Consider the following 125,444-nt stretch of genomic DNA (forward strand, 5'->3'; position numbering starts at 1 on the left):
ATTTGTTTAATGGAGCTTAAATAGCAAAATACTATACAGCTATTCACTGCTGTTTCAAGGTGTGCAGAAATTAAAGACAATTTCCTAAAGCCTTATATGTATTTTGACCCAAGATATATCACATTACAATGTAACACTTTGCAGGGTACCATTCAGTGTGTATGTGTGTGTGTGCTGCACTTTATGATGTGTAAACCAGATTGTAGCAGGTCCACCCAGAGTGTCATCTGTTGATGCCATGTAAGTCTGATTCATAATCATTTATGGGCATGCAGAGTGGGCGAGGTATTGAAAAGGGAGGAGAAAGTGCTAGTCTTTTCTTTTGTGTGTTCAAAGCCTGAATCATGCCCTGTGTCTGCTGGTCTTTGGACATGCACAGATGTGCACAGCAGTTTAACACAGTAACAAGAGGATGATGTTGTAAACAAGAATGCACTGATAATTGAAGCCACACCCAGATACAAAAACATGTTTGCATAAATAAAGTAATTTTAAAGTACAAATAAAATCAGGAATCATTATCTCATGATGCTGTTGCTTTCATACAAAGATGGTTATGTAGCTTCACATGGGCCTGTACTGTGGCGAAGTCCTCTTGTGAGTGCACTCACAAAAGTTACAACTTTTTTTCATGTTGTAATTGTTGCCATAAGATGTTATTGAACACAACAACAATGACTTCATGTAGCGTATGACTGTCCTCTTTATCTTAACTCAGCAGTGGGCGTTTGGTATCATGGACTGAATATAGCACCACCTAAAACATTCTCTAACCACCTTTAAAAAAACAAATAAAAAAAAAACAAATGTTATTTCCCAGGCACTTTAACGGTGCAGATTTGTATATTCACTCAATGAAACTGTAGCCAAGAAGCAGGAGAAACAAGCAGCTAATCCTCACTTCTCATCCTGTTATGATAGTCGATGACAGGTGTTGTTATATGCATTTGTTTGCTGTTGCAACAACAGTCCAGCAACTCTTCAACTTTCACTCATTGTATTGCAAGTAGAAGCAGTAATACCACAGTGTAAAAATACCCAATCAGGGAGCAAGCCTGGGTGTCTACGTCCCGGAGTTTTCAAACTAAAACAGGGCCAGCAGCATTTCCAAAACTCAAACTCTGGAGTAGTGTGACAGCAGGACAAGATGTATAACCCCAACCAAGAAAATGCTGGGACAATGTGAAAAATGTGAATAAAAGGCACACACAGTAATTTATAAATTTCCCTTAACTTTTATTTCATGGCAGGGAGTATGAACACAAGATAAGTAATGTTTTTTTTTTTTTTTCAACATCATTTGATTTGTAAATAAACATCCATTTTTGCCATTCAGGCTTGCAACACGTTTAAAAAAATACTGGGACGGGGGCAGTTTATGGGTAGTAATGATGTATTCTTACTAAATAATGATGTGATTTGAAACAGGTGATGTCAACAGGTGATTGCAATCATGATTTGGTACAAAAGCAGCTTCCAGGAAAGGCCTGGTCCTTTTGGAGCGAAGATGGCAAGAGGTTGCCAGTTTCCCAAAAAGTGAGGGAAAAAATCGTTGAACTGCTGAAGAAAAACGTTCCTCAAAGAAAGATAGGAAGAGATTTGGGTATTTCTTCCTCTACCGTACATAACATAGTCAAAAGATTCAGGGAGTCCAGAGGAATTACCGTGCGCAAAGGCCGAGGACGCAAGCCTAAACTGAATGGCCGTGATATCCGAGCCCTCAGATGGCACTGCATTAAAAACCGTCATTCGTCAATAAGTGACATAACTGTATGGGCTCAGGACTGCTTCAGGAAATCACTCTCAAGCACCACAGTATGTAGTTACATCAGGAAATGCCAGCTAAACCTGTACTATGCGAAAAGGAAACCCTACATAAATAGTGTTCAGAAGCGCCGTCGAGTTCTCTGGGCTCGGAGACATCAGTGATGGTCCATCGCACAGTAGAAACGCGTACTGTGATCAGACGAAGCGGTTTTTCACGTCTTTTTTGGAAAAAATGGACGGCATGTGCTGCGGACCAAAGAAGAAAAGGACCATCCGGACTGTTACCAGCTACAAGTCCAAAAGCCCGGGTCTGTCATGGTATGGGGTTGTATCAGTGCGTTCGGCAAGGGTAACTTGCACTTCTGCGATGGCACCATTGATGCTGAGAAGTACATAGAGATTTTGGAGGGGCACATGCATTTTTCAGCAAGACAATGCCAAACCGCATACTGCAGCCATCACCAAGGCATGGCTGCGTAAGAAAAGGGTGCAGGTGCTTGACTAGCCTGCCTGCAGCCCTGATTTGTCTCCTATAGATAATGTTTGGCGCATTTTGAAACGCCAAATGCGTCAACGAAGACCCTGAACTGTTGCGCACCTAACACATTGTTTGCAGGAAGAATGGGACAAACTAATGCCTGAAACACTTAGTAAATTGATTGCTTCAGTCCCTAAATGTGTTTTGAGTGTTGTTAAAAGACATGGGAACAGTACAAAGTGGTAAATGCTGTACTGTCCCAGTATTTTTGAAACGTGTTGCAAGCCTGAATGGCAAAAATGGATTATTTATATTATTATGGATTGGTTTATTTACAAATCAAATGATGTTGACAAAAAAAAAAAACATTCCTTATCTTGTGTTCATCCTCCCTGCCATGAAATAAAAGTTAAGGAAAATTTATAAATTTCTGTGTGTTCTTTTTATTCACATTTTTCACATCGTCCCAGCATTTTCTTGGTTGGGGTTGTAGGAAAAGAGATGTGTTTTAAAATAGTGTGGACATAGCCTTAGTTTATTCCGTGCTAACATATGTGCGGCACATTGGTACAGTGGTGAGCAGAGGAAGAATTTTCTGCCGGCTTTCTGCGGCCTTTCTGTTTGGAGTTTGCATGTTCTCCTTGTGCCTGTGTGGGCTTCTTCCCAAAGTCCAAAGACATGCAAGTTCATTGATGACTCTAAATTGCCCGCAGGTGTGACTGTGTTAATGATTGTTTGTCTGTATATGTCAGCCCTGTGATAGACTGGTGACCTTTCCAGGGTGCCCCACCCTTGCCACCCTTGCCATATGACATATGGGATTGGCTCCAGCCTGGGCTCCAGCCTATATATATATATATATATATATATATATATATATGTATGTATATATATATGTATAAATATATAAATATTACCTAATGAAGGATGGGAGTCAGATGGACCATAAATTCTTTTGTGCAGTGCCCCCTATAACATGTCAATCCAGCCATGTTGTTGGGTATTGTAATTTAGAAAAATTGGATTTATATTTTATATATTTATAGATAAAGACATGTTTTAAAGGTAAAATCTTTATTTGCAAAGTAAATATAGCCATCAGATAAATGTAACTGAGTAGAAAGTACAACACTTCCCTCTGAAATGCAATGGAGTGTGAGTAAGTAATGTTAAATGTAATCAAGTAAAGTACAAGAATCTACAGTACAATACTGGAGTACATGGATGTGACTTTGCCACCTCTTCCGTTTCTCGTCCTTACATGAAAAAAGTCAATGGACTGCGGTTTGTCTTAACTTAATCTTAACCTCAAATCATCATCCATGGCAGCTGGAATTCTTCATGAGGTGTGTTAATATAATAATTGCTCCAGGGGTATTTCCTCTCCCCCATTCAATGTTTGGAGAAGCTCCAGCCCCCCCTGTGACTCCGGGTCAAAATAAATGGATGTAAAAAAAATTGATTGCAGATAATCAACCATCTACTATCATACCATCTGCCAATGAGAAGCTTTGAAAGAATTGAGGGCCTTCTCAAGTGCGTAGGGCCAAAGAGCAATAACCATTTCAGTACTTTCATTGTCATGTTTTAGTCAAACTCACCCAACACAGTTATTACAGCCTGTGCTCTTTTCTTATTGGCGCCTGTAGGCAAGGCTTGTTTTTACCACAGCCAGCAGAAAGCAGGTTCAGGCAAGACAGCAGCATAACTCACTAAGTTTGGAACAAGTTAGATTTGACTTGTTATAAAAAAAAAAAGGAAAAAAAGGAAAGTTGATCTGAAAGGGGTTACAAGTAAATGTAGTTCTTGTCAGAGCCTGTTTTCATGCAGAGGCTCTTTGTGCTGTAGGGAGTGGTGAAGAAACTGAAAGACGATCAAAGACTGATAGAAAAAGTCATCAATGAAAATCTCAGCGATCAATTAATAGCAACGAGTAGTGAACAAAAACCCATTGGTACTAGTGTTTATATAGCTCCCTTTTCTAATCAAAGAGGAAAAATACAATGAACTGTCTGAGCGTGTAGTGTTGGTGCTTGTTTGTAGGAGTGTGTATGGGTGTGAAAGGGCGTGGACACATACAGTGAATCAGAAACAGGAGATGCGGAATCAAACCTCCATGAATGTGTAGTAGAGTACAACAACTCAAACAGGTTGTGTAGAGACAACAGCTACAAAATACTTCCCTCAACACACTGCTTTACTATCACAGTTGACATCTCAAACAGCCTTATTATAGACTCTCAGCTGATGTAACATCATTTTATTATAGCCAAGGGTTTTTTTTTTCTGACTGCAGCTTTTCATCTCAGCTTTCCCTCCTTGTTTTTGTAAAAAAATTGATTGCTCCTGATCATTTTTGTACCATTTTATCTGCCGGGGCCCTATCTGTGATACACTCGGGAACTTATGACTAACACACAACTTGATGAGCTTCCAAAGAACTGAGCAATTGGCTGATAAGCTTAGGTATTAGTGAGTTTTAGTTCCCATGAGACAGACTGGAAGAACAAAAAGGAGGAGACCTGCCCTGCATATTTTAAAAAATCAACAACCAGTCCTTTAGAAATGTTAAGCACCAACCATACCCACCACTGTGGTATAATGTGCAAGTTTACAAAAGAGGAAAAGTATTTGAGTGTGGTCTAAAGTCATTTGAGACCCATAAGAAGGATTAGGGAGCAAAGTCTTGGGGTTAGTTGGTTGTCAGTCCTGGTTTTGGTCCTTCATACTGACTGAAGTTAAAGCAAGAGCTGATATCATTTTTCTTTTATGCATTGTCAACTTCAGACTTTGACTTCATAGTTTCTAAATTTGATAAAATTGTATAAAATGAACACACTACCATGTAGAATTCTCCATTTAAAGCCGAAAATACATATTGGGTCTAAATATTTAATTCAGTATAAACTGAATAGTTGGTGTCAGCTCACTCAGTGAAAGTGACTCTCTACCTGTAGGTTAATCTTGTTGACCTGTTGGAATGTGTGAGAAGTGGAATGAGTGGAACAAGTTATGATTGGAGAAGAAAAGGAGAGAGCAAGAGAGAGAGAGAGAAATTCAATGCACTCATTTCAGATGTGCTTAGAGGTGTGGTTTTACCTTGTGGCGGTTGTCATACTTCTGACAAAGCTGGCCCATTAGTTGCCGCAGGAAAAAAACCAAGCCTTAAGAGCCTAGAGGTGGGGTGGTGAAAGCAAAGCAGAAATCAAAAGTGACTGTAAATCAGTTAAACATCACCTTTCAGAGGCAAGTGACAATCGGTAGAAGGAGAAAAAGATGAAAAATGATGGGCTGAGATGACAGCTTCATAAAAAATAGAGTGAGTTAAAGTGTGCATGGTTGGATGTGACTAGTTTCAGTTGGTTTGTGTTTGACAAATTGCATTTGGTTAACAAAATCTCTGCAGCACACGTTTTAAAACTCTATTATTAATCAGATCTATCTTTTAACTCTTCGTGCAACATCAATCATGAATCTGCACAGTTTGGACCTTCAGTAGTAATATTTAATTCTGCCCAGAAATGATTTGTGTAGAAATACTTACAGACACATGAGAACAAACTGACGAGGTATTTACTTATGCTACATTAGGGATGTTTGCCTTAAAGCTTTTGAGATGTATTTGATATATTTTGTATTTTCTCCATTTATGACAATTCAAGTGTGCAACAGGTTTGAGAAAGCTTTCACTTTTTCTTTTCTTTTTTGAGGAACATAATAACCACACACGTCACCTTTGAACATGCACTCAGATACTGAGGTCACTAAAGTTGATGAACATCCCATGTATTTGAATCAGACGTAAATGGGAAGGTCTGTTCATCAGGATCATTCACAATGAGGTGATTAACCATGGGAAAAGAAGAAATAATTGGTAATGAGTGTCTTAGGTGCAGACTGCAGGGTGAGTTCTCGGGATAGCATGTGGCAGGGTGAGGTGTATGTGGGAAGGTGCTCAGTGTCCATCCCACCTTGGCTAAGAAAGCACTCTTAGCAGTTAAAGTGTCTGCACTGTTTATTTCATCTCTCTGTACTGAACTGAATGATTTGGCAACATCAACAAAGAGGATGAAGACATGCATAAACAATTTGTTAATATGAATAGACTCCATTAACAGCTAGCTAGCTGGAGTTAATCTCTTATGCAAACTGCAAAAACAAGTCACCAAGAGAGCACTTAATGTGCAAAGCATGATGCAGACATTACACCGGTAATTATCTAGTTTGACACCAGTTATGATAAAGCCTGAGATTATAGCACGAATGATAATGGATTTTTGATATTCATATGGACCTCTGGTTAGGTGGTCGTGCTTTCATCATCTTTATACACATTTAAGAAAATTTCAGTGTGGCTAAATTTAGGAATTCATAATGATGGGAAAATAATAAAAGTTGTCTAGCATCATAGTTTATACTTCTTCAACTGTTGTCGCCTCCAACATTGCACGGATAAAAATCCATGTTTGATCTCCTGGTCCCTGCTGACGTGAAGTGGTTGTGGTCCTACTTCTGGTGGGCCCCAAAATGACCAGACTACCAATAAAATATCTCTCCTATGCTGAAATTGGCTCAAATTAACTGATTTTAAAAGCAAAAAACAAATGTAATTGTAATTTGTATTTCGCTGTTCATATTCCACAATTGGGCGTAATCACCCTCACTTTTTCCTCTTGTGAGTGACAGCTAGAGATTAGTATAATAAAGCCAATGTGATGACGAACAATGAACGTTGCACATAACTGACATGAAGCCAAATTTGTTTTCCTTTGATTGACAGTGGCAAACAATTAAGAAAAAAGTGCAAGTGCACTTTAATGAAACAAATAAATTTCCAGGCCCATGCAACCTCATTCACCCAGACAGGATATAAACTGACTTAGCACTCCTGTTATAGTACTGTTAAGACCGCATGTGTATACTGTACCTTTTGAGGGTGTCACATCAATTACTGTCAGATATTTCAGGGAGTGACACAGTGACAGCTTGGAATTAAAACTCTCTGACGCACTGGTGAAAAAAACTGATTTAAAAGAAAAAAAAAGGAAACAACTCATATTGCTACCTACTGATGCTGAAACATATCAGTCTGAAATGATCTGCGCCAGGTATTGCAGCGTGTGGACCTTCACAGTAAATGTAAATCAACTGTCATAGGTGAAGCAGTGCCCACGGGGCAGCTCACTCTATAGGCAGCTGCTAATCAAGAAGTATTATATAACATCTGAATGTGGCAAGCTGCCTCATGCTCTGAGAGCGAGCATGCATACAGAGGATGAGTCCCTACATTAAAAATGAATAGTTTAATCAATAATCTCCATCTGTAGTGTGTGTATGTTTGTGCGGTGTCAGAACATATGTAATATGATTGATGGTATGGAACAAACCCATAAAAAACGCCTGTGGTGGTTATACTTATATAAGACTGTAAAACCTGTCAGACTTTTCATGAGCATGAAAATATATCGGCAGAGCTTACTTATTTTTTCTTCTTCTTTTTTTTTTTTTCTCCTGACTTTTTACTTTCCATTCCTCACCTGCAGTTTGAAGGAAATTAAATGTACAAACTGAGACACTCTCTTAGTTGTTTATCTATTCAAACTTTGTAATTGTTGCTTGTGGTTTACATGCTGTGGTGCAGCTGCACTTCCTTTCCTAGAGGTCACCAGTCAATGAATCAATGTGCCCATAGCTATTGGCAGGATTGTCTTTACACAAAGAACTGTTCCCGGACTTTATATCAATGACACGTGTCATTACTCACATAGCATTGGTTTTCAGTAAAAAAAAAAAAAGCTCAAAAAAACCCATTGTGCACTACCTTCCTCTGCAGAAAGACACAGTTAGTAACTAGCTGGTGAATATAGTGAAGCATTTAGTGGTTTTTCCCACCAGAGTTGGTAGAGACCAAAAACAGAGCTAAAAGACAGTGAACATAGGACTTAAATTTACCAGGTGACCAGAAACACAACTCCAAATGAATGCTAATGTTGCCCTGTAAGGGATATGTCGGTGTTATGTTCACAGCTTGTATCCTCATGCCCAAGTGGCCAAAAAAAATCAGTTATTGCAGGTTTAAACTAAGTGCTTGAAGGACATAGAAATTGTTTTTTTTTGTGTGTGTGTGTACATCTGAGTGCAATTGTACAACACTATGAATGCCTTAAAGAAGAAAATTGTCCAAAAAAGTGAATTGTTTTGGGGTGACTGTGGCTTGGGAGGTAGAGCGGGTGGTTTTCTAATCGGAAGGTCGGTGGTTTGATTCATCCACTCGCATTTTGAGGTATCCTCGGGCACGATAATGAACCCCTATGATGTATATCATTGGTGTGTGAATGTGCGTGTATGGTAGAAAAGCACATCATGTGTAGGAAATAGAATAGGTGAATGTGTTTTTCATTGTAAAGCATTTTGAGTGGTTGATAAGACTAGAGAAGCACTATATAAGTCCAGTCCATTCACTATTTATTGCCTAATTCCATAATAGGCCTCCAACAACAACATACCAGGTATCTTAGCTGTTGGCACGCTGTCAAACACTCATGAGAGCTATAGCTGTTGAATGATAATGAAATAATTATCATTTTTTCTTGGTTAAAATTGTGAGGTTCTGAAATTTTATAGCCAGTGCTGTAGTAAATACCCTGGAACATGTTTCTGCTTTTCAGAAGACGTAGCTGGTTAGGGTTAAGTTGGCTCTTCGCCTCTCTGTTTGAGTTGTTTGACAAAATTTGGAGCTGGGAGTGGAGTCACTGCTCCTTCACATCATAAGGAGCCAGTTGACGTGGTTCAGGCATCTGATGTGGATGCCTCCTCTTTTGGAGGTTCTCCAGGTGCACCCAACTAGGAAGGAGACCCTGGGGCAGACCCAGAACTCCCTGGGGGGGTTACATATCCCACCTGGCCTGGGAACGCCTTGGAAGCAGAAGGTGGAGTTGGAAAGCGTTGCTTGAGAGAGGGGTGTCTCTCAAGGGAGGGAATACCCACCCTGCTTAGCCTGCTGCCTCTGTGACCTGACCCCAGATAAGCGGAGGAAAGGAGGGAAGGATGGATGGACGGACAAATATGGTGGTTGCTTGTGATCCAGAGGTCTGGAACCAGGCTAAACCCACTATACACTGCCATATTTACATTTTTATAAATACAAGAGAATTTATTCATCACTCTTAAGAAATGTGACAGTCACATATACCGCTATAATGCTGCACCGTATTATGTTGAATGCCAATTACCCTAGAGGCTTTCTGCTATATATGTGTAAGAGATCTGCCAGTTAGCTCTTTGATTGATTTATGTAAGATGCCAAAACAACACGAGTCAACTCACATAGCTCCAACGATGGCTAATATCTGTGCACGAACTGCAGGATAATCACTCAAAAACGAAATAATTTCATATGTTAATCATGATAACATTATAACAAACTCAACTGCCAAGAGGAAAAGTAGTCACCAGCTGACAATAGCCAGGATACATGAGAGTGACTCTAGTGGTGCATGCAGATTTTGTTACTTCAAAGTTTAAGTTTTTTTTGTTTTTTTTAGATATTATTTTTGTCTGCCCTTGTATATTCAGGATTGCTGGCATTGTTGCCAGGGTGTGGTCTGTCTTTCCCAGATATTAACAGTCACTGCTTTGATGTTGGAGTCACGTATTACACACACACACACGTACAGAAGTGCACACAATTACACACATATCCACCCAATTTCTGTTTGTCAGTGAAGGCAGCAAAGAATTATGTGAGGCGTTTGTTCTCCACTGCCACCGTCAAGTTCAGTTTTGCCTCTGCTGTACCAGTTTGCCCTCTGGCAATTGTAGTATGGGGTGTGGTTGCAGAACACTGGAATTGTGGGAAGGTTTATCCCAGCAAACAATAAGTTTTCAGTAAGCTGAAAGATGCTACTTGTGCATAAATATTTATGTGTCTGTATGTATTAGGTTACCAACCAAGACCTGCACTGCCGCCATCTCCGCTTCCTGCTTGTTTATTTATTTGATCATTTTTTGGGGGGATTATTTTTTTGGCATGTCTGCTTTATTTCTATAGTGACAGTAAATCAGTAGAGACAGACAGGAAACTCAGGGGAGACAGAGGGAAAGACATGCAGCAAAGGGCCACGGGTCGAACTCGAAACTGGGCTGCTACAGTAAGGACTCAGAGCGAATAGGGAGTCGGAGGTCTGAGTGGAGATGTACTCAGCACCACACCGAAGTCACAGAAAGCAACAACTATAAGGAGGATATGACAATTTCACATCAAAAAATGTAAAAAGCAGTGGAACACAGCAAAAGAATGATACATTGAAAAGACAAAAGGTGTATTATTGGAAAGCATTTGTCATTTGTCATAATTATTGTACTACAGTGTGTCCAGACCAAAACACAGAGAGATATAGAGAATTTACAGTGAATAGACCACAGAAATGTGTTATATGTTATACAGCCAGAGTTCTTTCACTTTCAAATAATACATTGACAAGACCAACCAAGTGACAGTGGTGCTATATAAATGTACAGTTTTGCTTGATTTATTTGAGCTGATGTAGTCTGAACTCAGATGGCACTAATTAAGTGCACCACTCAAAACAAATAATTGCTACAGCAGCATGACAAAAAATAAATCTGAGCTCAGCTCCATATGCTTAGAAAGTTCTTCATAATGAGGTAAATCCAGTGCAAATTGCAGTCTTGATTCATATTCAGTTCTTCTGCATTCATTAAAAGTTTGTAAAGCATGAAGTTGATGTTTGATGAAGCTGAAGTCACGTTTCTCCTAGACTGATAAGTTAACAGCTGTTAGTGCTAACATTTGCTATGTTGCAAGAGCAAAAACTTACATATAGCACCTTTTAAATTAAGGATTTTCTGTATTAAAAAATGTATATTCAAAATTATTCCACTTAAAACAAATGACCTCACACTCATAGATTGTATGTGGTTTAATCAGACTAATGTTTCATCAGACAAGTTGACTTCATCAGGTTTTCTGTTCCCTCAGTTCACACAAAGCTTATATAGGTTCTGTTTATTCAGCCATTGACAATCAGCTGATCTGTCAATTGTGAGTTAAACCTGTTTACACCCACATGATAACATGATCAATTCACATCAAATAAGTCTGTACACACTTCACAATCACATACACAACTTATACTAACTAATACAGATATGTATGAGTATCTACAAGATCAAATTCTACTCTTTCACTCCAGCATGGCCACTAGTGTGACAAGAATGTGTTATTTTACATGTAAACAGATTATTAAGGTGCCTCATCTCGCTAGGACTTCAACCTTCTCAGTAGTAGAAGAATCATGCTTTTCCACAGAGGTGCAGTTTTACTGTTGTGGACCCTCATTAATGCATCTGCCAGGCCTCTGTTTTGGCAATATGTAGCTGCAATATGCAGCTTCCACTTTGAACTGTAAACTGAGCTTTGGCTTTGTTAACAAGCCCTGGTGCACTTACTGTATATCTGAGAAGTATAAACCTTAACAAAGCAATTACAAAAATACAAGACCAATTTTTCCAATGGATTATTAGTGTAATACACACTAAAAAATGTGGTGATTAGGCGCATTTAAGAGATGTATCAGTGTTTCTCAATGGGCTTGACTTATCTAATTTCACCACTAAGGTGTGTTACACAGTACATGCTAAGACAAACAATTAAACAATTAAAAAAAATTTACCACAGCACTGTACTGGAGTGCTGTCAAGTGTTATCTGCATTGAAGCATCACATTACAACATACAATACAAACACTGTTCCAATTGGCATCGGTAAATAGCAACTATTGCTTGTTAGCATCAGGTCATTCCTAGTTAATTATTCTTCGGTCTCTCAGTGGCTGCACTTGCCAAGTTTCAGTAGAGTAACTCCCATCTCAAGGTTGGTTCTCACAGAGAAAATGAGCTTGTGAACATTCCTCTACATGTGCTGACTAGAAAACCTGAATGTCACCTGTCTTATCATGCGAGATCAAATACAATCCTGTTCCAGATTTGTAGGTGCCACTGCCTTTAAGGAAAGGTGAAAAGCGTTCATTACATAATCTGCTAAAAAGTATTTTTTTGTGATGACCTTTTCTGAAAAGGTTAAGAATGTAACAGGTGAGGCCCTAATTTGACACCTTATTGTGCTTCTCATATAGTTACTGTATGTGCATTAAAGCATGCATATAAATGTTTGTAATGCGCTTCAAGTGGTGGACACATAAATCCTTAGTGTTACAGTGCAGAGTTCTTGCAGAACAGTCTAACAAGGCTTCTGTGTAAGATGAGGTAGCCATGAGATTACTTCTGCACTGTAGGTGTGTGGTTGGGGAGGTTTGTAATTTGTCTTACTTTCCCCACTGTTTCTGATCACCTGATCCATGTCAAAAATGAAAGTTGAATAGGTTGAGATTGTTAGATTACCATCATCTGTCACTATCATGTGTTAAAATAGGCATAGTTCCCCCTTTAGGTTTGAAAGCACTGAGAGCAAAGCTCAAAATGCTCAGTGAGAGCCACTGTTTCAGTGAGTGCCTTGATACATCATTTGTTTACATTGATAGTTAGAATAGAATAGAATAGTTAAGAATATAATAGAAAGCCATCCCCAAGGCTCTGGAGCAGCCCTGTATTTCTGTACGACAACAATACAAAACCAAACAAAACACGTCCCATCTACCCAGTACTTCGCACCTGTATCACTGGACTATAACAAAATAAACAAACCAAACACCTTCCACCTCCCCAGTGCTGTAGGCCGACTCCCCAACCTCCACCCCAAGTAAATATATATATATATATATATATATACAGTATATGTATATGGTGTAAGATTTGCAGCATTCTCATATATAAATAGGTATGTATATATATATATGTATATGTGTATGTATATACAGTGGTGGCCAAAATTATTAGAACACCTGTCCACCTTTTGCAGCAATTACAGCAGCACATCTCTCTGGCATAGTGTCAATATATTTCCTGACAACTTCAACACTAATGTTACCCCATGCATTCTGCAACTCAAGCCAAATGCTTTCCTTTGAATGTACAATAGATCTGTCCAGTTTATTTTCCAACTCGCTCCAAATTTGCTCGATGGGGTTGAGGTCTGGACTTTGAGGGGGCCAGTCCATCATTCTCAATGTTCCAGCAGATTCCTTCTGTCGCAGGTAGTTCCGGCAATAGTTAGAAGAATGTTTAGGGTCATTGTCCTCTTGGAAAATAAATCCAGGCCCAATAAGACGACTCCCAGATGATACTCCGTGCCTCACCAGAATGTTGTGGTATACTTTCTTATCCATGATGCCATCAAGTCACCTGTTCCTGAAGCTGAAATGGCACCCCACACCATAATACTACACCCTCCGTGTTTAACTGGAGAGACACTCATTTTTATGTCTCTCCCCCTCCCTCCGTCGAACATACACTCTTCGCTTGTTGCCAAACTGTTCAAACTTGGACTCATCAGTCCACAACACTTTATACCAATCTTCCTTTGTCCGTTTCTTGTGTTCTTTTGCAAATTTCAGGCGTTTCACTCTATTTTTCTCTTTCAGTAATGGTTTCTTTGCTGCTATTCTGCCAACAAGTCTTTCTTCTCACAGTTTCCGACGCACAGTTCTTGAAGACACTGTTGCACCATTAGTCATTGTGGTGTTGATCTCGTCACACAGTTCTCGTGAGGTCTTTCTTCGGTCCTTAAGACCGAATTTTGAGATGCTTCACTTGTCTGTCTGTAAGTTTATTTTTTCTACCTCTCCCCTTTCGGTTCTGGTGTGAATTGGTGGCATAATGGCGGTCTAAAGTGTTCTTTACAGTGCTTGGACTGCATCTGAAGTCCTTGGCTATGCAGCGGTAACTCCAGCCAGCATCAAAAAGGGCCTTTATTCGAACCCTTCTTCACCTTAGCCATGTTCAAAGAGCAACATGTGCTTCAAGACTACTTCTAGAGGCTTTGAATTTATACCAATTGGTGGTGTGGCCTCAGTGACAAAACCCTGATGTTACCAAGAGGAGAGGCCTTGTACATTCAAAAGAATCACACAGCTGTGTCCTAAGACTCTTGCATCACCATCAATTCAACCACGATCACACCTGACAATGATTACACAAGTAATTTGGCTTCTTCTGTGAAGGAACATGATTGTGTGACATTGATAGTGACATAGGCCTAGCTTGTTTTTTGTAAGGAAAATGACCTAAATCTCCTTATGATGGCTCTATTCTATGGTTTGTAGAGCATGAAGATGACTTTGTAGATATTTTATTTGTTTTATCTTTTATTATCATTGTATTGTGCAACTCCTGGTTGGTGCATTAGGTTTAAAACGGTTTAAAAACAGAAATAGTTCCACACATGTGCCACATGTTATAGCTGTAGATATTAAAATACTGACAACAAGGCACACTAAGTGAACCATGGTTACAGCAATAATGCATTGCTGCCAGCTCTGAAGACGGACTCAGTGTGCTCAGCATCAACTGACACATGCAACCATCTTACTCGTCGTTTTGATGGTTGCTGATCATGCTTGGGAGTCATGACTGTAAAATTTTTTCTGCAGTACTGATGCACGTGTGGGACTGGCTGGGGGTTCATCTGGTTGGAATCACTGATTATTGAGGCCAAGTTACGGTTATAGGGAGCTTTTCTAGTCTTATCAACCAGTGAGAGCGCTTCACAATGGAAGCCGCATTCACACACACATTCATACAGCAATTGGCAGCAAGGGTTCAGTATCTGGAAGGTTCAGTATCTTTATCCCAAAGTCAATTCAACTGCACTTGAACCACCGAATCACCATCCTTCTGATGAGTGAACGACCCGCTCTACTTCCTGTGTCACAGCTGCACTCAGTCAGCTCATGGCAACAATCTTTCCCCATGGCTACATTCATAAACTGTGCTATTAGTTAATGTATATTGTGGAGAAAACAACCACAGCAACAACCCCTGCAAACAATGTTATAAGTAAACATTTTGCAGACATGAACATATAATATTTCCTGACATGGCTCCCCCAAAACATGTTTAAGCAATGCATATATGCATGAACATACAGTATGTTGCATGTGAGTTTAGTTCTTAGACTAGAGATAGCTCGCAGTGAGAGTGAAGTACTGGCATATTCTTTTGGGGTGTGAATCAATTTTGCCCTAGAGCTCATTTCAATGCTACTACTGCACAGACTGGGAAGCCAACACCTATATCAGAGTTGTTTTCAACAGGTATCAACAGCTCCAATTCTGTCAGAACAAGAAATCTGCTCCACTTTTAAGCCCTAATGTTCTGCAAGATGTACTGCAAGCTGACAGTAATGCAACGGAGAACCAAGTGGTAAACTACCTTTTTAAAATTGAAACAAAAAAAAAAACAGTGTAATAGATATACATATTGTGCAACTAGTGACACTAACTGAACCTTGGCGACCATAACAAACTATTAAAACACAGAGTATGGTATGAGTATTGAGGATAGTATGTACAGTGTCCTCAAGCACCCACAAGCTGCAGGCCTGAACACATAAATAACAGGGTGGTGGAATTAAATAAATAACTCTGGAATTCCAGACTCATTTCTTAATGTAGATCTTTCCAGAGTTATCCTTTCACTTTAAAAGATAATCATTTTTACTTCAAACTCATGTCATGTTTACTTTTGTTTTCTTTGAAATGACCATTTTGTTTAAGACATCGTCACTGTGTGAGCTCTACTGTGATTCTAATTCTGTGCAGAGCTTGTAGCTTGCTGCCTGCAGGGAACCTCCTACCAAACCAGTTTCCTCTCGAAGGTTATAAAGACTTTTACCCTCTTTATTTTACTATTAAATCTAAAACTTGTTTTACCGTTGGTTCTCAATATTTGAGAAACTAAAACAAAATCAACACCACAGCTGTTTCTTTCAAAGTGGTTTTTATCTGTGTATATCTATACATGTATTTATTTATTTTAAGTCAAATGTGCTTCCTCTCCTCATTCACCATTCCATCACCTCTAGTCCCAGATTACATTCACCAAACATGTTTTTATGCCCCATTAAAGTACATTATATTCCAAACTCCTTTAAGAATTCTGTCAATTTACGTCATCTTATTTGGGTGTGTATTTCTGAAAAAATCATCCATGATGTTATTTAACCATGCATGCAGTTTAGGTTTGATTTTTTTCCATCCAGGTTTTAGTGTTTCTGCCTCCATCCCAATACAGTAGAAGTTATCATGCAGAGCATTGAAATATATGCTAGATTTTACCAGATTTTAGTGTGGTTATTTATTCATAAGCATAATGTCACCATGTCTTTAGGTGTGTATGCACAAATACATACATACAATGTATTGACATGCGAACATTTAAACGTGTGTTTTGCAAATCCAGTGATTTTATCTATTTAAACTCTATTCATATTTTATCTATCTTGCCAGAGAGTGAAAAGTAAAATGATGAACCCCACCCCTCTACCCCACCCTCTTATTCCTCCAACCACACACACAGACCAACATGTCTTTCCTCCCCTCTCACCCCGAGCTCTGATGCCATTCCTCTGTGAGCACCTGGGTGTGTCAAGCCCCGATCATTTTACAGGGGTGGCACTTTTTACCCGTCCAACAGGATGAGCGGCCTCCACATCAGTCTACCTGCCTGCAAATGCACCTTCCAGGATCCAGGTAATTGGAAGAGCGCTGAGGGGGAGGTGCAGCGGAGGTGGAGCTCACTCGCACCTCCTCCACAGTCGGAGGCAGATAAAAGTCCATCGCGGACAGTTAGAAGACACTCAGAGGGACTTGACTCTCCTCTTTGTGTGCTCCACTGCTCTGCCAGATCTCTCTCTATCTGCTCCTCCTTTCCTCTAAATTCTTCCTTTTCAGAAGAAACAAAACCAGCCATGACAAGCTACAGAAGTATGAGCGTGAAAAAAGTCGTTTCCAGCTCAGGCGGTGGTGGAGGTGGTTTCAGTGCTGGAGGTGGTTTCAGTGGTGGAAGCAGTTTCGGTAGCAGCAGCCGTATGTCTGTAGGAGGAGGAGGAGGAGGAGGATATTCCTCACGATCTGCCATTACTCTAAGGCCTACAATTGCAATGTCGTCCAGCTCATTGAGATCAACCATGGGTGGTGGTGGTGGTGGTGGTGGTTTTGGTTTTGGCAGTGGCAGTGGCGGCGGTTTTGGTGGTGGCAGCCTTAGTTTTGGTGGTGGCGCTGGTGGTTTTGGCGGTGGTTACGGCGGCGGTTACGGCGGCGGTTACGGCGGCGGTTACGGCGCTGGTGGAGGTATGGCAATTGCTCCAATCACAAACGTCCAAGTCAACTCGAGCCTGCTGGCCCCCCTGAACCTTGAGATCGACCCCAACATCCAGACTGTCCGTACCCAAGAGAAGGAGCAGATCAAGACTCTAAACAACCGCTTCGCCAGCTTCATTGACAAGGTGAGTGCCCCTTTACTGTTGGTTACTGAACCACGCATCAGTCTCAAGTTTGTGTCCCACCATGACATGTCATAAACTGTTTAAATTCAGAATGGTTTGGAGGTGTCAGCTCAAAAATCATAGATGTTGATATGAATGAACTGAGGAATATGAAATATTAGGTGTAGGTGAGGGATGCTCTGCACACAGTAGAGTTAATTGGTTTGTCCAAATGTGAATAGCTGCAATATACTGTCTCTGAAGGGCCACCCGAGCTCATTAAATATTACACAGCCACTGATGCAAACCTGAGTAATGTGCACACTTGGGGCCTAGCTAGAGTTAACTCTGAAACTACCAAACATGACATTACTAGTATAAATATGATTCAGGCATTTTCATCTCTCACAGTGCTCTCAAAGCAGCACTGTGCATCAGCCTTTACACTGAAACTGAAAGCAGACCTCTACTCCTTAAACTTCTTTTTTGACCATATCTGGCCCCTTGCCAGCTGCCTCTGTGTGCAGCGAGAGGCAGGAAACACTAGAGTGGTCATATCCAGTGACTGGTGGTTCTCAGTATGACGGGGAAGAAGAGATCAGGTTATCACCTATTCCCATGGCAGCGAGGACTCGCAAGCTTGCAACAGTGCTGCACAAAGTGGACTTGATCTTCACTATTTGCAATGCATTGAGCAATACTTATATTTTCAGTCAAGGTTCGAGGTAATGTCTCAAAACCTTTGCATGAACTTTTGTCCTTTGTCCCATGTGAAGAGGGACATTACAATAACGGGTTTTTAATTCACCCATCTGCACTGTCATGTATAATTAAAGACCTTGTGAAGAAGATAAGGGACCATTTCTCTCAGGTAGAAATGAAAAAAAAAAAATTGGCCACACCCTGTGTGAGAAAATGCTCACTTAGCTTTTTCTGCGGTGTGCATATACCACACCTCATCTGTCCTCGCACAGGCGATCGCTTATCTGTATGAATAATTGAGCATTCCGATTATGACAAATAGTAGTAGCAGAAGAATAGTGAGGATCAAGTGTTTCATTAACAGTTTAAGTATTTTTTTTTTTTTATGAAAAGCCATTGTTACACAAATGATGTATCTTTAAAGCATCCTCACTCAACTGATGAGACAGTTAATAGCTTGAGACGTGGTTACTGAGAGTTGAGGCAGGCAAGTTCACTCAGTCAAAGTCCTGGAGGCAAAGGGAGCGGCAGTGTCGAAGCTTTAAAGGGAGGGGCAAGGCTGAGGTGTGGCACTGTACACCTCACCTGGCCTTGGAGGAAAAAAAAAAGAAAAAAAAAGCTTAGAGAGACACTTACACACCCAAAAGGAAGGGATGGGCTCCACTCTCTGTAGGCTTGAAACCTTGGCAGAGCACTCCAGCTGTGACTTGCATGAATCTTCTGTTTTCTAGGAACAGAAGTATTTCATGTTTCTCAGGAAAACTTTGTCATTCGAGCAAGTGCAGTTCATTGACACTGCGCAGAGAGGCTCCACTTTGGATCATATCTAGAGTATCCCTGCCCCGAAGGGCTTTTCCATACAGCAGCTGCCAGCACACACAGATGTGGCACGATGGAACACCTGGGAAAAGCAAAACAAAGAAGACAAACATTTTTGTTACCTCCGAGAGAGCAGGCCTCATCATGAATTACAGTAAATATGATCTATTCTTAGGCTGCTCTGTGTCTATAGAAACCGGCGCCCATGGCCATGCCACTGCTCATGCCGCCCATGGAAAGATAAAATGTGAACAGACATCGCCAAGCACACACATCTATTATGTAGTTCTACTGATGCACAATTCTGATCTGATAATAACCCCTAACCCTTATTCAAAGTAAAACCATTTTCCCCAACTGACAGTGGATCTTAACTTGTGCAAATGATTTTACCGTTCAGGTGCGCTTCCTGGAGCAGCAGAACAAAATGCTGGAGACCAAGTGGAGCCTGCTGCAGGACCAGACCACCACCCGCTCCAACATCGACGCCATGTTCGAGGCTTACATTGCCAACCTGCGCAGACAGCTGGATGGGCTTGGCAATGAGAAGATCAAGCTGGAGGGAGAGCTGAAGAACATGCAGGGACTGGTGGAGGACTTCAAGAACAAGTGAGTTCATACCAGAGGAGGAAACAATTCGTGTCACATCTTTGAACACTACCTACAGTAGTTGCTACCCACAGTCATTATCCATCAGCTAATTTTTCTTCCGTTTGTTTGTGTCAGATATGAAGATGAAATCAACAAGCGCGCCACCGTGGAGAATGAGTTTGTGCTCCTCAAGAAGGTGAGAGTAGATCTGCAATTATAAAGCCTGTTGCTCCACCATGTCATTAACAATGGCTGAATGAATTATTGTTTCCCTCTAACGCATCACCAATTTCTTTCTTCTTCTCCATTCACAGGATGTAGATGGCGCCTACATGAACAAAGTTGAGCTGGAGGCCAGGGTTGACGCCCTTCAGGATGAGATTAACTTCCTCAGGAGCGTCTATGAGGCGGTAAGAAAAATGAACCACACCTCAGTCGTATTAGATCTTTTCTGAAACACTTTACCTAAGATTGAAGTGGTGACTATTAACAAGAGAAATAGATTTACTACCTTTACTCTCTAACTCTTTTAATTTCACTTCTGCAGGAACTGCGTGAACTCCAGGGACAAATCAAGGACACCTCAGTCATTGTGGAGATGGACAACAGCCGCAACCTGGACATGGACGCCATTGTGGCTGAAGTCAAGGCTCAGTATGAGGACATCGCCAACCGCAGCCGTGCTGATGCTGAGTCATGGTATCAGCAGAAGGTAGGCAGAGAGAAGAACCATCACCAACAAGTCCAATGTGAAATGCACACCCTGCAAAGAGGTCTGTGGAATTTGTAATAACAGTTCTTTTTAATCTTATCTCCCTTCAGTACCAGGAGATGCAGGTCAACGCAGGCCAGGCTGGAGCTGACCTTCACAGCACCAAGAGTGAAATCGCTGAACTCAACCGTATGATCAGCCGCCTCCAGAATGAGATCGAGTCAGTCAAGGGACAGGTAAGCTTACAGTCACAACTGTATTACCTGCATAACAGTTCAGTTCAATTATAGACTTATCACGTGGGTGCAAAATATTTTTACAATGATGTTAGTTTTCCGAACACCTGTTAAAAACCAGATGCTGAACGTGTGAGAAGCATTTTGAAAAAGAAATCTCTGCCATCTTTTCAACCTCTCAGCGTGCCAACCTTGAGGCCCAGATCGCTGAGGCCGAGGAGCGCGGTGAGCTGGCTGTGAAGGACGCCAAGCTCCGCATCAAGGACCTGGAAGACGCCCTGCAGAGAGCCAAACAGGACATGGCCCGCCAGGTCCGTGAGTACCAGGAGCTCATGAACGTCAAGCTGGCTCTGGACATTGAGATCGCCACCTACAGGAAGCTTCTGGAAGGAGAGGAATCCAGGTAAACACTCAGCTATTTTGGACATTTAATCTTCTCAGTGTATTGCATTACATTGTGCAGGCAGCAGCATCAGCAGCTCAAATTGCGCATTTATGTACCTCTCTGCAGAATTTCCTCCGGTGGTGGATCTGCAACCATCCACATACAGAGCTCAAGCAGCAGCTTTGGTATGTATCAACATGTCTGTACATTTCAAGTCATTTTTAAGTCAGTTCTATGGTGTTCATGAAGAAATAACATCAATAAAACATCACTTTTATTGATGTGTGTGAAAACAGCATATGACATAAGAAAATTCAAATTTCTGCCATTTTCTCTGAAAACATCTTTTTCTCATCACCAGGAGGCGGCATGGGCGGCGGCATGGGCGTCGGCTTGGGCGGCGGCGGCGGCATGATGGGCAGCATGGGCGGAGGTGGCGGCTATGGCAGCGGCCTGAGCTTGAGCGGCGGCGGCGGCTATGGTAGCAGCATGAGCATTGGTGGCAGCGGAATGGGCCTGTCAGGCATGAGCATAGGAGGAGGCGGTGGCAGCAGCATCAGCCAAAGAAGCAGCACCATAGTCTCTTCTCGCCGTTACTAAAAATCGCAGTTGTCTTTACCTCCATTTTTCTTTCTTCATCTTTATTTTCTTTGTCTTTGTCCCCACCACCTCTTGCCTTGCAGACACAGGACAGCCATTTGACCATTTACAACTAGCAGATCCATTAATGGTGTAGCTCTCTTTGGCATTTAGTTCCTGTGTACTGCTTCTTGGCACCACATACCCACAGAGAGTCAGTGATTACATCCAAGTACAAGTAAGAGCAGAGAGATTATTAGACTGGAAAAACAAAGAGCAACAGATTCGTGAGTCAGTCCTCTCTTTTGATCAGTCAGCCAGGCTGCCTTTTGGTTGCTGGATGTGCTGTTGTGTAGACAAGAGGATACTTGTAGTGTCATGACAGAGAATCCTTACAAGGCAACAATCATTGCACACAAAATGACAACAGCAATTTGCACAGAAGGAGGTGTGGATGTGGCACTTTGTCTTGAATCTATAAAGCATACATGGCAGGCAGCCAAATAGTGTCACACCTATAAGTCCTCTCTAATGTCTCTTCTGCTGTCACACATCTGTCATCTTGTTGTGCAGTTTGACATCATCAAAAGCAGCCACACATAACACTTTCATATCTGATTTTTGGGATCCTCTTTTTCTTCTCCTGTTGGAGGGAAAATGAGCTCTCCAGTTCAGTAAATTGTTTTTTTTTTTATCATTCCTTTTACTTCCATTTTCACTCTGAATAAAAAAAAACATGGTTATGGCTGACTTGGACAACCAGATTTATTGTTGTGAACTTGTACCAACAAAACATTTGAAATAAATCTGTGTTCATATCCACTCTGGCAGATCTGTTTGTCGTTCATTGTTGGTGTAGTACGACTTTACAATACAAATCATTTTATAATGGACACTTTGCTAATCAGGTTTGACAGTTTACAATGATACATTTAAATTAATTTCACACCGAAGTAAACAAAAGCAGGGTTTTCATTTGTAGCCCACAACTATGGATTGTCTTGGCTATATCTAGCTAGTAGTCTACAAGCTAATGCTAAAACTGAGTTGGTTGAAAACTGGCCTGCTCTTAATATTTCCAGCTGAATTGTTTTAAAACTAGACAGCTGTGAACTGGTCTGAAAAGTGCACTTGATGGCTACCTACATGTTATAGTGCTCTACGATTCCCTCTGGCAAAAAAATCAACATCCTCACTAGCTTGATGATCCATGTGGAAGATATAAAAATTAAGAAATATTTCTCTTGCGTGGAGCTGGTTAGCCCTAGGACTATAATCCAGTATTAGACAGATAGATAGAGACATAGAAAACACTTTAACACAACAACATTGGTTAAACTATAAGCTTCACTTTTACAAGACAAAAGGATGAGAGGATGCGATATAAGTGATGAAGTTGATCTAATGCTAGTTCGGCTGCTAACTATAAGCTAGTTAGCAGGGAATGCTAGAGCAGACGAGCACAGTTAATCCATTGCTTACACTTGTGCCTTTTGTTTTTGACTTTGGAAAGATAGTGTCATTCCCACAGAGTCCATTCACCTCCACGTTCACTTCTAACCAATAACCAATTTTAGTTTCCAGCACTGCAATCTTCAGTAAAAGTTTGTGGTAGTCGTCCATGGAGAAGCGGGGCGTCTCGCTGTGGCTAAGTACTATGTATCTAGTTACTGCAGTTCAGGCTTGTGCTGTTGGTAGGCCACGCTCATGCATTACTGAAAAAGTGTTGAAATATGGCAATAGCCTACTATATCTACAAAATTATTATCATCCCCGTGATTTATCAGTGTCCAGGAGCCGCTGATTGTATTTTCAAGAGATAACACAAACATAAAACATCTTGTAGAAGCTACTCTGACAATAGAAACAATAATGTGGATATATTTAGCACTGAGGAGTCATTCATGTTTTCAATGAGTGGTAAGATAACTTTAAAGGAAGCTATCTGCCACATGGACCTGGGAAAAATCAAATTTTACTGACATCTTTTCTCACAGCTTGACAGATGAAATCCTCTGACATGCAAAATCACCCTTCATCACTCAGCACCTCAGCAAAACATTCTGCAAAATGACTCAACTGGAGACAGAAATATTATAGAGGTGCCACACCTATGACCAAGAAGTAAAAACGGCACTGCAAGTTGGTGAGGTTTATATTCAAAGTCTGCCAAACATGAGAGCAACGAGTGATGAGTTCAACATGCCCATACAAACACATGAAACAATGGAGCTCACTGGAGGATGTTGGAGTGGTGATGGGGTGTGACACGAGAGGCATGTCCGTCTGTGGGATGCACTGAATAATGAAGATAGAGGGGAAGATAAAAGATAAGGCAGAACTTAATTCATCCAAAGGAAATGTTTGGGCCCAAGACTCTCAGTTTAAATTACATTTCTATAAGCGAGGGCACCAGAATATTTAAAATGTAGCACAGATAGCACAGATGGGAAAGTGCTTTAATGTCTGCTTTGGTTTTTATACTATAACTGCTTAAGTATGACCATGGTGATTCTTCCTCAGGCTGAGATTCATCAGGAGATTCATCCATGATGATGAGCAACACCTGCCCTTGGCTTGATTGCACATGTGCAAAACAAAGGTCAAGTGTATGGTATTGACTGCCTGACAAATGCATTGCCTGGGCATGACTTCACAGTGGTCGAGGCTCGTTAAAGGGTCGTTAAACTACTAGTTTAATAACCTGTAGTTCACTACTACATTCAACTCTCGTCATGCTGCGAGTGTGAGGTCATCTCTTTATCTGAAAAGCCACCGACAAGAAATATTTTTTTAATGTCTCAGATGGAAACCATATTATTATACTGAACTGCATATACTGAATGTAAGAAAAAAAAGAATACTTTCAAACCAACAGGGACCATCACCCCACTTCTTCATCATTTGTATGATCAAATGCTTCCCTCTAGTGGTCGACTCTATTATCTGATGATTTACAGTATTATAATGTTTATTGTCAGATCTTTATTGGCAGTTTTTTTAAGTAAAGGACCTGAGAAATCTGAGACTCCAGGCGCCTAAACCATGTACAAAAATTTTAAAAAGTTAAAACACTTTCCACAAGATGTCTGTAAACAGTCTCTAAGATGCTCTTGCTTACATCTCATGAGTCCAGTTTCCTGATTATAGATAAAAGCTGTTCGGATTAGGCCTCTGTGGCCCTTTTCCCCTCTATGTCTGTCTGTGTGTATGTGTGTCTGACTAGCTGGGCGTGGCTTCCAGGTTCCAGCACAGCTGTTCTTCATCTGCCAATCAACTCCACACCCTGCAGCAGCATTTAAGCCTGGCTCATCTCTGCATTCTCTGCCTACCTTGTTCAGTCACATTGTGTGATATTGACGCTACGGCCAAGGCATTATGTTTTATCTCAGTAATTGACATGACATTTTATATCCAAATGGTTAAAGGTAACTTCACTGTGACATCATAATGTTTTTCAAAAACACCTCTGGCCATTATTCAACCCTGTTTTCCTGTGCTTCAGGTCCAAATCTTTGTCACCTGCCACGTTTAGCCCAGTCTCATCATTTCACTAGTTTGGATTTTTGTTTGCCTGCCCTCCTCAGTTGATTCCTTCCTGTTCCATAACTCAGCTCTAACTAATATTGCCTTTTCAGAGCACTTTTTATTTTAATGATTATGATTGAATATTCAGGATTGAGATGAATGCTTTTTAATTCTTCCTGTTGCTAACCAGCTATCCATTTTGATGCTCCTTTTTTTGCCATGGATGTAATGTACATAGAAGGTCCTATCATGGCTCATCTCCATGATAGGTCTTAAATTAATACGAGAAAAAAAACCCAAAACAATACAATGTTTGGTTTAAAAAAAAAAAAAAAAAACATTTTCAATACTTTTAAAGATCATGTTGTTTTAAAACATTTAAAAACATTATATATTATTATCATTATTTAAATATATATTACATATAATATATATTACATTTTTTTCACCAAAATTGTACAGGTTTGCAAATGATTTGTCGGCCCACTTGCACTACCTCCACCGTCCACCAGTGGGCCCCTGTTTTAGACTGGTGTAGATGTTTCAGTATTAATCAGTGTTGCATCTCCAGTATGATGATTCTAACGTCATTAAATTAACAGCATGCCATTTGTTTTTTTTTAGTTTTATTTGAAAACACTTGAGTAAAAGCAATGATGATCAACAATAAATGCCCATATCTTTACAAATGAGTCCTAAAGTGCCATTGCACTAAATGTCCTTTACACATTATGAAACAAACGCAACTGTACGTGTGAGATGAAAGGTAAAACGTAAAAAAGTATTTTTATCATAAACCAAGGTTATCTTTTTACTATATACTTGTATATACAAGTACACACATACACATACATACACATACATTTTTTTAATAGCCTTCAACCTTAACTTAAAGTCTATCACGAACATGTGACATTTCACAGAGCAGTGAAGTGTTCTGCTGATGAAAACCATGAGATGTAGTCAAAAGTCTCAGTGGTAGAAAGTGGATCTTCAGTTAAGATTATTTTGCCACTGTAATTTTCCTTATTGAAATGACAAGACAACATTTTATAATGAAGTGGTTCAGTGTTTCTGATGAAGTCTGAGGTACAATCCAACTGCCCCTCCACATTCACTTCAACTTAAACTTCAACTCTCACACTCTCTGTTTTCTCTCTGTCCACTACAGGCCACTGTAACAAGTAAAGCTTCCCTTACGTAAAATGCATTTGAACTTCTTTTATTATTATTTGTTTCTGAGTTTGAAGGTGGTGTTTACCTTTGTAACATGTGTGGGTATGAAAACCAAACACTTGGAGGCGCCAGCACATCACAGCGTCCTACATGGCTGTCTTACTGGGGTTGTCGGGGTCGAAGGTCATGATCTCCATGTGGATAAGACCTGATTGGATTAAAAAAAAAAGGAAAGTGCCGACTTTATTTTAGTACAGAGTATATTGTGGTACTTTTACAAGTATTGATCATTTTTAAATATTGCAATACTTCAGATTTAATAAAATAATTTATTCCAGTGGTTCTCAAAGTAGGGTCCCAGGACCCTCAGGGGTCCTTGAGGGGGTTCCTGGCAAGAAGGGGAATAATTTATATTCACCTTAATTTCATCCATAAGTAACACAATGACAGAATAGATGACTATTTTGTTCATGGGTTTCAAAAATCTTATGTGATGGGGGTCCGTGGTCTAATTTGTTTCAGTTTCGGGTCCTTGATGTGAAAAAAGTTTGAGAGCCACTGATTTATTCTCCATTCTGGTTTCACTTTTCATATGTGTACTGCAAGAGTCCCAACCTCCAAGTACCAGTCACCTCCAGCCTGTCCTACACAGCCGTACTTACTCTTCCACTCGCCGACAGCGAGCTCCAGGCTCTCGAAGGAGTCGTCGTACGTCTCAGAGTCCGGCTCACACTCTGGGTCATGATATTCAGCCAGGAAGGGATGGGACAATCCCTGCTTAGCCGTCAGCCTGGTCTCTGGATCCAGCAGCAGCATCCCCTCCAATAGGTCTACAGCTGGAAGCATCAAGACAGAAAACAGAAAACTTTTACTATATTTGAAAGAAACATATCAACCACCACTTGGCCATGAGGCTGAAGTTTCTGGCTTTTTTGACACAAAACCTATTTTAAAGTTAAATCTCCCCACTCACTGCAGTTTTAAGAGTCACTACATTTCTTGATGAAGTCTCTTCTTTATCAATTTAAACATAATATATTTAAGTCAACAAGTAGAAGCAGTTCAATGCACCATTTTCATCCATGGATGGAAACACTTCCTTGAAGTTTTTCTTTTTTTGCAGAGGGAGACCTTGCACATATGACTGCGCCTGGAAAACAGGTGATAAAGGTTATATTTTATTCCAAACCAAGAGCTTATAACAAAGAAAAGACCATAACAAAAAAGAGCAAAGATACAAAGATATGTAAAATAAAAGTAATTTTCCACTGATATCTGCATCTATGCGTTGGCTTCAATACCAAATATGAGGTCTACAAGCTGCAGATGTAAGCTGGAAAAATATGACATGTAGACAAGAGAAAACTCACATCTTTGCTCTGCATCTTCTGAACCAGGGAAGAGTCTGGTGTTCCTGTCAGGTGGAGGATCTTTTTCAGCTGATCAATACCTGCACAGGCTGGTTAGGGAAGCCTCTGAATGCACAGCATGCACCATGTAAATCTCATGTCAGAGCAGTCACATGTACGGAAGACATAGTTTAAAGGGCTAATTTGTATGTTTTCTCTGCCTTTCAGCTGAAAAATTTGCCTTCAAGACCAAGCCAAGATCCCCCTAATGACATCATCAGATAATCTTCACACATCTCCCTCCACAGCCACAGAGGCCATTAAACAACAGTTTTACAGTCTGAATATGACAAATAAACTGACCTTTATGTGTAAAATAGAGTCTAACAATGCTGGACCTGTATCACCATCTTGGTAGTCCTAACTCCTGGCTAATCCCAAAATGGGCAAAAAGGTGGGGCGAGTGAGGAGCTGACACTTTGGTGCATGCTGATTTGTAGCAAGCGTACACTCACCCACCTGTCACTCAAAGTGGCCACGCCCCCAATTACACATAATTTTAAGCCTAAATAAAATCTAAACAGGTGAGATTTATTAAAAAAATGTAATTTCAATATGGGAGTCTATGGGGGTTGAGTTGCTTTTGGAGTCAGCCTCAAGTGGCCATTAGAGGAACTGCAGTTGTTGTAATGTCCATGTTGGCTTAATTTTTCAGCCCTGGCGGTTGCTGCTTGAGTTGAACATGCACAGCTTTAGCACAACCCACTGTGCTGAATGTGATAGGATACTGTCATGTCCTGGGAAAAGCACCTTGCCAGTAATCATCTCTGCCAGGATACAGGCGGCTGACCAGACATCCACTGTGAGGGACAGAGAATTTTATTAATAAAAATTTAATATTTTGTCGTAGCATCCTGCATTATTCTGCTATATTTTTTCTTTAATAAAATGACTATTTGTATTAAAGGAAGATAATATTATTACCTGTCTGACTGTAGTGCATCCAGTTGAATATGACCTCTGGTGCTCTGTACCAGCGGGTCACAACATAACCAGTCATTTCACTCTCTGTCTGTCTTGCCAAACCAAAATCCAGGATCTGGGACCAGTGACAGTTAGCTTCACCACTGAGAATCTTAGGTAATCTCCGCAATTGATTATTCAAAGGTCAAAGAATTTCAAAAAGGTTGAGTTACATATTTAAAAAGTAAAATGTAAATTGCTGAAGCTGATCATCAACTTAATTGTTTTTTTGTTTGTTATTTTTTACCTACCTTTAATTCACAGTTTTCATTCACAGCAAGGTTACCAGGCTTCAGATCCTGAAATCAAACCATATGAGGTTTCTTAAAAGCACAAAGCCTCTTGCAGTAAATAAAATATGAAATGGTTAAAGCAATACTTTGACACTTTGAGAAATACGCTCCCTTGTTCCCTTGGTGAGAGTTGGATGAAAAGACTGATACCGCTCTTGTGTCTGTATGCTAAATATGAAGCTACAGGCAGTAGCACAGTTAGCCTAGCTTAGCATGAAGAGTGGAAACAGCTAGCCAGGCTCTGTCCAAATTCCTACAAGCTCCTTTAACGCTCACAAATGAACATGCTACATTCAGTTTGCAATGTTGGGCAAGTTATTTGAAACAGGAAGTGCTGCTTATCTAGCAGTGGAACTGAACACAGAGCAGAAACACTTTCTGGAGGACATTAATCGCTACAGGAGTCTTGGTCGTGGTTGCCCGTTGATGGTTAGAACTGTCAGTACAACTTCTTTTGTTACTGAGCCCAGGTCCAGCAAAGCTGCCTTGAAACGACAACCCATATCCAAACCCTTCATGGTCATGAAATTGAAACACACTCACTTTTAAGACCCATGTGGAACTGAAGGTAAAAATTAGATTTTTGTACAGAAACAGATCATGTATCTCGTCTAGTCGAAAGGCCATTATACAATCTAAAATTCTGTCTGCTCTTGAAAATGGCTGAAGCCTCTTGACTCCGTGTATCACAGCACACTGCGCTTCATCACAGGTGACACTTTGCTCACTCACCATTGCATCCCATGTGAAAAGGTGGGATGGTCCTCCTTAACAAATAGAAGGGAGCCGCATTGTGTGTTGTTTATTTCTAAAACCGTCTAGTTATCTCCGCTCTCTTGTTATATTCAAATACAGCACTTACAACGTCAGGTCACAGCACATTTTAACTTGCTCACAAGGAACTCAGAAAAACTGGATTCAACTACTGTGCTGCATAGAAATGGAATGAGCTCCAAAACAATATGAAGTTACGTTCTCTTATTTCACTGGAACATTTTAAAAGGTTGTGCTCATGTATCTACAATCACACTTGCACATGCTTTTCTTTTCTTATGTGAAAATGTATAATGTATGTCTGTGAATTATCTGTGTCCATTTTAATGCCTGTGAATTTGTGTGTGTCTGTCTATGTATACACTGTATATGTCTATTTTTGTACACAGGTCCCTCTTGAAAAACAGATCCCGATCTCAGTGAGACGACCTGTTTAAATAAAGGATTTAATAATAATTTTACTGATGTATTACTGCACAGCGCTGCTCAACTGTTTAATCCGTATAGTAATGGAAGTATAAAAATGTGAAGTTGTGGTTTTACTGAGGGGGTTTTGTGTGGGATGGAGGGGCGCAGTGACTTCAGGAAGCCGTTAGATGTTTCCCCATATTTCCAGTCTTTATGCTAAACTAAGTGGCTGCTGCCTCCAGCTTCATATTTAACAGCAAGAAAGTGTAGAATTGTATTTTCCATAATGTTGAACTGTTCTTTTAAGCGTATGACACACGCTGATTATGAGGGAGACGTGAAGGCTACAGTAAGTGGTGTATTATAAAAAGGTTCAAATACCAACCCGATGAATGATCCCTGCAGAATGAATATACTGTGAAGAAGGAGAGGACAGATTATAGATTACAGAATACAGACAAACTAAACTGTACATACACAGTAATGTTTGTGGGCAGAGCAGGTAGACCCACATGCTTCTCACCCTCTGGCTCTCTGATTGCGAGGATTGTGTTTGTGTTTTGTGCGTCCCTATGGGCGTCATATAAAACATCCTGTAATATAAGAATGAGGTAAATCAATATATAAACACTTACCTGGAGTCCTCTTAAAAGCTGGTAGAAAAGGTATGTGATGATGCGATCAGTTAAGCGCTTCCTCTTCATAATGTGGCCAAGATCCTGGGCCACAAATGGCATCACCATATAACTAGAGAGAGAGAGAGACAAACATCAAGAGAGAAGAAAAGGCATAAATAAACAAAAATAGATGAGCGGACACAAAGTGGCCCTTAGCACTGTGGCTGATAAGAGCTTGTTGCTATGCTGAGGAAATACAACAGCGCAAAAAAAAACAAAACAAACAAGAATAAGCTTGCTCTCGCTCATCACACACACTGAACCTTCTCATGCATGCACACACACGCACGCAGAGTGTCAACAAGCTGCAGCAACTCGCAGAAGAATGTGGCTCCTGACTCCCCAACTCACAAGGTTTGGAATTTCTCCAGTGTGGAGTCAGGTGTGAAGACGTCGAGGAGGCAGATCACCTTCAAGGAAAAAACACAGTGAAGACATTAACATAGAATATGACTGTTCATTCACAGACCTATGAAACACATAGTAAACATCTGTGTAAACATCTGTCTTAAATGTTATATTGTCAGCTCTTTCTGTTGCCTCTCTGTTTCTAAGGTATCACAGCCTCTATCTTTAATCTGCGCAGTCACTGCTGTGATGTTTCTGCACCGCATTTCCCAGAGATCCCCTCTACAGGACTTGTGCATCTAGTACTGACATCATTGTCCAGGGTGCGTTACAAACAATGAAAATGTGTACCTCAAAACCTGGTGGACAAAATTTCACAAAACTTGGTGCACATGTTCTGGTGGCGAGTATTAACCAAAAGCTGAAGTGCCGTATTGATTAATGAAAGTGGGTGCGGCCTATTCATCAATATCTGCTATTGTAAGCCTTTGCTCAATGTGTAGAGAGCTGGAACGAGCCAGAGACACGAAAATTGTCAGTGTATGAAGAAATAATATATATCTACTTTGCATAATTAACCCGCGAAACGCCACTTGTGGCTACAATTGAATTTCCTGTTTGACGTCATGTTCATCAGTTCTAAACACAAAAACAGAAAATGACAACACAAGATATAAAGTTCATGACGGGTTTTTTCTTGACGAGTCTCCATATGACAAAAGATTTTAAATAAAGTTAAAACTCATTGAATATGGTGTCCTGCAAAGACTAAAAGACCATTATGTGAGTGTTTGTAGTTCCTCAACGGTTTTCAGTGAAAATACTGAGTCATGAGGGCTGCTGTCCGGGACCATTGATCACATTATGGGCTTTTGTTTGACGGTCAACAAAGTTTGTTTATTCTCAAAATTGAACAGTTTTTGAAAGAGAATGAGGGAAAAATGAGAGAAGATTGTGAGCAAAATTAAAATTCAGTACCTCGTCTGCATCTCTTATATAAAATGAGGGTGACTTTACATAATAAAGTCACAGTGTATTATAACACATTCACATCTTAGGAATATGACAGGGAGTCTGTGGTGCTTAGACAGGCAATTGTATTGTATTGTATCATATTAATAAAGTTTTTTCATGTTATTGTGTCCACCCTTGAAAACCACCTATACCCACTTCCTGTCAGGCTCTTACGTTTTCATGCTGTATGTGGCGGAGCAGCCTGAGCTCCCTGTAGGCCCGTTTGGCATGGATGAGGGACTGGAAAGGCCGATACAGCTTCTTGATGGCCACCTTGTCCTTGGTCTTCTGGTCAATGGCGGAGCTATAAGTGGCAATAAAACATAGTATTAAACACACAGTATGTAACTTCTGCTGCTAGGCAGTGACATCGTGAAATAGCGAGGGGTCATGGGAGTTGTTGTCTTCACCATCAAGTTTCTCCCAGTTTGGATTCCTCCGGTGTCAGTCAGTCAGGAGGTTTCTACCAGGAGCTGAGGTCTCCTCCTCAAAACAAACCCACCAGGTGATTATAACCAGTAGAAACACTGAATAGAGTAGTTTTACATTTAAAGTCAGTGTTTTGCCAAAGCTATACAGCAGACATGAGACATCAGGAAGCGGCTGGGGGCTGAGCTGTCTAACATTTGCCTGGCTTTTTTCTCTGACAACTTAAAGATCCAGACATTCAATGACTAAAATCCTTCATCCGGTTAAAAAACATAGTTGAAAACAAAAAAAAAAAAAAAAAAGTGGCTTAAAATTCAATTTTGAGCTTCTGGCAGGCATCCTGGAGGAGGACGTATGAGGAGAGTATAATGCTGTCCAGTACAACGACACCACTCGATGCGGAAACATCACAGACATCACAAAAGTAGACCCTAATGGCAGAGCAGTCTTTGATTGCATTACTCTATACAGGCACTGAGTGTGTAATAAAGGCAGTTCTAAAGGTGGATCCCCACACTGTTTTTGTGACTCCTCTCTTATGGTTTTTGTATAATTTAAAAACTGAATTTACATGCACACGGGGGGCATGAGGTCATTGACAGGTGAGCAAATGAAACGGACCATTACCACAGGTAAAGTCAGGTATTTCTCTGGGTTTGAAAATTGCTGGAAACATTTGGGATAATGTAAGTACACAACTCAGAAATAATATATAACATAGGTCTGGTCACTTATATTTATATATTACACTATACATTTTAATATGGAAAAGTTACATGTTATAACTTAAAGAAGATGACACACACAGTCAACTTGCTCATGAAATAACTCATATGGTTGATGTAATCTACGGCTGCATATAATGATTATTGTCATTATCAATCGTTTTTTTTAAATTTATTTATTATTCTTTCATTCTTTATTCTTTCTTTATTTACAAGGATAGCCCCTCGAGATGTCCCATCTCATTTTCGAGGTTTTGATTAATTGATTAATTGTTTCATCTATAAAGTGTCAGAAAATAATCACATTTTCCCCAGAGGCAAAGGTGACGTATGATAAGATCTAGTCTGTCAGTGGCTTATCATTATATGGAGCTGTGTCTGAGATAGCTTGGATTCCTGTATAGGCTGGCCTTGTTCTGTGTAGGGGGGGTGGGGGGGGGGAGAGATTCTTGTCGTATCGGAGGACCTGTATTGACTTGCTGACTTGCCTCAGGTGGACAATAGATGCTTCTGTTAGCAGATGTCAGAGTAATCTGCGCCTCTTGGACTTCATGCAGCAAACTCCGGGAGTGGAATGCAGACTTGAGGCCTACACAGCCTATAGAAAATCATTTGTGATGCAAAGCATTTGAATATTGATAGTGAGCAACAAAGACGAGCACCTTCGACCATCTGCACAACAGTATGAAGCTGAGTCTGTGCGTTTGATCATGTTTACCAGTGTTCCTACTGTATGTTGGGAGTGGATTAATTTTAAATACCTTTATGTGCTTTAATGCGTTCATTCTCCTATGAGGAATAGGTTTCCCCTTGGATAGGATTAATTGTCAGTATAAGGCAGAACAAAAATATTTTTATGAGAGAAAAAAAAGGCCCAAACACGCTGCATTTTGCTCTTCAAAAGAAGAAACAAACACTGGCAAAGCGGAACTTTCATCGCCAGTGGCTGAAGTCCTGCGCCCCCTCCCCGGGTTAAACTCACCAAACTGTCCCGTAAGCTCCGGAGCCGATCGATCGCAGCGTCGTGTATCTCTCCGGGATGTCCCACGTCGTTTTTTGGACCTCCAATCTGTGAAACCCCGGTCTGACGGGGGAATCCTTCACCGGAGACTCCATGGCTCTGTATCGTTACCGGAGTATCAACCTGACAGGTGAGATCTGGCAGCTCAGGTAAGAGCAGCGTAAGGAAACGCCTCTGCGTGTCCTGCCCCCCAGCGTCATATGGGAAGTTGTCATTCACATAACCTGCGGTTGTCAATATGAGCTGACACATTTCTGTTGTTTTAGACAAACGCATCAGCATTTAAGCTACTGTCATCTATTTTCTAAATAATATTTTCAAGATGATATTCCAGAATGATTTAGTTGTTGTTGCATTAAATGGTTAAACAGTTTCTAACAGGAATCATTTTTGAATAATCAGTGACAGTGCATGTGTCTGCCAACACTGAAGATCACAGTATGCTAGCCAAGACTTTACTTCAGGAGTGAACTTCCGGTGCCATATTGGTTGACATGTGACCAGCCTGTGTTAGTGAATGTAGAATAAGAAATTCATCAACGCACAAGTGCCAGGAAGAATTATATTGAATTAATTCATTTATGTAGCAATGGATTGATTTCATTTCAGAAATGTCATTTACAAATATTTATAACTGTGACTCAGTTCAGACCATCATCTCTGGTGTCATTGAATTGTTTTTAACTGTTGGTGAGCTGAAAACAAAGTCATCATTTAAATGCGCTAACACAACACTAAGCCTTGAATCACATCCAACCGTCATCTGTGCCTATAATGCCCACAAGTGATGGGCAGAGGTCATAGAATGATGAAAGGCCCAATACAAATTTACCAAAAATGATCATTAATACTCAAGGATATGCCTGAAACTCAATGGTTGGTTTTGTATGTTATATTATTATATTTTTTTTAAAGATAGATATATAGATGGATAGATAATAAAAATGTGAATAGGTCAAACGTTCACATATTCTCCAGACGTAAAAGGAACATGCTTTTATGGTACAAGCCCCAACAAAAATCACATTATATTCATTTTTATATTTGTGTTAGTGAAAAGGAAATGCGAAAATGACAATTCCAACTCAAATCATGGCTTATATTGCAACACCTACATATCTTGCATATCTTTCAGCCCTAATAGATAGATAGATAAAGCTGCCACATATAAAGGCAGTACAATGCTGTCCAGTGCAACACCATTAAACTATCAACTCAATGCTAAAACAAGCATCATAAAAGTAGACTTTTAGGCAGAACAGTTGTATTGAATTTCTTTACTCTATATAGGAATATTATATAAAGTGTTTGATAAAGGTAGGCCTAGTTCTAAGTTAATATTATTCACTATAATAGTAAGTGAATACCCAGACTGTTTTTGTGACTCCTCTCTTGTGTTTTTTGTATAATTAAAAACTGAATTCTCTGATCCTTTATATAAAATATAAGAGGCCTAAACAGTATTGGATGCTTACACACAACTTTATCACCACAATTCAGAGGCGATGTTGAGCCCACACCAGCAGGGGGCGGTCACATTTCATTCTAGTTGGCCTAGACAAGGAGGAGAGTCCTGACCCTTCACTCATTGTTCCTTTTTATCATGAATGATTTCAAAGCTGGAGTAAGTGACTCAAATAGGAAATGTTCCCAACTGTTTACCACAGCAGAACAAAATGACTATCAATGACACTGACAGTATAGAGCATTAAATAGACTATGCCGTACAGAGTGAGATGAATCTTTGGTTTGTCAAACACAGACCATCATCCAAATCCTCCTTTCTAAAAACACTGTTGAACTGTCAGAGTAGACAAATACAGTCTCCACTATGTGTTGTGTGGAAAGTACTTTTCAGTACAGGCAAATTACAGCCCAGTGTCAAGCCCACAGAAAACAGAGCTCTCTGATTGAGTAGCATTTTCAAAGTAAAACTCTTATGTTAGTGAGCTCATTTGAGTCATGGAAGTCACAGACTTGATAACAAAAAATAATAAAAACATTTCAAAAAGGTGGAAAAACACAGGGATATTCGTAAAGTAAAAGTAAAAGTCAAATTTACCTGACATTCCCAGTCCCTTTTTTCAGACATGGTAAAACATTTTATTTTGATACTCAAAGAAAAATCTGTTTGAATAAAAATTATGAAGATGAAGACTTTAAAAAAACAAAATAAAATAAAATAAAATTGTTCTTAACTTGTGTTTGAATCTTGAGTGTATTGGTTTTATTATGAAAGCTACAATACGGTCAGAGAGCAGCAGTGGTGGAAGATGTAAAGGTAGCAATACTAGGGAGCATCAAAACATACAAAAAAAACCCAAAACTGAAACTGCTTTTCTTTTATGCCAAATGGTCCATTTCAGAATAACATCTGTAACCATCATTTTAATGTTGCAGCTGGTAAAGGGGCTAATTTTGTATGATAATTTATTTTCTGATGTTTGTATTAATAACCTGGATCTGGAATATAACTACTAAAGCAGTCAAGAATATTGTGAAGTAGAATTTAACAGCATTTTTTTTTCAATTAACTTCAAACAAAGTGCGGTAAACAGGAAAAAAAACAAAATCCAATCAATATTTGTTTTTAAAACAGCTCAGCTCTCCTCGGTACACTTGAACACAGTTTTTCCTTGGCAGGTAGGTTGCTCCAAGCATCTTGAACAACAAAAGATCTTATGTGGATTTAAAGGAGTATAATTGAGGCCTTAAACTGTCTCAGTGTCTTCATTCTCTTCATGTAATCCCTAAACCCTGTAATCTCTCGGTTTTTCAATTTGTTTTTCGCACTTTATTTTGAAGGCATTTCCGGCCTCGCCGTGTCTGACTCGGTGTGTCTTGCCGCTCCGCTCCGCTGACTGCTGTTGAACCGTCTCAGATGTTAGAGTGCTGCACGGCCCGAGGTGCTCGCTCGCTGCGTCCGAACAACAGAGTCTGTCCCTGGTTTGGGAGGGGAACCCGCACACAGACACGCTTTCTGGAGTTTTCTTTCTACTGTTAGAGCAGTTACTTTCCCACAATTGCGCCGGGGGTTTTTTTCTTTTGTTTTTGAGGCTAAACTTAACAGTGTCGCGCGAGAGCTGGACCTCATCAAATACTTTGTGCTTGTTGGCGTGGATGTGAGGCTCTGTTTCACTCAACATCATGGACGGCTGATTCACCCGCTTCACTGACCCAACAGGTAAGTTCAATGCTAACATTGTTCAAATGGAAAAAATAAATAAATAAAAAAGACGCGGGCCGAGGCGTTCATGAGAAAAAAACACGTGTTTTCCCTCAAAAGCATCAGTTTTAACTTTAATATTCAACCACATCTTTTACATTAATTTTCACATTACAGCTCATAAAGTGTTTTAATAGTGGGACATGAAGGTTAGGCTTTCAGTGCTATGCTTTTACATCCAAACAGGGTCAGTGGTCGCCTGTACATTGAATAGTTTTTATAATCTTTGCCGGTTTACTTAAGACACACACTCAAGACTAGATTGCTCACATGAACATGTATACAGTGGCTTTGGACCACAGTGAGCACTGTGATTCAGGCCCCACACACACACACACACTCTTTTGTCAGCTGATATAGGAATGTGTGTGAGCTGTGTGAGCCAAATGTCAAATGCCTTGTTCAACTGCTAGCATTCAGCTGGACACACACACACACACTAACACACACACAACTGCCTATTTTATGGCCTTATTTAGAAAACAGAAATCATCTGCTTTGACTGTGTTCTTTGAACCTGACAAGTTCAGCGGCCTTTAGATGTGTGGTTACTTTCTGTAATTTCTGTCACTGATGGCTGATGATGACGATGGTCAATGTTTGTGTGTGTTCGTGCCCTCTTCCTCTATGTGCCATTTCAAGACAAAGTGTCATAAGCCTCTCCCTAGACTTAGCAGAGAGCAGTTGAAATGCTTCTGTCAAAGAGGGAGTGCGTGTTCAGAGACAGTGATATCATGTGCAGTGATTTTAGCTTCAGACACTAGGCGAGGCTTGACTTTTAGAGGATCCCCCTCAGTCTGCTGTGTTGCACCTGATGAGCCAGCAGTGTACGAGCGAGCTCAATCCGAAGTAAGGAAGCTGTACAGTGTGGGCTGTGTTCATGATTTCGCTGAAAAGGCTAAAAAAGGAAGATGGAGTTCAGTTCAGCAGCTGGGTCCCCTCTTCCATAACAGCTGTCAGATTGTATCTTGCAACATGAGAAACAGCTCAGAAATTGATCAAAATCAAAGCCTCTCCAAATATAATGTCCTTTCAAACATCCAAGTATTTTCCTGGTCTCCTTGAGAAGCAGTCTTCGCTGTGGAAAATAATGTTTCTTCTCAAAAATATTCCAAGAGGTTCAAATGTATTGATAGCACATTTAATATACAACCTTTGTAAAGCTTCTTGTGGTTGTATAGCCCGGCCTTGAACCTCAATTTCCTCTTTTCTCTGCTCTTTCTCGGGGTTCCAGCATCCAGACGTTTTTGAATAGCTGGCCATCTGCTTGCTAAGGGTCTGTTCAAGAAGCTCAATATCACATTACCCACACTTGACTGTGGGGGATGAATGAAAGTGAGCATGGTTATGGCTTTATCAGAGACAGTAGAGTTTAGATTGTTCACAGACTTCAGTCAAAATTACCACGTGAAGAAGGATGACTATATAGAGCCTCAAAAATGACAAAAATACAATACAATAATTGTCAGTTAGATAATTAAAATGGATTTTAAAAATGATTATAAAACTTAATACTTTTCCTTTATGTCCCAATCAGTTAGTAGAAAAAGTTTTCTTTTTCTTTACCAGTCAGTTTATAAAATGCAGCTTTCTTTCCTCAACACACCAGCCATGTAATGTTAATCATCTATATGCTGTACTGCCTACTGCTGTAGCATCACTGTATTGTGTAACAGGAGCTAAAGCATTTTAGCTGGCAAGCTAAGGTCAACCAAGTTAGCGAGCTAACGCTACTCGGAAATCTTCAGCTTCTATCTTTGTAATATTATCATGAGCTTCAACGATGTGTTTCTTGTCTTTGTCAAGGGCCACAATGGAAACAAGTCTTTGACTTAACTGTCTCATCCATGACTTTTTGTAAGTGTATTTAATTCCATGCCTCCTTTCTGATAACAAACGAAACAGTTAGCTTAGCTGCTGAGGTTAGTGGTACCTTGTTGTGAATATGAATGTTTGTGATGCTACAGCAGTGTGAAGTACAGTGTGTAGATGATTAATGTTATACAAACACACAAATGTATGTCTTTTTACTTGTTTATTTTATATTTATATTTGTGTATTCTTACTTGTAATTTGTTTTTTGTTCATGTTACCTGTCTGGGGACTACGGATGTAAATTACCATTTTTTGCTACAATCCATCATGTTTACATTGTGTGTTTTATACTGATATTCATTAACATGTATTATCCTTATCAAATAAACAAATAACATTCTGGACCAATGCTATGGACGCACATCGACACTTTTACAGTATCATATGAAAAACTGAAAAAAGTGCTAGAGGAAAATTACATTACTTAAATGATCGTGTGCTAGGACCAAAAAGCGAAAAATAAGCCTTCGTTTTTCTATCACCTGGTTGGAGGTAAATAGAAAAACTAAGACTTTTATCTTTTTAAAATCCAATTTTAATTATTTAACAAACAAAATTATTTATTGATATACTCAGTTCTAATTTTTACCTGTCTGATAACCTTTTACAACATTTTGTCAGTTTCGAGTCTCCATACACCCAGATATCTTCTGCTTCAAAATCCTCAAACAATATTACAGGACTGTTGCCATTTTTTGCACGCAGAGCTTTTGAAATCGAACTGTGGGGTGATTATACTCATTAGGTGGCGTACAGGAAGTGACCTCAAACCTCTCAGACACACACACACACACACACACACAGAGGAATGGGTCGAAGGCCACTTCAGCTGCAGCTGGCCATTGAAAAGCGATGCTCCGCAGCTGAAACGACCATTTTTCCATCCCTCTCTGTGAATCATAAAAGCAAGACCGCTGGGCATATATTCAGCAAGGATGGGGTGTTATGATTTATAGGTGTCAAGTGTTGGGCACGCTGTGGGTTTAAGTAGTTCGCAATTCAACAGTGTGAGAACTGGAAATGAGTGGGAACAATGAAGGGAGAGGGGTGTTAATGCTTTAGAAAGTCCGACACTCCTCAGCAGGTTTTCTCACCTCTTCATCTCAGGTGTCACATACTGTAGTAGGATGTGAGATATGTTTTGGAGGACTTTTGTCCTACAGGCATCAGCTGGCTGGTGTGTGATCATGAAAACAGGAAAGAAATGACAGAGGTCGGATGTGATCAAATGCTGAGTCTTGATAAGCCCTGGTCTTGACTGTGTCGGTGGCTTGTTGAATAAGTCTGGTACGATATCACTGTAATTGTTTGTTTGACCCCTATAACTGCCATCTTGAAAAAAAAAGAAGCATAAAGTGTAAAGAACATGTTGATCTTAGGTGTGTTAAGTGTATGAAAGGGAGAGAATGTGCATGACTGATTTTGATGATAGAAGTATTTTGGGCGTTTCCCATATCGGTCACTGCAACAGCTGGTGGTCCCTCATGGTGCATTCTTGTGTGTGTGTGTGTGTGTGTGTGTGTGTGTGTGTGTGTGTGTATGGGCTGTGTTTGTGTTGTACTGGGGTGTGGGAATGGAGATTCTGTGGGGGAACATTTGCTGGGGCACCACTGTCGCCACAGGCATCCCATGGAAGATCAGGAAAATGAGCGGCATTGTGTGAATCCTAACCCCAGACTTTCTTCTCCTTTTATAATGTCAAGCTGCTTCTTTTTATTATTTTTGCAAAGCATAGTCAAAATGCTTCACAAATGGTTGACCCTGGTTCAGATACGCTTGCTATCTGGTGGGTAGATTGGATCCCAGGCCTCAATAAGCCCTCGAGGGAGTTTGGCCGCCGGTCAGATTGGCAGCCTAATAAATACTTCTTTTCATTAGCAGCAGCTTCTATCCACTGTACTTAAACTGAAATCCCCTTCATCCTCTTATCCTATTGACCATACACACTCTACAACAGAGGTACAGGATACGTAGACTTTTAAAGTGCATCTACACAAATGTATCATGACAGTCACATAATGTCCCCTCATGAAACTAGATCCATGTCTTTGGATCCACCATAATGGTACAGAGTAGTTCCTGACAGTTAACAACGCATATTTGTAGCTATTCAGCAATTGACTGTGTGTTCAGCAATTCAACCTGAACTAAGGGTTCAGTTATTAAAGTCAGTTATGGTAGTGCATGGATGCGGGTGTCTGGATAACCACCGCTCTGCACATCAGGGCTCAGTTCCGGCTTGGCCCCATTAAACACATTTGACGGTGTTCACGGGCGGGAAGCTGTTGAGGGATTGTTGAGCAACTCTCAGCGGTTGGTCTCTTTGCACTGTGTCTCTTTTTGTTTACATCCTCCCCAGGCCAAAGGGGGGGGGGGGGTTAACTTACCTGGAGCAACAACGAGGACTGTAGTGCAGTAGAATATGTCTATTTTGAGTTTATTTAAAAAAGGTGGGGCGCTGATTTTTCTCAGTGTTGATTTGTATGTTTAAAGGTGCATTTTGGTTCGAAAATAGACTGACAAAAAGGCACATGAAAGGGTTCTGTCACTGCAAGAAGCTTTTGACTCCAAAAGGAACAATTCTCTTCTACTTTGTTCATCTTGACATTAGACCAGGACCTGTCACACATTGATGGTTTTTCTGATAATAGCAGCAATATGATGTCTAAGACGAGCATCCCCATGTTCGTGGTAGACTTGGTGTTTTGGGACCCATGATCTCCTGCAAGGTTTTCTGCAAATATTCTTTATCTCAAGAATATAACAGATTAAATATTATCAGAATTGCAACATGGCCAAGTGCAATATCCAAATTGCAGGAGGTGAAATTGCAGGTAAAGTGTGTCACAACATACCATAAATGAAGCATTGTGGTGCTACAGAGATGCGCCGAGCTACAGATCATATTAAGGAACTAGTTTGTTTGGTACAAGACGCAGCAAAAATTACATCATCATCATTTTTATATTTTTTTCAGTGAAAATGAAAGCAAAAAATGATCAGTCCAAATGAAATCATGACTCATATTGCAGTAATTGGCAAAATAAACGCAATATGATTTTATTTTTTTTTGCATATCTTCCAGCCCTAGTATGTACTCAATTAAAGTAACATAATGATGGTGACTTCCTCAGTTTGCTTTTAAATCCACAAACTTGTGAAATGTAAGATCTGCCACTGACTTGTACAGCATTTCATTCTGTCACTGCAAGAGGAGAACACTACAGGTTCAAGAGAGGGTACGACATCAACATTTACTTTTCTAACGTTAAAGTAGCGTTACTTTCTTATTTTCTAAAGCTTGCAACACTTCGTTTCCATCATGAGGGACAGAAGTGTTTACGTCATCATAGGCGCTGATGTTACCGTCCGAACCTGCCACACACGTTGTTTAGCAGCTCTTTGCTCTCTATCATCTCCCCCCTTTTCTTTGACTTGTCCCTCAAAGGTGCACATCAAGCAGGGCTCCTTTGACAGCAGCGTTGTATTTGATGATTTTTGGGGAGGTGATATTAAAATTAAGGCCCACAGGCAGTTGCCTACCCTGGTCTAAAGAGGTCGTATTGTTACCTTGTTATCCCAGATAATTTCACATGCGGACGGATGAATTGCAGCGACATCCCAAGTCACACAAAATCCATTTAATTTCATCAGGAAGATAAGTTGCTGATTGGATGCTAACAGTAAGTAGCTAATACAACAGTATGGTCAAGATTAATCCTCGCTAATGCAATCCTTTTTTAAAATGTAATCTTCTTACATCAGGTCAGAAGAAGGCTATGCCATATTAAGGCAGGAGGGTGTGGTTTTTATTGTTCTGAAGCAGCCCTCAGCCGTGGGACAGTTGCGTATGTGCCATGCCACCAGCGCCTGGGCTCAGCCACAGCCCCTGTCCCCGTACCCATCTCCCTGGAGAGCCTCAGCCCAGCCTCTAGACAAAACCTTAAATCCCCAGCTGCCCTTTTCTATATTGCTGCCTCAGGCGCCAGCCCTCCCTATCCACTATAGAATTAGAATACGTAGATGTTCATTTTGTCTAATCAGGGTAATGCATTGCTACATCTAAGATAACTGACGTAAAACCTTGATCTTAATTTTAAAAGCCACCGTCTGTCATACGTGATTTTTCCCAATTAATGACAAATTTAAGCTCCATTACACATTGACCGCTCAGTGAACTGTTGTGGGAACTCAACCAGTTTGACCCTCTTGTACCGTATTACAACCAATTCAATCTGCAAATAATTTAGTTTTTACACAATGTGATGGATCATTTTCACAACATTTCTCACTCTGAACACACTCCCCTTGAAATGGTAATACAGTTTTTTGCCCCCATTTTCTCCTTGTGTCTCATACATCTCTGATGACCTTGCATTGTTTGATAGTAATCAGGGTCTGATTGATTGCTGAACCTGAATCCAAAGCAGTTCTCATTCTGTCTGTTTTGCTTCTGTCTATATTTGAGCCCCCTAGACTGCCACATAGTTACATATGTGGGCCCAGTTGCCTGTAGCCGGAAACATAAACTCTCTTACCCCTAAGCTGTTGCCCCTGACACCCAGCCACAGGCCCCTGGACAGTTGCCTTTGGGCCCAGTAGAGCTATGCTAGCGATCTGACTGATGCACAGGTGGAGCATTCCCCTTTCCTTAAGAAATGCCTCTGCATTTGTCCGTGAGGCTTCTGATATGAGCAGTGGCTCTGGCGCTACTGGCAACTGTCATTAATGCCCACACACACACACACACACACACACACATACACACACACACACTCTGACACAATCAACCTTTGATTTGTCTCATTGTTGCCTTCCAAGATCAGGTTTGAATAAATAACTTCTGTTAACAAGGGGTTGAGAATCTCAGTGGTCAATAAATGATCAATATCATTTGCACAATTGTCAAGATAACATTCTGGGGAATTGATTGATCAAACGAACCCGACTCAACTGCTTCACTGTGCTGTCAGTCCAGCTAATGGATTTAGGATTACTTGTTTGTACACACAGAAAGCAGGTCCAGAGGCTACTGCTAAGTCAGCTTCGCCTTCCTCATTGTCTGCAGGGGCTCGCTGTTGTACGGGTGTTCATCTGATCCTCAGGTTTATCAGCAGTGAAGGGGATTTTCAGAGTGTCAGTGTAGATCCCGAAAGATAGTGGACGGGTTAAATCCCCTTAGGCTGCTCGAGAGAAGGGGATGAAATGAGAAGAATCTTTTCCTGCGGGGCTACATCTGTTCAGGACTCTTGATTAGCTCATTGATTATCTGCAAACCATGTTGTTGGCATTTACTTTGTCTGCGTTAAAACAGTTGCTGATATTAATGGGGTTATTTGAGCCATACGTGTCGATTTGCCAGGGCTGGATTAAGTTTGGGTCCGATTTGTTTTTCTCAATATAAATATATCAACTCTACATCAATTACTTCCAATGTAGGATGTTACTCTCTATCACCGGACTTCATTGGATTCATTGGATCAACCCATTCTGCTTCTTGATGCTCTCTTCATGCACTTCTATTTTAAGCGGATTCTTGTAGTTTTTACACTGTTGAATCAGCTCACTCTGTACTTCACATTTTTATGTTGTGATGTTATTAGTGAAAGTAAAATCCTCTTAAGCCCCCCCGCTGATTAATGAAAAGCTGAGGGAAAGTAATAAGGTTGAAGATTAAACCATAATACCTCCAGGGTGAGTCTGCCGGCCACCCAGTATGAAGTCCACTCGCTGTCTTGGGCAGATAAAGCTGGCTGCTTGGTTAATGCTTCATGTCAAAACACATGGTGAAGGTATTATTTTGGTGTGTCAGACTTATTGGGAAACTGTTATCTGCACTCGCCTGCTGTGAAACCACTTTGAAATTGCTTCCAAATATTTCAGTGAACAAAGGTGAGGTTTTATCACTCATCAATAGAGAATCAGAGAATTAAATCACATATAATATTGACATTACCCTTGAGAGTGCTTGACTATTGCTTGCCTGCCAGGAAGTGGCAAAGTGAAATTTACCTGCGCATCACATGCTCACTAAAATTAGATTGATGTTAAATTTGTGCAGTTTTACTTTGCCCCTGCAGCCGAATCTGCTGCTGTAATTGTCTCGATTCCATTGAAATGAATTGATTTTTACACAAAAGTTTGTTGTTTTAGATCCTGATGTGTCCTCATGTGTCTAATCTGTATTGGCTCACTGACCTGTTGTTACTAGAGCTCCAGAGAGAAGCCTGAGAGAGGAAATTTAAAACTACATTGAGATGTTTTTGGTTCTTAAAACCACAAATATATCTTCTAATGGATCAACACTACAAATAAAACACTGCAAAAGTGTGGGATCCAATTTGTAAATGCTCTATCTGTTGTTGTTCTAGAGTTTAGCTGCCATTTTCAGATCTTCTTATAAATATATTTGTAGTCGTTCTGGCAAGCAAACACAGAAATCCATATTTGTTTACCAATTATTTTGATTTCTTTCCATTAAACAAAGCCCCTGTTTGTTTAAGTGACGTGACCATTTAAAATGATGTAAACAGAATAGTCCTGACTGTCTCATTTTGTTGAGCTGTGTTACAAACGCTGGCATTCCACTTACTGTTAAACAGTAGCTCAACAGGAAACGCTGATCTCACTTTATGCGAGATTTATCCGGAAGGTTGATATTGAACCTGAAAAAGTGGCTTTAAATTACCCCGTTCTCTGTCTCACAGGAACTGACAGATAGATGCTTTCCTGCCAAACTACTCCGAGCCTTTGTGAGTTGCTGCTCACTCAGTGTTTATTAGATGAGGAGAGGAGTGGAGAGGGATACTGTTCTGTGCTGATTGGTATAATTTAGTAAAGGACCTTGGCCCGTGGGCAGAATGTAGCAGAGAAAACCATGAGTTTGTGTGCGTTTGCTCCAAATGGAGCAGCTGCAGCAGAATGAGGAGGAAATCATTTAGATGGTTTGTTTGACCGGTTTGACCACGGCAGTGAAAAAGTCTGCCTCATTTCTGTGATCCAGTTGGCAGTCGGCCACAATAAAAACATGCCTGCTTATTAACATGAAGCTGAGATTATTGACATAAGGAACCTAGAGCCCCTATGGAAATTGTTTTTATGCTGGATTTGTGTATGTGCATGTCTAGGTCAGTACCGTAGTTATGCGCTGCACAAATCTTAACAATCTGTTTAGACTTGTTCTTCTGAATTGTTTCAGAAACAGAGAGATTTTTCTGTGTAATGCTGATTCACCAAGTTGTTCCTGAAACACTGAACAGCATTTTGCAACAGGTTGACTCACTATACAAGCAAAAACAATAGTTAAGTTGAATTAGAAACCAGTACAGTTACTTCCAGTCACTTTTTGTTTTGTTTTAAATGACTTAGAATCATCTGTACTGGTAAGAAGGAGTTGGATGATTGTGGTTTTGCATAATGGAAATTAGCAAAGCAACTCAGGGCCGGGCGAATAGACTTCAAATCAGTGTCACGATTATTTCAAACTTTAACCTCTATTATGATTAATGAGCAATTACTACTCCTCCTGTGGTGTTACCTCTGTGTCACCACTGTCTGGTACTCACGACTGATAAGACCCAATCAGGAGGCGAGGCTGGTGTCCGCGTCATCGTTTCCAAAAGTCTCTGTTTCTGCCTGTCCAGACTACAACGCAACCCTGGAGTTTTCAAACTGAAACGGGTCGAGCAGCGTCTCCAAAGGTCCCTGCTGGGGCTCAAAAACTCTGGAGTAGTGTGGATGCACGGCGTAAATGTAGCAAAAGTGATGCGTTTTAAAATGTGGCAGAGGCACATATGACGGCACATGATGTAGTATTTTTTTTAAGGGGACGGTTAATGAACGCATGTATTGGGTAAAGTATTAACCAAATTAACCGACATGAGCAAGATTAAAGTGATTAAAAATGAACATAAAAAAACCCAATACCAGTTGAAGTGTGCACTTTATTTTGAATTTCACAGCTTTATCTTGCCGTCAAACAGCCCTTTCCTTTGGAACTACATTTTTTCACCTGTTGAACTACAATGTTCCTACGCACAAGCGCACCTCCGCTTAGCTCTGTCTGACTCAAACAGCTGATCTGCAGAGTAGTACAATGCACACTGTAGTTGAGCTTGTACATAGTAACACAGTTAAAACAGTCGGTGATAATTCTCTGTTGGTTCATCATTACGAGTGACCTGTTTGTAAATACATTGATACATACAATTGATAATACATTTTATTTAAGTAAACTGTATCCCGCAGACATTAGTTAACAGCCATATGTAGCAGGACAGTGGGTGGCAGACTGTCAGTCGTGCAAACAAAAGCTTGGCCAAGTCAAATTTGATTTGGAGACGGGCTTTGAAATCTGCCTTCGATGGAACCACAGTTCAGCCTCACCTTCAACTTCTAATGAAATACCAGATATAAGGAGTGGTATGCACCAAAAGAGAGCACAGTGTGGCTTGGTTGTAGAGGGGGGAGTATAGATTTTCACTACGGTTGTTGCACAGCTGCCCACACAGTGAGAAAACACGAGGAAACGACACAAACACAGTAACCAGATCTTTATAGTCACCTGAACCTGTGACAGCTTGACATTTCTGTCATTCTTTCCTCTGTGCTCATCTTCATAGAGGAGTCTTCACACTGTTAAAAAAAAAAAAAAAGTATGTTGTATCAACTTCTTCAGCTTCACATTCAGTCAACAGCTTCATATATTTTGCCAACAGGGGGAAATAATTCGACTTTACTCCAATACATGCTTTAGTGTTGTGCAGCGTGTTGCTAAGAATAGCAGAAAGCACATGAAACTCTACTGAGAGATTCACTTCTTGCTAATCTACTGTATATCACACATTGATACCATGCAATAGTGAAAATGCCTAACCAGTCCATTAACAGTTGTTTACAGTGGGTTTACTTACCAGTCAGCATCAAACTTCATTCCTTTGCTCATCTTGTAAATGCAACAATGGCTCTGGTCAGAAAACAGCTGTTAATGCTATTGTTGCTAACGCTACGTAGCGATTGAAAAATATACAAATAGCTCCTTATGAAAATAGTGGTCCTCTCGCTTTATCAAAACATGTGAATGAAATCATAAAATCTTACAAAATAAAGTTTGTCCAAAGAACCTGATGATGATGATGATGATGATGATATGCGTACATTAATATAAACTTAATTCAAAATTTATATAGTTATTTATTTTTATTTTAGTTGATTGCAGCATATTTAAATTCATTCAGATTCATTATAACTCTCAAGTCAAACAAGTCATTGACTCCCCATGGGGAGAGGCAGGTGATCTGCACATGACTGAACCACTCGGGAATTTCCTTCGTACCAAAGAGAAAATTCTAAATGCCAGAAAATGGGTGAATGCGTCTCTTAAAACAAATAATATGATATTTTGGTAAAAACACTTATTTGCTTTCTTGCTGAAGCTTTAAGTGAGTTCTAGAAGTTTCTGGTAGGTGCGTTTTGTTACTGGGCTAACCCCCCCCCCCCCAAGGTCATTGCCATAGAGACATTTCATTTACTGAACTTGACTACACGGTGCCCTTGGTAATAAACAGATGGTAGCTGCTCACTGTGCGTCTGTCTCCAGGTGGGGTCCTCCCCCCTTCTGTTGTTCTGGGTTTACACAAATGATACCTCCCACCAGGTTCAGCCCACAAGCTATACACCGAGCTTATTATTGTAATATCATGCTTTCACATGAAAGTGGGTGACGGCAATATGAGAAACAGACCAGAAGTTGTTGTTATTGGGTGTGTGTGTGTGTGTGTGTGTGTGTGTGTGTGTGTGTGTGTGTGTGTGTGTGTGTGTGTGTGTTCCAGGCTGTCAGTGGTCTCCATTAGTTGAACAGTAGTTGGATCAAGTCTGTTTGTCCAGCTGCTGAATCGCCCCCTAGCAGTCTCTCTCTCTCTCTCTCTCTCTCTGTGTGTGTCTCTCTCTCTCTCTCTCTCTCTCTGTGTCTCTCTCTCTCTCTCTCTCTCTCTCTCTCTCTCTGTGTGTGTCTCTCTCTCTCTCTCTCTCTCTCTCTCTCTCTCTCTCTCTCTCTGTGTCTCTCTCTCTCTCTCTCTCTCTCTCTCTGTGTCTCTCTCTCTCTCTCTCTCTCTCTCTCTCTCTCTCTCTCTCTCTCTCTCTCTCTCTCTCTCTCTCTCTCTCTCTCTCTCTCTCTCTCTCTCTCTCTCACACACAGTGGCTACAGTAATCGCCAGTCCTAAACAAACTTTAACTTTAACCCTTGACTAACCTCAACTGAAACCCCAGCCAAAGTCTTGTTCTTACTTTGAATGTGTAACTGATTTTCACAAAGCAGGTTATCCTATTCCCACTCTATACACACACACACACACACACACACACACACACACACACACACACACACGCACGCAGCCCTCTGTCTTTTTTGTCCGATCTAAATGGATCTTCCTCTCCCCCTCTGCTTACAGAGGCATGTCTAGATAGGCCATGTCCGTCTGCCTCTTTCTCCTCCCTCTGTCCCTCCCTCCTGTCATCCTTTGCATCTTTTCTTTTTCCGGGGTGCACAGTTTGACCCCAGTTGCCCTTGACACATGCATTTCTATAGCTCCAGCCAATCAATAGAGACTCCTGTGGCCCGGTGTCAGATGTTGGGTCCACTAATTGAAACCAACAACAACCCACGGTGAGCAAGAATGAGCTTTTTTTTTTTTTTCTTTTTTTTTTGGCGTGTGTGTGTGTGTGTGTGTGTGTGTGTGTGTTGGGATGATGAATGAGGAGGAAGGAGGACGTGCCACATTCACATGGTGATCAGCCAGTCATCAGCTATTGTTGAGACGTTCGGTTTTGCAAGATTAGCGAGAAAAATTGTACCGCAATCATGTCATCTGTATGACAGCAATGACAGATGAATGTGGGCTTAGGAATTATGGATTCAAGAAATAGTAATAGCTTCTCAATTAAAGGACAAGGCTGATATTATTTGGTTCTTTATTCTCAACAAATCTCACGAAAAGATAAAAAACCAGCTGTGTGTTTGTCCGTCTCTCAAACTATCTGACTTTCCTACCCTGGCTGTGTTGATGTTAATCTTTAAAAACGGCTCGTAAATATATTATTTAATTAAATAAAATACTAAATAGTTCTTTAAACAAGCTGACTACTTGAGTTAGTAATTAGTGGAATTGTTGGGGACTAATTTCAGCTGCGGATTAATACACACTAATGAGTATGTACAGCGCCTCAACTGTATATGTAGGACAAACACAAAAATGAACTACAGTGTGTGTGTGTGTTCTTGCTAATGAAGGAAGTCAGTGCACAAGTAATGAAGACAACAGCACAAAAAAAGGAAAATGGAAGGAAGATTAGTAATAATAAGATCAAGAAAAATCAATAACAAAACCTAAATATACACATGCAAAAACCCCATTATCCCCATTTCCCACATCATCACTAAGACTATTATTAAAGTCATTTTAAGTTGGCTCATAAAATATTTAAATTATAACTAAATTATAATAACCTTATATTATAATGATTGTTATTGGGTGTGGCAGTTGCTAATCTGTTGTAAGTTTAGTGTAAATGAAACATGTAATTGATGAGACGTTTGTGGTTGTAGACTCATCCTGTTTATTGATTGTTTGCTTTCTTTCATTATCTTTTCATTGGCCTTTGTTGTCTGTTAATGTTTCAGATGGGAACCAAATAGCTCATGTTGAATGGCAGATAAAAAAGTTGTAGTAAATGTAAAAATTTAAAAGTAATAATTAAATGTACTTCAAATAACTGTAAAGCTACTGTAAATAAGAGGGACTGAAATTCACAGGATCATGCAGTTGGTTTGGACGGTTACATGACATGATGTGCTTTATTATTCATAAATACATGAAATACGAAATAAATCATAAACGAGATCCCGTTCACCGCCAGGACTTTAACGTGTTAGTTGTGTGACCACGGCGCAGCAGCCAGCTGCACTTGTCAGTGAGCCCATCGCGCACGACAAAGAAGAAGTTCTTAGCCTTTAGCTTTTCTGTCTGTGACCAAGCAGGTGACAACAAGCCAGTGCAACTGTTGCTCCGCTAAATGTGAAAAAAAAAAAAAGCAGAGGACATGCTTTATAGAGTGTGAAGTATAAATTATTCAAGGAGACAGTTATGTCTGTCAGAGCGTTTTCACTAACAAGACTCCACTTGCAGTTTATTTCTGATCTTGAATGAGAACAAAAAATATCGCTGGCTTGGCTGAGTTGAGAGTAAAAGAGGGGGGGGTTGGGGGGCTACTGTAATTAATCCCAAGCATCAGTCAGACTATTCTCATTAATAATGCATTTCGAAGCAGCAGTCCCGACATAGGGAGTGGATTCAGGTCTTTATTCAAAGATTTTGCAACAATGCCAGGAGACCCTCGGAGCCAATCTGCTTTACACGAGAGGCAGCCACCACGGAACAACATGTTTCACTGCTCAGCCACGTCTGAGCTGCTGCAACAATGAGGAGGACGGGCTACATGGCAATTAAAATACATTTAGAGGTCAATCAGTCCAATAATACGTCTTCATATAAATGCAAAACACACAAGAGGCGAATGATGGCAAGGTTACAAACTAATCAAAAGGTAAAGTTATCCTCTGAAATATTAATGACCCATACTATTATCCAGCTGCCAAATGTATCAAAGAACTACTTCCTTGTCTGATAGTCACACAGTTTTACTAAGGTCTTGTTTATATATTGGAATTTTACATGATAGCTTATGTTAAACTGAGCCTCATACTCTAGCACTAAACAAAACAACTGTGTTCTTGGTTGTATATAGTAACTGCTGTAGTGTGAGTAGACAAACGAACAGGATGAAGTGCTCAGATCCCAAGAAAAATAAAACCTTTTAAATGTACAAGTTACAAATAAAAGCCTTGCATCCAAAATCTTTCCTAAAGGTCCCATATTTTACACTACTGCTGTGTTTTATTTGAAGTGTTGATCCATAAGAAGATATATTTGTGGTTTTAAGCACCAAAAACCTTCTCAATGTAGTTTTACATCTCCTCTCTCAGGCTTCTCTCTGGAGCTCAAGTAACGACAGGTTGGTGAGCCAATCAGAAGAGAGGAGGCTCTGAGCCTCTCTTCTGATTGACTCACTCTTCTTAGTGATCAAATAAAAAATATAGCAGATTTCAGGTAAACACTCAGAGAAACCAAATCCTGCAAGGTTGGATGGTGGGTGCAGGTGGGCGGGGCTTGAGGCATGGCTAAGAACAGTAACTTTATAGTTGGGACATCACAAAGTTACAGGAGTCCTGACGGCTTGTTTCAAAGCTCAGTTTCTGAATACAGGCTGTGTGCATTTCTCTGTGGACTGAGGCTTTGATACTTTCACAGTATTAATATAGAAGCTAGACCTGCTTCAAAAGAAGACATGGGAATCTCACTTTATATATACAATATGGGACCTTTAAGTAAAAGTACAAAATCAATCAATACAAAATAGACACAGTAGTATCAGAAAATTGGCCCCTGTAGCTGAATTATTATTATTATGTTACATTATTAGATTCATATTCATGCATTCATGTGTTAGCAGCCTTTTACTGTTGTAGCTGGTGGATGTAGAGTAACTTTATATACAGTTTGAGCCCTTCCAAAGATCACAGTTAACAGTTAACTGATGCTAGCTGTCTGGCCCTGGTGGAGTCCAGACAGCCCTTTTTTAAAGATGGCAGCATATACAGTATGTCACCGAAAGGGCACTGGTGTGTGTGTGTGTGTGTGTGTGTGTGTGTGTGTGTGTGTGTGTGTGTGTGTGTGTGTGTGTGTGTGAGAGTGAGTCAGTCTGTGTACCTAAGCATTATGTTCCAGTCCGTGTGGATCGGTTTGAGGTTCTGTTTGTCTTTCGCTGGTCTGAGCACAGCCAAAACCATGTGGGCAGGCAGCAGGGTCTCTGCAGAGCTGCAGCGGTTTGGCTTTGATGGGTGTGTTTGCTTCCACAGCGGCTTCTCTTAGGTTCAGATACAGTGAACTGAATCTGGCTTCTTCATGCTCTAGTCTTTTGTTCTGAGTGGTTTTTGTTTTGTTTTGGTCAAATTTAATGTTTTCTCTGTTCATTCCTGTCCTTTCTCTGGTTAGACTTACTTCCCCCCTCTCTCTCTCTCTCTCTCTTTCTTTCTTTCTCATTATCACACACACACACACACACACACACACTCCTTTGTATTTCTTGCCCTTCAGTCCTTGTTTTTTTTACCCACCTCTCCCATGGTTAAACCCTCTAGTTTGATCAATCATTGATGATCCCAGGTGTCCTGAGACCTCAGGGGAAATCCTGATTGGCTACCTAGTCCTTATGTAGACCCCCCCCCCCCAAACACACACACATACCCACAACCCATCACACACACACACACACACACACCTCCTGCATCCCCCTCACACCTCCCTCCTAGCTTTTCAAGATCAGAGTTAAACCTTACTCCTTACCCTCACCCCAATCTCTCGCTCTCCTTTGCTGTTTCTTATCTCACTCTCTCCTCTCTCTTCCCACTGGACGATGGAGAGCCAGCTTCAATTAAAGAAGCAGTGGGGTTCCCTAAGCCATTAGCCATATTAGTGTTGGGTCCGTGCCCGTGCCCCTTCTCAGACAAAGACCTCTCAAAGCTTCCTGGAGCAGTTTGGATGGCATTTGTCTAGATCTGCTGATTTGTAGCCACACAGCCTCTTGGAGACACAGTTGGCGGTGGCAGCATGGCCGTCTTATAATGTAGCGCATTGTCTGAGGCACTCGCGTCATATTTAATTACGCTTTAACATGCGCTGAAGAAAGCGTTTTCATTCTGCTTTGACCAGAGCGGAGTGGTTCTGGACCTCCAGGTGGATTTTACCACAGTGAATATCACTAAGTTGATTCCCACAACACGCCGTGGTCACCGATTGAAAAAGATGACAACTGAATGAAAAGAGCCGGTCCACGTGATTAATGACATCTAGGATCCTCTCCGTGCTTTCCTGAGGGTTTTATCGTATGCTTAACCTTTGTCAATGAATTCTTTGTCCCCGGATCACAATCACACACCTCAGACCTTCAACACAGCCGGGCTCCACTCATCAATCATCTTTGATTTTCTGCCACAGCTTCAGATAGCAGGGTAATGTCTGCATGTGTGGATACTGTGTGTGTGTGTGTGTGTGTGTGTGTGTGTGTGTGTTCATTGTGTGCAGATCGCCATGTTCCTGAGCAAGATGGAGAGAGCACAGTCTATTAAGCATTTGACAATTGAAGACCTCCCACTCTAAAAGACCTGCTCAGATTGTCCACTCTCCCAATCCCAGGAAGCTGAGGCAGGGAGAGGGGTGGAGTGGGGGGAAAGGCGTGTCTCTGGTTGGGGTGGGGGCGTCCATTTTCTCTCTAATGAAGCTGTCCGTCACACGGCTTGTTGACAGAAGGCCAGGATATCACTCCCACCTGCCTCCACTCCAAAACCACCAGTTTGGGAGTTAAATGAGCTGAAGTCATTTTGAATATAAAGAAGGGAGAGGAAATAGGGATTAGTCAAAATATTATGATGGGGTGCATTTTGTAGTCTTGTAGTTGTCTTCATTTAGCATCAGCAGAGCAAGAACTGCGTCACCTTCCACAGCTAACTCCTGCCACAAGCTCCACACTGAAGGAAACAGGAAAGACTATTACTTTTGTAGCTGTAGGTTTTATAGGTATAGAATGTGTCACATAATAGAAAAGGTGTTAATGTGTGTTTCTCCTACAGTACGAAACCAAAGATTGCTGCATTTCCACTGTTTCCTTATTATAGTAAGAGTTGCAGTGTTTATTAATTCTGATGTTTAAGTTTGAAGATTTTGTCTCAAAGATTTGACTTATTCTTCGGATGACATGCTCTAATTGTAATGATTTTCATTGACATAAAGGTCTGAGTTGTACAGTATTCTTAATAGGGCTGCAACCAATGATTATTATCATCATTGAATAGTCTGTCGATTGTTTCGTCTGGCCATACATTTTGAAACGGTTCCCAGAAAGTGTGTCCTAAAGTTTTTATTGATCCCGTAACTTTTTGTCTAGTGCCACAATCGTAATTAGTCCAGTACTTTGAGTTTATGACCAAAACTACAGACACTCCCAATCACTCTGAGCTGTACTTTTTGGTTAGTGCTAACTGGCTAAATGTTAGCATCCTAGCACAATAAACTAAAACAGTACATATTGTCCATGAACCATGAACATTTTACACAGTATACCTGCGAACATCAACCTATTAGCATGCTGACATTAATATTTAGCTCAGTCTTTCCGGACTTTGACAATGTGTGTGCTTTTTTCTGGATCAGTTTTTTTATAAATTTTTGGTGATAATAAAAACCTTATGTCCTTATTTTTTTAATATTATAAATTATATATAAAAACCTTTATTTTACCAGGCAAGATATTAAGAACAATTATATACAATGATGGCCTGGCTTTTAAGGTGATTTCTTTCTCCTCAGACAGCTGTTTCCCGGTGGCCTTTGTTAACGTTTAGGAAAGCATCATGATTTTAAAGCTGTTTAACCAGCCGTTTCTATGACCACACTGGGACCAGGAAGTGCGCACCAGTAGCCATCCAATGAGCAAAAATCCTGTAGGACTCCTGCACTGTGGAGTGTGATTCAGAATGAAATGTGAATTAGGAACGCCTGTCACTGGTCCCTTTTTAGTGATTCAGTGAGATTATGTCTGCATGGGTGCCCTGGCTGCAGATAAAGCACGTCTGGGATGAAAGTAGGCAGTCTTTGCATGCATGCACACCGAGGTGACCGGCCGTGCCAGTGAGGTATTAAGGCGTTAAGGATTTGTCGTGTTGTTTTTGCTGTGGTTTAACAGTCAGGTAGTAGCCGACAAGCAAGAAGTAGAAGCAACTTTTCATCTATTTGTGGTCTGACACACACACACACACACACACACACAAACACACACACACACACACACATACACACTCACAAACACCCGAAAGGTTGCAGACTCCCACGCTGATATTTGATTTTTCAGCAGACAGACAGAGCAGTCAGTGTTTTTTTGTAGAGCTGACCCTACAACAGCTCTTTCATCAGGCTGCCTATAGGGTTGCAAGTTCAGGTCACCGCACCCAACTCTGCTGACTGCAAGCACCAGTTGGCATTGCTTCAAAGTACATAAAGCTAATAAACAAATTAACTTATGTATTTCAGTTTCCCTTGGAGTATATTACAGTTACAACAGCTAAAGCTTGCTTATCTACAGGCTGCAGTTTATAGTGTTTCAGCAGATCAAAAACATCGGCTGATAATGAAACAGTTGCTTATACGGTCTCGCTAAGCTTACACGTTGCTAACATTAGCAAACTAGGCGAACTTGCTTTCACTTTCCGAGTGGAAGTGTTAGCCTAGCTTGCTAACTTGACAACTTGATGGGTTTTTGTGTATGATTATTGTTGCAAAGGGACAAATTTGTTGAAAAATAAGGGGAAAATAAGGTCTTGGATCAAAGTTCATAGAGAGCCGAAGTAAAACCAGAACTTCTGAGTAATGTTTCGGAAGTAAGAAAAGATAAATATCCCTTTAGCATTTATGACTATGCTAATATAACTAAACATTCATTCTCGGAACAGAGCCTTTCTCGCTTCACATGTTTAGATAAGGACGGTAGGTTTTTTTTAATAATAATTAAAAACACTCCTAGGAGAAGGAGACAGGGCAGATCTTGCCACAACCTGAGGGACAATGATTGACCTGAACACACACAAACACACACACAAATAATATACTCTGAATATATGATTGATATATACATGTATATCAGTCTTGGTGTTGTTTGTTGTCATGTCAATAAATCACCGTTGAACTGAATTGAATCTATCCCAGATGTGACGTCATGACTGAGGCTCTCGATGGCAGTGCTTCTCAACCTATTTCACATCAAGGACCCTTAAGCTGACACAAATTAGACCACAGACCCACATTTGATAAGATTTTTGCTTTTAGATGTTTAATCACAGAAAGTGTTTGAAAGAAACCCATGACCAAAACAGTCGTACATTCTGTCATTGTGTTGCTTATGGATGAATTATAGTGAAAATAAATGATTCCCCTTTTTTTGCTGGGGAACCCCCTCAGGGACTCCTGGGGGTCCCCAGACCCCACTTTGAGAACCGTCGCTCTATATGTTATATAGTATGTGCTCCAGTCAGTAGAGCACTATAGCAGTTGACAGCGTGTCCCCGAGCAATGCTGGCACTCAAATGTCAGTCAACTGCTGCCATGGAAAATAGGCCCACCCACCCAGAGGCTTGAACCTGAGTCGTGTTTCTATAAATATTTCCTTGACATGTTTTATCCTTTTCAAAAATGGAGATATATGCACGATAGCTACAGCATCACTATAGTTTATATTTCCTTGTACAAAAAGTGAGGAGGATTCAAATTTCAGCTGGACCTTTCAAGAGAAACATGGACCGGTCTAACCTCTCAAGAGTATATTTTCCTAGTTAAGGAATGATGTAATGATTTAATACTGCAGCTTCTATCGCCAGCCAGGGACAACAGCCACAAAGAATCCCTGACTAAATATTTAGAAAATGCGTGGCATCCAGATAGGCGCCTGAGATACCAGGCCGGGTGCAGGGAAAGAGAGAGAGAGAGAGAGAGAGAGAGAGAGAGACAGGCAACAGGATTCGTTGGGAAGGTTGAGACAAAAGGGGGACGCAGAACTGGCTCCACTTAGCATGTTATGAGTCAAAGGTTCGCCATGGGTCATGAGCTGCAAACTCATTCATGAATAAAACAAATCATGTTCTCCGAGCCCTGTTCCAAACTCAAACATCCAGTAGTGAGTTCCTCTGGGAATAGATGAGGGTTTCTTTAGGGCTTATTCTTGGCTTTTGAGAAGCGATGCCGCATGTTTCATAACCATAAAACTTATTAAAGTGGAGGACGGGGAGACAGCAGACCAGATTTTCCACCCTCAGTCCAGGCTTATTAGCAATAATACTCTGGTTCACTATCATTGGTCTTGTGGCTGGATGTGGCACTTTTTTTTCCCCTGGTCAACTCTGTAATTCAATAATAGAGCAGAAAATCAGGCTTGATGTCTCCCAGAGCTCTCTGAATCATAAAATGAGACTGAAGTGATTTTGCTGAAGATGTGCTTATTCAAAAAAAAAAAAAAAAAAAACCATCTCTGGCCTCAGAGAGGGGCAGAGACGAGCACAAGTGTTGTTAGACCACAGACAGTGTGACAAGCTGATTAAAATGCCCACAGACCGGGAGAGCTGGACCTCCTCTCTCTATTCACTCGACCCAGCCACGTCGTCACGACAACGAAGGACGACAAAGGGCTTTCTCAGGCTATTGAGTGCTGTGAAAGAACAGGCGGTCATGTGTGTGTGTGCGTGTGTGTGTGTGTGTGTGTGTGACTTGCAGTGGAGATGTGGCTGTACAAGCTGTAGGTGGTAATGTATGCAGACCATCCACAAACAAATGGATACGCATGCACGTCCCACTGCCACCTCCTTAGCGTTCTGCCACACAATGACCATACCAGCGCGTCCTCGATGACGTGATGCTTAGTTCGAGCATATGGCCAATCTGTATTCAAACCCCAAACCAGCCACAGAGAAGCTATTTGAGCCAGCTATGTCTTTGTGTAAACAGAATGGAAATGCCTTTGTCCTTTCGTTTTAACCAGTAATTTTTCCTCTTTACTTTGTGAATAGCTCTGAAAATGATCAGGACAGATTCAGTGCATTTGACAGTGACTTTAAAGCTCAAACACCAGAGTGGAATCAACATTTGTTACAACTTACATTTGTAAGTCACTGCTGAACTCAGTGGTGGTCCTGGTGTATTAAACACTTAAGGCAAATACTACCACTGTACATTACTGAAGTCAGTTTCTGATTGATTTTCATATCAGGTTTGCTTGAGTTTGAAGTGATAATATGTAATTTTTCCACATATAAAATGTCTAAAAATGACTACACCTATGTTATATATTTTTAACATTATCCCAAATGTTTCCAGCAATTTTCAAACCTGGAGAAAGTTGTGATTTTAATCATGGTAACGGTCTGTTTAATTTGGACACCTGTCAATGACAAATTTTCCAGTTTTAAGACACATTTTTGAGATACAGTTTTTAACACTTTGGTCGTTTTCAACTATGTATTTTAACCAGATCAGGATTTTAGTCATCGGATGTCTGGATCATAAATGTAAATGTTAGACAGCTCAGCTCCCAGCCGCTCCGAGACATCCTGTTTCCGCTGAACTTCATCTGTGAATCACTGCATCAGTGAATGACTGATTTTTGAAACTGCTTTATTCAGTGTTTCTATCTATAATCCCCTGGTTCGTTTGTTATGGACAAAAGGATAACTCTGTGGATAACTCAGCTGCCGGTAAAAATCTCCCAAATGTCTCTTTCATAAGAAACAAAAGGTTAGCAGCAATCACAGCTCCCAGCCTCTCTGGGACGTCCTGTGTCCGCCGTTTTCCAAAATGTTGAACTATTCCTGAAGAAAAGGATGAATCATAGTTTAGCTGTGTGTCAATAACAGGTTAAAGCCACAGTTTGCACAGCCATCTGTCCATTTATTAACCCACAAAACTGCAAAAATATGATGAGAGCGGGTGTGAATCTCCCCATCTCCATGCTGTATCTGTTGTACCTGAGTCTGAACAGGTGCACCAGAGGAGGAGGTAGGAGGGAACCCAGTCCGCTCTCTACCTCCACCTCCACCCGCCCATGAAGTCCAGTGTGGATGCAGTTTGTTCAGAAAGGATAGTTTGTTCATTTCTAAATAACATAGATATATCCCTACCACATGGGCTTTTAATTTAAAGCTACTCTGCATCCTGTTTGTGCAGCTTTATGCTGTATATCAGCATTAACCTGAGAAAGCAGAGTGTGGCCCAGTAAGTAAACACAGGCTACTGTACTCTGTACTTTATATTATTTCTTATGTTTTCTTTATTTTTTTTTGCTTTGTCATCCTCCCTTTTTCTCACATTGTCATTCTCGGTGCGGCCAACTGGCTGACTCCCCTATGCGAGGCCAGGGAACTGAGGTCTGTAATTGTGGCAGGATTTGTTGGCTGCTGTCCACGCTGTTGTGGTCCAACCCTGTCAGCAGAGGCTCTTTCTAAGGATCTGACCACTGGCCACTTAACACGCTCTGTCTTACACACACACACACACACACACACACACAAAATAATGAAAGCACACAACCAACACCCGCTCACTAAAGCACATGCATTTCTGCATCTTAATTTAACTATATGGTCCTATTTTAGTTTTGGTTCACAATGTGCTATTTGAGGTAGGCTGGGTTGTGAGGACCATGTATTCCCATCAAACTATATTCAAACAGGCACTTTTAGACTTATAACAGACATGCTTATTAAGTGGCCATATTTTACTGCACTGCAGGGGCCACTGGGGTCCCATAGGCGTTTGCCTTTTGACTGGTTAAAATGTTAAATTAGGCCTCAGCTGCTATTGTCAATCATTCTCTCTCTCTCTCTCTCTCTCTCTCTCTCTCTCTCTCTCTCTCTCTCTCTCTCTCTCTCTCTCTCTCTGTGTCTCATTAAGCCCATCCACCCCCTGCCTCTGCTTCCTCCTGACTGCTCTTTGATCCCCGTGTCTGTTGAATGTTGAACTGAAGAATTACAGCACCATCAGTTCCAGTCTGTCATATTTCCATGACAGCACCAGTCTCCCCTTTCTCCCACCTAGTCAGGGTCAGAGGGTCAAAGGCTTCGTGCTCATACGCTCAGAGAAACCAGTTGCACTTTACAACGAAACTCTCAACCTGCACTCCCCGTAAAACGTCATCCATATTGAAATTCAAAACTTCACATTACATTATAATGTACGTCTGTTATTCATCTAGATTTCTGAATTTGCAGGATGTGAAAGAAGCAATAAATGATGAAATCATTTGATAAAATAAAACTCATTATTATGAAATGTTATTCCATTATCTGGTTCATGATTCTGTGGTTAATATTTGTTTCCATTTACACATTTGAATTTAAAAAAAAAAAAAAAAAAAAACATTTTCAAAAGTTGGCTTTATTATTTTGCAGTGGCAGTTTTTTTCAGTTTCCATGACAGTGGTGTTGTCACCACCCCCTCAATTTTTAGCCAATTGCATGTTGTTACTCAGCAACAACTGCCAGCTACAGTCTTTAGCTGGCTCCCGTTAGCCAGAGAAAGAGAACTCCCAACAAAACAATGAAATAATACAAAGTCAAGTCATAATAGTGGGTTGACTTTTAATAATTTCTTAGATTATGTCACATTTTATTGGCTCATCTATACTGTATATTTGACTCCATTTATTTATTATGATTATGTCTTAATACTGCACCGGCTCCCTGTTAAACACCGTATTGATTTCCAGATTCTGCTTCTCGCTTTCATGTCACCTCACAGCCCAGCACCTCTGTATCTCTCTGATCTACTCACACCTGCCCGAGCTCTCAGATAATCCTCTTTCATTAATCTCACTGTACCTCCTGCGCGTCTGACGGGCTTGGCGTTCAGAGCCTTCAGCCGTGTTGCCCCTCACTTCCACAAGACATCCGTAATATTGTATAATAATATTCCTACCTTCACATCCCACCTCAAAACAACCCTCTTCAGACTTGCCTATTCTGTTTGAATCCAGCGCTGGTGTTCTGTGGAATCGTATTTATTTTATACAATTATATTTATTCTAATTTATTTAGTATTTTATGCCTTGTTGGATTACTGTCTGCTGCTACTGTATATTTGATTTATCTTACTGTGTGTTGTAAGGTGTCCTTGAGTGCCTTGAGTGGCCTATATAAATAGAATGTATTATTATTATTATTATTATCATTTTAACTCATCATAGGAAAAGTACAGGTGCTATTTTGCCCCTGCTTGCAGTAGGTTGACAGGTGAAAGAGCAGAGAGTATCAAGAGGGCAAGTGGAGGAAACATCAGAACGGTTAGCGTCGTTGCCATCTTTTATTTGTTTATGTTGTTTGTTAGCTTGTAACTAGCACTGGCTGACACAATGTTAGTGGCTGTGCTAATACACACTCGCTCTCTGTACTGACAAGGTTTCTGTGGCTGGTGAAAGAGCAGCGCGTATCGAGATAGTTAGCGTTATTGGAAACATCGGAGACACTCAGACACATTTGAGCCTCAGTCAGACACAGACTCAGTGAGTCTGTTGAGACCAAAATCAGTGATTGGGAGATTTATCAGAACAGTTGGTGCAGTTAGCATTTATTATTAAATAGTTTGTTAGCTTGTCACTGGCAAGCTTCTAACCCTGGCTGTCTAAATCTGTTTTTATGAGACTGTCATTGGTTCACTGCAGTTCAAAGGTGGAACTCCTGCAGTCATGGTGTTGACTGCTTATTTCGCTCATGATATGCCTTGTATTATATAAAAAAAAACACCATATGGACCTGTTAACAAGGTTAAAACTTGATTTTCATTGGAGCGGTTCTTCTACAGTGGGTGTGTTTTTTGTTTTTTTTTCTTCAAATGTCCCAGTAAATCATGACAGTGTGACCATGAGTCGGCATGAACAAAACCAGGACCCTTAAACTGAAGCAGTCATTCATTCATTTTATTAATTACACTTGAGCTTTTCCTACTATGACGTGAAGTGAAGTCTGATTTAATTCTTAAAAGCTGGACACTTTGGAGCTCAATAAAAATAAAGTTACAAGTACATTATTTCTTCTTTATCACACTGGCAGTGAGTGACTTGAGTGAGTGAATGGCTGTTTTGGTCTTCAGTGATCTTCACTACGTTTCGTAAAAATGAGCTGGTTTGTTGAGTAATAGAATAGGGATCATGAAACATCAGTAACAGATCACAGCAGATGAAAAGGCCTTTGCTCTTACAGTGGTTCTCAGGTCTTGCGTGTCATGTTGTACCAAGCAGCTAGGCTTAACACCTGCTTTTTCCAGGGAGAGCGTTACTGTCTCCAGGGTGAAAGGAGCCTGTCATAAAACGAGCTAAGTGAGTGTGTGTGTGTGTGTGTGTGTGTGTGTGTGTGGATGTGTGTGGGTGTGGGCACATGAAAAAGTGTGTTGTGTCTCGGCACTCATGTAGATATGTGTGTGTAGACTCTCTTTCCAAGGGAAGTGGCTTTTATCCTGTGTCCGTTCAGCGCAGCCACTCGGTCGTGGAGCTGTGAAAGGGACACTATTCCCTCCAGCAGCAGACAGAGAGCCCCTTCAGCCCACCGGAGGGACTGAGAGAGAGACCCTCTGTGTCTGCATGTGAACTGAGGGGAGAAAGATTGCCATTGACCCTAAAGAAGGCGACGGAAATGGAGAGAGGCCAAACGTGTACATCTGGCTCTCATAATATTAGCGCTTTCACTGATCTAACCATCCAAGTAGGGACACACACAACCAGCAACTACACTGTATGTGGGTGTACTTACTGGATGTAAATGTGGATTTGCAGTGACGTGAAGGGTGTGATCGCACCTCCAGTTTGTTGTGTTTCAGTGGGAAAGTGAACTTGGTCACACATTTGTGTGTTTAGGTTCAAACTGACTCACAGTAGATTTTTTATTTGCGTTTTATTCGCCTCCCGTCCAAACAGGTTAGTGACTCTTGGCAGAAAGGAGTCACATAACTTTAGCTGAGCATGATGGCCTTGTCTGTTCTCTTCTGTGGTGCTCACACCATCAACATTAGGTGCAGACCTCTCTATTGTTATGCTTAGCGTTCCAAGCTTGAGGATCTGCCTGCTGTTAGATTGAGCCTTCAGGCAAAAATTTGGGGCGTAAATAGTTTATTTCAGTGGAATCACAGTGATCAGGGAATTTCTGTTGAATTAAATTCCATTGTTGCTTTTGTGTAATGTTTTAACTTTAACAAGCTGGCCAACTGTAATCAGTCTTGACAGTACTAGCCATTGAGCAACCAGCTTCCTTTTTTTGTCATTCATTTACCACAAACAAAACGTAGCACCATCAATGCATGACCCAAAAGCTGACAGTAAAGCTGGATTTATGCTCGGTGCCTCCAGTACTGCATAAAATACTGTATATCAGCGAGTACATGAGTCCATTCACCAATCTGACACCACATAGTTTTTTTTTGATAAACTTTATAGTTTCACACCCGAATAAAACAGGAGTTTTCCAGGAAATACATTTTTCCTTACGCTGTGCAGCCACTGGCACTGGCAACCTGAGCTATACAACAATGATCGCGACCGTATCACATTGAGACAGAGTGTCAGGAGGGAAAAAATATTACTGGAACATCTCTACTTGGTACGAGGCGTTTACAGGAGTCCAGCCTTAGATATTCACAGCACAGGTTTTGATTTATAGTTGAGCGTCAGAATTCATCCACTGATGGCACCACCGCATCACTAGATGGATGTGATCTGTAACAGCGTGTTTACATTCATTACATTTACTTAGCGATGCCGAGCCACGCTGGGCTACACATGTACTTACAGAGCTGAACAGGAGAATACTGCCGTGTTTATACTCTGTAATACACCGTCACAGAGATCAGTGATTGTGGCGAGCAGAGGGTCTGCACTGGCAGTGTCTTTGCTAGATGTCTGTTACTGAAAAACATCATGTTAGAGTGTGTTTGTGTGTTTTTTTTTCACTTTATTTATGTTGTCTTCTCTATCAGCGATCTCCCTCAGCATGAGAAACTTGCTGGAGAAAACACAGCAAACTGCAGTTTTTCCTGCGAAGGCCCCCAGAGAATTGGATTTTCAGGCTTTTTCAGCGACATTATTCTCTGCGTAACTCTATCAGTGTCATTAACGTCATCCAAACACATATGCCGACTCTTTCCACTCCCTACTTTTAAATCAGTTACAAGTGTTTACCGGCAAATGCGCGCGCCTGTTCTTTATCTTCTCAGTGGTATCCTGTGTGTTGTCATTGAAGGCCTCGCTGATCTCAAACAGACCCTATGTGCTACTCTCTCTACTGTACTCTCTGGATGGGAGCCACAGATGCAAGCGTTGCTAGAGTCTGGGGCCCCCGGGCAAGACGCCAGCCGACCCACCAGAACAAAACAATGCAAGGCAGTAATGGCTCCGGGCCCGATGTGGGGGCACTGTCGCCGTGCTGCTGACCCCACATATTTTATGAGGTCTTAGGCGTTCAGTGGGCTGTCATGGCTCATTAGAAGCTTTAGAAATGAACTTGCGCAGCACACTCTCTCAATGATTAATTAACATGGACAGAGAGAAGAACGTGAGTCAGATAGGAATGGCTAGGGCAAAAGTTCACTGATGGGACCACATTCTGAGGCGTTTTATAGAAGTCAATAAATATACTCGGTGGCACACACACACACACTGTTGATTCGGATGGGTAAGCCCCCCCCCCCACCGTCAGCAGCTAAAAGAAAGTCATATTTCTGGGTTTAAGTAGAGAGTTTAGTCCTGTTTCCACCGTGACAAGACTACAACTCTAAGGAAATCACTCATACATGTTTATTTATGTCTTTACTTGCATGTGAAAATTTACTCCACAGTTCCTTTGCGACCACCATCTCCCCTCCCCAAGTTGACAGCCTAATGGGCTACCAGAGGTTATTTATAGTTTGTTGGACTGTGCCCCATGGCCGAACACGCTGCATACCAGACACAAAGTGATGAACTGTGGAGAAACCGCCCCTCTGCTCCTCTGAAGGGTGCCGGTAGTGTTTGTGTTAACCACGAAACTGCTTCCACCTCAAGAGGAAAAGTAGACGTTTCACTTTCGGTAGACTGTGGCAAAGGTTTAAAGATGGTGAACCTCCAGGATCTGAACTTTTAATGCATTTATTCTGGCTTAAACAGCTTAAAAGTTGCTGATTTATGCTCCTGGAAACCCACAAACTTCCGTCACTCACAATTAAAGAGCAATCTAAGTTGCAGAGTGGTTATTTAGTTGATTGATGAGGTGAAAATGATGCATTGCCATAAAAGGTCTTGAGATGTCAAGAGAAATATTCCAGATTGGACTTTCCCTGTTTCGTTTACATCAACCACAGCTTTATTTCTCGTGTGTCTGCTCTTCCCCTCCATCTCAGCTGTGTCCCACACCACTGTCATCCAGTCTGATCTCATGGTAGCTCGTAGGAAGCCATCATTGCTGGTTGGTCAGAGGAAGTTCCCATGGTGATGGGGGTCACTTTAGGCTATAAATAATATGACCGCGCCATGATGGCCGGTCAAAGAGCAGGTGAGGACGCCTGCTCTGAGTAGCAGTGAGAATTTGTCTAGAATTGTTCCCAGGCTCTGTCACAGAGGCAGGACAAGGAGACAGTAACTGTTTTTAGCTGTAATCGAATTGAATCTACTGAATGGAAGAAGGTTTGCTTTAGAAAGTGTTAAATTATCTAATTGCATCCAGCTGTGAAACAAAAAGAAACCTCTCTAGTTTCAGTTGCTGTAGTTATTGTTGTCAGGGGCTTAAATCTATTTCACTCCAGCAAACTGACTTCTGACATCTACTTTTATTATATATATTAAAAGTCTTCCTACTTCTAATGAAATACTGCAACAAACACATTGTTCTCATTGTAATACACTGAGGGGTTTTCCTGCTACAGCCTTACTTGGTCTGGTATGACCAGTATGGTGGTTGATGTTAGGTAATGTTGATGTTAATGTTTAATAGTTATTTTGTTAACTGACATTATTGCATGAGTCTTCTGACTTTATGATTCTTCTCTGCTTGTGCGTTTTGCTATGTTTTAGCATTTGCCTTATCCTGTAGATTGCACTTTAAGATCTGGGATCGATAGGACTGAAGGCATATTCACAACACTGAGGAAAAACAGCTTTGTGTGCGCTTCACCCTCTGTGTGCATGTCCACGGCATAACAAGTGTAGCAGGGGTTTGTCGAAAGTTCAAATGAGTTCAGCTTTTACCTGAGCCCCCTGACCATTGTGGGTGCAACCAATCACAGAGCACTGCTTGAACTGAAAGATGGACACAAATTAAACTTGTGTTTCTGAATTTCCAGAACTGTACAATAACAATTTGGCCTCATGTCGAGACCACATTTAATCAAAGAGCCGTTGTTGTAAATAAATATAATCAGCCAGTGATAAAGTTTCCTACAACTCATGTTTGCTGTTGCAGATTAGTTGTATATAGATTTTTAAATGATACAGGGTTGTATAAGTGTGAGCATGTTAGCATGATGTATATTAGCCATTTTGGTTTGTCATGTTACCAACACATGCTACAGTAGCTTTGCAGGTATTTGATCATACTGGATAAATTAGGAAGTTGATGATGGAACTAGATGAAAATGTATAACCAGAGTTACAACAGTTCATCCTGAGAACATCCTGGGAAGATGAATGTCTGGAAAACATTTCATGTCAGTCCATTCAAAAGAGACATTTCGCTAAAAATAAAAATAATCAACCTGCTAGTGGCGCTAAATGAAAAGCCAGAGGATCACGTTTGCACAAAATTTCATGGCAATCCAATGAATAGATATAAGACTGATAAAGTGTGAACGAGTCTGATCAACTGACCAACCGACCTACTAGAAACTGCGATCCCTTAAGAGGCTTAAGAACTTGTATCTCAGAGCTTAACCAGATTTGACTCAATAAAACATGAGACACAAAGAATTGGTTTGTTTTATATATATGTATATTTCATAAAGACTATTTCTTCTCTGTCTCAAAGGACTGTGTGAATTTTCAGCCTTGTTTAATAGACTGTGTAATGGCCACCCCTCTCACACACACACACACACACACACACACACACACACACACACACACACTCACACACACACGCACACGCACACACACTCAACTCAAACCCTCTGACAGTGGGCGTGGAGGTTATTACTTATTATACTTCTTATTCTGCTCATGAATAAGTAAACAGGAGGCCTGAGACACACTCACCCACTTACCAGACACATACTAAGACACATGCACCTGCTCCTTGATGGCCCCTGGTTATGTACACACACACACACACACACACACACACATTCACACCCACCCCCACACACACACACACACACACACAGATTCCCAGTCTCCTCCCTTTCATCCCTGCCTTGTCTTTGTCCTGATTGCAGCCCCAGGGGGTAGACAGTTAGGTGAGATGGCACTGCATGTGTAATGTCTCAGCAATCTATTCACACAGCAAAGTAATGGTGCACAATATTGAATATCACACTTTTTGAGACGTAGCCACCCTGACCCTACGTGTCATTATGCAGGGATGTGGGGCATGAATAATCTTACCGAAAGCTTAAGCTCAGTTTCAAAATAAATAATAATGTGTGTGTCTAATTCTTGCAGAGCTCTTACATGTGCCCAGTTTAGAGCTTGCTCCATACACTGTGGTGTACAGAGCTATTTATTTATTCTTATGTGACCTTTCTCGTTGAGGTCAGTGGAAGGTCTGAGGAGCTTCTTCAATAATTAAAGGGGTTTTTATCTCTAATGTGAAGGCTCTCAGTGTCCGCAAACCACTCTCCTCAGAGGTGTTGAGTGATGGCTGTGGAAATGGGAAATGAGAGTTGTTGTTTTGAATGCTGCAGCTGTAAGGGGATACTGCGGCCGCTGGTGTTTTAATCCAATGAATACAGTCTGTATGGTGTGTAAAATTATAAACACTGTGTGTGTGTGTGTGTGTGTGTAATCACGTATTGGGTGTTGTGACATTTTGATGAATAATCCGATAAGAGAGTCATCAGTCTGTGAGTCATGTCTCAGTCTGTCTTCTCTGTTTGCAGATTGATAATCATTTACAGGTCGAGAGGAAAGGAATGGGATATGATACCAGGTGATCAGGCGCAGGAAGTCTTCAGCTTAACAAAGAACATTGATGGTGAGATGGTTTTTTCACGACAGTGTATTTGGACTTTTACAACTCTATTTAAATGATAAAGCTGGCAATATTGTGTGTTTTTCTTTTGGTCAATAAATCCAATTAAAAGACAAACCAACATCTGTCTCAACACTTTCCAGCTTCCCAAGACTGTCTGTGGCATTCAGACCCAAAACCAACTGACTACCTGTTTCCTATAACAGCTGGGAACTGTAGTTTTTAGCAGACTTTACACAAGCAGGAGTAAATAGTTCATTTGTTGTGAACGGATTTGGTTGTTAGCAAGAACTCACACCACTAGGACTGTACATATGGGGCCAAGTCAAAATAAACTACAGGCCCCTGTTCATGGTAATGAAGGAGCGTGTCCTCCAGAGCAACAGTGTGGCTCATTAAAGTGTTTTTGATTTTCAACAGTGGATCTCTGGCTTTGGCTGCAAGACAATACTTGTTAGTATTGATGGTTGGTTTTCATAGGATTTGTTGACATAAGAAAATCTAGAATATTAACAGTTATTGTTGAATAAAATCTGTCATGGTTGAATCATGTGTCTGTGTGTGTGTGTGTGTGTGTGTGTGTGTGTGTGTGTGTGTGTGTGGGTGTGTGTGAAAAAGAAAAAGCTAGCTTAAATTTTTAAGAGCTTCTCCCCACATCTTAACATTTTTCCCAGCCTTAACCTAAGCTCTCTAAAACTCTTTAACTCGTAACTGTACTCAACTACATGGAAGCGGCTTTTAGCCCTATTAAATGTTGCTGTTTAACCTCAAACATCTGTTCGTGCAGGCCTGTAACCCTGCTCTGTTTTTCCCGGCAGAATATTTGCCATGCTACATGGGAAGGCTCTGAACTCCACCCTGCTCTTGCTCCTCATCCCCATCGTCTTTGTTTCTGCCCATCGTCGCTCCTACCCCAGTTTTTCCCGAAATGACACCGAATTCCAGCACCTGGTGCTCCACCCTGACCCCTCCGTGGGGAAGGTGTACGTGGGGGCCAGGGACCACCTCTTCCAGCTGGACGGACTGGATGGACTGCGGCTGGAACAAGAGGAGATGACGGGCCCGGTCAGCGACAGCAAAGACTGCCTTCCCCCGGTCACTGAACTCAACTGTCCCCAGGCAAGGAGAACCAGCAATCACAACAAATTACTGCTGGTGGATCCAAAGGCGTCAGAGTTGATCACCTGCGGGAGCGTCCACCAGGGCACCTGCCAGAAACGCAGCCTGTCATCAATCAGAAAGGTTCTCTTCTCCACCGAGAGGCCCGTGGATACACAGTATGTTGCGGCCAATGATCCGTCAGTGTCGACCGTGGGGCTGGTGGTGGGGCTTCGTGGCGGAAGGACAGTAATGTATGTGGGTAGGGGTTATACCGCCAGCCACCCACCCATCTCTACCCGCCACCTTTCATCAGAACCCATCTTTTCCTACGAGGAGACAGCTAAACTGGCCGTAGCTGGGCGTCTGTCGGAGTACGACCACCATTTTGTGACGTCGTTCACTCGGCGCGCGTACGTGTACTTCTTGTTTTACCGCCGTGACATCAAGTCTGCATCGAGGGAGTACCGGACCTATGCTGCCCGAGTGTGCCTGGATGACACCTCCTACTATTCCTATGTGGAAGTTCCTCTTGTCTGCCAATCCTCAATCTCTCATTCAAAGACGTACAACCTGCTCCAAGCGGCCCAGGTACTTCTTTACATTTATATGTTCCTCCAAATCATATTAATATATCAGTACTTGGAAATCATGTAGGAAGCACTAACTCAAAATAGTGAAATAATGGAGTTTCTTTGTCATCAGAGAGCATGAATTTCAACTCATGCTTTCACAATAGTTCCTCTGATACCGGCTGTGTTTAACTTTCCCAACTCTTTCCCACGCCTCTGTTGCAACAGGTGGGACAAGGTGCGGGCCGGCAAGGCGAGGATCTGCTGGGAGTCTTCTCCACCCATGTCGGCTCCACAAACAACAGTCCCTTGGATGCCTCGGCCCTGTGCGTTTACCCTCTGGATGAGCTCGACAGGCACATCGACTCAACGCGTGACCTCTGCTACACCCAGGATGGGCGGGTGGAGGGAAGAGGGGAAGTGGCCTACATAGAGTACGAGGTCAAGTCCAGCTGTGCCAACCTGCCCCTGGTAAGGACACGGGAAATGTTTTCAACATCCACCTGATGTTGAAGTTCACCTTTTCTTTGATGGAAGAAAAGCAAATATTTGGCAGATTTTCAAACAGTGATTCTTTCAATAACCGTTTCTCTCTGGTTCCCTTAGGTGAATTGCGTGCTACAGTGTTTTCTACTTTGTGAGCATAGATAATTGCCTTATAGTACACACATTAAGGCTATACATCATTATGTATTATTTCCTGCTGTCTTCCTGTACCTCAAATATATTGACTCAGTGAAAGGCAAAACAAGGGATCACTTCACTGGCAAGATTACGCTGAGAAACAGGAAGAAGTTGTGGCTATATATATACTGTATATATATATATATATATATAATGGACGTTTGGAAGTCTTGTAATGAGGCCCAGTGCCTTACGGATGCCCCAGGAGTAGCTTTGCCCAGCTGCAGCCCTCCAGTGAACCCCCCCCCGCCGCTCAGGTCCTGTCAGCCCTCAGAACCATTTAATGGGATCGTTAGGGATCAATAAACCAAACTAACCCTGAATCAGCTGTGCCGCTGCTTAATGAGCACTGACAAGGAAGGATTGGAGTTCTTTTGAAACCCACTGACATAAGAGGACAGAGAGTAAGAGAGAGGAAGGAGGCGGGGGGTGAATAGAAACATGGGAATAGACAGACTGTAGCACAGAGAGTAACAGGGAGGAAGACTGTAGAGGAAGAAGATGCTGAAAGAAAAACAGAGGGATGATTGACAGAAGAGTGGACAAGAACGATGTATTAGATCACAGTCCCCCAGCTCATGTTTTTTTTTTTTTAATAAACAAACTCTTAAGTAGACCAAAACAAGATGTCCCATTCTGCTTCCTCCGTCAGGGCCAATTATCTGGAGCCAGAGCTCAGAGACTTACTGGAAAGCAGGATTTGGAGCGCTTGTTTTGCCAGACCAAAAGAGCAAGTTGGCTTATCTGAATGAGTCTGCTTGAACCTACGGTGCAATCCTCTTATGATGAATTAAGAGGATTCAGTGACTCTTAAGGCAGCGGTAGGAAGGAATGGAAGACGAATGGAGGGACAAACCAATCTAACGAAACCCTTTCCGTTGTGGCTAAATTCCGCAGAATACCCTGAAGGCGTATCCCTGCGGCTCTGACCACACCCCTAGTCCGATGGCGAGCCGGGCGCCGCTGGAGGCCAAGGCCGTGTGGCACACCTCAGCCGCCCGTCTCACTGCTGTGGCCGTCAGTGTCAGAGACGGACACAGCATCGCCTTCCTGGGAGACTCCAGAGGGACTCTACACAAGGTAGCTCATACCATTGCTGTCATGAATACTTTTTTCATTTTTGTGCCAGTTTCTTTACGCCCTTTAGCCTGTTCTGGCATGTGCCAGGCAGGGAGACGCCCTGGACAATTCAACAGCGCATCCCAGGGATAACAAAGATCTGTGTATCATGGGAATATTTATACAATTAGGTAATATCTTATTATGGTAGTTTCCTAATTTCCCAGTCACTGCAACCACACATGTGGTAGGCCTTACTTAATACTGTCATCCATACAGCCCTGCCCTTCAGGCTGTTCCCATCTGCACTTTTTCAGTTCATCTATGAATCATTTCCCAGCAAAGCAAACACACCTCACACCACATAAACCTATTTTTTTTTTTATTTGTCCAAGTATATGCTGGTTCCCATATACCTCTGCATTACTATGTGATTACAGCCTGGAAGATTCCAGTCATTCTGACATTCACAGCGTTCCAACACACACAGACTTGCATACCAGCATGATCCCATGCTTAATACATTTGCTTTTTGTTCTGTGGACTGCAGTATGTGATTGTTGGAAACTTGAACTTGATGCATTTTTTTTGAGCTAATAGTTGAGTTCTTTTTTATTTTTTTTTATTTTGGAAGGATTGGTGGAATGTGTTGCCCAAAATAGATTTGTGATTTGGGTCTCACCTTGTTTGTCCAGGTCTGAGTGCAGCTTTTTACAGTAATGTCCAGCTGCCCTGTCACCACCTTTAGAACAACATCTGCATAGATCTGATAATCACATGTAGCGGTTGAGATAAGAGGTCTGCAGACATAACTCTGCTGTTACGTGAGGTATTCAAGGAGTTGGTTATCGTCTATTAGGTCTGTTTTGCCGTGTGAGTGAAAGCGAGAGGGTGCGACATCAGAGTCAGACACAGTACTTTTAGGTAGCAGATCAAAGCAGCACCCCATGTAGCCATCTGAAGTAAGCTATTGTAACAGGATTATCGTATCACAGCAGGTCAAATTCCACAGTGTCCAGATACAGGACTTTTTGTGTGTGTGTGGGTGTGTGTGTGTGTTTGGGATGGTCAGTCAAACTGGGGACAAAATGAGTGTCACCAAGTTGATCGCAGCACAGTTTCAGTCCGTCCACAGAAGTGTCCCGTTGGAGTCAAAGGAGTAGTTCAACATTTTCGGAAACGTGCCTCTTCACTTTCTCGCTGAGCGATACCTGAGAAGATTGATACCACATTCTGTTAAATATGAGGCTACAGCGAGGAGACGATTAGCTTAGCTTAGCACAAAGACTGAAAGCAGGGGGAAACAACCAGTCTTGTTTCATCCAAAGGTTGAAGAAAAAAAAAATGAAAATAAAAAATCACCTGCCTGCATCCTTAAAGCTCCCTAATTAACATGTTAACTTATAATATAGTATAATATAATATTCACTGTGCTCCTTGATAATTTAACTCATCGGTCTGGACGGGATTGTAACCATCAGGAAATAGCAGGATATGGTCTGTAATATATATGGACATTCAGCAGGACAAAGCCAAAAGAGAAAGACAAAAGCCTTCCTCCCATATCACCCCACCTCTCCTAGAGAAATAAATCCAGTCCGAGTGGTGCTTTAATTTACTCTTCAGGGTTTTGTATGTTTTTCTGTCTAGCGGACAGCTTGTCTACTCTGGCTCTGGGGTTAGTTTTAACTGTTTAACTGATGGTATTAATTGGTCAAAATTCTTATTGTTGGTTAAGGGTTAATCACGAACAACCTGAGAATATTCCAAAATTACGGTTATTTAAGTACAACATTTACAGTTTGTGTTACTTTCCTTCCCCCACAGCTTAACAACATAATACTGTCTAAGGAAACTTAAAGTGGGAACTTTGAAAGATACTCAGATTGGTTTGCCTATATCAGAGTGGTGATGCCTCTTACATAGAAATTGAATGAAAGGATCACTTCAAGGCCAGTATGGACAAGAGGAAGGATTATAGTGACCACTGATGCTTTCAATGTTCATAATGGCATTTGGGTGTTGTTTTAACATAGACTTTTAAAAATACAAACATATGCAGAGCAACAAACAGCAGAAATGTGTACGTCACCAAGCATTACAGAGCATCTTCCCAATGCCATTATGTGTTGAGTGTATCCTCTTAATGGGACAACTGATTCTCCATGCTGTTCACAGTGATCAAGTGAGAGCTTTATGGAAAGAGGCATGAAAAACCTCTGCTAATCTCATTAACATTAGGGTAACATGAGAGTTTGAAGGCCTGGGAATCACTTAAGCCAGAGGTGTCTTCCTGTGCTTCATATTAGATTTGACTGTGCGGTAATCACATTCATGGCCACTTCTGCTGCGATCCTGCACAAGCGTGATTTGATTTGTTTTTGATTTGTAAGCTGAAGAAGATATTCCTTTTGTGTTTTTTTTTTTTTGACAGCCCTTCATTTCAGTCCTGCAGCACATGCAGCTTTTGTCTAAAAATGCCGGTCTAAAGATACAAATCCTTTGCTAGTGATATTTATTATATGTCACATATACCACAATTTCTGAATCGTCTTCTGTTTTTCAGGTTTATCTTGGCCAGGATGGCACGGTGGAGGTATATGCGAACACAACGATCCATCCTAACTCACCCATTAACAGTGACCTTGTATTGGATCAGAATGGAGCACACATCTACATCATGACCAAAACTAGTGTAAGTCTACAAAGGATGCAACTAAACAGTTTGAGGGAGTTGTAGTATCATTTTCTGTGAAATATATAAATAAGCAGAATGTGGAATCCAGCAGTCAATGTTAGTAAGTAAACGTTCACAGGTTTTATGTATTTTACGTTAAAACTACTCAACAGATGTATAGACAGCCGTAGCCGTTTTGGTGAGCCTGTCCATCCAGCCCCTCGCCCAGATGTCTCCATACACGAGACTGAACATGGCTTGTCATTCATCGTCACACAATGTTGTCTGTCAGAGTTTTTCGGGCTTTGATACTTCCTCAAGCTGCGTCTCTCTCACTGAAAAAGAGGATAAAAGAATAAGAGGCAAAGAGCATAAAAGGAAACAGAGAGGCCAGCTGGCTGTCAAGGTCAAAGGTCACTAACCCCACTGTGATGGGTACAACAGTCAGCAGGAGGTGTAAGGTCAGACATAACAATCGTATTGATCAGAGAAAGTGGCCTCCATTGTCTTGGCACACTCCCTATAGAGTGTCTCTGTGTGGGTAGCTGTAGAAGCTGATAAATGGATTTGGGAAACTGCTGGTCTACACATTGAATGGGTTGTGTCACTTCTAAACCACTGAACATCTTAATCCAAATGTGGACCTGCAGCCTCAAGTTACATTCAACATTCATATGTTTAGGACTAGATAGCGTTGGAACAAAAAGCTGGCATTATAAGCTAGCCTCGCTAATTTTAGCTAACTAGCATGATAGACTGTGGACTGTACTTTAGCTGCAAGAGCACTAAGTTGTAGTTAAGCTAACGCCCTGAAAGAGGCTAGATGCAAAAAAGGTAACATAAACAGGTAATATTATGGAATAATGGAGCTTAACACAGGAATTAGTAACTTTTCTGAAAAAATACATGGTTAAAATTGAAGCTGAGACAATCTAACTATAGGTGAGCTATCTATAGTAAAGTATGGCAAAGTTTAATTTGGATGGTTTAGAAGGCTAATGTTACTTTTTCATTCAGCCGCACAATTAACTTAAAGTTGGCCTAATGTAAAAAAAAGAGAAAAAGTCACACTCATTGATATTAAATTGTCTGTAGCGGTCTATAGCTATCCGGGTGAGCTAGGTAGCCCTCTGATTATCATCTATTAGTGGTCATTTGATATTATGTCATTTGTTATGTTCTTGCAAACAATAAAAGCAACAAAAAAAGAAAGAGAGTGACACATAAAATGTGGAGAATGGTTATCAAGCTCTCTCAGCCTAACCAGTCAGTTTGTAAGATAACATTGTGGTTGGCAATCATAGAAATCCAAGGCGCTCTTAGGTACGTTAAAGGTCCTTTATAAGGTCTCAGTGAAGGACTCAGATTTCTTTGAATTGCTTATGACAAGGTTATAGAAACACTGACTGAGTGAGCTGAGCAATCATGTTAAGAATTTAGCAGGTGAGTTTGAAAAATGAAAAATATATTATTGATAATGCAGCAGCCCTTTTATTATTTATTATTTTAAAAAACCATTTAACTGAACTTGTGCTTCAGTAGTCTACTACAGCAGAAATGTGGAATTAAGAGACAAGTACCACTGGTATCCACCACAGAAATATGCCTCTGAATACTGACCCTCACGTTTCTGTCGTTTCCAGGTAGAGAAGCGTCCAGTGGCAGAATGTGGAGATCACCTGGACTGTCAGTCCTGTCTGTCTGCCAAAGATCCCTATTGTGGCTGGTGTGTCTTGGAGGGAAGGTGTGTCAGTGTGCATGTGTTGTTTAAAAAAAAAAATAAATAAAAAAGAAGTGCTCTCATGCATTCACTCTGCAGCTTTCTCTGCCTTACTTCTCTTTGGTTATTTCAGGTGTGGTCAGCGCTGGGAGTGCCAGCGAGGGGCTCTGCAGGGTCAGTGGTTGTGGAGTTTCAACCAGACGCAGCAGTGCCTCAGTATTCAGCACCTCAGCCTCTACAACATCAGCCGCGGGGAGAAAACTGATGTAATGCTGGGGGAGGGAGAGTGGGCAGTACATGCAAAACCTGTTGCATGTCGTAGTTTGTCTTGAATTCATACAGCTTACACATTACACCATCTTTTTCTTATTTTTTTTTCTCTGTTTCCCCTCCCACAGATCACAGTGTCAGTAGAGGGCCTCCCCAGTCTACGAAAGAGAGAGTTCTACTCTTGCTTTTTCCAGGACACAGAAACTCCTGCGTCACTCACTAACACTGGTGTAACATGCTCCACCCCTGATGCCAGCAGTCTTCCCCCCATTGGCCATGGAGATGGTGAGTATCTTTGTATTTGGTCAGCAACTGTAGCAAATGGGTCCGTTTACTTCAGTATACACAAAACATACAATAGTTGGGTACAAGAAACATGTTTTTAAATCTGTAACGCAAATCACAAATTGGAAATTTACAAAAAGCAGCGTTGTAATGCTTTCATGGCAGAAAGGTTGGTCAGATTATACTGATAATACTGATTTGTTTGATTGCAGAATTCGTGATGGTGACCCTGTCGCTGCGTTTCATAAATGTGACAGTGGCAGAGACAGAATTCACCTTCTACAACTGCAGCTTGGTTCAGGAGCTCTCTGGACGCAGACCGTGAGTGCACACACACACACACACACACACACACACACACACACACGCGCACACACACATCACGTCACTCAACACTTAGTATCAGATCTACTCTAGCAAAATATATTATGGGTTAGCAGGTCTGATAAGTTATTTTAGGTTTGTAACATTTGAAGATTAGATTTAGATTAGATTTCATTCATAACTACAGCAGTGCATTGTTGTTTTGACAAATTCAGGATTGCCAAATATGTGTTAAACAGGTTTTAATTTAAAGACTTTACTGCAAGTTAAATTATTCCTTCCTGATACAGAGCAGCCTTTATGAATATCAAGTGGAAAGTAGAAAGATCACAGGAAGTGCAAGTGCAACAACAGCAAAGCATAGACAGTAGTGGTACTAGAAGTATAGATATAGACAACATTTTTACGGTCACTAATTTTCTGTCATGATTTGTTTTGTCGTTCCACCTGCACCCCTGCTTTGTGCTTTGCAAAGATGCCAAGGGTGTGTTAGCAGTCGCTGGGGGTGTAACTGGTGCATCCACCAGCATCTCTGCACACACAAACACACCTGCAGCCAAGGAGTCACTATCTACAACCGAAACGTGAGTCCACCTTAAGTGTGAAAAGGAAGGATTTGGATTGGATTTGGATATGTGGATTTCAGGGTTGTATTTGTTGTATATTTAAGAGAAACGCTGTGTAATGAAACTTAAAAGCATTAGGTTTGTTTGGTTAAGCATCGATCACACTGCACTGTGCACCGTGGTGTACGTATTAGTCTGTGCATGTGCTGTCTGTTTGCTGTGTTTGGTGCAGTGTTTGTTTTTTTCTGTTTGCCGTTTTAATTGTTTTTTTTTTTTATTTTATTTTTACCATGAATCCTTTTCTTAATGTCACCCATAAGTTGCTTCTTAATGTATTTACATACCTTTTTGTTTTATCCTAATATTGTCTCCTCCCCTGCTTTTTTTCTTGCCCTTTTCCTTTCCTCGCTTGCCTTCTTGTGCTACTTCATCATCAAGTTCAAACCGCCAACACCCACCATCCCACCACCCACCAGAAACCTGACCCCTTTACCCCCCACTGTCCGGGCTGCTACAACAACAACAACAACAACAGCAACAGCAACAACCACAACCCCCACAACAACAACAACAACAACAACACAGCCACCACCCACAGAAATACCTACCCCAACCACAGCAGCTGCCCTTTCAACTGCCACCACAGTGACACCTAACACCACCCCTAATGCTGAATCTACAGCACCCTTTACCCTGCCCACAACTTCCCCCTTTGTCAGGACCCAGGCCACCACCGTCCACACGGATGTCATCACCGTAGACGGGTCCCTTTCTGATGCCGAGAGAACGACAGAGGGAAATGGTGCCACCACGAGAGGTTTTTCAGAGGGTGACGACACTGACACCTTAGATATCACTGATGAAACTCTCCACACTACATTACCCAGCAGTACTAGTGGCCAGGTAGATTCTGACCTTAGATTTTTAGATCTGTCTGGTGAAGCGGTGGGCTCTTCCTCCGACGTAAGCTCGACTACCTCCAGCGAAGAGGCCCTTCTAATTGACCTTTCTATCAGTGATGATAAGGACCCTAAAGAGGCTGACTCGCCTCCATGGTTGAGTGAGTGGGAGAAGCCAGAGGGAGAGACTGAGGTGGACTCTGTAACAGGTTCATCTGTTGAAGGTGCCAGCGAAAACTCGGTCATCTACACACAATCGCCTAAAACGGTTGATGACCCCAACTCTGACTCTGCAGCAAACTACCAATCAGACTCTTCGACTGACTCTTATTTCCTGGTGAGTGGAGAAGTCGTGTGTGCAGCTAGTTGTAGAAATGTTGGCGCGGTCACCGTGAGAAACTAGATTTGTTTTCTTGTTGAAAGTCAGGTGAGAGGTTTGATACCACTTCCGTCTCTGTCTGTTAAATATGAAGCTACAGTCAAAACAAAAGGAGGTTTTTAACTGGAGCCGAATTTTCCACAGAGGTTTCCTCTGGTTTCCTCCTTCCTATAACAGTTAGCCTGGTCAGTACAGAGGTAACAAATTCCACCTCCTAACCCCTCCAAAGCTCAATAATTAACCCATTATATACTATTTGGAGGGCCAGGTTATCTTTATTAGCTGTGCTGTCAACAAGACATGACTGACACACAATCAATGTAATTTCAGATGTGAGGATGGAACTGAGAAATTGAAGGCACTGACAGATTTTATTGACTTGTCCACCCTCTCCATATCATTCCTGTTCACCTCATTCAATGCTAGCTGCAGATGATAATGTCGCACACACCCAGAACATACATCTTGTCCTACTAGCTAAGGGGATAGCTAGCATGCTCTCCCTTTGTTTATGAAGTCGAGTCTCTTCTTGTGTTTTGCTCGTGCGTTTTGTTGTGGCGTGTTTTTGTTGCCTAGTTTTTCTCCTTTTTTTTTTATGTTTCCCATTTTCTTTGCAGTCCTTTGTTTTCATAGAGAAAAATTCAACTTTCTTTACAGAATCCAAATCAAAAATGATTTTAGTTTGATTATATCCTCTACGTTATACGACCAACAGTATGTGGACCGTCTCAGTTTGTTAGATTTCTGTGCAGAATCTAGATTTGGTGGATGGGAGGAGGCTGTCTGCCCTTAAACCTGGTACCAACTGTAATGTTTTGGTTTGGAGGAGTGATTATCTGAGGCCGATTCTGATGGTTCCCTCTGTTCCAGTCCAAGGAGATATCAACAGTTCAGTGAAACCCTTTGACATTTTATCATGAGTTTATCAATGATTATTTAGAAATTTGTTAAGCTCATGATGTAAGAACTTGAATGACCTGCACAGACCTGAACCTCTTCAAACATCTCTGGTATGAACAGGAACATGAACCGGGCTTAAAAGCATAACAGCAATACATATTTCTAATTCCATTTTTGCCCATGGTTATTAAATGAGACGTTCACAGAACAGGTGTCCACATAGTGTTGGCCATTTACAACAGAATGAATCCAGATGTAGGTCTTTTATGTATGGCTGCATTTTCTTTTCCTATTAGTGGACATGTCTTACTATAATGATTAATAATGTATCATCAGGAATGTCCATGTGTGGAGAGAGTTCAGGATTCCTCTCTCCTCCCTGTCAACGTGGAGAGGAAAATCACGCTGGTGGGACAACATCTGAACCTGTTTCAGGTAATGTAACCATCCCTAGGGTCAACAGCACCTTGCCTTAGTAGAATAAGACTATAGTTAAGTTGAATTCATGTTCATTTTATACGTTGGAGTTAAAGGATGATGAGATTACTATACAAAAATATTTATCTATTTATCTTTTTTAAGATTCTTATCTTATCTTATCAGGTTTAGAAACATATTGTACAAACACATTCAAGTGATTCTGCTGGGTGATGGGTACAGAGTAAATACTTGGTAAGAGTGCGCTGAGGCTGAGTCCTCATCGCAGCAGCATGGACCATTTTCTGCATGTCATTCTTTCTCTCTCTCTCCCGTGACTTTCGTGTCTGTCTCTACTATCACTATAAAAAACGACAGAAATGCCAAAAAAAAAAGTCTTTAAAAAAAAAAGAGAAAAGACCACAGGGATTTCTTTTTATCCTAAATATGAATTGCAGCTTTTGCAGTGACAGTGTGGTCTTGTGATAATGAAAATGATCAGTCGCCAACTGACTGTATCCCGCCTGAGAAAGGTCAAAATTTTATTTATTTTTTTCTTGTGTGTGTGTGTGTGTGTGTGTGTGTGTGTATGTGTATGTGTATGTGTATGTGTGTGTGTGTGTGTGTGTGTGTGGTGTTCATCCAGGATGAGAATTTTGACTACGAGTGTGTGCTGGACATTGAGAACCAGCCAGTGGTGGTGGATGCCTCCGTGATGCCGGATGCCACACAGCCATCAGTCTTCTTTATCACCTGCCAACCGCACCAGGTCAGAAAATGAATGTATTCAATTAACTCAATGTGATTTAAGTCTTCAAGACTGGAGGTACAGACAAGGATACACTATGTATTAATTTACAGCTCCCTGTTAATGCCATGTTTTAACTAAGTGATTGTATGTTCAGTTTTTCATACATGGACATTTTTAAACTTAAAGAAACAAAGCTTTATATAAGTAGCGTGTCCAGTATTTCAGCATCATTGTTCTCTGATTTTCAGCAGATAATTTAAATTAACTTTAGATGCTACTCTTTTCTTTGTCGTCCTAACCACTGTGGCTACTAGTCCCATGTCAGCTACCCAGATCCTCTTCCGTTTATGCATCAGTCTTGAAATGTAAAATTCGTGACTCCGACTGTGCCGGTAAATGCACCGTTTTTCATGAGTTGTCTTTACATAATTTGAGGCACCATTGTGCAACAAGGATATGCTTTCATGAACTGTTGAAGATGGACAGCTGATCGGATTGTCTGTCTCAATCTTATGCACTAAACTCCATTTTTGTGGTAGCATTCATAAATAATCACTATGAATCAACGGGTCACAACCGGTCCCATATTAGACCAATGAAGCAGTGGCCGGCCGCACTCACAAAAATCAGTAAACTGTCGTGTCTTGATTCTGTATGTTTGTGTTTGCATGAGTGCGTTTCGTTATCTCTCATGACCAGATAATTTGACACATAGATGAACTGCTACGGCTGTGCATAACATCAGCTCATATACTATGTCACATGCTCATGGTGTTTTTACTGTGCACCGCTGTGTTTCAGTATGCCTACTCTGTCCGGATGGAGGAATACCCAGCCATGATCAACGTGAGGAGGAAAAACAACTTCCTCATCGACAGCGCCGACGATCTGTATGGTGGGTGTTTATCCTTGTGTTCTTTCTGCATGTGAGAGACATCATGTGTTTACACATATTAATGGGAACATATTTTATATATACGTATTTAACATAAAATCCTCACAGTTTTTCTTTCTCTCCCTTGTTGCAGTGACTCTGTTCAATTGTTCAGTGGGGCGGTCAGACTGCAGCCGGTGTCGCACTGCCGACCCTAAGTATGGCTGTGTTTGGTGTGGGGGGGCTGCCAGCTCTCGTTGCGTGTACCAAGACTCCTGCACCGATGAGATCAAACACACCTGCCCTGCACCTGTCATTCACTTTGTAAGAATTTCTTACCACTTTTTTTTTTTGCTTTTGAGAGAAATAGTAGACTTAAACATAGTGATTTTAGTTCTGTGTGTGTTTTCGTGCTGTAAATAGTCACTGTCTGGACAGTTGTGATGATGTGATGTGAATGTACATCATCACTGCTGGACTGGTTTTACAGTCTCCTGTGTTCCCAAACTTGCAACATGGATGTTTCCATTTCCTGCACCAACTCTGTGTCAAACTTACCAGGAACTGCTTTTGTTTGAGTTGAGAAAAACTTGCACTTTTAAGTAATTTTAAGTAAGTTTGGAAAAAAAAATACTCTGCTTGGAATGATAACTTCTGATATTTTTTTTTTTCCTACCAAAAAGGATCATTTCATGAGTTAGAAATAGTAGAAATGACAGTTATTCCTTCTCCCTCACAGAAAAATCCAGTCTATGAATATGCAAATATTATTCATTTCAAAGGTTTAACTACTAAATACAAGACGTTACTTGTATTTTGTCACAAGACATCACATCGGAGGCTTCAAGTTAGCACGTTACACTCGTGCAAGTTTGATACCGGACCACGATTGGCTTCCAGAGAAGTTGTGATGTCACAGAATCCTGTTGGTGGGTCAAACTCTGATTCAAGGCATTAGAGAAACTCTCCCCTTCAGCAGATATATGTATATCACACACACACACATACATCGTTCTGCACAGTGAAGCTCAAATATCAAACTGAACAATAAGCAAATTATATTTTTGAGTGGAGGGAGGGAGGGAGGGAGAGTTTTACTTGCAGCTTGGTAAAAACAGACACATCAGAACAGACTTATCCATCAACTCCAAACCCTTCATTCCTTTTCATTCAAAATACAGCTCAGGATGAAACCTAATGAAACATCGAACTGGCCACACCCTGGCCACACTTTGTGCCACACAAGTGAATTTTTACTGTTGACTTTGTTTTCATTGATTCTGTCTCCAGTATCATTTGTTTGTGTTTTATTATTGGATAGGAAGCAGAGAGATGACAGGGAATGAGGGGAGAGACGTTTTACTACATATACTGTTGGGCATAAATGTGTAACAATGCATCATATGTCATTAAGTTTATCATTTTTATCAACTTTATCATATGTTTTGTTTGTGAATCCTTAATCTGCAAAGTAAGTAATATCTTTAGCTGTAAAATAAATGCAGTGGAGTAAAACATACAATATTGAAGAGGCAAATAAATGAGGGAATTTTTACACTATATTAGATTCTTATCAATACAGTGACTGCAGCCAAGCATAGACCCAGTTCCATGAATGATATTGACCAAATCCCTACTAAACACCCATCTTCATGGCACATTATCTGAGGCATTACGTTGGCTTGGTGCTGTGTTACTGTGTCGTGTGTTTGGACTGCGATCTTGTTTAATGCAGTAACTCAAGAACAGCGCAGGATATACATTTCATACTTTGGGTCCTCTGGTGTTTCAGCTGGACCCAGTATCCGGTCCTGTAGAGGGAGGGACAGTAGTGACTATTTCAGGCTCCAACCTCGGGCAGAGAGCTGAAGACATCCAGAACTCAGTCACAGTCGCCGGGATCCCCTGCAGCGTCATCCACAGCAGATATGAAGTCTCCTCCAGGCAAGGCAGCGCTACACCTGAACATAGACTGCTTGTGAAATATTTTCCACCTTTTTTTTTTTTTTTTTTTAAAACTGTAACAACCTCACGTCTTTATCTTGTAGGATCGTGTGTGAGACAACAAGCAGCGGAGGAGAGAAGAGCGGCCAGGCCTCAGTGAAAGTGAGGGGAGGAGGTCTCGGACTGTCGGCTCAGATCTTCAGCTTCCAGGTAAACACAGCAGTCAGTGTGTTTTACGTACACGAAACTAGGTTACTCTGAGAAATCAGACATTACCTTCACATGCACCATAATCACCTGGTTACTGTAAATCTACATATATGTGCAGAAGGTCAACAATCAGATTTCTCCTCTGACCCCCAACCTTATTTTGGGAGAACATAGTTACATTTTTCAACTGCAGTAGTGATACAAGACACTGTCTCCTAATTTTTATTCATTTATTTGTCTGATTTAAAGAAACCCTCCAATGAAGATTTGAAATTTCTATATAATACAAGACATAACATGAGAGAAATAATCAGTCAGTGCCATGACTGTGCATTTCTACCTTGGAACTGCAGTGAAACAATGACAGTCTCATAATAACAGATTCAGACAGCCAGGGTTTCATACCTCATATAACCTAACCCAACCAATCCTGTCAACTCGTGGGGGCGGGGGGCGGGGCAAAATAAACCCAAAACAGTACAGGGAATGAGAGTTTGCATTAGCACAACCACTAACACTGTGTCAGTCACTGCCAGTTACAAGCTAACTAACAACATAAACAAATAAAAGATGCTAACTGTGCTAACTGTTCTGATATGTCTGCTAGCCGCCAATTTTAGTCTCAACAGACTCCTCATCTGAGTCTGGATGATGTCTTGATGGTCTTGATGCTCTCTGCTCTTACACCTGTCAACGTAGCACAAGCAGCAGCAGCGGTGGTAGGTGGCGCCTGATCCAGAAATCTCAATGAGGAAGTAAGCGTAGATGTGCTTCCAGCCCCAGTTTCCCTTTTTTTTGGTCACTTTTTAGGTTGGAAAACCATGTTAAACAAAATATTGATCATAGCAGAGTATTTTTTACATAGTTTAAAATATGTCTGGAGAGGAACATTAATAAAACACAGTTACACGTATTTTTTCTTGCTCAAATAGAAATCTATCAGGGGAAATCACGTTCCTCTAAATCCCTACCACAAATAGGAAAACAGGGTTCCTTGTTTACATGGTGTTAAATCAGGTTACAGCAGAAAGCCAACTTCAACCTGTTACTGAAGTACATGCAGATGCACTGATTATCTCCAAAAATGACTCAAACACCCTGTCAGCTCGCCCGCCTCGGCCCTGCAGGAGTTTATAACTACACAGGAGCAATTAAACAAGCATTTTGAAAACAAAGACATCTCCAGGGTATTTTTTACACCCAGTTCACAGGCAGCCCTTGTTTTGATTTCTGGCATGTTTTTCCCTTGAGTTTGCTCCAGTTACGTTCTGTATGTGAGAACACAGTAATCACTCCTGGGTGTGGACCAAAGCAGACGGACCAAGACCTCGCTGAGACGGGGGTCCCCTTGGTATTCTTTAAAAACTTAATCCTGAACCGCCTCATTAGGAGAATGTGATACAAATGTGATTTGTCAGCAGTCGAGTACAACTTCAGGGAAGCACCAAGAATGAATGAATGGTTTTAACAGTCCAGAAATGTAAATGTTTAATGTCCACGTTTGTTCATCCAAGAAATAAAAAAAAGTGCTCTCGCTCTCGCAGATGATTTCTGACTAATCAAAGAAACGACAGCTCCGATGTGCTTTTGTTAATTAGGTTTCACTTGAGCTTGTGCCGTGTGAAATGTTAAGTGGACCACTGCAACTCATCTCCTACATTACATTACTGTAAAAGGTCTGTAGGTTTGACAACAGTCTTAATTAATAGGCCCAAGTGACAAGCAGATTAATTGTTTTACTGGCTGCCTGTGAGGCAACCCTCTAGTGTTTCCCAGAATGCCCTGGTGTCTTATTTATCTTGCCAATAAATCACCCCGCTTAGTATCAGATTATTGATTATACTTTTTTTTCTCTTTCTCTTTCATCTTTGCATCTCATCCTTTGTTTCTCTTCTTCTTATCCTCGTCTCTTCATTATCAGGATCCCGTACTGAGCAGCATCTTCCCCCAGAGAGGGCCCAAGGCGGGGGGCTCGTCTCTTACCATCAGAGGTCGGAGACTGAGGACTGGACACCCAAGTGAAGTCAGCGTCCTCATTGGAGGAATTCCGTGTATGGTGTAAGTGCCTCTAATTAACCATGAACTTCATTATCATGTAAACAGATGATGCATTCAACTGTTTTATATGATCGTTTGTGGGAGAAAATGTCCTTAAATTGGTTAAAAATGTAAAACGTTTTTCACTCAGGCTGAACATCCATGAGGATCAGATCAGCTGTCTGACCAAAGGCAGTAACAGAACTGGAGAACACGGCATCACTGTGCGGTTTGGTGGGGCAGAGCGCCACCTGCAGGGTCTGGTGTATCATTACACCCCCAACCCCAACATCACGACTGCTGCTCCGTCCAAAAGCTTCCTCAGGTGCAGTGGTGGAATGTAACCAAGTACATTTGGGGGGGGGGGGGCACTGTTAATGGTTTTTATATAAGGACTATTTCTTTATTATTTCCACTGAACACTGTCGACATTATGTTCTGTGTGGATTGTCCCGAGTAACGATGACACTGTTTCTGGAAAGAGAATTTTCTAAATCTAACTATTGGAAAAGGCCTGAACACATTTTTATGATATTTTATTCTTTAATTGGCCATTTGAGTGAAACCTGAAACCTTGAGTGGAAAAAGTCCACATCTGTGAAGCACAAGTCCCAAAGACAATAATACAACAATTACAGAGGCCTACACCCAAATACACTGACTATCTACTTATTTACTTATTTATTGGCGTTGAATTTATGGTTCACTACTATTTGTCACCTTTACTTTTATTTACATATGTGATTAGATACTGTAAGTTCCACACCTGTGCCAATGCAAATGTAAAACTGAAAATTCCCCCTAATTATCTACTACAAGGGAATATTGTGATTCTCCAGAGGAAGCCATATTTGGACTTTTACTGCTGACTATAAAACTGTAGCGACAGCTTTGATGCTGCTGGACTCGCCCTGATCTCGGCCTTTTTGTTCCCAGTGACTTTACTGTATAAACCCGGAACCTGTTTGTTGTGCAGAAAAGCATTTACGGTTAATAAGGCTCCTGTGAGATCACAACGCCACATCAGAAGATTTAAATAACGAATGAAGCGTCCGCCGTTTCAAAATTAGAAATCTCAAAAATATACTGGTGTCAATCAACTATGTCTTTTGAAAGCGGCAGTGCGCCATATCAACACTTAAACTATGACGAACAATAGAAGGAGAGTAGTAACTTAACATGAGATTTTCTGTCACTCCTCTGCAGTGGAGGCAGGATCATCAGAGTGTCCGGTCAGAACCTGGATGTGGTCCAACAGCCTAAAATGCGGGTCACCCTCAGTCCTCCTGATACTCTCCCTCCCAGGAGGAGAAGGAGCATCAGTAGGAGGAATGAGGAAAGCCTGACCAGAGGACAGGATCACCAGGGTCCGCTGAGGAGATGGAGGAGGATCGTCCCAGACGCAGACTGTCCTGAGGGGGCTCTCTGTCATGTCAAACAGGTGTGGATATATAATCACACAGAGAGGTAAATGTATCATCCTATGACGTGTGTTTTTTATCATTTCATTGTTCCTGTACTCTCCTCCAGTACGAGTCTCGCTGCACGGTGAACAGCTCCTCCCTCATCATGTGTCCGACCCCGGCGGTGGGTCCAGAGGCCAGGAGAGCCGGGGTCAAAGTTCATTTCCTGCTGGACAGCCTCCATTTTGACTTCAGCACTGTGGGGAATGAAGCTTTCAGCTATGAGTCCAACCCGAAGCTCTACTCGCTGAACCAGAATGACCCCAGCAAACCGTACCACCACAAACCCGGCAGCATCATCTCTGTTGAGGTGGGTGTCAGTACTCGTTTATACATCTACAGCTGAGACTTTCCTCTCTTTACTCAGTGTGTTAAAGTTACCGACACTTTCCCAAACACGCCCTGAATGGTGCAGATGATCTAAGATCAGTTGTAAGGGCCTGAGTTTAGAACAACAGGGACCAACTCAAGACCAGCCTGTTCCAAGTCAAGACCAACAAGTCCCAAGCAGGACAACTGGTCCTAAGTCAAGACAAACAAGTGCCAATACTAAAAGGTTAGGGTTGGAGTCTCAACAATTTTGTGAAATCTCAGTCTTGTTTTGAATCTTTTCTTGAATCCATCTTGTCTGAACCCCTGAACATTTGTGACCCCAGTTGAAAGAAACTGGAACTCTAATTTTTGGACAGAGCCCATACAATCGTAATATACATAATTATAAACACCTTATCTTTCACAAGCTGCTTGCTCTAAGGTCCTCATTCTGTTCTTGACCTTGTTGATCAACTTAAAATATTGATGTGATATGAACAAAGTTTAATGACAGATTCTGACTAATCAAAATGATGGGACACTTCTAGTGTAGTTGAAATCCAAAAACACATTGTCCACTCACAATATTAGGCTGATGGTACAGAGTGAGCATTTCATCTAATGCAGTCTCCTGCAGGACCTCATGTTGTTTCTTCCTCTTCTAGGGAGAGAACCTGGATCTAGCCATCTACAAGCACGAGGTGGAGGCTCGGATAGGGGAGGGGGTGTGTTCGGTCAAGACCCTGACCCACAACCACTTGTACTGTGAACCACCGGCCCAGCAGCCGTCAGTGGCAGCTAGCAAGAAGCAGGACGGCCTGGACAGTCTGCCTGAGTTCACGGTGAGTGAATGTTAGAGAAAATTCAAACTCAGTGCACGTTTGCATTCAGCGTGACCCGACTGCAGCCGGGGGGCCCCTGGTGAGAATAAGCAGATGGAGAATAATGGTTTAGTCAGTAAAGGAACAACAGTGTGTGTTTGCCATACTAAACTGTCTCAACATTGTTTTCTAACTGTTTCACACCAACACGTCTCGTCTCTGCGCTCTCCAGGTGAGAATGGGGAACCTGAACTTCTCCTTGGGCCGGGTGCAGTACGACAGCCAGCCCCAGTCCACATTTCCTCTGGAGGCCCAGGTGGGAGTCGGGGTCGGAGCCTCCATAGTGGCTCTCATTGTGCTCATCATAGTGCTCATATACAGGTAAACACTTACACTTTTCAGTTATTTCACTTCTAATTCCTCTGCCTAACCAGATTGTCCTCAACCGGTTATAATTTTTCTGTGGGTTATTTACCTGAAAATGGGATTTTCATTCATAAAAAAGTCATTTTTTTTCTATACCTGTCTTACGCCTCTTATTGACACAGTAGTTTTTAAAACCTAAATGTTGCCTATGCGTTGTTTGGTGTTTGTCAGGAGGAAGAGCAAACAGGCCATGAGGGACTATAAGAAGGTGCAGATTCAGCTGGAGAACCTGGAGACCAGTGTGAGAGACCGCTGTAAGAAGGAGTTCACAGGTACGATCTCAACCTTCTGTTACTAACCTCCAGAAAATATCATCAGCTCTGAGACTGAGGCTTGTTAATTCAACACCTTCACCTCCCCCCCTCAGACCTGATGACAGAGATGATGGACATGTCCAGTGACTTGGTGGGTTCAGGGATTCCATTCCTGGATTACCGGGCGTATGCCGAGCGCATTTTCTTCCCAGGCCACCAGGAGTCGCCACTGAGGCGAGATCTGGACGTTCCTGAGAGTCGACGGCAGACTGTGGAGCAAGGGCTGGTTCAGCTGTCCAACCTGCTCAACAGTAAACTCTTTCTCACCAAGGTCAGTCACTAGATTGTTTTTGATTGAGTTTGTTTGAGGATGTGAAAACCTTTTTGTTTCTCATGTATAAACTGAAAAACACCACTTTTCCCACTGACTTGCTGTTAAAGGCAGACAAGTTGGTTTTTACTTACATCTTCTTATTCCCATTGTCTCTCCAGTTTATTCACACTCTGGAGGTCCAGCGGACTTTTTCCCCCCGGGATCGGGCCTACGTGGCCTCTCTGCTCACTGTAGCCCTGCACGGGAAACTGGAGTACTTCACAGACATCCTGAAGACGCTGCTTAACGATCTAGTGGAGCAGTACGTGGCCAAGAACCCCAAACTGATGCTCAGGAGGTGAGGAAGACAATCAATTTGTCAGTTTGTCATGTTTATCCTCAGTAGTTCAATTCAGTTCACTTTATTTCTATAGCGCCAAATCATGACATACATTCACATTCATATAGAGCAAGGTTAAGACCTTATGTTATCAGACAGACACCAAAGTATTGAAATGATTTGTTTACATGTTCTTTTCCTTCTCCAGAACTGAATCTGTGGTTGAGAAGCTCCTGACGAACTGGATGTCCATTTGTCTGTTCACCTTTCTGAGGGTATGTTCATCCTGTTCACACCTGATTGAGGAGACCCACCACTGATACAGTTAACAGTCTTTACAGCTGTATTATGATGTGTTGTCTTGTTGTTTTTATTTCCTACTAAAACTTATGACTTTGTTGCTGTTTTTTTTTTTTTTTTTTGCACAAATCAATAATTTGATAATAAACAAAGGACACATCTGTTAAGTTAGAAACACTCTGAATTGACAACATGTGTCACAAAAACTCTGCAGTCAAACCAACACAAATGAAATTCAGCTCATCACTGCGGTGTCCTCCACTCTCAGAGGTTAAGAGAGACCATTTGGTCAGGACACTCATGTAAAGTCTCTTAATAAAATGTTGTTGTTGTTGTTGTTGTTGTTGTTGTTGTTGTTGTGTTAGGACATTGTTGACCTTCCATCTTTCTGCCTGAGCAGGAATCGGCAGGAGAGTCCTTCTACATGCTGTTTAGAGCAATAAAGCACCAGGTGGACAAAGGACCTGTGGATGCTGTGACAGGAAAAGCCAAGTACACGCTGAATGACAACCGGCTGCTCCGAGAGGACGTGGAGTACCGCACACTGGTGAGAACACACACACACACACACACACGTTCACAGTGTCAGTGGTGGGCGGGGGGAAGTCTGTGTCTCCTGTTTGGTTTGTTATATATTGATTTATAGTCATGACCATACAAGCAAGAAAATCAATTGTATACATTACTAAAAAAAAATTTCTACATGTTTTTCTTTTCTTTTCCATATTTTTGATGACATTAAGTTTGTGTATTTGGCACTTAGTTTTAATACTGTTCATTTTACCTGTACCAGCACTTTTTTTATTCCAAACAAAATGGAAATGTAAAATATCTCACTAACTTTATGCCAGATAACAAAAATAACAGAACAGTTGAATGAATCCTGTATTATACTTTATGAACCACTTTTAAAAATATATATATATATTTCAAATTTGAATGACTAAATTACACTGACAAAGTTCACTCAAACCAGTATGGACATCTGTACACAGCTGGACACTCAAACACTGAAACACCCCACAAACTGAAATAATGCAGAGTAGTATATGTATTACAGTGCAACATTTCTATCAGTAACTCCTCTGTTCATCTGTCCAGACACTAAATGTCGTGATGCCAGCCGCGGCGGCCAGCGGAGGCACGACTAACCAGACGGTACCTGCCAAGGTCTTGGACTGCGACACCATCACCCAAGTGAAGGAGAAACTCCTGGAACAAACCTGGAAGGGAACATCCTTCTCCCAGAGGCCACACATTGACTCACTACATCTTGGTGAGTCAGGTTTTTTGGTTTTTTTACACCATCGCGCTTCTCCTCAGCAACTGAGTGTAGTGATAAGTGGGCAGGACGTCACATTAACCTGTGGGCGAGTTTTCATTTTGACTGTGAATATTCAAAACATACAAGAATACCAGGCCTTTCCACGTGCACCTGAATTAATAAAAGAGATCAAAAGTTAAATTGATTATTTTCTCTGTTATTTGGAACAACACACGTGTCATATATGTCTGTGCTGTAACAGCAGATCCTAAAATCTGTACAAATATGCATTTGCTTGATGTTACATAAACACGTTTCCCTCCAGAGTGGCGTGCAGGTGTTGCAGGTCACCTCATCCTATCAGATGAGGATCTGACATCAGTTGTACAAGGATCGTGGAAGCGCCTTAATACACTGCAGCACTACAAGGTCGGTGCAAGACACACACAAACATGCAGTACACACACATATTCATCCATGCATGTGCAGAAGAAAGATGTGTATCACGCGGTCTGAAAGTTGCGATGCAACTGTGTATCGCAGGTCCCCGATGGAGCAACGGTCGCCCTCGTCCCCAGGAACACCAAACATCACCTCCATGACAGCCATGATTACATGCCCGGAGAAAGTAAGTCTCCTGCACTTTTTCTTATAGATTTAACACACACTAGTGTTATTCAGATATACACAGATATAAAGAGGAACTTCTAGGGAGCCATAGTGCCGTGATTGTCCATGGCCGACAAAGAAAGGTGTACCCTAAATAGTTTTTAGTTCAGTAGTGAGGCTGATCCTCAGTAAGTTTTTATCAGTTCTCAGTGGATTGTTATTGCGGTGCAGGATGAAGCTTGACTTATCTTACACAGGGGTTTTGTTTTTTTTTCATGATGATATTGACGCCTGCGGTTTGCACAATTTAACAGGAAGGAGGTGAAGTTAAGGATCGTCTTAAATGTGCATTCAAAATGACCATTAGAGTCAGTACCTTGTAATTTTGAGGATTTGCAATTCTCACAGCCTCTTTCCACTAATCATATTCACTTGGACTGTTAGCAGTTACACAGCTTTTATTTAGAGTAACGTTACGTTTTTTGTCTCAAGTTTTTCTAAAGGCAAACTTCGCACTGTATTATTTGACTTGGGTACAGGGTTAAAATATTGTTTCTATATATATATTGTGAGATGCTAAGCTTATTCATATATGTATGAGGAGTATAAATGGCAGCAGAAAACAATTAGTCACAAAAACTGAATTCAGTGTAGATGCTTTTTTATCCACATGTTTTTTTCATGCATGTATAAGCAGCTGTATCCAGGTCTAATTACTGCTGGAGCAAATGATCAGTGCAGATGTTCATGCAGTCAGCTGTTTAACCAGGAGAGGACGCTGTTTGACTGTGTATACATATAGTATGTTATGTTCAGTGGATGGGATGAAGTGAAAAGCAGCATGTAAAATAAGCATCACTTTTTTTCTTTTTCTTTTTTTTTTTGCATAATTTTTGGCTGTAAATATCATAATGATTATAAAACTGAGAATTTAGCTGAACAAACAACCTAAGTTTGACCTCAGTTTTTGTTGAATTTTTCTTAGCTTGCAGTGGTTCTCAATCGAGCCAACAAAAATATACTCATTCGACTGTTTCTCCCCTCCTACCAGAGACCCCCATGCTGGACGATGGGGAGGAGGGAGGAGTGCGGCTCTGGCATCTGGTGAAAGCCAGCGAGGAGTCTGAGCTGCCCAAGCACAGGAGGGGCAGTCTGAGGGAGAGGGGCGGGGAGAGAGCCAAGGCGATCCCCGAGATCTACCTCACACGACTGCTCTCCATGAAGGTAACGGACATGATGCGAATCGTATCCATTGATACTGGTGCCACTCGGCTCGTATCTGAAAACGTGTTGCCTACATGACCACATTCTTTCGATGAAATGAGATAACCCTGATGACATCACTATAAGATCATCAGGGTTACTTTGTCAGATTTGACAAAGCTCCTCCAGGGACATTATACATCTGTTTTTCACAGCACGGTTCTTCTTATGGCATGTAAACTGATGTTCATGTGTGAAGTCGGTCGAGTGCTGCTTTAATCGAAACGTTTTTTCTTTATTTCATTGTCGTTTCATCTCTTTCACTTTCTCGGCTCTTCCTCAGGGCACACTGCAGAAGTTTGTGGATGATTTATTCACTGCGATCCTCAGCACCAGTCGTCCTGTACCTCTGGCTGTCAAATACTTTTTTGACTTGTTGGATGAGCAGGCCCTGCAGCACAACATCACGGACCCCGAGACCATCCACATCTGGAAAACCAACAGGTAACTGGCCAGCAGCAGCAGCAGCAGCAGCTCACAAGGAGTTTGGGTAAAATGAGACAGTGCTAGAGGCAAGAAATGGGTCACAGGCCAACTTCTGGTGCGCTGCCATCTGAGAAAAGTTATAAACACACACCAATAGAATTTCATCCAAATGTTGAAGAACATCTTGTTCCAGTAAAGCCCACCCACACAGAACATATGGAAAACAGTTTTATATACCATGTTTGTGTTTCATAAAATCAACAAGATACAATTGGAATACACGGACTCTACCAGACCAGTTTAGATCACATCTATCAAAAACATCTTCCGAAGGTTCCTGCGTATATCGTCCTCTTTCCTTTCTGTCCAAACAGTTTACCGCTGCGGTTCTGGATCAATATCCTTAAGAACCCACAGTTCATCTTTGACGTGCAGACCTCAGACCACGTGGATGCTGTGTTGTCCGTCATCGCCCAGACCTTTATGGATTCTTGCACCATCGCTGACCACAAACTGGGACGGGTGAGCTGACCACACCGCGGCATTGTGTTATTCTGCACCACTGTGGCTCTGCTATTAAACAAACTTATCCAAAAAAGACTTGACTACACGGTATACAATACGTTCACTGTATATATGGATAAAGGAAGGGACGGGAATGAGAGTTAATTTACTGTATGGTAGTTAATCACAATGCAAGTGCAGCATTAATATTGTAGGACATTGCAAATTGGAATTTGTAAAACGTGTAAAACCAAATAATAGGACAACGGCTGTAATGAGCCCTCAAGCTGTCTTGTACCTGGTGCATATATTACCTGTCTTATGTGATATTCAGAACACATTTCTCCATTTATCTCCCGTGCATAGGACTCCCCCATCAACAAGTTGCTGTATGCCAGAGACATCCCGCGCTACAAACAGATGGTGGAGAGGTGAGAGCATGGCAGCCAGTCGCCCCACTGACCTCAGGCATAAAAAACACTCTGGAGGAGCGAGGAGGGAGAGAAGGAAGGAGAGAGTGAGGCCTAGGACAATCTGTCAGTGCTAGACAGAGGGTAGACTAAGCCTGCGAGGCTTCCATGCATGGATGGTCTGAGAGCAGACTGCTACACTTACTACTGTCTGCTGCACATTAGACTCTGCACATTACACTGGTGATGTATTAAGGCTTATCTAGACAAGATTTTTATGTAGCAAATATGTCAGCTTTATAAGCCTTATTAGTTTTATCAAAATGAAAAAGAATATGGGCTGCAGAAAACTCTGTTCTATGGTCACCTATTTTCCCATATGAAATGAAACAGCAGAGACAGTGCACATCTTTAAGGGATGGTAAACATGATTACCCAAACACCTCGTCTGCACAGTAAAACTGCTGTCCCAGCTTATATTTAAATCTGCTATACTTAATAGTTTATATTGACAATAGAAACAGTTCCTATGTGTAATGTAATCGCCCCTAGTGATGAATACACAGATTCCTCTAAGCTGTACAGAGCATTTTACCGACTTTCAGCTCATTTTGGTTTTACAGCTCGCAAGTTTAATATTTGTCTCGCTACTCTCTTTGCAAAAAAAAAAAAAAAAAGCTCTGATAAACCCACTGTGCGCTTCGTTAAAGTGGCGCTGTATGTGAAGCGTAATGTGTGGCTGGAGTACTTATTTATGTATGTGTGGGATTGAAGGGATTAAAAAGTTAAGAATCATAGTGGCGATGGGAGATGGAGGCGAGCTGGGTTCTGCAGGGTTGAGAATGAAATGCGAGCCCTTGGCCAACATTAAAAGTATAAATTAAATATGTGCCATTAATATATTAATATATTAATACATATTGAGCACTTCAAAGCTGAGGTCACAAACATACTGTACAAATGCTGGGTTTGGAAGAATACGTTAATATGACATGACTGAACACTGCGTTAACACTCAGCAAACTATGAATTCCAAGGATGATACATGGAAAGCGACTTTTAGCTTTAGTCTTTATGCTCAGTGAGTAAAACATCATGCAACGATGTTTGTCTCTCTCTGACTGAGTTTGGCCCCTGAGGAAAACATCCTCTGCTGTGAGTTGTATAGTTTTACATCAGTTTGTTTGTACATACTGCACATGTTCTGATTTCTGTGCTTTGTATAACAGCTGCTGTAAAATACTACCATTAGATTTCAAATTCATGGTTCAGGTTATTTACTGTAAAATAATAAAATGCAAATACAAAAAGTTAATTTCACCAATATTTACATGCAGTTTTTTCCCCCTTTCCTCTTTCCTTCCCTCTCTCTTCAGGTATTACGCAGACATCCGTCAGACCATCTCCGCCAGTGACCAGGAGATGAACTCAGCTCTGGCAGAGCTCTCCCATGTACGTTACCCGCTCTTGATTAACAAGCTAGTTGTAGAATTTGAAATGAAATTTGCAAAGAATGCAGTTTTTCACAGCCTCCACCTCCTGATCTTTCTTCACCTCTCCATTTTTACTCCCCCCAAAAACAGAATTATGCTGCTGAGGTCAACTGCCTTGTTGCTCTACATGAGCTGTATAAGTACATCAACAAATACTATGATCAAGTGAGTACCACAAAACAAAAACATGACTGTTGGTCTGGGTTCTTGTACTGCAGTTGAGATGCATTTTACTTCCGTTTACATTGGGCTAGCTTGGGTAACGTTGGCTGGTGATGCCGGAGTGTAAACGTCCCTAAATCCAAAGCTTGACAAGCCTGTTGTACCAAGTTAAAGGAACTATTTGTAAGTTTTGCTATTGCTACATAGCCACCATAGCAATAACAGCTGTTAACCTTCCAGTCTTGAAGAAGCATTGCGAGTTCAGCATCAAACCTCATTCCTTTACTCACCAAGAGCTGTCTCCAGAGGTGGGAAGCAACACCAATGTTAACTCTTGTCTCTATCATGTCTTTTCATCTACTGAAATTAGCATGCTAACCAGCTAGCCCCGGCCCCTCTCTCGGCACTTTACAATAGCGACTCACTGTAGCCTCCAATGTGCCGCGAAGACGTAGCACTGCTCGTACTATAACCTCTTATGTTGTAAACACAAAGATGGCTGAAGCTCTTGTCATGTGACTATCACCACCACCTGCTCCCGGCAAGAAACAACGTTTGATGCCAGAGAAAACTTACAAATAGCCCCTGTAATAATGCTAATGTAGGGGAGGGGTTAGCAAACAGTTGCAGAGATGTCCCTCATATTCCCTCAGCTGTTAGCTTTCACATTATAAATGGATGACAACATGCCTTGCAAATCATCCACCTTTTTCCCCCTCCTGTCAGATTATCACAGCTCTGGAGGAGGACTCCACAGCTCAGAAGATGCAGCTTGGTTACAGGCTCCAACAGATTGCCGCTGCTGTAGAAAACAAAGTCACAGACCTATGACCCCGAGGACCGGGCGGATTTTTCCTTTAACCTTGAAGAGAGGACAGTGGTGAGCAACGGTTCTGTCTCCTGGAGAAAAAGTTTTTTTTTTCTTTTTTTTAAGACAATGCAGGACAGAGGAACATTGTGGCACATACCATAATTTTGTTTTTTTTTTGACAGACAAATTTTTAATGAAGGGAGAAATTATCTTAAGAGGATCCATGTTTCCTGACCTATGTGCAGGAGGTAAAGTAATACTCCCTTGAAATTTCCACAGGTCCTGACACAGGGAGGAAACGAGCACTGCTCTGAGCGGAAAAAATGTGAAACGAAGCACATCAAGACAAACGCACTTCCTCTGAACTGTGACACCTCTCATAAGGATTTCCCCACATTGAATTCAAACATAAGGGAAACACAATATGAAAAGAGATCTTTTTGTTTTTCCTCTGACTCAATGTATGTTGTTGGACTTTGTTGACAAGCTGCACAGAGCATTCCTGCAAGTTTACAGCTTCGCTTATTAGTCTTCTGCTGAGGAACGGCTGCTGTAGGTTGGGCTGGTTGTTGAAACGAGGAGGAAAAGGGAAAAGGAGGACTTGAACTTTAACGTCAATAGCTGTGGAATTTTTACCGCATCATTTCAAAGTCTTACACGAAGGACAAACAGATAATGACACTGGCAAAGTGCTGTGGAGGCCTGAGGCGCCTTTTTCTCATTCTGCTTTTAGCTTCCTTAAATCATTCTACCAAGTCTTACTCTGTGCGTGTTCAGTTAGCTGTTGTCGGACATTTTGTTGTTTTGTGTAAACGGTAAACAAGATAGACTTTCTTTTTTTTCTTTTTTTAAGCTTCACATCTCCAGTTGACCTTTTACTGTAATTTATAGATCCTGCCTCATGTAGTTTGAACTGAAAACCAGTGTTTTGTAAAAGTGTTGATTTTTATTTTGTTGAGGACCTAGTACATGAATACTCTCAACTTGCTTTTCATGGTGACCTACTGCTATTGTGAATGTTCTTTTTTCCCCAGGTAATGTTTTTTTATTTTGTATTACCCAAGACAGTTTTGGCAGAGCTTATAGCTAAACTCACAAACTGATCCGTCCTTAAGAAAACCATGAAGTAGGGGTTTGGCGATATGGCAAAAATATCATATCACGATTTTTAAAAAAATAAAATCACGATTTCGATTTTATCACGATCTTACATTGGAAAAAGAAAAACAGACAAATTAGACCAAAGAACCTTTCTTAACAGATTTTATTTCATATAGTCGCAGTTTTGCCTGCATGTGCAAACAACGTAAAGTTTAAGGTAAACAACAACAACATTCTGGTTCGTCGTGTTACCACCCGATGTGCGAACGGTTTCTGTGCAAACTTTGCAGATTACATTTGCTTGCGCTTGATCAGTTGCGGAGAATCCAAACCGATTCCATATAATGGAGGTGGAATTTTTTTTAGCGACCGACTCCGTTTGGCTTTCAGCCATCGCTCTCCATCTGCTACCGCTACACACACAAACAAGGAGGCGGGTAGGAAAGCGCGTCACTGCCCGTAATTCGCTATGATTGGTCGGTCAGGTTGACGACGTCAATACGTCTGGTGCGTCGGTGCATCAGCATAGAACTGCAATTTATAGAATGTGCCCTAGACGATCCCACGATCTCTGCAGTTTGAAAGATCGTCTTCACGTTGTAATCCTTCACGATCTAATATCGTCATATCGCCCACCCCTACCATGAAGTTTAACTACATGTAGACAAAATCAGTAACAGCACTACTGTAATCTTTACTAATTCAGCAGAAAAAAAAGAAAAAAAAAAAGATCTTCTCACTCCTGAAAGACCAAGCCTGACTTATTGGAAAATAATAAAATAATGCACAAAGGAATTGAGGAATAAGTATCTAATAAATGAATTCCACATTATTTATTTTATCCTTCTCTGCCACTTCCGGATTTATTTTCCTTCAGCAGAGTTTGTTTTCTATTTGTGTAATATATTTTATTTCCACGCATATGTGATTTATTTGTCTGTAAATATAAAAATTGGGTCAAGCATAGAAAAGCTTAGAAAAACAATTCTATTTGATGGACCATCTATCCTGAGGTGACGGTGAAATATAATAATGTGGAATTAAACTGCATATTTATACAATTTTTTCTTATATACATTATGTGCATTTTATAGATTTATTTCAATTTCTTTGTCCAATAAATTTTTTAAAATAATTTTCTTTTATTTAAGTCAGGTTTGATCTTTCTACTTCTAAGATGTTTTGGCTACTGTCTATAATATACATGTACATTTTGTTTTACTCGTGTGAGTTGTTTTCTCTTCCCCGTCGTCATTTGACTACTTCTAAGTCCACTTTGCAGTTAATTCAGCTCCACCTATAAATTCAGTTTCTAACTAAGACCCTTCAGTATAAAGGCCTTTTTCACGGTGAAGGAAATTGAGGAAGCTGCTGCCTCTGTCGGATGGTTGTTAGAGCAGGATTGCTGCTAGATATCAGGTTTTCACACAAAGGTTTTGCACCGACAAAACAGCTATGCCCTGATTTGAAGCTTTAATTTTCATTCGTGTTGTTTGGTGTCGGATGGTGCCACATTTTAGCAGTGTTATGGCAGTGCAAAGCTGTATTTCTTATATATATCTTATATAAATTGCTCCCCTTTCTCTTAAGACTTCAATCGGTCAATATGGCTATTAAACAAAGGTGCCTGTGTTCCCTGTTGCTCTGTGATGCCATATGTGAAAGTCTATTCCTAGTTTTTTTCCAATTTAATTTATTGTTTATTTATTTTATTGCATTTGTTGTTGGTTATTATTTTTGGACATTTAAAATAATAATGGTTATGTCCCTCCCGCTCAGATGAAGCATCTGGTGTCATGTTTTTTTTTGTTTTTTGTTTTTTGTTTGTTTTTTTAAAGAAAAGCCAGAGCTTTTGTCAATTTTGTACCTTATGGTGTTTTTTAAATTTTTTTTATCCATTGATCAACTCTCAAGATAGACGTGAGGATAAAAAGTCACAATCAGCCATCTTAAAATTCTGATACAGTTTCAGTCTCATTCATTATGTTGCATCCATTTTACAGGCAGTAGAGAAATATGACTTGTAATGTTGCAAGCGATTACCTTGTACATTATAAAGACATTATTACCAATTCTTTGTCATGCACATTAGTGTTGCTTGTGGCTTACATGTGTATGCAAAGCCCAGTTCTGGTGTTTTACCATTTTCCTGTACAGTAGATACAAACTGTTCTTAAGTAATCCTGACTTTAGCATTCTCTAACTAATTGATAGGATGAACCTAACAACAACTTAATGTGATGCAATAAAGTGGTCCCAATGTTAACGAATGTCTGGAGCTACTTTTCCCGCTACGCTGGGTTGATTACACCTTGTCCTTTTTGTACCTAAACCCAGAAATACATTTAATTCAGCATTTATTTATGCTATTAGTTACAGCTGTTTTTGACGGGTCAGTATATATCGGTCTTCAGAAAGCAGTCAACACTAAGTGATTTGCTACTGACTGAGATGTGATTAGTGTAATGTGAGACTATGATACCATCAGGGTTCAGATTATGGGGAGGATTGGGGGAGTGTGAGTGTGACCCCCCCTTATAAAGACGTGGACCCCCCCCCCCCAAAAGAGGTAAAAAATAATTGCAAATATTACAATATATATCTCATATTCTTGCCTGGAAGAATTTTGTGCTACCATTTCAGACACCTCTAAAGTGGACCATACCCTTTCTTAACCTTGATGTTTACTGCATGTTTCATCGATCTGCCTCACTCCATCAGTGGCTCTCGCCCTCAGATCTCTGCTCCCATGCATTGCACAGGCACCGTAGGTAAATGTAAGTGGCAGTAGCTTACTATCTAGCTTTTTAAATACTCTTTACCTTATCTTCTGAGTTTCTGAATTTAGACTGTGTCAGGCAAGTAGTTTTTCACTAATAATAAAACTGATCATTTTGATTTAAAACATTTTCATTTTTTATATAATTAAATTTTTTTCACCAAAACTGCACTGTTTTGCAAATGATTAGTTGGCCCACTTGAGTACCTTTGCGCCCAGTCCAGTCTAGTTAAGTGTGCCAGTGAACCAACATGCACGATACCAGGAACCTAGAAGTGCTGCAGCTAAATGAAATGCAGTCATTATTGATGTTACTAGTTACACCTGAGCTTTTCCTGTTAGGACATGTCAAAATGTTTCTTATAAAAAAACAACAAGAGAAATATTACAGTACAATTTATAAAGTTACATTGCACTTGGTGTTGTCACAGTAAATCACAGCTAATTCCAGGCTATCCCTGTTTGTTGACACTAATGGGTACACTAGCTTCAGCCAACACATTAACTGCTTCCTGTTGTCAGTGTGCCAGGCTGGAGGAACTCCATACCATGCATGGGCTTCAAGCTGCGGTTCGTCGGGCTCCCTTACAATTCAAATTCCATGTCGTTTAAAAGTAGCATTTAGTAAGTGTAAGAAGATGGTAAAGCAGAGAAATAGCTAAACATTCACCTGCCGTCTAGTGTATGAATACCAGGTGACTGTGAAATCTAGCCACTCCTGAAGCTATTGAATGTGTTATGTGTGTTCAAGTGCTGAACTGAGGACAAGCAACATCAGTGTGTGTGTCTTAAATTAGCAGCAGCTTCATAGCAAATGAACGCAGGTCACGTTTCAGGCTGCGGTGGACAGGGGTGAGGGGTCAGGGAGAGTGTGTGTGTGTGCATGTGTTAGCATGTGTGAAAAGGACTACCTGAGTGGGAACTTTGGTTGTGAATCTTTGAGCGTGTCATTTTCTCCTCCAGGTCAGCAGGAGGCTGCTCTCTCCTTGTGCTCCACCAGCGTTGGAGGAAATGGGAACAAAAAAAAACATTGTGATGTATAACCTCTTTTATCACCTGATATATATTTATCCCCTACTAACCCAGTGATCTAGATCCATGCAGGTGGTCTTTTGATGTCTCTCCACAACACACACACACACACACACACACACACACATACCCGTCCTGCTCCTGTGGGAAGTGTCTTATTACAGCTTGCTGAAAATGGAAAACAGTAACAGCCAGCACAGGCTTTTCAGCTTAAGACTGGACCAACATTAGAGAGTAATAGCTGAACACAGGAGGATAGAATAAAAAAAAAGAACACCTGCACACTCCAATGCAATGCAATACAACAGCCAACAAAGTACTTTAAAGAGGCTTACAGTGTATGGAAGCCTATAGGAGGCAATATAAAAATAATAATGTACTATACAATATTATAACTTTCCCCATATGCTTGAGTAAACTATTAAAATGAAAATGCAATGATAATAATAATAATAATTTTCATTTTCACACACTAGTATGGACGTTCTATGACCATATTAAAAAAATTTAAAGATTTTTTTGGTATTTAATTTTAAAAAAGTCAAGCCGTGCTGTACAGCGGACCACATTCAAATTTTAAATGTTAATTAAAACTTGAAAATTAAAATGCAATACAAACAATATAACCTGATTTTTTACAAGCAATGTGCATATATTGGCTCTTCATTAGTCCCTTCTCCTTATTTTATTTCTATTTCTATTTTTACTCGTCACTTGATTTTTCTTTCTTTTTTATTGTTTTATGTTTGCCTTTTGTTAAGCACTTTGTAATTGCTTATTTTAATCAGGGCTACATAAAAAATACATTTTTATGTTATTTTTAATGTTACCCTGCTATTACAGTTTTCAAACGTCCTGCTTGTGTTAGTGTAAACGTAATGAAGCTTAACTTTGACTTGTAAAAAACATTGTGACCGCAGACCTGGACTTCTAAGCTCTAGCAAAAATAACATTCTTATACACTATTATTCAAAATATGTTGGTTTTTATTATTCCTCATGTGTGTTTTCAAATACAGTAACATGTCCACAGTGCACGTGCATCACTCCAGCCATAGTGTGATTCTATATTCAGAATAGTGAACGGGCCCAGATAAGTACCTGTGATAACATGTCATCTGACTAAGAACAGTTACTCACATGAGGTCGAGTGGCCCTTGATATCTTAAGGCTCCACAATACACACACAATAAACAACTTTCCTCTCACCTCTCATTTCTCTCCCTTCAACACCATCAGTTTTTTTTCTCACTCTCACTCTCTCCCTCTGTCTGAACTCTGTGCTTTATTACCCAGCAGCCCCTTTTCTTATTGGTATCAACCACGAAACCCTGTGTGTGTGTGTTTGAGAGGGGGTGTTAACAGCGTGGCCGTGGCAACAGAAAGCAGGGAATCAGGCTTTGGGACGTGGAACGTTTTCTGAACACATCCACCTGCACACACACACACACACACACACACCAGAGGAGTGATGAAGGTTAAAACATAGTGTGTATTGAGCAACACCGCGCCACGTGTTTTCACACAGAACGACATGTCTTCCAAAAAACTCTTCTTGAGGTGGTTGAAGTTGGGTTTTGTTGTGTACACACACGTTCACACCTGCCAATGTCTTGTGGGTGACATCATGGGTAACATGCCCGTGAAAAACAAAAACCCTTCTCATTTGACCTTCGCTCTCATGACTTTATTCTGATACTTTATATTGTGTTGTGCCAGGTTTAGCAATCTGTGATCCCTGTGGCCCAAAGGTCAAACTTCCCTGCGAGACAGGGGGGAAGAAAATCAGCAGCTGTCGCTCCCTCACCTCCCTCGATCTGTTTGGCCTCACGCGACACTCCTCTAATCTTTTAGCCTCTCTGCCCTCTGTTAGGGCTTTCCCACAGTAAATTGAGGAACAGAGATACAGAGAGAGAGAGAGAGAGAGAGAAAGTCAGCTTCAGGTTTACTCAGATCAGGACTGAGTGACGGATACGAATCAGACGGGACAGCAGGTAAAGGCCTGACAGGCGGTGAGTTAAGAGGCTGCAGGGGATTTCCATGTTTAGACCCTGCTGACTACTGCTGCTGCCGTTTCCAGTCTCCTGAGGGATCGACCCGAACCCCTCCCCTCCTACACCTCTCAGCTGCTCAACTGTTTTCAAGCGCTTCAACATTAAAAGGTGCTGCAGCTTCATTTACTATTTCTACTGTATCGGTCTCTCTCCCTGCTTTATTCCAAAGACTTGACCTGTGCAGACGACATAGATCCACCGCTTCTTAATTCTCATTGCTCTTTGATTGCTCCGCTGGCTGCTGTCTCTGCAGGCTGCATCTGCTGAACCACGCTATGCAGAGGAGGAGTCCCCGCTCAGCTGCTCAGCTGCAAACGTGAGTAAAGGATTTCCTTTATTTGTAGATTGAAATACCTTCCCTTTCCATTATCAGCTGGGTCATTTAACTGGAGAAAGACTGTTTTAAACCTAAAGTGCACAGAAACTGAAGCAAACATTTTCCTAGCTGCAAATGCTTAAATGGGTTTAAGAAAAAGTTTTGAATGAACCATTTTTTTCTTTTGTCTTGTCACCTCTTGCTTGATCTCATCAAAAAGCAGCTTGGCTCATTAACTTTTTTTTTCCCCCATGGCCACAGTGATGCAGTTAAGTTTAGAAAAGCAGAGCACAAATAAAGCAGATCAGCATTATTTAAGGCATCATGAAGGTGACTTAAATGGTAGTCTAGAGTTTCAGACAGGACAACACAGTGACAACACTTTCTTCATATCAGAAATTTTTACAGGAAAAAAGAAAATCATCGACCATCTAAATGTTTGAAATTCTTTGAATCCTGCACCTTGCACTATGAATCTAAAAACAAAGGTGCTGTAACTCACATCAGAGTCTACTGTATGTCACTCTAGCCGCACAGAAATCAGACCTGTGCTCAGTATTTTCAGACATGACGTGACCCAAATCTCTCCCATCCGCTCTCTCTACAGTAACTATCCCAGCAGCTGGGATGCAGAGTTATCAAGTTGCGTGAACATACTGCAAAATGATTTACAGCTGAGTCAGAAATAGTGCAACTTCCGATGCTGCTGGTCCGCTCTCATCCAGGCAGAGGGACAAGTTTCCATGGCAGGTGGAGTCTGTGGGAAATTACTAAAAGTAGTTCGACTCTCCCGGCTGCCCCCGGCAACTCAACGCTGACACACACATGCACACGCTGTACAGGCAGCAATGCTGGAGACTACAGAACCAAGTTTGCATGTGGCGTGTGTGTGTGTGTGTGTGTGTGTGTGTCCGTGTAGGAGTGAAGCTGGGTCTTCTAATAGTTTTGAAGCCCTTGGATGCCACGAGCAGCTGGATCTCAAGGACAGCCAGGACTCTGAGGACCCCACAGAATACTGTTATGGTACGGCAGCGTCTCTCAACTCACTCCATCATCTGCAGATGTATTCATTTACATTTGGCCTCTCCATCCCTTCAGAGCGACCTGTACGAGGTTGTTTTAAATGATTCTTTCACCAACAATGTGGTACAATGAATTGTGGGTAAATTAAGACATGGCCGACCGAGGAACTGCACCCAACTGCTCAGCTCCTTTTACTCCTTACTTAAAAAAAAAAAAACAAAACTCAGATTTGGAAAAAAAAATCTCTTTCCCTCCTCGTTGCAAAGCACAAATTATGAGCCATGCTTTCCTGTTTTTTCTTTTTGGGTGCTATTGGTCAGCTCAGGTGTCACTGATTGTTACCATGGTAACATTGGTCTTAGGTCTGAGTTAGCCCGGGGAAACGGTGCCTAATGTTTTTGGCTTAAAATTAGTCAATTTTAGGGGCGTCGAGTGGCGCAGTGGGTTGAGCAGGCGCCCCATATGTAGAGGCTACAGTCCTCGCTACAGTCGGCCCCGGTTTGAATCCTGTATCGGACGACCCTTTACTGCAGGTCATTCCCCCTCTCTCTGCCTCCCCGTTTCCTGTCTCTCTACTGTGCTGTCAATAAAGGCATAAAAAGCCCAAAAAAATATACTTCCAGTCTGAAATGTCTTTGTGAAACCGGCCCCTGGACAAAGACCTCAGATATTGTACCTGGAATCTGATGGAGCCTCTCTTCCAGTTTGGGGGGGGTCACGGTCTCCAATGCTCCTGTTCCCACTGGGACCACTTTGGACTTTACCTTCCACATCTGTTGCAGCTGTTCTCTTAGCCCCTGGTACTTCTCGATCTACTCGTGCTCCTTTCTTTCTCTGTATAAAGACTTCTGTGAAAGTGTGCAGTTCCTCCTCTGCCAATTTTTTATCTTCTTACCTATTAAGTGGCAGCTAAATTGCCATTCCTCAAGCCATGGTGCCAGCATGGCTAACAAAACCACGTAACTACGTCTTAGGATGACACAAACTAACAGTCTTTGAACCAGCCAGCTATAACTACAAGTCAATATTTCTTGTTTTTGACCTGTAAATACAAGAAATGCTCCTCAGTACCCACGTAGCCACACTCAGCCTTTGTACCACTTAAGCCGGAGGTATCTTTTTTTTTTTTTGGCCATTCTGACCTTGGTCCCTGTTCTTCCTTCCTTCCATGCCAGCTGTGCAGGTTTCTGTGTGCACCTCTTAAAAGCAGATAAGCTGCTGAGTATGTGATACCACAGATACCTGACACAGTAATAAATCATATACCAGCTTATATCATGCTCAATTTTAATAGAATCAGAGATTCAATTCCAAGATATCTGACAATGTCCAAGAACTGTGTGTCACGCTGGCTGAAAGAGAACTGATACGGGCTTATGCATCATCATTTTTCTGTGTCCCGCTGGCAGATTTGAATGTATTACTCTCTGCAGACATGTTACAGCTTAGAGGAAGTTGTAATGCCAGAAATAGCTTTAGCGCCACATTTTACTCCTCTCTCTCTCTCTCTCTCTCTCTCTCTCTCTAAGCTCTCTAAACACTGAATGAAAAATGTATACTGTATGATGAAAAGGTTTCACATTTCAGTCACGCAGAGAGAGACCCTGTCACTGAGGCTTTAATTAAATTAAATCTTATTAGCTGTTAAATAAAAGATTTAGCCACGAATCCTGCTTCATTTATTCATAGATTTCTCCTGTTTTTATCTCCTCAGGAGGATACCACCCTGTCCAGGTTGGTGACACCTTCAACAGAAGATACCAGGTGGTGTCTAAGCTCGGCTGGGGCTATTTCTCCACCGTCTGGCTGTGTCTGGACCTCAGGTATAGGGTTAATTAGGGACTGTAGAAAAAAGATCAGCATGGGGACGGGGGTTGAATCTAATATTTACCTCAGCCAGGTAGATTATGTTTTTGTGCAGATCTGGTTAAAGACACAGATCCAGGAATGTTTTATCACTTTCCTTAACACTGACTGTTTTTATTTTTTCTTACTTTTAACAAAAAAAAGAAAAGAAGAAACAATTATAATTTGTGTGCAGTCCCTTAAAAAGATACAAAGAAAGAATTAAATTTGACATGTTGAGCTTTGTTATTAAAAGAAGTTGTCATTGATTTAGCAGAGAGGGGACTGTCCTGTGCAGGTTTCTGATCTGGGGTCTGTGTTAGCAGGTTAGGTCGACATGTTGCTGTGAAGGTGTTGAAGAGTGGAGCTGGCTTCACCCAGGCAGGACAGGATGAACTGGCTCTCCTCCGATGTGTTAGTGACCTTTTGCTTGTTTTTCTCCTCTATATCATGTCTCACTCTTTCTATCAAAATGTCAGTTCTTTTAGGTTTTGTTTTTGTTAGCAGTTAAGAATTTCGTTCTCTGTCCTTGTTAACGCCATTCTCACTCACTTTGCTTTGCCCATTCACTGCCTTTCTTTCTGTACATGCCAAAAACTCACCTCCTCCTTTTTCTTAAAACACTTTCCCTCTCTAAATTTCCCTCTCTCCTTCTTCCTTGTCTGCCTTCTTCCCCTTCTTGCTCTCACTTCTCTCTTTCATCAGGCCAGTCGTCCAACGAGCCGTCATCCCTCCAGCCAAAGGATTGTTCAGCTGCTAGATGAGTTTAAGCTGGCCGGGGTCAACGGAGTCCGTATCCTTTTTACACCCTGTCATTTACTGAGCACCCATTCTAAACCTGACACCAAGTGCTAAGGAGTTATCGTGTGTGTGGGGGTGTGTGCTTGTGTTTGTCAAAGTAGAAGTATAAATTAAATGTATCTCATAAAAAATATATCTCTGGAAACAACATTGAAACAACGGATAATGTGCAGTTTGCATTCAGTATGTTGGCTCAGTAAATACAGTATTATCATACAGTGGTTCGGTTTGTTAAACAGACCTTAATGCCTGGTGGTTAGACATGTGCCTGGTGCTGGAGCTGCTGGGGCCTGACCTGAGAAGCTGGCAACTCTGTTTTGGGGATCCAGGACTGTCGCAGCTGTGGGTCAAACAAATTCTTACTCAGGTAAACCACAAGAAAGCAGTGGATAACACAAAGAAATACATCTCAAATTAGATGCAGGGAATTAAGATCATACAAAGAGGTTGCTGCATTTCGCTGAGATACGGTGCACTTTCCATGCAGATTGTTGGCACATTCAAATGAATATTTTAAAATGCAGGAGAATCACTGAAACCTTGTGTTCCCAGTGTAGCTTCAGCTGCCTCTCTTCAAGAAATGTTTCATTGGGTTAGATTTAAATTCAAATGCCATAATTGAATTAAATAAATTTATCTACATTTTGTAAACTATATTTGCGATCTTGCCAAGAGTTAGAAGATTGATTCCACTCTCATGTTTCTTAGTTTAGCCGAGCATAAAGACTGGAAAAAGGGAAACAGCTAGTCCAGTCCCGTCCATCTTATTGTTTTTAACATTTCTGCTTGTTTATGAGATATAACATGTTCATTTGTGAGCTTTAGAGGTGCTGTGTGGTGTTTATGGTGAATTTCGTCCAAAATGTGGAAAAAACGTTCCCTTCATGTGTATGAAGTCAAAGGAAAAGGGAACAGTTTAATACTGGTTGTATGGAGGGAAGCATCCGCAAAACTGCTTTGTGTTTTCACTATAGGTTCTGCAAGGCCTGGACTACCTTCACACTCAGTGTAAAATCATCCACACAGACATCAAGCCAGAGAACATCCTGCTGTGCCTGGAGCAGCAGTCCCGCAAAGTACCAGCGGGGGGCAGCAGCTCCTCCTCTGTGCCGACTGGGAAGGAGGCCAAGTCCACAGGCACAGTTGGTTTTGTTATTGCTACAGATGCTGGAGACTGTTTAAGAGTGAAGTCTCAAAGCTGGAACAGTTTAATGCTGAGCTGTATTAGGGTTCATCAAATGTGTATACAAAGCAGATGCACTGCCAGTGTCAGTCTTTGAATATACAACGTCTCTGCTCTGTACACAACTAAACATTTCAGGGGTCAATACATTCAGAGATGGACAAAACTAATTATACAATATACACAATATTACTTCTTGGAATGAATGTGATGTTTTAATGCATGATTTCTTGTTGTTTCTTTCAGAGAAGAAGCAGGTAAACCCATGCAGTTTAAAGGAAGTCACAGTGAAGATTGCTGACCTGGGCAGCTCCTGCTGGGTGGTCAGTAGTTATTCTATACTTAACAAATAGCCATTGTAAAGTTTGGCATATCACATTAGCCTAGTGCTGAGTTTGGTTGATTGTTTTTTATTTGTAGACTTACAAGAAGGGTTCATCTTTACTCATTTGGTCTCACAGGGTCTTAAAACCCCTGAAAATTTGTCTCTATAACCTTAAATATAAGAAACAATAACAGTTAAAATCAGAGGTTAAAGTGGCTATAATCAGTATTTTTATGATGATGGATTAAATGACAATTTGAAAAAAATGTGACTCCTGCCTGGCGGTGGTGCTTGGTGCAGTGGTTGAGGTTCTGGGTTTGATTGGCTCCAGCCAATGAATGTGCAGCTTCCCTCAGTTTTATGGACTTCTATAGTGAGTTTAAGTTGCTTGTTTTGCTGTCCGGCCTGCTACTTGGTTCACTCTCACCACTCTCATAGCTTTGTTTTTGGCTGCAGATTTTTTCAGTGGAAAAAACTGCTCAGCGCCAAACAGCAGACAGACACAGTTAGAGGCTGGCTAGTGAACTGTGCAAATTAAGAGCCATGTGTTGGTAGAGACCAAAAACAGTGGCTGGAAATACAACTCCAAACTTCAAATGTTGCTCTGTAACTGCTTGATGTGCAGCCAATAAAGCAACATTTGCTAAGTGGTTTGCCATATGAACGTAAAAGGTGATGATATATCACTATTATGTTCATAACTTGTTCCCAAAACAATTGCAATTATTGCAGGTAACTGTCAAAAAACAACAGCCAAAACCTCAGCTAATGTGCTTCACAAGGACAGTGTAGGTGAGGTTTGATCAGATTTGACTGCTAAGATTAACAAACAACCCCTTAACATATGACATCACTGTTTCCCAAATGAGCCCCACCCACTTCAAGCCAGAGAGAAAAGCACACACAAAAACACAAATACAGAAGTATCTTGTGAGATATCCAAAACAAAAGTTCACGTAGGACCTCATTGCACTCACATTAAAAGCATTTATCGACATTTTCAGAATACACTATTGTTATACTAAATGTTTATGCTACATGAGAATTTACTCTCTTAAAAGTAGACGCCCAAATTTGTTTCACATAACACAGAAAGACTATAATTAAGCTTCTCTGCCTGCTCTGTCTGTCTTTCTTTCTTGGCCAAGTACAAACATTTCTGTGAGGAGATCCAGACCCGACAGTATCGTTCACTAGAGGTTTTACTGGGATCTGACTACGGCCCGCCTGCTGACATCTGGAGTGTTGCCTGCATGGTGAGGAAAAACCAGACAATTTGATGTTTACAGTGTGTGAAATATTCAAACCCAATACTCCATGGATTTATGGTTTCACCATAATATATGATGAAGCTTGATTTAAGAAGATAGATAGATTATACAGTATTAAATTAGATTTTTACACTTTTGCTTTGACACGATATGACATTATATGTAGTTTCCAGCAGAATTTATAGTCTATATAGATTCAAAATTATTTTTGTTTGCTATTATTAAGTTTCTGTTAATTTTCCACAGTATTGAAAAAAAATTTTCAGGTTCTTACCAGAAAAAAATTTGTTTCATCTGCAAAGAACATGAATTCTAATGTTTTAGTACAACCTATATATATATATATATATACATATGTACAAAATAAACAATAATGGGCCTAAAACTGGGCCTTCACGAACCCCACAATTAACCTTCATAATTGAAAAGAACACCAAATTGTTGAAAAGGTCAAATTTGTTTTTTATCTTTAGCAGTCGAGGTGAAGCAAACGTAATGATTGGCCAGAAGGTGGTGTCAAAATAAAGGTATTTGGCAACCTATATCTGTGGGAATTATTATGTTGTTAGCATGAAAGTGTACAGAAATGTGTGTGACTGTATTACAGTCTTTATTTGTGTGGTTGTGATGTTCACTAGAATTTGTCCTCTGAGATTTATGAATGTCTGTCAGTTTTATTTATATAGCCCAGTATCACAAATCACAAATTTTCCTCAAACTGCTTTACAATCTGTACGTGATACAACACCTGCTGTCCTTCAGATAAGGAAAAACTCAGCAGTCATGGGAATTCATCCTCTGGGCATCGTGGATATCTTTCCCAAATTCTATCCCAATCCATCCATTTGTTGTTGAGATATTTCAGTCTGGACACAAGTGATGGACCAACCAAAAGACAGACATTAAAAACCTGTAGGCTTACTGTCATGATAAAGGCTTTAGAAGTTTGTGCCACAATTAAACAAAAGGATGAGTCACCATCAGTGTGGTTGGGATTTGTAGACGCTTACTTGGCCACACATCTCACCCTTTAATTTCTCTCTTGTATTCTCTTAGGCCTTTGAACTGGTCACTGGAGACTCCCTGTTTGAACCCAAAGCCTGTGAGTCCATTTCCCTTGAGGAAGGTACGTTAAGTACAGCGTGCTGGAACTGACAGAAGCATGACAAGTACTGACACAGGATTAAATGAGATTACACTGTGGCTGCATTGTAATTGTTGATGCACTGTGTGCTAATGTGAACTGTAAATTTGAGTGTGTCTCGCTTTCATGTGTGTGTTTGTTCTCTCCGTCTTCCTCAGACCACATAGCTCAGATCATGGAGCTGCTTGGTAAAATCCCACCAGCTGTTGCCTTGTCAGGGAAATACTCTGCAGAGTACTTCAGCCGCAGAGGTATGTCTGCAACTTCAGCTTTTAGTCTGTTTGGACTTTGTTTGATGGGGTGATTTCATTTACTTTCTTCCTTGCAAATCATTTCATTTTGTGACATCATGAGCATCTCTGCTTAATACTGTATGTTTTCCACCCAGGTGACCTTCGTCGTGTCAGTCCACTGAGGCTCTGGAGCCTTTATGATGTTCTGGTGGAGAAATATCACTTCCTGTTGGAAGAGGCCTCTGGATTCTCTGACTTCCTTCTTCACATGTTGGATTATCATCCAGAGAGGAGGGCCACTGCTGCAGCATGCCTCCGCCACCCCTGGCTGACCTCATGATAGCCCTGTAAAGACTATGTATAGGCCTCATACCCATCTGCAGTCCTTACAACCAGATGCTTTCAGTAGCTAGAACTGGATCATTTCACGTCATCTGTGAATTTATATACAAAGGGAATCTAAAGAGCCATTTAGAAGACGGTTTATATGTCACTTTGATTTGTGAATTCCTGTAGAATATAGTGTTGTTGTTATTCAGCACCAGATAGAGAATAAGATGCTCTTCTCCACTGAAGCCCTGTTGTGCAGCTAAGTAGCTAAGTTTGATTTTCAGATCTTTGAGTCCTTTACGTAGCAGCTCTTATGACACTGCCAGTGTAAAGTTGTCAATTTGAATGTTACCAATGAAACCATATCCAACCTTTGATGATCTTTCACAGTGAATGTATTTTGAATATGCTTTTCTTTTAGTTCATCTTTTGTACGTGGTAATGAACATTTAAAAAATAAAGATTAATTGCACTACAAGTGTAAGTCTATTGTAAATCTATTTTACTTTTTATAAACCCATGTCAAAAATATTTAAACATTTTCCTTAGAGGGATTTAAGATCCGTATAACATCTGTCAACATGTTGATGTTCTGACCCATGGTTACTCAGTAGTTATTACTACATATTACATGAGCACTCATGGGTCAGACCACACCCATCTTCATTTTGATCTCAGCTACACACCTGTACATTTTTGTGACTGTATCTTGCACGGTTGTGACCACATTTTGCCACAGTGCCACACAAACAGACTCACAAGGTTAAAAAAAGCTCTCCAATCATAAACAGTTCTCATAAGATATACTTTGTCTCACAATGTTTTTTAATTTTCTCTCATGCAGAGGGCTTTCATTTAACGTTTCTCTTGCTCATATAATTAACACGGGGAGCATTCTAACACTTTGCCTCAAATACTTAAAGCTGCACTAATTACATTTTTTATGTAAACAATGGATCAGCTGACTGGGTATATTATCAAGGGGGTTGTACTAAGTGACAATCTCACAGAGAGTTATCACTCAACTCTGCAGTTCCCTTCTGCTCTACAGAGATTTTCCGGCTCTGTGGTTGGTTCTTGCTAAAAGTTTGCCAGATCAACTTTAAAAGGTGATGATATATTAATGTTTTCAGCAGGTTCTGAGGCCATAACAAAATCAAAATATTTTACTTCATGGCCTCATTTATTTATCAGATGGTATTGTTATTGTGGTTCCTCTAAATACTTCTTACTAATGTAGTTTTCTCAGTACCCATTTTGTCCTGTTAGCCTATTATAACAGGCAATCAGGTAAACAATCATACATCAGAGTTCATTAACTTCTTTAATACATACAGTTCACCGCCATTCCACTTTTATGGACTACACAGTATATGAAATGTTTTAATTCTGTACATGTTCTCAAATATAACTGGTAACTGTGCGGCTGTACATGTAAATTCATGTTGAACCATGACAGACCATGGGCAACTGTGACCACTATGATTTGTAATGCTACACTGTACTGTGCAAATCTATGAATTAACAATAACATCACTTAGAAAACATAACTAAATTAAACTTTGCCAAGTGCAAATTACAAATTATGGCACCTTAACCTTTAGCTGAAGATGATACCCCTCTTGTTTCCAGTTAAGACTGTAAGCATCAAATAATTATTTGACTTGTCCACATTTAAACTTCTTACAGTAATTACATTAAGGTTATGTTGTCCAAAAATCTATGTATACATTATAGATCATACACTATCCACATATCTAAACTTGTTGAAAGTCAGATCTCCTGGCACGTCATCCTATCCAGCTGTAGGCTCGACACTCCACCAGTGGGTTTTCTTTATAAACGACCGTATAACCGCACTCTGTCCTGACCAGACGACACTTCTTAGGCCACGAGGTGGGCTTCATTGGCCTGGAGGAGAGGGGAGGAGAGAGGAAAGAAGAGTTTTCATGGAGCTATGAGAAGCAGACACAATGACAGAATTCCCATTAGCAAAGTTTTATATAACTGAAATCAATGAATATGAGTTGAAGTGCATAATCTACTCACACTAAGCAGTAGAAACCAAAGTCATGGCAGAAGCACTTGTCACAGCCTCTGCGGAAAGAGTCTCCTGGTTTGTAGAACTTGTCTTTGTATGAACAGATGCCTGTGGAAGAAAAGAGGACCACAATGACATAAAGTTCCAAGCTTTCCTCTCCAGTTCAACCTACAGATCTGACCCTACTGGGTGATAACATATGTATTTTACAGGAGGTTACATCTAAACTTTGCAGAGGCTATAAATGTCTGTCCTTGCAGCAGAATGCATAAAGCCCTGCTGCAAGAGGTCAGGCGCATTTAATAGCTAAATCTAGCGTCCAAAGCGAGTTCTCCTCCCATTCCTGCAGGCTGCAGGAGCTATCCTCATGGGGTAGGTCTGTCACCTTGAGAAGAGGATCAATAGGAACACACTGATCTGCTGTGAAGAGCCCCACGGGGCTGAATGAAAGGTCAGGGTATAGAGGACAAAGTCTGTGGTCAGCCAGTTGGGGTTGGTTTGATGGCTAAAGGTACCATATGTCACAATGCAAGTGAGGATTTATGCTCGCAGGGCAAAATTAACAACTCAGGGGCTCGACTGGGCCATATAAACACATGATTATGAATAATAATTCTGCAGAGAAACAGAGGTCATTCTTACCTTTTATGTGGTATATAGAGGCTTCTGAGCATCTGCTGCTTAACAGAAGGATGAGGGACAAGCAGAAAGTAAACACCAGCGACAGAGAGCATCCGTGAACGTTACTTGCTGAATGCCACATTGTGAAAAAATAGTAAAAAAAAGTATCTCTTGAAACAAAAAAAAATTAAAAATTGGTGGTTTCACTAGTTTAAATCTTACGTGACTGTCCGGTCAAATCCAGTAAAGTCCTTGTGATTGCTCAGTGGACAGTGGCTAATATTTATAGTCTCACATCTTTACTGGGCAAAGAGAGAGAGAGAAAAAAGCATCTCCACATGTTTAATTTCATGGTTTCTTCCCAGCGTCCAACTTTCGTTTCAGAGTGAGGTGTGTTTGGAGTTTGGCTGTGTACCCATGCGTTCCTAAATATTACTTTTAAGGCTGAGTGGGTGCTCTAAAAGGATGGCCGATTGGTTCAGTGGTGGCCTCTGACCATCCAGACTTTTTCAAGTTTCTGTATCCTCATTTTACCTGTTTCTCTTTAACATACACATTTTCCCCTGTTCCCCCCTCTCTACCACCACCTCCTGATACACACAGATGCTGACTCTTAAAGCTAAACCTATTTTTACGACTGCTGACACTGTCAAAATATAACTCTTTGTGCTGACATTGTCCCTTGTGTGAAGGAATTTGGTTCAAGCCAAGTGATCACAAAACTGCATTCGGAAACATCAAAAATGCATGAAAAAATTGTAAACTTCGAAATCTATTTTTCTATTATTCAGAGCAACTTCATCTTCAGAGGTACAAGGATTTTGTTGAAACATGGTGTCAGATTCCTTCCCAATGTTTGACTTTGGCATTTGACATTCAGAGAAAGGAAGGAAGTGGCGAGAGTATCATGGTTTGCACAGTACATTTTGTGCTTTTAGCTGTTTGCATATACTGCAGTACACATAGCATGAAGTAAAGACCACAATATTACCAAGGAAGTATGTCACATATTTTTAAGCTGTATATACATTGCACATTTAGTCTTACATCTGGAAAAATTCCTCAAATACTTAAGAAGTCAGGAAGTTTCCAGTTGTGAGTGCATTCATGTGTGGATAGTGTACAGTGAGGACTATAGATCTATAAAGGAAACTGTTGTATCTTTCTGTGTCTCTGCTACACACAAACACAGGCCGATTTTACTGGATGTGTGACTGACCGCAGGACAGTTTGTGGTCAGTCTCTTCCTTCCTGACAGCCTCTGGCCAGTGACCAGCTCTGACAAAAGAGAAAACAAACTGGACATCAAGGGACTGGAAGGAACTTGTGGTGGCCAAGAGGCTCCAGCTAGAAACCGCTACTGCCTCCACGTCAACCCTTTAGTCACACAGGAACACTTTGAGGGTGTTCAGTGGCTCAGTTGTTAGTTGTGGCTCATACAGCAAGAAACTCCAGTGATATGAACTTAACCAGTATTACTGGACACCTTTCTGTGTGGAGTTTGCATGTTCTGTCTGTCTGTCTGTTCTGTCTGTGTTGGTTTTCTAGGTGGTCCTTCAGGCCACAAGAGTGCAGGACACAGTAAGAGTGAAAGTGAAAACAATATGCCTCATTACCCTCCCAAAATATTAAGCCCTGTGTGCTTTTATAGTAAAAAAAAAAACCTCTACCCACTTGAATGTATGTAGTATCATGGCAGAAGCAGAAATAAGAAATGACCTGGAGATGACAAAAGTATTTAAATCAAAATGCAAAAAATCTTTTGTCAATAACAGGAACTAAAACTTGTGTAACTTAAGTAAATGGCAGCAAGTCTCAGGAGTAATATCCACAGGCTAACAGGCTAAGAAGTTAAAAGGCTGACTGTTATTCTGACGGTGTCTTCAACATCCTTCAGCGTACACGCTGCAGTTCAACATGTACAGGAAGTGCTAAGGCTAAATTCAGTTTAAGAAAAGAAGTGATAGAAATAGAAACAAAAGAAAAGTCAACATTGATGTTGCTTTCCACTACTGGAGACAGCTCTTGGTGAGTAAAGGAATAAAATTTGATGCTGAACACGCAACGTAGACTGGTAAGTAAACAGCTCTTAATGCTAACGATGGCTCTTCTTTCGTTAGCATTGCAACAAAATGCTTTAATCTTTACAAGTAGTGCTTTCACAAATAAAACAGCACAAAGGACCTTAACCCTGTTTGGGACTTTCCATCGAAAAGCCTGGGGAAGCAGCTGTGCTCTGCTCTATAGATGTAAGAAGTTGACCAGATTACCATTTACCAAACAAACTGGCTAGTCCTGATCCTTGAAGATGCTTCCAATGCATACATCTCATCTTTGTGTGGCAGTCATGTCCCTATCAGCCTCAGCTCTACTTTGTGATTAGTGTTACCAGTCTTTATATGTTAACACACTGAACTAAGATGGTGACCATGATAAACATTATACCTGCTAAACATTAGCATAGTAGCATTGTCTTTGTGAGCACGTTAGCATGCTGAAGTGAGCATTAAGACATTCATGTAATTGTAGATTCAAGACAAGTAAAGATCATTTTATTTATTTAGACAAATATCACAACATGATTTAAACTGTCAATAATATTATTTGAAAACTAGACAGGTGTTAATGAATTGGTGTTTGCCTGTTACTGAAAAATTTCTTCAACTACAGTTGTCATGAATTAATGAATAAATCATGCAGCCATACATCATACCACTCTTGTACAAACACGAAAAGCCTACATACAGCATTCCATGCCTCAGGCCCTGTATGCACATAACAGACTCATGCTGCAACAGCTAAGCTATGATGTTCTTGTCTTAGTATATTTGTTTACAATTGAGTCAACCTTTTGTTGCAATGCTGAAAAAAACATATATTATCACTACATTTATTTCAGGGCTTGGTAAATAAAATAATGAGGGAAATAAATAGTTTTGTTTCTATATCCCATAATCACTTGGTGTGGTAGATGCACATGTGGTACTTCACTTAGTAGACATCCTGTAATTTGCATGTTTGCTCTGAAACCCCAGTATCTTTGATCCACATCCTGGAGGACTTGCACAGAGAATCTTACAGCTTATTTGCTGAGTGGATGTACAAGCTAAATATCTTGATAAATGACTGACTGTTACACAATGTGGTAGGTCGAAGTCAGCAGATTCTACAGTATGTGAGCAAGACTGACTGTGGTAGGTTAGATGTAAACAAGTGAAAGAGGTTCTGCTTCTGTGTGTAACAGTGTGCAGGTTGTGTAGGGCTCTGCAGAAAAGGACCACACAGACCCAAACCGCTGATGATCACAAAGTTTTGACAAGATGTGGATCCACCAACAATAGCTTTTCTATTTCATACAGTACGTTCTCCAAGGAGACCTGCTACTGTGGATCAACACCTGCTTCCTGAATTGTCTTTGCACCAGTCGTCTACGATAACTAATCAGGTATTTATTGTTATACATTATGTTTGGGCTGAAATTAAATGTGGTAATATTATTGTTATATGTTATATATATTATATGTTATATTTATGTTAGACAGATTTGTCCCTAGCAATATTTGAGTGAACTTGTACGCACTGTGTTTGGAGTGAAGTCATATTAGACCACTCCAATATGCCCTCCAAGAGGCTACATCTCCAAGAAAACCGATTTAGGCATGCAACCATTTGATTGACTGAAAGGGGTTGAGGCTCTCTGAAGACTCACGTCATGTGAGAATATGACAGTGGTACCTAACATGATCAGAAAGATGTCAAATTATGTTATTTAACCATGGTAAAGTGTTAACAAGCAAGCTAACCCTGGCTTCTGTCTTCTGTGAGCTAGGAGTCAAGTTGCTAGCCGAATAAAATGGTGGATTTATCAAAGGTGGAGTTTAATTTCTATGCCATGATGTTTTTTGATGATTTTATGCCTTACTTTACTATGACATTTTTATACCTTACTTTAGTATGACATTTTTACGCCTTACTATAGTATGATTTTTTTGATGTTTTTATGCACTACTATACTATGACGTTTTTTGACATTTTCATGCCTTATTATACCATGACATTTTTATATATTTTTAAGCCTTACTATAACATGACATTTTACGTATTGTTATACTATGACGTTTTTTGTCATTTTTACACCATGTTATACTGAGACGTTTTTTGATAATTTTACAACGTACTTTACTATGATGATTTCTGCCATTTTTATGCCTTACTATACCATGAAGTTTTTTGACATTTTTTGACATTGAAGTTTTCATGCCTCATTATACAATAACATTTTTTTTTACATTTTATGTCTTACTATAACATGAAGTTTTACGCCATGTTATACTATGACATTTATTGATAATATTATACCTGATTATACTGTGACGTTTTTATTTTATATTTATGTCTTACTATACTATGACGTTTTACGCCTTGTTATACTATAACTTTTGGCGTTTTTATGCCTTACTTTTTGTCAATTTTACACCTTGTTATACCATGACGTTTTTTGACGTTTTTAATCCTTACTATACTAGTGACATCTTTTTTCCATTTTCATGTCTTACTATACTATGATGATTTTTTTTCATTTTTATCCCTTACTATACTATGACGTATTACGCCTTGTTATACCATGACGTTTTTTGTCATTTTTACGCATTGTTATACTATGACGTTTTTTGACGATTTTATGTCTTACTATAACATGAAGTTTTATACCTCGTTATACAGTAATACGACTTTTTTGTCATTTTTACACCATGTTACACTACGACGTTTTTTGATAAATTTACAACTTACTATGACTATTTTTGTCATTATTATGCCTTACCATAACATGATGTTTTACGCTTTGTTATACTATGACTTATACTATGACGCTTTGTTTTGCACCATGTTACAGTATGACATTTTTTGATAATTTTTTATGCCTTACTATAACATGATGTTTTATGTTATTTTTTCGCCTTGTTATACTTTGACGTTTTTTAAAATTTTTATACCTTACTATACTATGACGTTTTTTGACATTTTAATGACTTACTACACTATGATGTTTTCTTTTCGTTTTTTTGCCTTACTGTGTACTATGACGTTTTTTGACATTTTTATCCCTTACTATACTATGACGTATTACACCTTGTTATACTGCAACGTTTTTTGCCATTTTATCCCTTACTATACCATGACATATTATGCCTTGTTATACTATGACGTTTTTTGTAATTTTTACACCTTGTCATACTATGGCGTTTTTTGACATTTTTATGCCTTACCATACTATGACGTTTTACGCCTTGTTATACTATGATGTTTTTTGACGTTTTTATGCCTTACTATACTATGACGATTTTATGACTTTTTATGCCATACTTTACTATGACTTTTTAAGCCTTACTGTCCTATGACCATTTTATGACTTTTTATGCCATACTTTACTATGACTTTTTAAGCCTTACTGTCCTATGACCATTTTATGACTTTTTATGCCATACTTTACTATGACTTTTTAAGCCTTACTGTCCTATGACCATTTTATGACTTTTTATGCCATACTTTACTATGACTTTTTAAGCCTTACTGTCCTATGACCATTTTATGACTTTTTATGCCATACTTTACTATGACTTTTTAAGCCTTACTGTCCTATGACCATTTTATGACTTTTTATGCCATACTTTACTATGACTTTTTAAGCCTTACTGTCCTATGACCATTTTATGACTTTTTATGCCATACTTTACTATGACTTTTTAAGCCTTACTGTCCTATGACCATTTTATGACTTTTTATGCCATACTTTACTATGACTTTTTAAGCCTTACTGTCCTATGACCATTTTATGACTTTTTATGCCATACTTTACTATGACTTTTTAAGCCTTACTGTCCTATGACCATTTTATGACTTTTTATGCCATACTTTACTATGACTTTTTAAGCCTTACTGTCCTATGACCATTTTATGACTTTTTATGCCATACTTTACTATGACTTTTTAAGCCTTACTGTCCTATGACCATTTTATGACTTTTTATGCCATACTTTACTATGACTTTTTAAGCCTTACTGTCCTATGACCATTTTATGACTTTTTATGCCATACTTTACTATGACTTTTTAAGCCTTACTGTCCTATGACCATTTTATGACTTTTTATGCCATACTTTACTATGACTTTTTAAGCCTTACTGTCCTATGACCATTTTATGACTTTTTATGCCATACTTTACTATGACTTTTTAAGCCTTACTGTCCTATGACCATTTTATGACTTTTTATGCCATACTTTACTATGACTTTTTAAGCCTTACTGTCCTATGACCATTTTATGACTTTTTATGCCATACTTTACTATGACTTTTTAAGCCTTACTGTCCTATGACCATTTTATGACTTTTTATGCCATACTTTACTATGACTTTTTAAGCCTTACTGTCCTATGACCATTTTATGACTTTTTATGCCATACTTTACTATGACTTTTTAAGCCTTACTGTCCTATGACCATTTTATGACTTTTTATGCCATACTTTACTATGACTTTTTAAGCCTTACTGTCCTATGACCATTTTATGACTTTTTATGCCATACTTTACTATGACTTTTTAAGCCTTACTGTCCTATGACCATTTTATGACTTTTTATGCCATACTTTACTATGACTTTTTAAGCCTTACTGTCCTATGACCATTTTATGACTTTTTATGCCATACTTTACTATGACTTTTTAAGCCTTACTGTCCTATGACCATTTTATGACTTTTTATGCCATACTTTACTATGACTTTTTAAGCCTTACTGTCCTATGACCATTTTATGACTTTTTATGCCATACTTTACTATGACTTTTTAAGCCTTACTGTCCTATGACCATTTTATGACTTTTTATGCCATACTTTACTATGACTTTTTAAGCCTTACTGTCCTATGACCATTTTATGACTTTTTATGCCATACTTTACTATGACTTTTTAAGCCTTACTGTCCTATGACCATTTTATGACTTTTTATGCCATACTTTACTATGACTTTTTAAGCCTTACTGTCCTATGACCATTTTATGACTTTTTATGCCATACTTTACTATGACTTTTTAAGCCTTACTGTCCTATGACCATTTTATGACTTTTTATGCCATACTTTACTATGACTTTTTAAGCCTTACTGTCCTATGACCATTTTATGACTTTTTATGCCATACTTTACTATGACTTTTTAAGCCTTACTGTCCTATGACCATTTTATGACTTTTTATGCCATACTTTACTATGACTTTTTAAGCCTTACTGTCCTATGACCATTTTATGACTTTTTATGCCATACTTTACTATGACTTTTTAAGCCTTACTGTCCTATGACCATTTTATGACTTTTTATGCCATACTTTACTATGACTTTTTAAGCCTTACTGTCCTATGACCATTTTATGACTTTTTATGCCATACTTTACTATGACTTTTTAAGCCTTACTGTCCTATGACCATTTTATGACTTTTTATGCCATACTTTACTATGACTTTTTAAGCCTTACTGTCCTATGACCATTTTATGACTTTTTATGCCATACTTTACTATGACTTTTTAAGCCTTACTGTCCTATGACCATTTTATGACTTTTTATGCCATACTTTACTATGACTTTTTAAGCCTTACTGTCCTATGACCATTTTATGACTTTTTATGCCATACTTTACTATGACTTTTTAAGCCTTACTGTCCTATGACCATTTTATGACTTTTTATGCCATACTTTACTATGACTTTTTAAGCCTTACTGTCCTATGACCATTTTATGACTTTTTATGCCATACTTTACTATGACTTTTTAAGCCTTACTGTCCTATGACCATTTTATGACTTTTTATGCCATACTTTACTATGACTTTTTAAGCCTTACTGTCCTATGACCATTTTATGACTTTTTATGCCATACTTTACTATGACTTTTTAAGCCTTACTGTCCTATGACCATTTTATGACTTTTTATGCCATACTTTACTATGACTTTTTAAGCCTTACTGTCCTATGACCATTTTATGACTTTTTATGCCATACTTTACTATGACTTTTTAAGCCTTACTGTCCTATGACCATTTTATGACTTTTTATGCCATACTTTACTATGACTTTTTAAGCCTTACTGTCCTATGACCATTTTATGACTTTTTATGCCATACTTTACTATGACTTTTTAAGCCTTACTGTCCTATGACCATTTTATGACTTTTTATGCCATACTTTACTATGACTTTTTAAGCCTTACTGTCCTATGACCATTTTATGACTTTTTATGCCATACTTTACTATGACTTTTTAAGCCTTACTGTCCTATGACCATTTTATGACTTTTTATGCCATACTTTACTATGACTTTTTAAGCCTTACTGTCCTATGACCATTTTATGACTTTTTATGCCCTACTATACTATGACTTTTCATGCCTTACTATACTATGGCTTTTTATGCCTTACTATACTATGTCGTTTTTGTGACTTTTTAAGCCTTACTGTCCTATGACGATTTTATGACTTTTTATGCCATGTCATTTTTATGACTTTTCATGCCTTACTATACTATGTCATTTTTATGACTTTTTATGCCTTACTATATTATGACATTTTCATGACTTTTTATGCCATACTATACTATTGCTTTTTATGCCTTACTATACTATGACTTTTTATGACTTTTAATGCCATACTATACTAAGACGTTTTTATGACTTTTTATTCCATACTATACTATGACTTTTTATGCCTTACTATACTATGACTTTTTATGCCTTACTTTACTATGACTTTTTATGCCTTACTATACTATGACGTTTTTATGACTTTTTATGCCATGTCATTTTTATGACTTTTAATGCTCTACTATACTATGACTTTTTGTGCCTTACTATACTATGACATTTTTATGTCTTTTTATGCCGTACTATACTAAGACGTTTTTATGACTTTTCATGCCATACTAACTATGACTTTTTATGCCTTACCATACTATTACGTTTTTATGACTTTTTATGCCATACTATTCTATGACTTTTTATGACTTTTTATGCCATGTCGTTTTTATGAGTTTTTATGCCTTACTATACTATGACGATTTTATGACTTTTTATGCCATGTCATTT

The 125,444-nt window shown here is 40.6% G+C and overlaps 4 protein-coding genes across 4 annotated transcripts; 3 read left to right on the plus strand and 1 right to left on the minus strand.

The window, feature by feature from the left end:
• Positions 1-17,007: 17,007 nt before the first annotated feature.
• LOC111221296 (keratin, type II cytoskeletal-like) lies at positions 17,008-22,499 on the plus strand. The gene is made up of 9 exons (XM_022744648.1): positions 17,008-17,669; positions 19,570-19,778; positions 19,896-19,956; positions 20,075-20,170; positions 20,308-20,472; positions 20,583-20,708; positions 20,891-21,111; positions 21,220-21,278; positions 21,455-22,499. The coding sequence occupies exons 1-9, from the start codon at positions 17,133-17,135 to the stop codon at positions 21,691-21,693; spliced, it is 1,713 nt and encodes a 570-aa protein (XP_022600369.1). The 5' UTR covers positions 17,008-17,132; the 3' UTR covers positions 21,694-22,499.
• A 3,382-nt stretch (positions 22,500-25,881) lies between these two features.
• Positions 25,882-34,573, minus strand: LOC111221298 (mitogen-activated protein kinase 14A-like). The gene is made up of 12 exons (XM_022744650.1): positions 34,399-34,573; positions 32,437-32,566; positions 31,252-31,310; positions 30,859-30,970; positions 30,609-30,638; positions 29,000-29,047; positions 28,710-28,824; positions 28,514-28,585; positions 27,747-27,826; positions 27,448-27,526; positions 27,039-27,212; positions 25,882-26,584 (listed from the first exon to the last, which is right to left on the minus strand). The coding sequence occupies exons 1-12, from the start codon at positions 34,530-34,532 to the stop codon at positions 26,523-26,525; spliced, it is 1,095 nt and encodes a 364-aa protein (XP_022600371.1). The 5' UTR covers positions 34,533-34,573; the 3' UTR covers positions 25,882-26,522.
• On the plus strand, positions 34,531-99,401 carry LOC111221308 (plexin-B1-like). Its single transcript, XM_022744663.1, has 38 exons — positions 34,531-34,586; positions 70,202-71,072; positions 71,282-71,524; positions 72,635-72,817; positions 75,363-75,491; positions 77,117-77,217; positions 77,327-77,459; positions 77,592-77,748; positions 77,961-78,069; positions 78,548-78,656; positions 79,077-79,874; positions 81,153-81,251; positions 81,880-82,002; positions 82,786-82,879; positions 83,013-83,182; positions 84,651-84,802; positions 84,907-85,012; positions 86,934-87,070; positions 87,201-87,374; positions 88,256-88,490; positions 88,580-88,822; positions 89,490-89,666; positions 89,878-90,026; positions 90,243-90,343; positions 90,439-90,656; positions 90,818-90,996; positions 91,187-91,253; positions 91,679-91,825; positions 92,380-92,554; positions 92,868-92,971; positions 93,086-93,170; positions 94,203-94,375; positions 94,698-94,858; positions 95,215-95,362; positions 95,711-95,775; positions 97,131-97,206; positions 97,338-97,412; positions 98,136-99,401. Exons 1-38 carry the CDS (start codon positions 34,531-34,533, stop codon positions 98,238-98,240), a joined length of 6,627 nt encoding a protein of 2,208 aa, XP_022600384.1. The 3' UTR covers positions 98,241-99,401.
• Positions 99,402-104,758: 5,357 nt separating this feature from the next.
• Positions 104,759-113,777, plus strand: LOC111221309 (SRSF protein kinase 3-like). Its single transcript, XM_022744664.1, has 14 exons — positions 104,759-104,762; positions 104,851-104,999; positions 105,439-105,501; positions 106,473-106,524; positions 108,239-108,347; positions 108,696-108,783; positions 109,075-109,162; positions 109,431-109,537; positions 110,145-110,307; positions 110,600-110,676; positions 111,827-111,934; positions 113,006-113,075; positions 113,252-113,344; positions 113,482-113,777. The coding sequence occupies exons 1-14, from the start codon at positions 104,759-104,761 to the stop codon at positions 113,664-113,666; spliced, it is 1,356 nt and encodes a 451-aa protein (XP_022600385.1). The 3' UTR covers positions 113,667-113,777.
• The last annotated feature ends 11,667 nt before the right edge of the window (positions 113,778-125,444 follow it).

Source organism: Seriola dumerili, unplaced genomic scaffold (genome assembly GCF_002260705.1).
Source record: "Seriola dumerili isolate Sdu_G_001 unplaced genomic scaffold, Sdu_1.0 BDQW01000083.1, whole genome shotgun sequence".
NCBI classification, from domain to species: domain Eukaryota; kingdom Metazoa; phylum Chordata; class Actinopteri; order Carangiformes; family Carangidae; genus Seriola; species Seriola dumerili.

Bases quoted from the DNA above. Each gene is read 5' to 3' on its own strand.
- LOC111221296 (XM_022744648.1), top strand. From the start codon at position 17,133: ATGACAAGCTACAGAAGTATGAGCGTGAAAAAAGTCGTTTCCAGCTCA. The intron at 17,670-19,569 runs GTGAGTGCCCCT...TTTACCGTTCAG, and splicing joins TCGCCAGCTTCATTGACAAG to GTGCGCTTCCTGGAGCAGCA. The intron at 20,709-20,890 runs GTAAGCTTACAG...TCAACCTCTCAG, and splicing joins TCGAGTCAGTCAAGGGACAG to CGTGCCAACCTTGAGGCCCA.
- LOC111221308 (XM_022744663.1), top strand. From the start codon at position 34,531: ATGGCTCTGTATCGTTACCGGAGTATCAACCTGACAGGTGAGATCTGG. The intron at 72,818-75,362 runs GTAGCTCATACC...TCTGTTTTTCAG, and splicing joins CCAGAGGGACTCTACACAAG to GTTTATCTTGGCCAGGATGG. The intron at 92,972-93,085 runs GTCGGTGCAAGA...TGTGTATCGCAG, and splicing joins ATACACTGCAGCACTACAAG to GTCCCCGATGGAGCAACGGT.
- LOC111221298 (XM_022744650.1), bottom strand. From the start codon at position 34,532: ATGGAGTCTCCGGTGAAGGATTCCCCCGTCAGACCGGGGTTTCACAGA. The intron at 27,827-28,513 runs GTATCCTATCAC...CAGCCTGTGCAG, and splicing joins GCTTTTCCCAGGACATGACA to GTATTGATCAGCTGAAAAAG. The intron at 26,585-27,038 runs GTAAGTACGGCT...TAATCCAATCAG, and splicing joins CGCTGTCGGCGAGTGGAAGA to GTCTTATCCACATGGAGATC.
- LOC111221309 (XM_022744664.1), top strand. The intron at 110,308-110,599 runs GCACAGTTGGTT...TGTTTCTTTCAG, and splicing joins GAAGGAGGCCAAGTCCACAG to AGAAGAAGCAGGTAAACCCA. The intron at 113,345-113,481 runs GTATGTCTGCAA...TTTTCCACCCAG, and splicing joins AGAGTACTTCAGCCGCAGAG to GTGACCTTCGTCGTGTCAGT.